The sequence below is a fragment of the Mus musculus genome, chromosome 4 (genome assembly GCF_000001635.26).
Source record: "Mus musculus strain C57BL/6J chromosome 4, GRCm38.p6 C57BL/6J".
Classification (NCBI taxonomy): domain Eukaryota; kingdom Metazoa; phylum Chordata; class Mammalia; order Rodentia; family Muridae; genus Mus; species Mus musculus.
The window spans coordinates 78,266,266-78,410,444 of NC_000070.6; the positions used below are offsets into that span (position 1 = coordinate 78,266,266).

Here is a 144,179-nt window from a genome sequence, read left to right on the forward strand (position 1 = left end):
TACATACATACATACATACATACATACATACATACATACTATAACCATAATGGTTCGAGTTCTCTGGGCTCTATGTCACCATCAACATTGGATCCTCACTGAGACTTTTCATGATTTCAAGGGTCTTTCCCACAGGTCTGTACCTGTAACATGCCATTTTTATCACTATTGCTCTATACTGTAGCTTGAGGTCTGGTAGTGATTCCCCCAAAAATTCTTTTACTGTTAAGAATAGTTTTTACTATACTGGGTTTTTTACTTTTTCCATAAGAAATTGAGAATTGCTCTTTCCATGTCCTTGAAGAATGGTGTTAGAATTTTGATAGGGATTGCACTGAATCTGTAGATTTCTTTTGATAGGGTGGCCATTTTTCCTATGTTAATCCTACCAGTCTATGAGCATAGGAGATCTCTCTATTTTCTGAGGTTTTCTTTGATTTCTTTCTTGAAAGACTTGAAGTTCTTGTCATACAGATCTTTCCCTTGTTTAGTTAGAATTACTCCAAGATATTTTGTATTATTTGTGACTATTGTGAAGGGTGTTGCTTTCCTATTTTCTTTCTAATCTCATTTATCATTTGAATAAAGGAATGATACTGATGTATTTGAGTTAATTTTATATCTGGTTGCTTTTCTAAAGTTGTTTTTCAGTTGTAGATATTCTCTGGTAGAATTTTTGGGGTTGCTTATGTATACTATCTTATCATCTGCAAATAGTGATACCTTGACCTCTTTGACAAATAGATCAACCTGAAGACCCAGCTATATGAATCCTGGGCATATATCCAAACGATGCCCCACTATGCCACAAGCACAAGAACACCTGCTCCACTATGTTTATAGCAACCTTATTTGTAATAGCCAGAAGCTGGAAACAACCCAGATGTCCCAAAATGGAATAATGGATACAGAAAATGTGATTCATTTACACAATGGAATAGTATTCAGCTTTTAAGAACAAGGATATAATGAGTTTTGAAGGGAAATGAATGGAACAAGAAACTATCATCGTGAGTGAGGTATCTCTGACCCAAAATGATATTCAGGGTATGTACTCACTAGTAAGTGGATATTAACCAAAGAGTACAGAATACCCAGGATATAATCCACAGAACCCAAGAAGGTTAACAAGACAAAGGCCCTAAGTGACAATGCTTTAATACCACTTTGGACTGAGAAGAAAGTAGAGGGCAGAGGAAGGGAGGAACTTGGTAAGAGAGGAAAGGGGAAGGAGCAGAAGAAAAGGGGATCATGATCAGGTATTGGTTTGGGGGGAGGGGGGAGACCAGGAGTGAATGGAAATATATAACCTGGAGAGGTGGGAAGAGGTGCGGCCCTCTAGAATCTACTAGAGACCCAGGAGGTGAAAGAATCCCAACACTCAAAGGGACAACCTTAGATGAAATGCCTAATAGTGGGGAGAGGGAACTTGAAGAATTCAAATCCAGTAGAAACACAGAGCATCAAATGGAGGGGTGGGGTTGCCATCCATAGGCAAAAACTCTAACCCAGAACTTTTCCTGTACCTGATCTACAGGGACAAAAATGGAGAAGAGACTTATGGAAAGGAGGTCCAGTGATCAGTCCAAATTGGGACCCATCTCAAGGGGATGCTTCAAGGCCTGACACTATTATTGATGCTATGATGTACTTACATACAGAAGCCTTGCATTGCTGTCCTCTAAGAGGTCCTCCAACAACCAGCAGATTCTCACACCCAACCAATGGACTGAAGTCGGGGAGTGGTTGAATTAGGGAAAAGCTGGAAGAAGTTGCTGAAGAGGGTGATCCCATAGGAACACCAGCAGTCTCAACAAACCTGGACCCCCAATGACCTCTCAGACACTGACCCACCAACCAGGAAGTACCTGAGGCCCCTGACACATATACAACAGAGGACTGCCTGGTCTGGCCTCAGTGAAAGAAGATGCACCTAACTCTTTAAAAACTTGAGACCCCAGAGAATTGGGAGGCCTGGCGGTGTGTGTATGAGGGGGTTGTAGGGTTGTAGGGGTATGGGAACATCCTCTTGGATACAGTGGAGGAGTAATGAGACAAGAAACTGTCAGAGGGCAGAACAGGAGGGGGGTAACAGCTACACTGTAAAAATAAAAGATTAAATAAAATAATAATTAAAAATATAGACAAAGGCAGTGTTTAGCAGGACTCTGTATTAAAGAAGATCTTTTTCTTTTGATAGAAGGAATCAGTTAGTCCTTGAAATCTCTTCAGCAAGTAAACCTAAATGCAAAACTGATCTCTTTTGCACTTCAGGCTTGAATGCACAAGAACCCTCTGTCACGGTCTGAATGTGGTAGCCTCCAAAGACATAGACAGATAAACTCACAAAGAAACTATAAAATATGTCTGTTAAAACCACAGTATTAAATATGACCTCTAGTTGTAGAATCTATACACTTAGCACACGAGTTATTCAAGCTCGTGGTGAGCATATGTTCACAATGTCTCACGTGACCAAAAGTTAATAAACATTCCATGGTTAGAGAATAAAGAAAGGCAATGCAAAAAACAGGAAATAGAAATGCATATAAATCTGTTCTTTTACTTCATTACTAAATCACACTGCTGACTAAAATAAAAATAAATAAATTCACATTCAATTTATACTATTAAAATTTATAAATTCAAATACATATGTAACAACTGTCAAATTTGGTAATACAAATGATAATTAGACCGGAATTTTCTTAAATTGTTAGATTCTTAATTTATAACTTGAATAGTTCACTTAGCAACCTACCAATATTATGTACCTTTGTTTTGTGGTTCTTAGAACAGAAAGCAAGCCCTTAAGCATCCTAAACAAGTGCTCCACTCCTGAGGCAAAGCATGACCACGAAGCATGTGGTGAAAATGTTCCATGAAGATATATTTCTCTCGGCCATGAAGATTGGTCCTTTGGTCATTGTTCTTCAAGGAATCAGTTTAAAGCAATCTGTAAACGATTACTAACAATAAACATTTGTCCACTGCAAATGTACTGATACTAAATGTGATCAAAATCCACGAAAATTGAAGAACTGCATAGAAAGAAATATGAATTGTAGTGAGTTTAAATGAAATGTAAAAAGCCATTAAGTTTAATAACGAAAGAAAGAAAATTGTTGTTGAAGACTAAATTATAGATAACAAATATGATTGTTGTCTATAAAATTAATAATTATGGTATGCTTTGAATATAATCATGGGTCTGAATTTTGTATATTATACATGAGGTGTAAGGTGATGGCAATAATATTTGATCTTTGCAGAAAGAGAGTAAATGATAAGGATTCAGTTCTTATAGCTGGATTAGCTGCAGGACGTTGCTAGTCATTCTCCTTATTCTGTTAAGACAAAATATTTGCCCCCTTTCCTCCATATGTTTGAAGTTGGAGAACAGCTTTCCTTCCAGAGAACAGAGAGCTGTTCGCACCAGAGCCACTTCTGCCTATGTCTTGATATTGTACTTCTGAGCATCTAGAATGTGAGCATTCAATATCTGTTCTTCAGAAACCACTAAATCTGCACCACTTTTTTTATAACAGCAAGGGAATCCAACAAGGTGGAATTCTTGGTGATTCTATTCACTTTCTTTTATAATCCGTATTTTCCCAACCTCTTATAAGAATCAGAATTCTTTTGAGAACTATATAAAGTACTGAGGTAAGGCAAAATTCATTCAAATATATTTAATCTTTCCACAATGGTGCCTAGGAGTCTAGTAGCCTAAGTCATGAATGAATATTTCCATATATTCTCATGAAGGCTGAGTAAAACTTAATATTTTGTCTCGTACAAGCTAATTACATCTCTTATATTATATCCTCCAGCCTTTGTAATGAAATTTACTCTACCTCAGTCTTCCTCCTACTCTTACTTTTCCTTCTATGTAGTATGTAAAAACTGAGCAAAATAGTGGGAGGTTTCTTTTGAAATTATGCATCATATATATATATATATGCATTTAAACTTGTATATATATATATATATATATATATATATATATATATATGCATTTAAACTTGTAGGTATCCTTCCATGCTTTCTGTTGGAGAGAATCTTGTGCTGGCTATTCAGATGCTGATTTCTGTGCTTTCAGATCTAATTACAGTCCAGATATGGGCATCATCATGAATATTGTATAATCTCTGTTTCAAGTGTGTAACGAATGCTATTTAATTATCTCTGATTGGTTAATAAAAGGCTGAACAGCCAATGACTGAGCAGAGGAGATAGAAAGGCAGGACTTCCATTTCCAGGGAAGAATCCCAGAGTAACAAGAGCCAAAGGAAGGGTTTACCATGAGGCAGGTGAGGGTCTAGAGGAAGGGCCATGAGGTAGGTGAGGGTCCATTAGAAGAAAGTTCATGAGGCAAGTAGAGGAAGAAGAAAGTAGCCAGCCATGAGGTCGGGCATGAAGAGGAGTCATCAAGGGAATTCACCAGAAGGACATATATGGAGCAAACAAGCCAGGGATAGACTCAGACTCTAAGTACCATGGGACATGTCACTGGGGAAGTAGCTAAATAACATAAGGAGGTAGAAATACCTGCTCAATTATTGTGCTTAAAGCTTGTTGAATAAACTTAATAGTTCTTTGTCCCAATTATTTGGGAGCTAGCTGGATTAAACCACCAACCAAAGAGTACACATGGAGGGACCCATGACTCCAGCCTCTTATATAGCAAAGGATGACCTTGTGGATCATCAATAAGAGGAGAGGCCCTTGGTCTACTGAAGGCTTGGTGCCCCAGTGTAGGGGAATGCTAGGACAAGGAAGCAAGAGTGGGTGGGTTTTTGAGCAGGGGGAGGAGGGATGGATTTTAGGAGAGGAAATGAGTAAAGGATATAAAATTTGAAATGTAAACGAAGAAAATATCCAAAATTAAAAAAAAAAAAAAAAACAGAAAGAAAAGCTGCCACCTTTAAATCTCATTTTATAGCTTTCTCTATGAGGAAGTTCATAACACATGATAAATGAAAATATTTCTGTAGGCCATTTTTAAAGTTCTCAGGATTATTATTTATCAAATTTAATGTCACAATCAAAGACATTCATACTCTCAAGCAATAAAGCAGGAAAGCAATGAAAGCACTGAAATATTTCTGTGTTTAAATTGTCACATCAAAGTCTACTATAAACCCAAATCCCATAAGGTCACAGTTGCATCATATTAAGCCTGTTTAATGAATAAGAATGAGTGAGAAGCTATTTTTTTCCTTCTCAACAGGTACTTACCTGTCAAATTGGCCATCAGCTCAGGTGAGTCTCTTTGCCTAAGCTTATTCCTTTAACTCTTATGTGTAATTCTCTTGGATTATTTGTAGGGCAAAGGCTCTTTTTATTTCTTTACTTATTAGATTCATAGATGGGATAGAAATTATAGTTACAGACAAGATTGAATATTTTTTATCATCAAATAATTTGGAAGTATAGCAAAAACATTAATTAATTTTATTGGCACATACGATTTGGTTTGACGCTCTTTAAAATATATTTTATTTATGTTCTGAAATTTTCATGCATATACAATATATCTTGGTCATATGCACTCCTCAGTTTTTCAAAGAACTCTCCTAATAATCCAACAACAATCTTTCTCCTAAGTTTATATGTCCTTTTTTATTGCATTTTAATTTGGAACCAGTCAGTTTACATTTCTTGTATGCCAATGTAAGTTCATGTATGTCCAGTATTAGAGTGCATATTCCAAAAGTTAACACGTAATTGTTAAATTGCTCATTTATTTTTTTAGGTATTTGTTATTCATAATGTTTTTGAAATTATCAATCTGTTTTACTATAAATGATTACTCTCTGCAAACCACTCTATTTGTGATCCATATTTACCTTAATATACACAAAGCAAAAATAATTGAGCTTTTCTAAAAGGCTATTGGTGTTTTGTAATTGATGTCTTAGCTCTAACACAAAGTAGTAATTTAGCATCATACTATAAATAGAAACAATATTGTGGCTGTCCTTGGATGGCTTTTGTTTTCAAATTCCTTCAGGGTAAAATATGGCATAACCTAATTATAGTGGCAGAGTTTCCACTGTAGGGGAAGCTGTTGTTGTTTCATTTGACAATCAAGTAATTACATTCTCTACTGGATGGTTTACTAATTAAGTTAGCTAGTAGAATTATTTAAAAGTTAGTGTAGTCCTCACTCCTTGAACCATCAAAGAATTAGGTGCAATAAAATATGACTATGATGTTTTCCCATAAAAATATTCTCTTCTCTACAAAAATGTATAATATATTCGCATGGGCATAGTCTGAACCATTCCAAGACATACATACTGTGGTGAGATGATTATTTTAGCTGGTAAAAGAAAAATAAAATAGCATTGGTAAATGAGCAAAATCAGCTTTATGTTTCAGTGTAATGGAGTGAAGGTTTGTTTATATTTGAATACATGCAGTAGTAACCTATCATTCACTGTTGGTGATGTATGACAAAGAATTATTCTTGTGGTTAACTTAGTAGATGAATATAATGTAAATAATTTTACATATGCTGATCTGTGAGTATGCTTTGAATGTGTACTGAATTCCTGAATGATTTGCTGCTCTGACTAGTATTGTGATATTTGGGACACTCTAGCTGTGATTCCTGATGAAAACGCTACTATATCAGAACTGTAAGACACACTTCAGCTCATTATGATTATAATTCACTACTTATCTGCAAGCATGAGAACAATAAGAAGGTAAGACAAAAATTGAGAGTGTGGTATTTTCATTATGTTTTGAGGAGAGAATTGAGTCTTTTAGGGCCTCTAGTAGGAGAGCAGAAGGATGGAGATATGTGAGGAAATGTGGTGGCCAGAAGTTCCCATTAAGATCAATTGCCTAAGTCTGCAGAGAGAAAAGATTAGGGCCATGGAGACATTTTAGATGGTTCCAGTGTGAACTCATGAAAGATGGTGCATGCCATTCTATGACTTGCTAACTGGTCTGTGACTTTGAATGAGTCACTGAGGCTACCTAAATAGATTTGCAATTTGATAGAGGTAGCCCAGGGATTTGTTAAGCCATAACCAATTAAAAAGCTTAGCAGTTAAGCAGATTTTTAGGTTGAACCAATGGTCACATCAGCAACTTTGTGGTTTATCATAATGTAAGGGGAAAAATAGTTCATTAATTTTATGTTCATGTTAAAACACTAGATTTATGTAATTAAACCTAACTAACAGCAGTCCACAAAGAATGTGGAGATTGCATCTTTCTATGAACTGAGTATTCAAGCTCCGGATTTATCATTAGTGCAGAGAGGGCTCTGGTCCTCACAGTCCTTTGCACAATGGTGTCTCTGGCTATGTCTATGTTTAATGTGCCTTTGGCTGACTGCTGCACTGTTTGCATTTAGTCAAGGGGAATTTTACCTGAACTATATACATTGGCAATGTCTGGAGATATTTCATGAGCTATGCTTTGATAATTGGACACACTGGTGACTTAAGTTATATGTAATTTAAGAGGATTATTTCTTGTTTCTGATAAGTGTTGTAACTTCAAGATGAAAATTTGTCACACTGGCTTGCTGTTGTATGCTAGAAGACATAGAACTGTCATGGTCAAGAAAGAAGAAGTTTCATCATCTACATTGAGCTCTGAGGACTAAAAGATCTATGGTGTAAACAAACTTAGAGTATTTTCTCTTCACCAACTTCTTACAGCTCCCTCAGAAGTAGTGCTTTGGGTCCCATTTTTTCATAGTTATTGAAGGATTACTATATAACAGAAAACTTTTCCCCCAGAAAAGATTGGCTTATTTATTTATTTTTTTGTGATATATCAGAAAGAAAAGGCAAAACAAATATAACATTTGAAAAAAGAATGGGAAAATGTTCACTGTGGGATAAAACTCTATCCCCTGAAAATACATTTCTCTTGAAATAACTTCCTTTTATTCTTACAAGAGAGTGAGTTTGCACTTAGGATACAGGGAAGAAATGTTATTAATACAAAAAAACACAAATAATTTCCATAAATGCTAAATGTGCATCTGAAGAATGTGCACATTCACTAAGATGGGCCTTCGAAAAGGAAAGTTAAATTTATTCAATTTTCAGGTCTATGGCTGACACACATGAGTATTTGTTCAGATGTACCTTTATATTTTTCACAAAATATGATCAAATTTTTTTGTATGTTGGTTTTATATTTCCTGGTATTAGCAAATAATGTATGCCTACCAGGAGACAAAAATTTTCATTTTTATAATTTAATATTTACAATCAGTTACAAGTACAAAAACTCTGGTACGTCTATGTCGTCAAATAGCAATAAATTTAAAACACTTTTGAAAGGCAACTTTCTTCATATATTTTTCTTTCAATAAGTTGAGGCTAGAATTCAAGTAAAATTGAAGTGTATTTGAGGTTTTTTTAAGATGGGAATGGATACATTGCTCCTTATTGCCAAAACATACCCTCTTTCCTGTCCATCTGGGCCTCCAGTTTGGCAAAAGATTATATGCCAGACATGGTGCTTGTCGATGATATAGGTCCATCTGGGTTTCTTATTTGGCACTGAATTGTATGCCAGACATAATGCTCATTGATGATATGAATTTCCCCTTGCTTGTGAGACTTTCATGAAAAGTTAGGGGAAATTATATTGATAGATATATGCAAAATGCAAATGTGAACCAGATTTCAAATATAGTGCTCAAGATGTATTTAAAATTTCAAATTCTGTGACTGTACGTATGTATGAATTTAAAGATGAAAGTAAAGTAACTGATTGGCAAGGACAGACAGACGTCACCTTTATATAGAGAAAAACACAGAAATTTATCTTAATGATTCATAAAGTAATATCAAAAAAAGGGAGAAGAGACATAGTAAGCAAGAAAATGAAAAATATAAATGCATATCAGGGTATAACCTCTCTTTTGAAGATAATGTAAAGTGGACATGTTAGCTAGATTCTAACCAGATTTGCATGCCAGCATATATTTGAAGAAAGCTATGGTTGTTGAATTCACTGTGATTTTTCTTTAGAAGTGCCCTTTGATCTTCAAGCTTGAGTGAATTGATAGATGAGATTGGTTTTATACTGAATATGAAAGGACATTTTCACTAAAATATTTTGGACACAAGAGAATTTTAATCAAATTCTAAAAATAATAGATATAAAGGAAGCTTGAGGTTGAGTTAAGCGTACTAAGGAAGAGGTGTTGAGAAGAAAAATAGCCGAGGATGCAGAGTAGGCATATTGGTGACATGCAAATAGCACAGTGAGCTGTCAGGGGTGCATAGCCTCACACCTGAGGGAATGGCTGTGCTGATCATACACATGGATGAACACGTGCAAACAGCTCAGATAGAAGGGGAAAATGAGAATCCAAAAACAAAATAGGAATCAGTCATCAGTGAGTGCCTTAGGTGGGACTGTAATAAGGACAATACAGCAAATGGGAACAGAAGCAGCTGTAGGGAAGACGAAATTCAGTACTGGCTTGGCCACGAAACTGAGTACAGCTCCAGGAATAAAAATTGTGTTGAGTGAATTCTTAAGGAAGTTAAAATAACCCATCCACATAGTTGCTGTACAGAGGGCTCTTCAAGTTCTGGGTTGTATTTTGATTTGGGTGTGTGTTGAATTGAAATATGCATAATACACAACTACTGGTGATTAGATTTTAAAAGGAATGTACCTTCACACTTGTTATGTTTTGAATCTTTGGGCCCACATAAAATTCTTATATTGAAATGTAAACACCCATCATGATGTTATTAAATATTAAATCCTGGGAGAGGTTGAATTTTTTTCATGAAGTTTCTTCCCACCTTAATGGGCATAAGTCCCCTAAGAAAGAAAGCAAGGGAAAGGTGATAACCTCATTTGAGGAGCACATAAGGACACAGACCTTGACATTTGCCTTAAACTCTCTAGACCTGCTGGAAACAACTACAACTCTCTCTTGTCAATGGTTATTTTATTAGTAATATTTGAGTCAAATGAGTTAATGAATAGGAGATTTATACTGCAGTTAAGATTGCTGTAGCTGCAGTTATCATAAGTATTTATCACCAAATCCTTTCAAATTGCCCTCTTTAAATGTTAGGGATGATTACTCCAGTATATATATCACTCATTCTCTCCAAATTTATGTGCAAAAAGTTTCTATGGGTATCATATGGTTCATCATGTGACAACAGTACCATTCCCATTGATACAGACAACACAGGTCCCTTTTAACAGGGGGTCATGCAAACATTGCAGCTGTTCTCTATTGTGGAGTGTTGTGTTATTATTTTAAATAACACAAGAACAAAGCAAGACCCGAGCTATCGGTCATCTAAGCAGTTTATTTAATGTAAAACAATGCATCTTAGATTTGTAAGCATTGAACATTCTGAAGTTCAATGTTCATACTTCATAGCCAGAGATGGCATATTTAATGTACACAGATAATTATTATTTACTTACAACTTTGCAAGTCTATATCAAAGTCCTCAATGAGACATGAAATTCACAAAAGTTAAATACGAGTAAAAAATTATGTAAAGTTTATTATCATATATTTTAGTGTTGGCCAGCTTAAGGAAATTACCTGGACATAGCTATGAGATGAGAAGAATACATCAGAGTGTTCTTGTCCTCATATGTATCAAAAGATGGCCTAGTCGGCCATCACTGGAAAGAGAGGCCCATTGGACATGAAAACTTTATATGCCCCAGTACAGGGGAATACCAGGGCCAGAAAGTGGGAGTGGGTGGGTAGGGAGGTGGGGGGGAGGGTATGGGGGACTTTTGGGATTGCATTGGAAATGTAAATGAGGAAAATACCTAATAAAAAAAGTGAAAAAAAAAAGAAAAAACTTCACTCTAGGACAATGATTTCAATTTCCAAGTAAAGAATGTGAGCTTTGTGCTCATGACATAGCTTTGGTGAAAGCCACTGAACAGAGCAATACAGGGTTCATAAACCATGGAGAAAACATTACTGTTGTAATTTGAGGGATTCTCCCATTTTATATTGTTTTTTTAATTAAACTGTTATGAACATTAATACCACATAAAAAGATAAGCATTATCTCCCTTTTCAGTAATTTTTCAGTAATAATAATTTTTATTATTTTTTCAGGAAAATATTAATTTAATTCTAACAAGAGGATTTAGCAATTGAAAGTGTCTTTGTGAATTATTTTCAAGCCTGCACAGTTCTGTTCACCCTAAGTGATTTTGGGCACTGATGCTAAATTCCAATTGAACAGATACCCATTAATGAACACAGCTCAATACAAAGATGGATGCACTTCTAGTGTCATGGGACAGATGATAAAATATAACATAAGAACATATAAGAAAAAAAAGACTTCTGCTATTAAGTCTTCTTAAATTAACTTTTGGGTTTAAAATTAAGGTCCAGAGAAAGAAACATTTTATTTTGTGTTATATTGTTTTTAAGAAATGATCTAAGATATCCAGCTATTAGGATGTGTGGCCTTGTTAGAGTAGGTGTGGCCTCGTTGAAGGAAGTGTGTCATTATGGGGGTTGAGGACATCTTGAGAACATCTTCCTAGCCACATAGGAGACAGTCTTTTCTTGACTGCCTTCCAATCAATACGTAGAACTCTCAGCTTCTCTATATCCATGCCTGCCTGGATGCTACCATGCTTCATGCCAGAATGATAATGGATTGAAACTCAGAACCTGTAAGCTACCCCAATTAAATGTTATTCTTTATAAGATTTGCTTTGGTCATGGTGTCACTTCACAGCAATAGAAATTCGAACTAGAATAATATGTGTACTGATATTTTTATTATAATGCACGTTTTAATTTTTATTTATAGCATTTTACATTTTATATTTATAAAACAAAAATTATATTTATTACAAAGTCATTTTAGTGATGTTATCATATTTTTTCCTCAGATATCTGTAGCATTGTAGAACCATTTTAAAATCCAGGAAGTGTGGATGTCTTGCTGTGATGACTTGGCTGTAAGTAATGTTTAATAGAATATACATATGATTTTAGCTTAATTCTCACTGAATTGTACATTATAAAATTATCTCAAAAAGTTTGTTAGAAGCATATAATTAGCAGAGGATACACTGATCTTAAAGATTATAATATGTAATATCTGAAAGATATAAAGATATTTGAAAAGGATATAAAACAGGAAAATACAATGGGATGCATGCATGTATAAACTAATAACTGCAAATGAAGTGGAGATATTGATATTTGACATAATCACAGGTTCTGGTGTTTATGATCAGAAGATATACTAAGTCACTCCCCTAGCTTTTTTCATAAACTTTTTGGGTTGCCTTGAAAACAGAACTCAGATTATGTTACTTTCTAAAAAATACAGGATTAAAGAAAAGGTGAAATGAAGACGAAGGAAGAGGAAATGGTTAAAGAATTGCATTATACTGGCCATCAATTAATAGCCAATGTACTTTATGCTTATAAGATTATTTCTTAAAAAGCATAATTATGTTCTTATTTCTGGAGAGAAAAAAAAGAGAATTTAACGCTTTGGATTATATCTTTCATTCATCAAGGTTTACCTCTGAGATTTGATTAACTTTGCATATCTGAGATGCAGCCTTTGAACAGTTCACAAGATCTCTTTCTTCACAGGATGGGTAGGACCATATGGTGCTTAGGGAATATATTAGATGAAGCACTCTTCAGTTGCACCTGCCTGTCTTTTCATAACTCACTCCAACACAATGTCTGAGCTCAAGGGAGAGAGAGGTGTCAATGAACAGAGAAGAGAGTCATATGCACGTCTGGGTCCCAAGCTCATGTTATTTTCTTACGCCTTACATCATCTATTCTGTCTCGTTTTCATATGCGTTTTCTCTTGGACAATGAATTATGCTTCCTTACCTAGAAATTTGTGATTCATCAATTCTCTTAATGTTGTTTTTAAACATAAAAATTGTGGGTTTTCAGTCATCCTGATGATCAGAATCCATGTATCTGCTAGGAGCTAGAAACAGATTTAAAGTTAGCAAGCTTGACCTGAATACACAGAATAGGAGACTCTGCATACTGTTTTCCCCAAACTAGAACTCTTTAGAGGTTCAATTCAGTCTCCTAAGTACCCTCATCCATGTAGCATGATGAGGTTGATACAGCACACTTTGAGTAACAGAAAAGCTTGCATCTGTGTCCTGATCTGATGCTGTAGAGTGCATTTTTTTTCCTACTGCTTTGAATTCTGGCCTATTTTGGATCACACAGTAAGTGTATCAAAAAAGTATTCTGAGAAATGTTATAAGCTATCTAAAAACCTGCATGGAGGAAATGATATAACTCAATCTGGTTACTGGAGTTTGGCTCCCAAAACCTATATTGAGGAAGGAGAGAGTTGACTCCTTAAAGTTTTGTATCGACTCTTTGCCTCTATTTATGTCTGTTTGTCTGTCTGTCTTTCAGTGTGTCTGACTCTCTCTCTCTCTCTCTCTCTCTCTCTCTCTCTCTCTCTCTCTCTCTCTCTCATGTGTGATCAAAACACATAAAACAGATTATTATTAACAACAACAAGAACAGCAAAGGAGATACTCACCAATCATCATTATCAGGTAATATGAAGTACATTAAATTTTGTTTTCAAGGAAAACAATATCCTAGTCAAGTTAACTACCTACAATCTTTACTAATATATCAGTATTCTTCAATATAGTTTAGTTTCCTTTCTGCTGCTGTGACAAACACCATAACAGAAATCATTTTGGTGGATGAAAAAATTAATTTGGCTTAGATTTCCGGATCATAACCACATGAAATCAAAAGCAGAACCCAGACAATGTAGCTTCTTATTTTATACACAGCAGTTCTTCCAACCAAGGAACTCATTTCACATTCAAGAAGAGCAGCAGGAACCATGGAGTAAATGTTTACTGGACCTCTTGTCAGCTTATGGTCAGATTTTTTTTCTAAATGGTTCCAAATAACCTACCTAGTAATGGTTCCAATGAAGGCAGGCTGGGGCCCCTGCACTAATTAGAATTCAACATGATCTGACATAGACTAGACTACAGTACATAATCTGGGAAATGTTTTCTTGATAACCCATTTCCAGGTGACTGTTTGCTAATAGTCACTTATTTTCACAGAGATCATTCTTATGGAGTTCTGGATTCTTTCCTTTGTCTTATTCAGGACAACAATAACATAATGTTATCCAGTAATGCCAGTTAATCAGTTAGCAAACTCTCATTTTATTTGTTTATATCTTGTCATAATGCTTAGGGAATTCACCTTTTGGTTTATCTTCTAGAACACTAGAATCATTTCTATTTTCTCTCATGTCAGCTTCCTATGCAAATCATTCCAACTCACAAACTTGCTATGTAACCCAGAAGGATATTTAATTTTGAATTCCTCTAGATGTTGTTTTAACCTATCACTCTTTATTTCATAACTCCAGTAATGTTTTTCTTTTTCCTATATAGTATCAAGTCTTGGCAGTGTTTTGTACTGCTAACTGCCCTCTAGTAAAGACACTAGATACTACACTTCCTTTAAATGCAGGTCATTTACCACTATCTTTTTCCAGTGTTCTCCTTGGTACCCCAGGATAAGGAATGATTTGCAAAGAATATCTTGGTAGAATACTTAAACAAAACATTCTTAAACTTCAAGTCACAGTCTATTATAACACTACAAATTCTTTGAGGATTTTTTTTTTCTTTTCTGTTTGGCAAGGAAATACTAAGATGCCTAACTGTGTTCTAGCTTCAGTGAATTTCTCTCACATAGTATGAAGACTGACTATAATTGTAGAAAGAATATTGAGTGTTTAAGGATAGGAGTGGGTGGCTCCAGTTCAATATTTTAGTGTCAACTGATATGTGATTTTAGATTGCCACTCAAGTCTGATGTATGCTAGTCCTGGTGTTGAGAGTTTGGCTTGTTACTTACCCTAAAGCATGTTTCTGAGAGCTTCTTTTGGCCATAAAGTATTACCTCAAATGAGTTCTCAACCTCCAAAGGTTAGTACATATTGAAAGGTTGGTCATAGGCACCAGGCATGCATGATGTATGTAGACATTCATACCAGCAAAACACCCACACCCATAAAATATTTTTAAAATATTATTTTTAAAACTGTTCACAGACCTTTGGGATTACTTCAACTGCTGCCTATTTTGAAAAGTCACTCAACTCTGTAATTCTTGGGATTGAAACGCATGCCTGCCTTATTTCAGAGCCTTCATTTTCTCATTCCTCTCCTCCTCTGACAAGTTTATTTCCAAGATCCTTCCCTTCCAAAAGACTACAGGCAAAGATCTCCACCTCAGAGTTGTTTCCCAGGCAAGAAAAAAAAAGTAAACTATTAAGCCTTCTAATTTACTTTCTTGCTTAAGACCTTCCAGACCTAGTGACATAATTGTTTCATATTCCCTACTCTATACACAGTAATCATTTTCCCTTTCCAACAGATATTTAGGATAATCTCTCCTAATGAAATACAGAATGTTCTCCCTTAGAATCAGTCTGGATACATAAAAGGCTGTTTTGGCAGCTCCAGTGACAGAATACGGGCTATTCTAAGGACAGTGTCTTTCCCCTTAAAGTCTTTGTATGATCTTTTAATGGATAAAATTATCTCTCTCTGGAGAAGCATCATTATTGCTTTTTTTCTTGGTATATATGGTTCAAGATTCTAAACTCTGTACACACAATGTTCTTATACTAATCATAAAAATTATACTCTTTTTTAACCAAAATTAAGTATATATAGTAACACTGTGGCAGACAGGGAGTGTTTCAAATTGACAGTTGATTTTTCTAAGCTTGCAATATTCCTTGTTTTCCAGTTTTTTTTAAATATTTTATAGGTACAGACATCTGCTGGTATGAATGTCTATATACATCATGTGGATGTGCATGTGGAAGCCAATAGAGCACATCAGATCCCCTATAACTGGAGTTATAAACAGATGAGATGTGAAATGGTTGCCAGGTATTGAACCCAGGTCGCTGAGAGACCAGTCAGTTGTTAACCACTGAGTCATCTCTCCAGCCCCATACTTGTAAATTTTCAGTTTGAAGCCTTCTATCATCACTACAAGAAAAAATGCCATGCAGAGGTCATAGAGCCATTGTTACTATGTTTGTAAATATATAATCACAACATACCCCCCCAAAAAAATCTTCTCTTCTACCTGCAAAACATCTAATTAAACCAGATGAGGTGGGGAGCAGGGAAAGTTTTATTAACCTTGTTGCCATGGGATGCCAGAGTTTAATTCTATTCAAGATTCAGAAATCGATGCTTCATTTTTTGAGACTAGTCAGTAACATTGTTTGAAGTATTATCCCTGACTCTTGGAAGCCACACCTCTTTGGTTGCTCTGGCTGGGCCAGAGCCCTGCAGATCCCCATGGATAGATCGAGGATTGCATACTGGCAGGGGCAGATAAGATGAGAGAGGAAAGCAGATCCTAAAGAGTGGTAAGGTACCCAGGTGTGTACTTCCAAGCTGACCATTTTGTGGAGTTGAAGTACCTCTTGGTGCTTACCACTTAATTGTTTTTCTGGGTGGGCAGAACCTGGAAAGAGTGAAGAGTGCCCAGTTTTTCCTATTGGTTGAAGAGTCACCTTCAGGTTGTAGTTCTAGCTATCTTCTTAGAATTTTTGACACATATTCAGTGTTATGTGATGCCTTATATCTTTGAATCAGTATCACAGTTTGTAGTTCTGAGACTTAAACTTAATTGTCCATTGTTTCACTTCCTGTATACTTTGTATTATTATATATAATACATATATTCTGCCAAGCCATGCCACACTTTCCAAGGTAAATGAACTCTTTTTTTTTTTTTAATAAATATGATTCTTAAGCCAAGAAGTTTCTTTCACCTATACACCTATAAATCTTTCATCTATACATTCTATACATGCTCATTTTTGGTAAATTTGTTACCTAAGCAAAAATGAGTTATAGGAAATCAGATTATAGCCACTCACAGTCAGCATTGGCCTTGAGAATTTTAATAGGGACCATGAAAATGATTAAAAAATGACTGCTGGAAGAATCAGGGAAACAACACAGTCTATACTTGATTTTCTAATCATTCTGATGATTATGATGTTTAGACTGCAGAAATACTATAAGTACAAGATGGCTTCTTATCTTTATTTTGCAGTTTCTATAATTTGTCCATTATAAAAATTTCCCTTGATTTTCAGAATATCTTACCTATTTAAAGCATAAAAGCCTCTCAGCATCAACTTTTGATTCTGTCATCATTATCAATTTAGATACCCACTTTCCAGTTCTTACTCTGGATAAATCATCCATTAGTGTATAACCTGAAGCTTCTCAAAATCTTCAATCCTAAAGGAAAGACAAAGGTATGTAACAATCAGATACACTTGAGCATCTGATCTCCAGTCATGTACTTTGTATAATAGGAATCTTGCTCAAATCGCTTTCATCTCTTAACACAGCATTTTAAAAAGACAATGATGGTCTGGTTGATTTTATATAACAGTAGGAAGGATGTAACAAAATTTCTCAAAGTCTTCATTCCTGCCCAAGGCATTTCATTCAATATAAAGGAAGAGTTAGGAATGTTAAGTCATATTAACAATAAAATTTTTGAAAAGAACACAATCTTAAGAAACAAGCCTTATTTTTAAAAAAAAAAGTTCTTTAAATTTTTTTGTTTGATATCTTTTTCAGGCCTAAAAAATTTTATTATTGGCTTGTGGGCCCCCAATAGGCTCTGCCAGAGTCTGACAAATACAGAGGTTATATGCTCGTTGAACACAGGGTCCCCAACAGAGGAGTTAGAGAAAGGAATGAAGGAGCCAAAGAAATTTTGCAGCACCATAGGAGGAACAACAATATCAACCAACCAGAGCCCCCAGAGCATCCAGGGACTAAACCACCATCCAAAGGGTACACATGGAGGGACCCATGAATCTAGCCACAAATGTAGGAGACCATGACCTTGTCAGGTATCATTGGGATGGGAGGCCCTTGGTCTTGTTTAGGCTTAATGTCCCAGTGTAGGAGAAAGTGAGGGCAGGGAGGTGGTGAGTAGGTGGCTGGGTGAGGGAACACCCTCATAGAAGCAGGGGCAGAAGAGATGGGATAGGAGTTTTCCAGGGGAAAACCCGGAAAGGAGATAACATTAAAAATGTAAATAAAGAACATATCCAACAACAACAACAACAAAAATATCCTAAAAAAGAAAAAGAAACAAAGAACTGACTGGAACCATTAATCTTTTGCCTTTTATAAAAAAAATTAATAATCCCAGCAGTATGAGTAGGAGAAATGAATGAAAATGCCCTCATTGCTGATTCTATATTCTATATTCATTTGGAGTCAAACAGGAAAGAGATAAAATGTTTAAAAAGTGTAGGGCTGGGCACCTATTTGCTCTGACTTCACAGCCTTAGAAGTCAAATATTTCAGCTTCCAGACAAATATACTTCTGCTTGAATTGAGGTCAAATGAGTGTGTAAATTTTCTTTGCCACCCCTTGGGGAAGCAGATCAAAACTTCTACCCAGTTCTTCTGTGATGAGACTAGAGCTTTGGCCATGATTGAACACTTGAGGAGCAATGCCTGTTTTGTGGTTTCAAAGGCCTCTTTGCCTTGTTTGCGTTCACCACAATGTGGGATCAGATCTGATGAAGTCCAGGGTAATATTCCTAGTAGATGGCACTTTAGATGCTTGTGCTACAGGTAGAAGCAGCAGGTATAAAAAATATCACTCAATGAGTAGTCTTGTGGAAAAGGCAACAGAAGTAAGAAAAAAAAGTAAAACTGTACTATATGTGCCAGAATATATTGTGAAATATTGTGAAGTAGTTGAACAGGATTTTCCTGTAAGGTCAGAAAATTGTGTTCTAACCCATTCTTCTCTGAAGAGATACGCAAAAGAAAACATTGGAAGAAGTTAATGTATTGATTTTTGCATGCAAATAATTCAAGGAGAAACATTCACCCAAGTTAAAAAATTTAATTATAAAAATATCTGAATTATATTGAGATTATCATAACAAAGAGTAGACTGTACATTCGTTTCCTGGAACATTATCATTGAGGAGAATGGAAAAGGAAATCAGCTAGAGAGGGCATCAATGTTTCCTTTGCTCTTCAGAATAAAAGTTGCCATTCTGCAACCTTGAAAAATGACTTTACTGGTTAGTTCCTATTGTTGTTCCACCTATAGGGTTGCAGATTTCTTTAGCTCCTTGGGTACTTTCTCTAGTTCCTCTATTGGGGACTCTGTGATCCATCCAATAGCTAACTGTGAGCATCCACTTCTGTGTTTGCTAGGCCCAAGAATAGCCTCACAAGAGACAGCTATATCAGGGTCCTTTCAGCAAAATATTGCTAGTGTATGCAATGGTGTAAGTGTTTGGAGGCTGACTATGGGACTCGTGTCTCTAACTGCATATGTATCAGAAGATGGCCTAGTTGGCCATCATTGGAAAGAGAGGCCCATTGGTCTTGCAAACTTTATATGCCTCTGTACAGGGGAATGCCAGGGCCAAGAAGTGGGAGTGGGTAGGTAAGGGAATGGGGGTGGGGAGGTCATGGGGGACTTTTGGGCTAGCATTGGAAATGTAAATGAAGAAAATACCTAATTTAAAAAATAAGAAAAAATAAGAAAAATGAGTTTACAATTTCAGATTGTGTTGCTTTTATATCAGCTAATATTTCTCAGTCTTTCGTGATTTTTCCTGTGAAATTATGGATGTAGTTTTTAAATGATGGTCATATTTCATAGTAAACTTTCACTTATTTTCTGTTGTTTGCTCCAGAGTTCTGAGGTATCCTTGGAGAGCCACTATCCCTATCCTTCCCCTCACCCTATCTTCCTCTATCAGACTGACTCTCTTATGACTAAATTCAATCTAATTTATAAAATTTACTTTTCCATCTTCTTTAAAAAGCATTCTTACTACCTTGGTTGATTCTCTATTATTCTCTGCCATGCTATAATAATACACTAAACTGTGTTATATTATTAAACCAGCTTTTGCTCATTATCTAACTGGTGCACCCAAACCTTGTGTGTATACAAACTTCTCAAAATAGCTTCTCTGTACAAAATGGCCCAGGTGGGAGATACATTCAACGGATGGAGCAACTGGTTAATTACCATGATACATAGTGTTGTATGCTTAGAGATTTAGAAAGCCATTGGAGAGACAAGTAAGTGTGCCTGAAGCAGTAAGCATGAAAAGAATCTGGTCATGAAGAGTAAACTGAGGCAGACATAGATGTTCCCCAAAGGCAGAAGGTTGCTAATTGAAGCTTCCAGAACAAGGAGTCAGTTACTTCCCTGTGGACTTTTTGGTCAAATAGGCCCCAGGGGACCGGCAAAGATGAAAGCTGTTGCTACTGCTGTTGGTCTCATTACAGAACTGTTAAGATCCTACTGCTGAAGATGATTTACAGGTTGGTTGCAGGTCTTGGAGAAATAAGGCCAAGCCTTAACAGCAAGTGTCTTACCTGGGAGCTTGCTCCTATAGTGGTAGATGGTATTACTTAGCATGCTGAAGAGAATTAAACTCAACAGTCCAACTCAGCTGTGGATCATGCCTGATTCATAATGGAAGTGCCAGGTAAGGTGTGCCAACTAGCAGTATAGTGGAGTGTGTGATCTGAATAGACAACCCTCTGATTCAACATAAAGCCCACTCTAGGGTAGGGTTTATCCCACCTGTTAGGAATATCTGTAGCTGAGGAAATAATAGTGTCCACTGGGAAGCCAACATTGTATACTTACAATTTTTGGATGATAACCCACTTAATTGCATGTCTAAGTTTTCGTGTACATACAAGTCACTGCTACCAGTGTCACCACAAAACAACTGATGAAACTCTTTAGAGCATCTGACTGTAACACAGTTTCCTAATCCTTAGCCAGAAAGTGACATCTACATTTACTTCCTACTCAGGATACTTTGTGGAAGCATGGGTCAAGAAGGAAGGAGTATAAAAGCCAGAGCTAGGAGTGTGGTTTCTATCTCAAGTTGCAACATTCTCTTCCAATTGAAATGTTTTACCTAGAAATGGAGGGGAAACCTCACCAGCCCCAGATGGCAAGAAAATGTCAGGTATTTGGAAAAAATGAAACTTGGAAGATACCTTGAGGGTACCACCAGCGGTACAAAAAAGGAAGGAAACTGATGCTGAGGACTCAAAGAACTGAGAAAAACAGACTTTTAACTGTGGAGCTTCCTGCAAGTTGTGTAGAGAAGACCAGGGTTGAAGGTTTTCAAGTCATACCCCTTGTTAGGGCAGAGTTTCTGGTGGTGCAGTTGCTTTGAATTATCCCTGTTGCTTGTAAATAGCGACCCACCAAAACTCCTCTTAGTAACCTAGCACCCAAAATCCTCATTGGTTCAACAAGATGAACACTGGTACAACTGCTTCTTTGGTCTTTTGTAGGTTTCTTTTCTGGAGTGAGTAGAATTGTGTGTTAGATCTATCTGGGATAAGTCTGTCCCTCAACACACAAAGATCTCGCAACACAGGTTTACATGCAGGAGTCATTTAACTTATTTGACATTTAAAACGTTAGAAAATTACTCTGTATATAGTATTATTGTATATATGTACATATGCATTTATGTATGTATGTATGTATGTATGTATGTATGTATGTATGCATGTATGTACCTACGTATCACTCCAAACTGTAACATATGTCTCAGGAGAGATTCACCATCCTTGGTAAGATGTGAGGTGTGTGTGTGTGTGTGTGTGTGTGTGTGTGTGTGTGTGTGTGTGTGTGTACTTTAAGTATAAAGTAGATTTAAACATTTATCTTAATGGAAGTGGAATTATTCTGAATAAGCCTTCAATTCTTCAGCAACTGTGAAAGGTATATCACTTAACATGTTTTCTCTGGGAGACATCTATGTTCAGTATGTTTGAATGAAGTGTGGTTTCTTGAGATTCTCTCTTTTTTTCTTTCTGTGTTTGTGTTGATTTCGTCAATTCAAGGGATTTTCTGACAATTCAAAGTTATGCCCTCTTACGCCCTATCACCTTATTCCCAAAACTGTGGGTTGGTAAGACGACTGTCTTTCTGAATTCTAATAAAGGGTGGTAAATCATTGTGATCTGGATAAGCTATTCCCAATTTACAGATAGACTTCTTTTCAAAGCAAATTTCTCAGCCTGATCCCTTTTTTACATGGGAAGTCAATGCAGTCAACATCAGTGCTCATGAAATGCTACTGTTCCTTAGAAGAATGGTAGTACCTGCCTTATAAGGTAGCATAGAACACCATCTGCTATCATTTCAGACCCAAGTTATTTTATTCCTTTTGACCCACTCATTTGTTCTTTTAAGAGTTATCAGGTTCCTGTACTGTGCTGTGGCCAGGGTGTTTCTAGGCCATCCTATAAAACCAGACACAGGAGAGTTTCCAGAATGTTAAGAAACAGAAGTGTGACTGCTGCCAACTGCCATATGCAGGAGAGATACCCCACAAAACACTCTGGGATGTAGGAAGGATGACTAACTCCACTGTAGTGTATAGGAGATTCTGTGATGATCTTCCAAGAACTTCCCTTATGCATGAGGTCCTCATTCTTCCTCCTGCTGGGCTGAGCCCTTTAGCTCTCTTCAGGAGTCCATATCTACTTGTTCATTCATCCTGCTCCCTAAGGAAAGCAGCTGTTCAGAGGTCATCTATGACTTGATTCCAGTCTTCGAGGAGGCCATCTGCGAATCTCATTCCTGGCTTCAGAATGCCAAAACAACTATTCTGGGGGCTGTTTAAGTTATATTAGAGATTCCCTTTTCCTTTTGCAAGCATTATTTACTTAATTTTGCACATGCATTGTGTCTAAAATCCATACACAATATACGTGCTTAAAATGAATCTAATTATAGATGAAGTCCTTCCTACACTAGGCTTAAAGTAGAGAAAGGACACGTGTCATTTAAGGGTGATTCCAGCAATGGAAATGGACTACTGTATTTTGTGAAGTATTTGGTTTGAGAAGAAGTTTAAGATTAAGCTTTCAAGACCACAGTATGCTTGCATATGATGTGTAGCAAAGCTTGGAGGTAGGTAGTTCCATAGTAAGGAAACATCCTGAATGTTCAAATATAGGATGATGTCTTTGTTGAAAACAAAGAATTCTCACTGGGATATTTCTAGAGTCTTTATACAATGGATGCATTTCTTTCCGGAGATAATTGTTGCAATCATATTGAGAGAAGACTAAAGGCAGAGAGATCTATGATGAAATGTCAGCTAGAAAGCTTTACTGTCAGACTACAGTGAAAAAAGCCAAAATGAAAGAAATATCTGCAGGATTTGATGAATACTAATTCATCAATTATCTATTAAAGGAGGCAAGAGAGGGTTGCCAAAGTAATGGAAATTTCAGTCATACCATTAGAGACTTTATTGTCAACGATGATCCATGCAGGATCAAGTAAAATGATTCTGACTATACTCACACACAATCACATTTTATAACACAACCCAAGGCTAGCAATGTAAAAACAGCAAAATTCAAAAAATTTTGAAAATGAAATAAGATAATTTATGCAAAGCCCTTAGGACAGTGCTAGGCATATAGTAAACACTCCATTCATTTACTGGAGAACTAAACAGAACTATGTTGCATTGATTTAGAAATGGACAGGCCACCTGCTGCTAATCATCTCTCATATCTTGGAACAATGTGAACATATGTAATACCTTACCAGATTATCTACTCAATTTTAAAATTAAAGTCCAAGTAAAAATTCTTAAAAGTGATCTTGTATTTTATTTTTAAACCATTGTTACTTACCGTCTTTTACAGGGTCATGTACCATGCATGGAAAATCAATAGCATGAAGCAAGTAATTTAGCAGGCAGTAAGTCAAGGACAGCCTCTAATTCTCCTCTGAAGTGTGTCTGGTGCTCCAGAGGCACTCCAACATAAAATGCAGCCTTCATTTATCGTAAGCTAAAAATATGTGAAGTTTTAAAGTGTCATTATCAAACTTGGGTTGTCAATATTTGATGCTGCCTTTTAACAAGAACATCTAGTTTTCCCTAGCTATATCTTATGTACCAAAGACCAGGAAAAACACTTGATAACCATGTCTCTGACCCCATTAGTACCCCTACAAGATTCTTATTTTTGCCTTTAGCATCACACCCAAGCTTGGGAAGGTTAGTATCTCATGGAAGCTTAGGAAATTTAGTATCTTGCCAAAGCATTGGCCCCAGCTTGTACATATAAAATGTTACTGGGTGGACTATTAGGATCTCTAGAGCCTAAACTTGACTAAATAAGAATTTCTTCAAAAAATCACTCAGCCAGTCCAAGATGCATAATGAATGAAAAATATATGTGTGCATTTTGCTTAATGGTTCACTGAATTTTACTTATGATTCATAAAAACAACAAGCAAGAAAAAGTTGGTGAGGTAAACATAGCAAGTGTTTAGTTCTTATAATCAACACTTGACACTAAAGAATGATAACCATGTATAGTATGGTAGATATCTACATTTCTTGGTAAAGACTAAAACAACAGCAAGATAATAATTAAATTTGCCTTTGAAGGAAATTAAACAGAAGAAGGTTAAATAGGACAAGAGAGTAATTATTAATAAACAGATGATTCATGATCTATTATTATAGGTGTGTCTTATCTTTTTTATATTTGTTTTAAAGAATTTGAGACTTGCATTCCATTCTATGTCATATTTTCAGTGGGTTGTTTTACATATCCCTCTCTCAGATCTAGAATATGATAGGACTGTCCTTGATACTTAGTTGCTAAGAACAGGGATATACAACTTTTCTTCCAGGGCTCCCTTCTCTCCTCATACTGAAACTACTTTTCAAACAAGCAAGTACAAATAAATTGAACAGAGAATGAATGCTGATTGTGAGATTCCACGTCCTTTTGGTTTGTTAAGTCTAATAAAAGTTCATAGCTATGATGTGCTTATTTAACATGCAAGGGCAAGATCACTTGCCATTAAAGTTTATGAGAAAAAATAATATGGTCTAAAATATATAGTAGGAATTTAAAAATGTTTGTCTAAGATAACAGTAACATTTATCAATATAATATTGGAAATGGACTTACTTTGTTAGTCAGAAAATTATTCACAAAGTGGAAATGTATGTGGATTTTATGATTATATTTTAGCCTGTCTTTAGAACAGTGTTATAATGTGAGCAGTTGAGCAGTTGTATTCAGTGATTTTTATTATTATTCCATCAACCCTGTGCATATTAATAACTTTTTAAAATCACTGAGGAAAAGTCACATTAGGGTCCAGGAGAACACAGTCATTTATGAGAGATGCTCAAAGTACTTTGCCATTTTTCACATACACTGTTATGTTCATATCCACATAATGAGGCTAGACTTCTGTAGTGTTCTGAAATTAATCACATTGTCATTAGTTATATCTTAAGCTAAAATTGGATTATTTCTGGTAAACTTGGACTGACCACAGAGACTACATGACATCCATTATCACTGATATTCAAATATGAGCTTGAGTTAAACTCAGAATTCTCTGATCAAAACAAATATACATAAATGAAAGGAAATATGTCAATTACATTTCCTGCATCCCAATCTAACCTTACAAAGGAGCTAGTCTTTATCTAACATTTCATAGAATAAAATAAATGTTGCTGCTAAAGATCTCAAAATGACAGTTGCCTCTCTGATCCATTTGCAAAATATGAAATTTAGACCTGAATGTCACTATTCCCTTCAAAAACTTCACTAAGCATAATTTTAATATCGATTCTTGCACATATCTTATGTATTTCAAATGTTCAGTGGTTCCATGAAAGGTTGTACTACAAATCACTTATATCTTTCATGTTGATTTTTTGATATACATTTTAATATATTTTATTACATTGCCTGTCTTCTTATGGCAGGGTTGTAAATGCATTTTATATGTTAGAGAAAAAGTTATAGAAGTAATGTACCAGGAGAAACAAAGTATGAAAAAACAAAAATGTTGCAAATGCCCAATTTATGACCAGATACTCAAGCAAACGCTGACACCATTGCATACACCAGCAATATTTTGCTAAAAGGACCCTGATATAGCTGTCTCTTGTGAGGCTATGCCAGAGCCTGGCAAACACAGAAGTGGATGCTCACAGTCAGCTACTGGATGGAACACTGGGCCCCCAATGGAGGAGCTAGAGAAAGTACCCAAGGAGCTAAAGGGGTCTGCAACTCTATAGGTGGAACAACAATATGAACTAACCAGTACCCCGAGCTCATGTCTCTAGCTGCATATGTATCAGAAGATGGCCTAGTCTGCCATCACTGGGAAGAAAGGCCCATTGGTCTTGCAAACTCTATATGCCGCAGTACAGGGAAACACCAGGGCCAAGAAGTAGGAGTAGGTGGGTAGGGGCGTGGTGGGGGAGGGTCTGGGGGATTTTTGGGATAACATTTGAAATATAAATGAAGAAAATATCTAATTAAAAAATAAAAAAAAATGGAAAACTTTGAATATGATACAGTAAGGTGATTTTAGAATGGTGGAAACTTATAGTGTGTCTTGTCAGTATTATATTACTGTGAAGAGACACCATGGCTACAGCAACTCTTGCAACTCTTCTTTTTTTAAATTTAATTTAATTTAATTTAATTTAATTCTCTTACATATTCACTTTATATCCCCTCACTGATCGCCTTCAGGTCATCCCTTCCCAGAATCCATTTCCCTCCTCCTCCCTTTCTCTTCTGAACAGGTGGGGGACCCCTGGATATCACCCCCACCATAGCACTTCAAATCTCTGCAAGGTGAGGTGTTTCTTCTCCCAATGAATGGAAGCCAAGCTAGTAGAATATATCCTAGGTACAGGCAAGAGCTTTGTGATAACCCCTACTTCAGTTCTTCAGGACCCAACTAAGGTCAAGTTGTACACCTGCCTCATATGCTTGGGGAGACTAAGTACAGCCTGGATATGTTATTTTATTGGTGGTTCAGACCCCTGAAGGTCCAGGTTAGTTGACTCTGTTGGTCTTCCTGTGGAGTTATTATCACCTTCCAGACCTATAATCTTTCCCCCTGTTCTTCTGTAAGAATCCCCAAGCTCCATCCGTTGTTTGGCTGTAGGTGTCTGCATCTGTCAGAGTCAGCTGGAACACAGCAACTCTTATAAAAGATAGCATTTACTTGTTGCTTGCTTACAGTTCAGAGCTTAGTCCATTATCACCATGATGTGGAGCATGGCAGCAGGCAGGCAGACATGATACTGGAGAAATAGCTGAGAGTTCTATGTCCATATCTACAGGCAGCAAGAAGAAAGAGCTAAACCTGGCTTGGGTGTCTGAAACCACAAAGTCCATTCCCAGTGACACTTCCTCCAACAAGACAACACCCCCTAATTCTTTCAAATAATGCCACTCTTTCTTGATCAAGTATTCAAACCTATGAGTCCATGAAAGCCATGCTCATTCAAATCACTGTAAAGTTATATTGATATAAAGCTTAGAACTGCTTTCAATGTCTTGGAAATTCCCACTACAAATCTGTGATAAAGAACAGAAGCTATTGATTCCTTTGTTACTCCAAACTCTTTGCTGATTAATACTTTTGAAACAATGTAGCTTGTTTAAAGTTGTGCAGTTGGGGAGTAATGTAAAGATGGGGAGGAGCACTCAGATTTCTGGGATTATTGTTTTAGTTTGACACTGCATTAAAGATCTGTTCTCAGTTACTAAAAATATAAAGCAAAACACAAGTACCAAAGGATCTAAACCTTGGCTCACTGCCACACCCACAGAATTTACTTGAATGCCTTGAAAGATGAGAGAGTAAGCAAGTCACTCTCTTCACTAATTCATTTCTGTCCTGTGTCAATCTATCACCGTTTTGAAATGCCTCTATTCCTGTTTGTTCTACCACTGTAATTACAATGCTTTGCCTAATTTAAAGTAGAATCATGACTGGTAAATCACTATTTGAGCATGCATATTTTTGTTTATTTTAAGCAGCCCATTAATTAATTCTATGTGGAAATATACTGATTATATCATATCATGGATGAGGGTTGAGATATTCACCAATATACAGGAAAATAATAAGAACCAAGGAAACAGTTTAATGTCATTTAAAAGAATACAGTTTTAGAGTCTCTTCTAAGACCTATGATTTATCTGGCCCAAAAGGTTTTTTGCCTAATTAAGCATATCAAGCATGAGTTCCATCTCGTGCAGAAAACTTTAAATCCAATAAGAAAGTAGTTGGTTATCCTCATAACACTCATACCATTATTACATCAGTGCTTACATATGCCAGGACCACTTTTTATAATAGTTCATGAGTTTCATAGTTTTCCTAGTTTGTTAGGAATGATGGTTGATTATTTTACTCCCATGTAATATAAATAGAATCTTCTACCACTGTCAACCAACCTGATGAAGATTTCATCTGAGTATAAGCCTTATTTCTCTATGTGCTATGATTCATTTATGTGATGTGTTCAGAAATGAGGTCTTGACAGAAAATTTTGTAGTGTAAACAAGATCCATAGCAATACCCAGTAATATTTGGGTAGACAGTCTATAGCAACCCATTGAACATCAACTAGAAAAGTGCTCTTCTGTTCCTGGCTCTTGGGTTTTTATTTGATGAGCCTTTGGTGTCTGGAGAAGCAGTATCCTCATGATAAGGGCCAGTTCACTTCACTCATATTTTATATTTCAAAAAATTCAGCAAGAATATTTTCTATTTATTATTTCTAAGGACATTAATGTTAGTTATTTCTAACTATACTCCTCATCTTCTATGATGCCTTAAAAGTTCATTTAACCCTTCATGTTTTATTTATTCATACTTTCTCTTCCATCCCCTCTACATATGATTCACCCCTTGTTTTGAAAGCTATCATGTAACTTCTTTTATAAACTTTGTAAGCAGTGCAATTTTAACACAGCTATCTAGAGACTCAAATGTAGCATCTGTATATGAAAAGGAATATGTAGACTTTCTGTTTCAGGATTATCTCAGTCAGAATGACTATTTTCAGCCTAACCAAGAGCACTAACCTGCTAAATTCACTATTCCTTATGGCTGAATATTACCTTGTATATATGTAAAACATTTTTACTACACAATCATTAGTTGAAAGACATCTAGAATGCTTACATTCCTTGGAATTGTGAATATAGCAGAAACATACCTGAATGAGCAAAAATCTCTGTAGCAGGACAAATACTTTTAGATATATTCCCCTAAGTGACAGTATTTGAATCATATGATAAGCCTATTTTTAGCTTCTGAATAGCCTCCATAGTGAGTAATAGTGGCAGATACAGTTTGCACTCTCATTAGCAGTGAATTAGGGTTCTCCTTTCCCCACATACAAATCAGCATTTGTTGTTATTAGATTTTTGTTTGTGAATCTTAGAGCTTCTAACTGGGGTAAGATAAAATTTCAAAGTAGTTTCAATTCGCATTTCTCTGATAGCTAAGAATGTTAAGCACTTGTAGTGTGAGCCTAGCCTTTAACAGCTGAACTGGAAACCAGGTTGATGTCCATGACCAGTGCTTCCACACAAAACCATATTGAAAGATCCAAGATCCAAGCTTGCCAAGGGCCTTTGCTAGTTGCTTGACAGGGTGACCCATAAAAGAGATAAGGATGCCAGGAAGGAAAAAATGAATCAGGAATGATGGTCAGGGGAATCTTGCAGCTCTGACTGACTCAAAATCACATTCCTCTTTATTTATACAAGTTTCACTGAACAAAGACAGACTAGTGATTATCTAAGAAGTACAGATTATATATTTTTTCTCTGGACATGTGTTTGATTTCTCATTATGTTTCCAGGATTACAAGTTCAGTCACAATTAGAAAGTACAAATAGAACAGATTGTATTTTTATTATTAGCCTATAACTCCAATTCAAAGACTCTAAAGAATGTCTCTGCTAAAGCAAACACATTTATTACATGACAGCCTGTTTTTAGGCTGGCAGTATTTACATTTTTAAAGCACTCCAGAGGAATAAAATATCTGAACTGGTCTCTTATGAATAGCAAATACTAATAACTAACTCCTATTACTGTATCAATTCAATATCTACGCTATTAAGTAGGAAAAGTTCATTTTAGTCCATCCATCGTATTTACTAAATTCTATTCCTCCACATATATGCCTGTAGGATTCCCTAATGCTAAACTACATTTTAAGACACATTTTAGCAAGTTGTAACAAGAGCTTTGACTTTGTTAATAATTCTCTTGGCCAGCCAGAGTTAGTCTGCTTATCTCTGCAACAATGATTGTTTGAATTTGCACAGGGGTAGGTATTCCAAGAATATTCCTGGGGTCATGGCCTCATTTACAAATTCCTAGTTTTGTGCTTATTTATCACAATCTTCGGGGAATAAGGAAGGCTTTCAAATAGGACAAGGTAAAATATTTCCTTAGAAGCAGAAAGGATAATAAGTTTAAGACTTTTATAAAAAAAGAATCAAACATAATTTTCTTTTTTTTTTTTTTTTTGAAGGCACAACAAAATAGGATTTGCTGGCCAGATCTACTGTTTTTGCAAATAAAACTTTATTGAAGCACAAACATCCCATTCATGTATACAGTCTATGATTTTTACATTTTAATTGTCTGAGGTATAATTCACATGCCATGGATTCACTTGTTAAAAGCTTGCAATTCGGGGTTTTCAGTGTAGGTAGAGGTCTGTAGCCATCATTCACATCTAACATTATAACATATTCTTTATTTCCCAAAGAAACGCTGTACCTATTTGTCAGAACATGGTCCAGGAATGGAGCTGGGTGAGGAGAATTCTGGGTGTTGTGAGGGGAAAAACACCTCTAAGAAAACAAAAGTCTTAGGACCTCAGTTTCTTCAGAACATAGAATTGTTCTTGGATATGTTTTTGTGCTCCCTTCCCAGGCATAGCAGATAGGGGTGAGTTTCCTGCAGATTACTCATTACAACTGGCTGTTGTTTATTTATATGTCTCTAGGGAAAAACATGTTTGCCACAAACATAATTTTCTAAGGAAAAGATACAAAATGAATTAAATGCAGAAAGACCCCAAGAATGCAACACATAGAGACCAAAATGTAAAAAGTGAGAGACAGAATAACAGTGACTGCAACATTCAGCTCAGCTTTGCTGGAACTCGGTCCAACATCAGTACTGGCTTCATGACTTTTGCCATTTCCTGTAGATACAGTAGTGCCATATACTGCCAGTGGCTGCTATGAGTAAGAAAGCTTCTTTTGCAGTAGTTTCAATGACTGCAGAATTATAACCGAGGAGAGACATTGAATGTATCTGTGACAAATATTTTACTACAAAAAATTGTCTAGAAAAGAAGCTATGGAAGGGAATCTTTAAAATTTATAATAAAGATGTCGAAGTGTAGTTCTTCACTGTTAATGGCTTTGGAGGTGTTTTTTTTTGGGGGAGGGGTCAATTTTCTTCAAGTGCTGGTCACTTGGAGTTTGACCTTACTCCACTGAGTATATGAACAACACTATTTGGACTTGATGCTTTTTTCTTTACATTTTTTGGTTGTTGTTGTTCACAGGTTTAGAGGGCAAGAGTAATAAGGTGGAACTTAGTGGATAGGCAAGTGAATATGACGGGGATATATTGTATCAAATTCCCAAATGATTAATAAAAGTATTATGTTGTGGAGAAGAATGTTAAACAATTAAAAAAATATTTATTAGCCATTTGTAATTTTATGGAAGCTTTTAAGTTTGAGGAAGTCCCATGTGTTAACTGTTGAACTTAATGCCTTCTTTATCAAAATCCTGTTACAATAGTCCGTTCCAGGTTTTTTCTTATCTATAAGATTCATGATATAAGATCATCTATGAGGACATCCTTGATCCTGTTGAATTTTGTAAAAAAAAAAAAAAATGAGATATAACAATATACTTTCATTTTTTTTCATTTTTATATGAATATTTATACTATTTGTACAGCACTATTTATTGAAGATGCTATATTTTACCTAATATTTATTTTTGGCCTCATTGCCATAAATAGGGTTGTTATGAGCAGACATATGGGCACTAATTCTATTGTATTGGTCAATATATCTGATTTTATGCAATACCATGCTAGTTTTAATCACTATTGCTCGTTAGTATAACTTTAATTCAATTGTAAATTGATGATAATTCAAATCATTCAGAGTGTGATGGCACAGAAGGACCATTATTGCACATTTTTTCACACTTGTGGATACTAGATTTTAGTGTGTGTGTGTGTTTGTGTTTATTTGGAATAAGCTTATGAACTAGGAATTATGAAGAGTGAATGGAGGAGACATTTCAAGGGAAGGGAGATAGAATACAATGCAATATCATAGTTGCAGGTAGGATTCCAATGTAGATCAAAGGGTTTGTGGATGTCTTGATGTTACATTTCTTTACTGGCAATATGCCAGTATGTTACAATACCAAACATGCTAGAATGGATAAAAACTTTGTGTAGGAACTAGCACAATTTCCAGATATCAATTAGTTGTATAAGTGTTGTCTTCTGCACTGAGACCATGCTATCAGTTTCTGGGAGCAATCTATTGACTTTAACAAATTAAATCTTGGGTCACCTTGGGTGCAGAGTCGGCAGACACCGCCAAGATGCCCAGAGCACATTCCACGGGTTTTTAGGACCTCTGGTGAATGGAACACAACTTCTGTTCCAATCCAATCGCATGGGACCTGAGACAGCATTAAATGGGGAAGCAGAAAACCCGGACTAACCACGGTCACAAGTCCCTTCTGGTTGGCACCAGCACTAGGTCACCATGGTCACAGAGTCTGCGGATACCCCCAAGGTCCACAGAGCACTCTCCATGGGATCTTAGGACCTCTGGTGAATGGTACACAACTTCTGCCAGGAGGCAGGTTTGAACACCAGATATCTGGGCACCTTCCCTGCAAGAGGAGAGCTTTCCTGCAGAGAGTGCTCTGACCACTGAAACTCAGGAGAGAGCTAGTCTCCAGGTCTGCTGATAGAGACTAATAGAATCACAAGAGGAACAATCTCTAACCAGAGACAACTATAACAACTGACTACAGAGATTACCAGATGGTGAGAGGCAAACGTAAGAATCTTACTAACAGAAGCCAAGACCACTCACCATCATCAGAACGCAGCACTCCCACCTCACCCAGTCCTGGGCACTCCAACACACCCAAAAAGCTAGACCCGGATTTAAAAGCATATCTCATGATGATGGTGGAGGACATCAAGAAGGACATTAATAACTCAGTTAAAGACATACAGGAGAACACTGCTAAAGAGTTACAAATTCTTAAAGAAAAACTCAAAAACACAACCAAACAGGTAGAAATCCTTAAAGAAAAACATGAAAACACATCCAAACAGGTGATGGAAATGAACAAAACCATACTAGACCTAAAAAGCAAAGTAGAAACAATAAAGAAAACCCAAAATGAGGCAACACTAGCGATAGAAACACGAGGAAAGAAATCTGGAACCATAGATGCAAGCATCAGTAACAGAATACAAGAGATGGAAGAGAGAATCTCAGGTGCAGAATATTCCATAGAGAACATCGGCACAACAATCAAAGAAAATGGAAAATGCAAAAAGATCCTAACTCAAAACATCCAGGAAATCCAAGACACGGACACGATGAGAAGAACAAACCTACAGATGATAGGAATAAATGAGAATGAAGATTTTCAACTTAAAGGGCCAGCAAATATCTTCAACAAAATTATTGAAGAAAACTTCCCAAACCTAAAGAATGACATGCCCATGAACACACAAGAAGCCTACAGAACTCCAAATAGACTGGACCAGAAAAGAAATTCCTCCTGACACATAATAATCAGAACAACAAATGCACTAAATAAAGAGAGAATATTAAAAGCAGTAAGGGAGAAAGGTCAAGTAACATATAAAGGAAGGCCTATCAGAATTACACCAGACTTTTCACCAGAGACTATGAAAGCCAGAAGATCCTGGACAGATGTTATACAGACACTAAGAGAACACAAATGCCAGCCCAGGCTACTATACCCTGCCAAACTCTCAATTACCACAGATGGAGAAACCAAAGTATTCCTCGACAAAACCAAATTCACACATTATCTTTTCATGAATCCAGCCCTTCAAAGGATAATAACAAAAACAAAAAACAAACAAACAAACAAAAAAAAACAATAGAAAGACAGAAACCACACCCTAGGGAAAAAAAAAAGTAATCCCTCAACAAACCAAACAAAGACAGCCACAAGAACAGAATGCCAACTCTAACAACAAAAATAATAGGAAGCAACAATTACTTTTCCTTAATATCTCTTAATATCAATGGACTCAGTTCCTCAATAAAAAGACATAGACTAACAGACTGGCTACACAAACAGGACCCAACATTTTGCTGCTTACAGGAAACCCATCTCAGGGAAAAAGACAGACACTACCTCAAAGTGAAAGGCTGGAAAACAATTTTCCAAGAAAATAGTCTGAAGAAACAAGCTGGATTAGCCATTCTAATATAGAATAAAATTGACTTCCAACCCAAAGTCATCAAAAAAGACAAGGAGGGACACTTCATACTCATCAAAGGTAAAATTATCCAATAAGAACTCTCAATTCTGAAAATCTATGCTCCAAATGCAAAGCGCAGCCACATTCATTAAAGAAACTTTAGTAAAGCTCAAATCACACATTGCACCTCACACAATAATGGGGGGATACTTCAACACACCACTTTCATCAATTGACAGATTGTGGAAACAGATACTAAACAGGAACACAGTGAAACTAACAGAAGTTATGAAACAAATGGATTTGACAGATATCTACAGAACATTTTATCCTAAAACAAAAGGATATAACATCTTCTCAGCACCTCATGGTACCTTCTCCAAAATTGACCATATCATTGGTCACAAAACAGGCCTCAACAGATACAAAAATATTGAAATTGTCCCATGCATCCTATCAGATTACCATGGACTAAGGCTGATCATCAATAACAAAATAAATAATAGAAAGCCAACCTTTACGTGGAAACTGAACAACACTTACCTCAATGATACCTTGGTCAAGGAAGGAATAAAGAAAGAAATTAAGGACTTTTTAGAGTTTAATGAAAATGAAGACACAACATACCCAAACTTATGGGACATAATGACAGCACTTCTAAGAGGGAAAGTCATAGCTCTGAATGCCTCCAAAAAGAAACAAGAAAGAGCACACACTAGCAGCTTGAAAACACACCTAAAAGCTCTAGAACAAAAGGAAGCAAATTCACCCAAGAGGAGTGGACAGCAGGAAATAATCAAACTCAGGGGTGAAATCAATCAAGTGGAAAGAAGAACTATTCAAAGAATCACCAAACAAGGAGGTGGTTCTTTGAGAAAATCAACAAGATAGATAAACCCTTAGTCAGATTCACTAGAGTGCACCGGGACAGATTCCTAATTAAAAAAATTAGAAATGAAAAGGGAGACACAACAACAGATCCTGAAGAAATCCAAAACACCATCAGATCCTTCTACAAAAGGCTATATTCAACAAACCTGGAAAACCTGGATGAAATGGACAAATATCTAGACAGATAGCAGGTGCCAAAGTTAAATCAGAATCAAGTTAACGATCTAAACATCCCCATATCCCCTAAAGTTATAGAAGCAGTCATTAATAGTCTCCCAACCAAATCCAGCCCAGGACCAGATGGATTTAGTGCAGAGTTCTATCAGAGCTTCAAAGAAGATCTAATTCCAGTTCTTCACAAACTATTCCACGAAATAGAAGCAGAAGGTACTCTACGCAATTCATTCTATAAAGCCACAATTACTTTGATACCTAAACCACAGAAAGATCCAACAAAGATAGAAAACTTCAGACCAATTTCCCTTATGAATATCCATGCAAAAATATTCAATAAAATCCTCACCAACTAAATCAAAGAACAGATTAAAGAAATCATCCATCCTGACCAAGTAGGTTTTATTCCAGGGATGAAGGGATGGTTTAATATACGAAAATCCATCAATGCAATCCATTATATAAACAAACTCAAAGACAAAAACAACGTGATCATCTCGTTAGATGCGGAAAAACCATTCGACAAGATCCAACACCCATTCATGATAAAAGTCTTGGAAAGATCAGGAATTCAAGGCCCATACCTAAACATGAGAAAAGCATTCTACAGCAAACCAGTAGCCAATTTCAAAGTAAATGGAGAGAAGCTGGAAGCAATCCCACTAAAATCAGGGACTAGACAAAGCTGCCCACTTTCTCCCTACCTCTTCAACATAGTACTTGAAGTCCTAGCCAGAGCAATTCGACAACAAAAGGAGATCAAGGAGATACAAATTGGAAAATATGAAGTCAAAATATCACTTTTTGCAGATGATATGATAGTATATGTAAGTGACCCTAAAAATTCTACCAGAGAACTCCTAAACCTGATAAACAGCTGCGGTGAAGTAGCTGGATATAAAATTAACTCAAACAAGTCAATGGCCTTTCTCTACACAAAGAATAAACAGGCTGAGAAAAAATTAGAGATACAACCCCCTTCTTGATAGTCACAAATAATATAAAATACCTTGGCACAACTCTAACTAAGGAAGTGAAAGATCTGTATGAAAAGAACTTCAAGTCTTTGAAGAAAGAAATTAAAGAATATCTCAGAAGATTGAAAGATCTCTCATGCTCATGGATTGGCAGGATCAATATAGTAAAAATGGCTATCCTGCCAAAAGCAACCTACAGATTCAATTCAATTCCCATCAAAATTCCAACTCAATTCTTCAACAAATTAGAAAGAGCAATCTGCAAATTCATCTGGAATAACAAAACACCTAGGAGAGCAAAACCTCTTCTCAAGGATAAAAGAACCTCTGGTGAAATCACTATGCCTGACCTAAAGCTGTACAACAGAATAATTGTGATGTAAAAAAACTGCATGGTACTGGTATAGCAAAACAGACAAGTAGACCAATGGAATAGAATTGAAGACCCAGAAATGAACCCACACACCTATGGTCACTTGATCTTTGACAAGGGAGCTAAAACCATCCAGTGGAAAAAAAGACAGCATTTTCAACAAATGGTGCTGGCACAACTGGTTGTTATCATGTAGAAGAATGCGAATCGATCCATTCCTATCTCCTTGTACTAAGGTCAAATCTAAGTGGATCAAGGAACTCCCCATAAAACCAGAGACACTGGAACTTATAAAGGAGAAAGTAGAGACAAGCCTCAAAAACATTGGCACAGGGGAAAAATTCCCGAATAGAACAGCAATGGCTTGTGCTGTAAGATTGAGAATTGACGAATGGGACCTCATAAAATTGCAAAGCTTCTTTCAGGCAAAGGACATCATTGATAAGGCAAAAAGTCCACCGCCTGACTGGGAAAGGATCTTTACCTATCCTAAATTAGATATGGGACTAATATTTAATATATATAAAGAATTCAAGAAGGTGGACTCCAGAAAATCAAATAACCCCATTAAAAAATGAGGCTCAGAGCTAAACAAAGAATTCTCTCCTGAGGAATAACAAATGGCTGAGAAGCACTTGAAAAAATGTTCAGTATCCTTTATCATCAGGGAAATGCAAATAAAAACAGCCCTGAGATTCCATCTCACACCAGTCAGAATGGCTAAGAGCAAAAATTCAGGTGACAGTAGATGCTGGCGAGGATGTGGAGAAAGAGGAACACTCCTCCATTGCTGGTGGGATTGCAAGCATGTACAACCACTCTGGAAATTAGTCTGGCAGTTTCTCAGAAAATTGGACATATTACTACCAGAGCATCCAGCAATACCTCTCCTGGGCATATATCCTGAAGTTGATCCAACTTGTAATAAGGACACATGCTCCACTATGTTCATAGCAGTCTTATTTATAATAGCCAGATGCTGGAAAGAACCCAGATGCCCCACAACAGATAAATGGATATAGAAAATGTGGTACATTTACACAATGGAGTGTTACTCAGCTATTAATAAGAATGATTTTATGAAATTCCTAGGCAAATGGATTGACCTGGAGGGCATCATCCTGAGTGAGGTAACCCAATCACAAAAGAACTCACATGATATGTACTCACTGATAAGTGGATATTAGCCCAGAAACTTAGAATACCAAAGATACAAGATACAAAGCTCATGAAACTCAAGAAGAATGAAAAACAAAGTGTGGACACTTTGCCCCTCCTTAGAATTGGTTACAAAACACCCATGGAAGGAGTTACAGAGACAAAGTTTGGAGCTGAGAAAAAAGGATGGACTATCTAGAGACTGCCATATTCGGGGATCCATCCCATAATCAGCTTCCAAAAGCAGACTCCATTTCATACACTAGCAAGATTTTGCTGAAATGACCCTGATATAGCTGTCTCTTGTGAGAATATGCCGGGGCCTAGCAAACAGAAGTGGATGCTCACAGTCAGCTATTGGATGGATCACAGGGCTCCCAATGGAGGAGCTAGAGAAAGTACCCAAGGAGCTAAAAGGGTCTGCAACCCTATAGGTGGAACAACAATATGAACTAACAAGTACCCCCTGGAGCTCTTGTCTCTAGCTGCATATGTATCAGAAGATGGTCTAGCCGGCCATCAGTTGAAAGAGAGGCCCATTGGTCGTGCAAACTTTATATGCCCCAGTACAGGGGAATGCCAGTGCCAAGAAGTGGGAATGGGTGAGTAGGGGAGGGGGGTGTATGGGGGACTTTTGGGATAGCATTAGAAATGTAATTGAGGAAAATACCTAATAAAAAATTTTAAAAAAATAGAAAAAACAAACAAACAAATTACTTCTTGTCAGAGTTGGGTTACCTCATTAAATACAATCTTTTTGAGGTCTATGATTTCCCTGAAATTGTCATTTATTGATATTTATTTTCAGTGAAGTAGTATTCCCTTGTGTGTTTCCGTATGTGGGTGTGTGTGTGTGTGTGTGTGTGTGTGTGTGTGTGTGTGTAGTGACGGAGAGAGAGAGAGAGAGAGTTTCATTATTTATTCATTAGTTGAAGAATATTTAGGTTGTTTGCATTTTTTATGTATTGTGATTGTATCAACTGTAATTACTACTAATGAAGTTTCTATGATGTAAGATGTCAAGTCCTTTGAGAATACATTAAGAACTGGTATATCTGGTCCATATTACATGGAACTATTTTCTGAAAATTCTTTGTATGGATTTCCTAAATGGCTGTGTTAGTATACATTCCTACCAACAGTGAACAAATGTTACCCTTTTCGTATAGTCTCACCAGTATTTCTGAATTGTTTTGTTACTCTTAAGAATTCTGAATAGTGTTTGATTACAAAAAAATCTCATAGCTGATTTAATTTACATTTCTCTTATTTGATTAGGGTGATTAACACTTCTTGAAGTGTTTATTAGCCATTTTCATTTTTTCTATTGGGAACACTCTATTTAGATTTCTAGCTTGGTTTTAATTGTGTCACTTGTTTCCCTGGGTCTTATCAGTTTTATCACCACCATAGATGGCAAAGATTCTCTCCAATTCTGTCAGTTTTGTCTTCACTTAATTACTTCATTAGTTATACAGATTGTTTGCATAATTTTCCTAACCTTCTATTAATAAGCTTAATTTCTCCTCCTGCCCACCACCCAGGATTCGTAGTGACAGAGAAAAATTATTAGGATATGGGGGAAGTTGACCTGTTTAGCAATAGTACATTTAGGGGCATGCTTGGTCTTTGGCAGGATTTCAGTCCCATAGCAAAGGCGGAATATAAACTCAGCAGCTGTACACCAGTCCTTTCAGCAGGCAGACACTAGGCATGAGTCAGCAGTTGTAGTTCAATCCTGAAGAAGCCACCAGGCTCACGAACCATCCTGAAGCAAGGCCATCAAGCCAACATGGTGCCACAGAAATCTCATGAGCAGTTATTTGATGAGTTTCTATCATTGGCAGTGTTATCTATCAGAAGTGGAACTCAACAATGTTATTTAATGCAAACCAATGCATGCATGCTGTTAATGATGAACAAGAAAGTGGAACGAAGCAAACCAATGCTCTCTCTTCCTCTGTCTGTGTCATTGCATTTATCCTCCTTTCTCAGGAATCCCTTTATGTGTCTGCTATAGCAAAACATCCTTTCACCTGTGTCGGCTTCACAGAAGCATCCCTCCCTGTGTTTGGTTTAGCAAGACATAGCTCTGTGACCCAGCAAAATGTCATTTGACCTCACTCACCTTCCAAAGGAACTAGAAGTTTCCACTTCCACTTTAGATTTCTGGAGTTCCACATAATGATTGTTGACATTAATTCCTTGGCAAAGGCAGCCTTACTCAGAAAATCATTCCCTACATTTACAACTTATTGGGTACTACTTAAGTTTTCTCCTAGAATTTTCAGCCTCTCAGATTGCATGTTAGGGTCTTCTATCAATTCAACATTAATTTCTTTTTTTTTAACAACATTTTTTTAAAAACCTCCTAACACTTTTCTCTTTTAAGATTTACTTATTATTATACATAAGTACACTGTAGCTGTCTTCAGATGTACCAGAAGAGGGTGTCAGATCTCATTACGGAGGGTTGTGAGCCACCATGTGGTTGCTGGGATTTGAACTCAGGACTTTCGGTAGAGAAGTCAGTGCTCTTACCCGCTAAGCCATCTTTCCAGCCCTACCTCAACATTAATTTCTTTCAGGGTGATATACTCGGATCTAATTTTATTCTTCTATGTAGACACCCATTTGTCCCAACAATAGAAAAAAATCTAAAATGCATATGGATCTTGAAAAGGCCCCAGACAGCTAACGAAATCCCGAATAAAATGAACTGTGCCAAAGAGATTACAGAAGCATAGTAATCAAGAAGATGGTTCCAACTTAAAAAAAAAAAAAAAAAAGAAGAAGAAGAAGAAGAAGAAGGCATGAAGAGCAACTGAATAGAGGCCTCAACCCGACCAAATGCAATTACAGTTATATGATGCCAAAAACACACACTGAAGAATAGATTGCATCTTCAAGAAATGGTATTGGAAAAGGGGAACATAAGAATTACTTTCCCTTGTGCATGAGTGTTTTACCAGCATGTGTATTTGTGTCCAATTTCTGTGCCTTGTGCCAAGAGAAGTCAGAGAAGGGTATCAGAACTTTTGGAACTGGAGTTATCGATAGTAGTGAGTCACTCTGTGTGTGTGTGTGTGTGTGTGTGTGTGTGTGTGTGTGTGCCATAAATCAAACCTGGGTCCTCCACGAGAGCAGCAAGGTCTCTTACCTGCTGAGCTACCTCTCCTGAAATTCAAACTTGTAAGCCATATACTTTTGATAATCTAGTTTATTTCTATGTCAGTTATAATGTCTTCCTTTTCATTATATATATTTTTTTTACTAACTTTGATTACAGTATGTTCATTTCTTAATATTATTTTTCTTGTGATTACACAAAATTTAAACCAATAAAAAACCTGTAAACTGTGGGAAAACAGATCGTTTTAAGCACTTAAGTCTCCCTCTTTGATCTGACTAAAGTTTTGTCATGTTGTTAGTCTTTCCAAAGAAGTAATCTTTTTTCTCCTTTTTTTTAATTACTTATTTTCCTCAATTACATTTCCAGTGCTATCCCAAAAGTCCCACACACCCTCCCCCCAACTCCCCTACCCACCCATTCCCATTTTTTGGCCCTGTTCTTTTGAGTCAGCTAACACACTTTAATTATCTGATCAAAAAGGTTTTGTTGATTCTTTGTGAATTTCATATTATGCACCCAAATCCCATTCATCTCCCTCCCTTATTACAAAACCTCCATCTGCTGCCCCCTAAAAAAACCAACAAAAACCAAAAAAGGAAAAATAAACAAGCAAAACTAAAACAAAACATCTTGCTGTGGAAACTACTACGTCATTGTGCTAAACAGTATATCATTTTTCCCAAGCATCTTTACTTGAAATTCTTCATTGCAATGAATCATTGGTCTGATTCAAGGCCTCTAGAGGGCTTTTGTGACACTACCAATACTGGATTCTCACATGGTCTCCTCTCTGATATTCTGTTGATGCCCTGTGTCAGAGAGACCCTGTAGCTTTGTTTCTATGAAAGAGACCCTTTTATGTTCTCTAGCAATTCATAAATGGAGTATATGCTGAGGAGGACCGACTCACAGACCTGAATCTGGAACTGGATGGTAGCAGAGTTGGTCAGATAGCAAGCTCTCCTGCATCCTTGACACCAGGACCAGCTCCTTACACCTATTTTAGTGATAATGTTGACTTTCACATCATATCTACACTTTGGGGTCTGTTTGTTCTTGCTTCTCCTTGGCCTTCATTTTTTTCCCTGGTTCATTCATTTTGTTGTTTCTCAGATAATGTGGACATTCTATTTAATAAATTACAAAGTGACAAAATTTATCAATATTCAGTCAGAAAGTAGATAAAATGGAAATAGGAACTAGAAAGTGAGTTTTGCCAGGCAGTGTCAAAATGGTTGATTACTAAGCAACTAATAAAAACCAGTCACATGCCTACAGGAAGTGCTTAAAACGATCTGTTTTCCCACAGTTTACAGGTTTTTTATTGGTTTAAATTTTGTGTAATCACAAGAAAAATAATATTAAGAAATGAACATACTGTAATCTAAACTGAGCAGAGAGACGGAGGCATTTGGGAATATTGCAATGTTGAAAAATCATAAGCAAAGCTTCAAATTTAAGTATTTTTTTTTTGAGTGGCAAAGATCTTTAAAAGTTTTCAGGCTCATGATCCCAGAAAAATTCTGTAACTAGCACCATCTTCTAGTGAATCCAAGGCAGCCACCGTGACATTAAATATGAGAGTGAGGGAATGTAAACATGATCATCGTCTCTACTAAAGCAGGATCGGATCATTGCATCTACTAAGGATGTTATGCAATTTTGAGGATAGTAGGATTGTTTAAGGAACTGTTAAGACATTTTAGGGAACACAATTAACTCAAGAGTTCCTTTTTTGAGGTACAGGCATATTTTCCAAGATTCCCACTCCATGAGGTAAATTTTCACCCAAACGTCTTTATATATAGTAAAATTGAATAGTCAGGAAGAACATTCTAGAAAAAAAAATAGTTCCTTCCATAGAGAAGACTACAAATAATTAAAGAAATCCTAAAAATACTCAAGTTTAAGTGCCCAGTATTGGTTTATAGATGTTGCAGTGTTACCAGGGACCAGTGACTAAAAAATTACATATGTGTTCCTTTCCAAATGAAAGAATTTATTTCTGATCTATGCTCTCTGAATAGCAGGAGTGAGGGGCTGTGCAGTCATCTAACTTCTGGTCTTAACTCAGACTTCTAGGAGAACATACGGGTGATTTAGATCCTGTGCATGTGAACATATACACATAGAAATCATGGCTTGTGAACACTATGAGTATATTTTACTAATTATGTTTTGCCCTTATAAGTCAATATGTTTTTTTTTTAATTTGTTTGTTATTTTTCTAAATAGGATTTCTCTGTGTAGTCCTGGCTGTCCTGGAACTCATTGTGTAGATCAGGCTGTCCTCGAATTCAGAAATCTGCCTGCCTCTGAAAATATATTTTCTAAATACAAGGAAAAAAATGGAAACATGTTTAGTGAACAAAATGAGGATTGCATCATGGCTATGTATTTTCCAGACTGTCATAGTCTAGAATCATCCAGTTACATCAGATTAGATAGGATTCTTTTTGAAAAGGTGACGAGTATCTTTTCAATGTGAACAAGCAATGGAACACCATTTCTCTGATCATAGAGATCTGATCATCCTTGCACAATTTCCTACTTTTTCAATTTTCTGACAACCAGAATGTACAATAAAGTTGGTAGCATAAGATGACAGTGAACTGCTTTAGTCTATCATTTAGTAACCCAGAAATATGACCAATCTAAAATAGATTTTCATTCTTGTCTTAGAAGACAATTTTTTTTTGTGTGTAAAAATTTTAAGCTTCCAATGTGACATTTTTACCTATTCATAGCATAGGTTTCCTAGTTAGTGAAATATGTTGACCTCAGCTAATAGATATAGTAGTTATTTGGTAAGAATGAGCAGCATGCATTTAATGAGTATTTGTTTATATAATGGATCATTGATTCTTAAACGTAAGGCAGGTAACATTTTATAAATGAGCAAACATCACATATATGCAATCAATCCTATTATTGCTTCCAATATTTCTTTGTGGAGCAAAGACAAGCTTTGGCCTTCTGTGCTTCAGTGCTTCTTAAAGTTGAAGTATTGGCTTCCTTTAGTAACTGATTATTTCATCTAATTTACCCAGTGGGAACCACATATTATGTTACAGCATGCTAGTTTACATAATTGGAATATAAAACACATCCAGGATAGTAACAGCCCATTGGCTTTTAATCATGCTTTGAAATTTGGTAATTGTATGTCTGGATGACATGGTGCTTACCCATACTGGCCCTGTGCTTGCTGCTTCAGGCTTTGTGAGCTCATCCGTGTCCTGCTTAATTGATGCTGTGGACCACATTCTCCTAGTGTCCTCCATCATCTCTGACTCCTACAATCTTTTCTTCCTCTCTTTCTCAAGGTTCTCAGTTCTCTAAGGTGGAAAGACATTGTAGAAAGTTCCCATTTAGATTTATTCTCCAAATGTTGTCTACCTGTGGGTATTTTAGCTTAGTGTTTTTCTGAGAGTCATAACAGTGCAAGCAGGTGTTATCTCTGACTCTTTTCTCTGCTCCTTGGACGGTTTTCCTCTTGTTGAGCAGTCCATTTCAGCCTCAATATGAGAGCTTTAGTCTAATCTTATTGTATACTGTTTTGTCCTGTTTGGCTATAGTCTTTTAGAGGCCTTCACTTTTTCTGAAGAGTGGACCAAAGAGGAGGCATCTGTGGGAAAGTGGCGGTTGGGAGGATTGGAGTGAAGTGAATGGTGTGTAGAATGCATTTCCTGACAGAAAAACCCTATTTTCGATAAAATAAATTAATTAATTTTTAAAAGTAAAAGAAATTTTTTTAGCAATGAAGATGCTTATTTCTCATCTGTAGTCTGTTTATCAGTGGAGGAAGTCTCACAGTTCTCTTGAGATTACTGAACCCGAGAAGCATCAAACTATGACCGGATGGGCTATTGTTAGAGAAGGATTTCACAATTACTACTCTGAAACAAACCGGATGGTACACTGAGTTGCTGAGAGTGGAGTTCAGTTCTCTGGCCTCAGAGTCAGTACTGCATCTGCTACACAGAAGGTTTCATTTTCGGGTCATTCCTCTGTTTAGCACTGATCATAATTATAGTTTGTTATATTTGGTTTGGCAATAAATTAATTTGTTAACAATTATTTTTCTTGGTGAAATTTATTTTTAAAGAGGATTTTCAACATAAAAAATTCTTTCAAAATCAATTCTGAACAGTTACAAACACTGACAGAAAAAGAAAATGACTGCAAAATTGCAAAGTCCTTATTTTAGAGAATTCATTTTTCTCCTCATGGAAACGTGTGGTCTTTAATGAATCTTGTTCTTGTTTCTATGCCACTTGGGAAATGACATTCTCTGAAGCCTGTATAATAACTGGGCATTTCGTTTCCATTTTCAATGGTAAGCATGAAGAAATGCTAATCTGTTTCATGTTCTAGGTCTGTATCCTATATTTAATAATAAACTATCCAGTAGCAAGGCTGAGAAGTGCCCTAATTATTTCCATGTATTCTTAGTACTTTCTCCTCTAAGTAGAAATAAGAAAATGTGGTTTTAATATGAATTAGCCAGTACCTCCCAGAGCTTATGTCTCTAGTTGCATATGTAGCAGAGAATAGCCTAGTAGGCCATCAATGGGAGGAGAGGCCCTTGGTATATGCCCCAGTACAGAGGAATGCCATGACCAGGAAGTGGGAGTGGGTGGGTTAGGAAGCAAGGAGGCGGGGAGGGCATAGGGGACTTTCGGGAAGGAAACTAGGGAAGGGGATAGCGTTTGAAATGTAAATGAAGAAAATATCTAATTAAAAAATATGGTTTTGCCCCTTCCGCTCCACTCGAGCCCCGGGCTACCTTGCCAGTGGAGTTGCCTGACACTCGCAAGGGCCCACACAGGATTCCCCATGGGATCCTAAGACCTCTGGTCTGCTTATAGAGGCTAACAGAGACACCTGAAGAACAAGCTCTTAACAGAGACAACTATAACAGCTAGCTTCAGAGATTACCAGATGGCGAAAGGCAAACGTAAGAATCCTACTAACAGAAATCAAGACCACTCACGATCATCAGAACACAGCACTCCCACCCCACCTAGTCCTGGGCACCCCAACACAACCGAAAATCTAGACCGAGATTTAAAAACATTTCTCATGATGATGATAGAGGACATCAAGAAGGACTTTCATAAGTCACTTAAAGAATTACAGGAGAGCACTGCTAAAGAGTTACAGGCCCTTAAAGAAAAGCAGGAAAACACAGCCAAACAGGTAGAAGTCCTTAAAGAAAAACAGGAAAACACATCCAAACAGGTAATGGAAATGAACAAAACCATACTAGAACTAAAAAGGGAAGTAGACACAGTAAAGAAAACCCAAAGTGAGGCAACGCTGGAGATAAAAACCCTAGGAAAGAGATCTGGAACCATAGATGCGAGCATCAGCAACAGAATACAAGACATGGAAGAGAGAATCTCAGTTGCAGAAGATTCCATAGAGAACATTGACACAACAGTCAAAGAAAATACAAAATGCAAAAGGATCCTAACTCAAAACATCCAGGAAATCCAGGACACAATGAGAAGACCAAACCTACGGATAATAGGAATTGATGAGAATGAAGATTTTCAACTTAAAGGGCCAGCTAATATCTTCAACAAAATAATAGAAGAAAACTTCCCAAACATAAAGAAAGAGATGCCCATGATCATACAAGAAGCCTACAGAACTCCAAATAGACTGGACCAGAAAAGAAATTCCTCCCGACACATAATAATCAGAACAACAAATACACTAAATATAGATAGAATATTAAAAGCACTAAGGGAGAAAGGTCAAGTAACATATAAAGGAAGGCCTATCAGAATTACACCAGACTTTTCTCCAGAGACTATGAAAGCCAGAAGAGCCTGGACAGATGTTATACAGACACTAAGAGAACACAAATGCCAGCCCAGGCTAATATACCCGGCCAAACTCTCAATTACCATAGATGGAAAAACCAAAGTATTCCACGACAAATCCAAATTCACACAATATCTTTCCACGAATCCAACCCTTCAAAGGATAATAACAGAAAAGAAGCAATACAAGGACAGAAATCACGCCCTAGAACAAGCAAGAAAGTAATCCCTCAACAAACCAAAAACAAGACAAGTTATCAAAAAAGACAAGAAGGGACACTTCATACTCATCAAAGGTAAAATCCGCCAAGAGGAACTCTCAATTCTGAATATCAACGCTCCAAATGCAAGGGCAGCCACATTCATTAAAAACACTTTAGTAAAGCTCAAAGCACACATTGCACCTCACACAATAATAGTGGGAGACTTCAACACACCATTTTCATCAATGGATAGATCGTGGAAACAGAAACTAAACAGGGACACAGTGAAACTAACAGAAGTTATGAAACAAATGGACCTGACAGATATCTACAGAACATTTTATCCTAAAACAAAAGGATATACCTTCTCAGCACATCACGGGACCTTCTCCAAAATTGACCATATAATTGGTCACAAAACAGGCCTCAACAGATACAAAAATATTGAAATTGTCCCATGTATCCTATCAGATCACCGTGGACTAAGGCTGATCTTCAATAACAACATAAATAATGGAAAGCCAACATTCACGTGGAAACTGAACAACACTCTTCTCAATGATACCTTGGTCAAAGAAGGAATAAAGAAAGAAATTAAAGACTTTTTAGAGTTTAATGAAAATGAAGCCACAACGTACCCAAACCTTTGGGACACAATGAAAGCATTTCCAAGAGGGAAACTAATAGCTCTGAGTGCCTCCAAGAAGAAACTGGAGAGAGCACATACTAGCAGCTTGACAACACATCTAAAAGCTCTAGAAAAAAAGGAAGCAAATTCACCCAAAAGGAGTAGACTGCAGGAAATAATCAAACTCAGGTGAAATCAACCAAGGGGAAACAAGAAGAACTATTCAAAGAATTAACCAAATGAGGAGTTGGTTCTTTGAGAAAATCAACAAGATAGATAAACCCTTTGCTAGACTCACTAAAGGGCACAGGGACAAAATCCTAATTAACAAAATCAGAAATGAAAAGGGAGACATAACAACAGATCCTGAAGAAATCCAAAACACCATCAGATCCTTCTACAAAAGGTTATACTCAACAAAACTGGAAAACCTGGACGAAATGGACAAATTTCTGGACAGATACCAAGTACCAAAGTTGAGTCAGGAGCAAGTTGACATTCTAAACAGTCCCATATCCCCTAAAGAAATAGAAGCAGTTATTAATAGTCTCCCAGCCAAAAAAAGCCCAGGACAAGACAGGTTTAGTGCAGAGTTCTACCAGACCATCAAAGAAGATCTAATTGCAGTTCTGCACAAACTATTTCACAAAATAGAAGTAGAAGGTACTCTACCCAACTCATTTTATGAAGCCACTATTACTCTGATACCTAAACCACAGAAAGACCCAACAAAGATAGAAAACTTCAGACCAATTTCTCTTATGAATATCCATGCAAAAATCCTCAATAAAATTCTTGCTAACCGAATCCAAGAACACATTAAAGCAATCATCCATCCTGACCAAGAAGGTTTTATTCCAGGAATGCAGGGATGGATTAATATACGTAAATTTATTAATGTAATCCATTATATAAACAAACTCAAAGACAAAAACCACATGATCATCTCGTTAGATGCAGAAAAAGCATTTGACAAGATTCAATACCCATTCATGATAAAAGTTTTGGAAAGATCAGGAATTCAAGGCCCATACCTAAACATGATGAAAGCAATCTACAGCAAACCAATAGCGAACATCAAAGTAAATGGAGAGAAGATGGAAGCAATCCCACTAAAATCAGGGACTAGACAAGGCTGCCCACTTTCTCCCTACCTTTTCAACATAGTACTTGAAGTATTAGCCAGAGCAATTCGACAACAAAAGGAGATCAAGGGGATACAAATTGGAAAAGAGGAAGTCAAAATATCACTTTTTGCAGATGATATGATAGTATATATAAGTGACCCTAAAAATTCTACCAAAGAACTCCTAAACCTGATAAACAGCTTCGGTGAAATAGCTGGGTATAAAATAAACTCAAACAAGTCAATGGCCTTTCTCTATACAAAGAACAAACAGGATGAGAAAGAAATTAGGGAAACAACACCCTTCTCAATAGTCACAAATAATATAAAATATCTTGGCGTGACTCTAACTAAGGAGGTGAAAGATCTGTATGATAAAAACTTCAAATCTCTGAAGAAAGAACCTAAAGAAGATCTCAGAAGATGTAAAGATCTCCCATGCTCATGGATTGGCAGGATAAACATTGTAAAAATGGCTATCTTGCCAAAAGCAATCTACAGATTCAATGCAATCCCCATCAAAATTCCAACTCAATACTTCAATGAATTAGAAGGAGCAATTTGCAAATTCATCTGGAATAACAAAAAACCTAGGATTGCAAAAAGTCTTCTCAAGGATAAAAGAACCTCTGGTGGAATCATCATGCCTGACCTAAAGCTTTACTACAGAGCAATTGTGATAAAAACTGCATGGTACTGGTATAGAGACAGAAAAGTAGACCAATGGAATAGAATTGAAGACCCAGAAATGAACCCACACACCTATGGTCACTTGATCTTCGACAAGGGAGCTAAAACCATCCAGTGGAAGAAAGACAGCATTTTCAACAATTGGTGCTGGCACAACTGGTTGTTATCATGTAGAAGAATGCGAATCGATCCATACTTATCTCCTTGTACTATGGTCAAATCTAAGTGGACCAAGGAACTTCACATAAATCCAGAGACACTGAAACTTATAAAGGAGAAAGTGGGGAAAAGCCTTGAAGATATGGGCACAGGGGAAAATTCCTGAACAGAACAGCAATGGCTTGTGTTGTAAGATGGAGAATTGACAAATGGGACCTAATGAAACTCCAAAGTTTCTGCAAGGCAAAAGACACCGTCAATAAGACAAAAAGACCACCAACAGATTGGGAAAGGATCTTTACCTATCCTAAATCAGATAGGGGACTAATATTCAACATATATAAAGAACTCAAGAAGGTGGACTTCAGAAAATCAAATAACCCCATTAAAAAAATGGGGCTCAGAACTGAACAAAGAATTCTCACCTGAGGAATACCGAATGGCAGAGAAGCACCTGAAAAAATGTTCAAAATCCTTAATCATCAGGGAAATGCAAATCAAAACAACCCTGAGATTCCACCTCACACCAGTCAGAATGGCTAAGATCAAAAATTCAGGTGACAGCAGATGCTGGCGAGGATGTGGAGAAAGAGGAACACTCCTCCATTTTTGGTGGGATTGCAGGCTTGTACAACCACTCTGGAAATCAGTCTGGCGGTTCCTCAGAAAATTGGACATAGTACTACCGGAGGATCCAGCAATACCTCTCCTGGGCATATATCCAGAAGATGCCCCAACTGGTAAGAAGGACACATGCTCCACTATGTTCATAGCGGCCTTATTTATAATAGCCAGAAGCTGGAAAGAACCCAGATGCCCCTCAACAGAGGAATGGATACAGAAAATGTGGTACATCTACACAATGGAGTACTACTCAGCTATTAAAAAGAATGAATTTATGAAATCCTAGCCAAATGGATGGACCTGGAGGGCATCATCCTGAGTGAGGTAACCCAATCACAAAGGAACTCATACAATATGTACTCACTGATAAGTGGATATTAGCCCCAAACCTAGGATTCCCAAGATATAAGATACAATTTGCTAAACACATGAAATTTAAGAAGAATGAAGACTGAAGTGTGGACACTATGCCCTTCCTTAGAATTGAGAACAAAACACCCATGGAAGGAGTTACAGAGACAAAGTTTGGAGCTGAGATGAAAGGATGGACCATGTAGAGACTGCCATATCCAGGGATCCACCCCATAATCAGCATCCAAACGCTGACACCATTGCGTACACTAGCAAGATTTTATCGAAAGGACCCAGATGTAGCTGTCTCTTGTGAGACTATGCTGGGGCCTAGCAAACACAGAAGTGGATGCTCACAGTCAGCTACTGGATGGATCACAGGGCTCCCAATGGAGGAGCTAGAGAACGAACCCAAGGACCTAAAGGGATCTGCATCCTTATAGGTGGAACAACATTATGAACTAACCAGTACCCCGGAGCTCTTGACTCTAGCTGCATATGTATCAAAAGATGGCCTAGTCGGCCATCACTGGAAAGAGAGGCCCATTGGACACACAAACTTTATATGCCCCAGTACAGGGAATGCCAGTGCCAAAAAGGGGGAGTGGGTGGGTAGGGGAGTGGGGGTGGGTGGGTATGGGGGACTTTGGTATAGCATTGGAAATGTAAATGAGCTAAATACCTAATAAACAATGGGAAAAAAGTGGTTTTATAGATCAACCTTTCTATTCACAACATTAATACTCTTATTAATGTGTTTTCTTCCACCTCACTATTAAAAAATAAATCTGCCTCTCTGTTTATTTTATACTAAACCTTTTAGAATACAAATCACATTCGCCCATTCTCTGTGAAGTAGATTTAAAACTAATTCCCTGAAATGACCACTACTACTCTCCATCCTGGAAAAACATGATTAAATTCTTACAAGAGGAGTTAATTTACTATTCAACTAAAGTTCAAAGAGAAACAAACAAACAAACAAACAAATTATAATGATTCTATTTTCGTGTATACTCTGTGTTACGGCAAACATTATTATTCCCTATACTGTGACTAATTCTAGGCTAATTACTGCATAAGTTAATGAACAGTGTGCCCTGACTAATAGCGCATAACAGAGAAAAGGAATTGAACAAGGGCAAGATATGGCTGATAGAAAGTTGAGATATACATGACATATCTACAATAACAATTTGTTTTTTTAACAATTTTATCTCCTCAAATGTATTTGTCATTTTTAATAATAATCAATAAGATAGAAAAATATTTAACGAAGTCAGATTTAACAATTTATCTAACAGTTTCAAAATATTTTTACTATTCGTTCATTTATTCTCCCCATTCATATCAGAGACAAATGAGTAGTAATAATATATGCAACATTGTAGATCAGATATTGTAGTAGAATAATAGAGCAACTATGAAGGAAGATTTAGTTTTTCATCTCTTTTTTTCATATACTGGTATTAAAGGTCTCTTAAAAATAAGATGAGGATTTCACTGCAGTTGAGAAAGTGAGTGTCAGGCACTGAGGGAACCTTGCACTTTGTAAAATATCCCATTTAGAAAACTCTTCTTTTCTATTGAATTTGGACTGGGAAGTCACAATGGCAGGTTTCACTCATTCTGAAATGGTATAGGAAACTCTGATGTTACTTCTGCTCTCAAATTACTGTATTTGAAGTTCAAGTTGAAATAAATGATATCAAAAGAGCTTCAACCTTGGGAAAAGATGGGAAGTAGGCTAAGAAAACTCTGGGTTTCACTAACATGTACAGATCTATGAAGCAATAATCTTTTCCTTTGCACCTCTAGTCTATATTTCTAAATTTTCAGCATTCTTGGGGAATCTGTAGCTAAAGGAGGGATATAGTTTGGGAGGATTTCTGGTCTAATACATGATTTTTAACAGTGCACCTGGGCTCTGTCCACATAACTATATCAAATTCAATGTACATGGTGTGAACTAGAGGATGGTACATTGTACATGAGAAGTATCTTAAGAGATGAAACCTTATTGCTCTGGATAGTACTTCCTAGAGGGTGTGTTGGGTTCTTTTTCAGCTGGCTGTCTATGAAGTCAACAGCACATGAGTGACACATTATTATTACAAACAACTCATCCATTGTTCAGATGTGGTTTCTGGATATGTGAGTATAGATAAGACATTTTCTGTATGTACCTGAATAGTAAAGCTGTCAGAGTGAGAAAAGGCAGAATACCAGTCAGAATAGGTATCTATTCAGAAAAAATATCACAGGATGCTTAAAAAGATTTAATGGGGTCAACTTTGAACTAAGTTCATTAGATTTGCTAAAGAAAAACTGTATTTAAGAAGAACATATTTTTTCTTTGTTGTTGACATTTTATACATCTATGGGTGATAGAATTGGTATTAAAATTTGCCACCACATATTATACTTGAACTTAGCTATGATGATACTACAATGGTAGTATCTTCTATTTCATTATTAGATAGCATTAAGTGGGCATTGCTTCCATTGGAAGTTCAATTTTTCTTTTACAGTACAAATGTTTCAATAATGCTTTTGCTGTTGTAGAGCTGTTTTTTAAGACACTCAGCTTTTTGTGTGCATAGACAAAAACAGTATTTAAGAATACAAAATGTGTTCTTCATTTAACTCAATGAGCCTATAAGATGGTACCCTGTCTTCTTAAAAGAATTGAGTTGACAAAACACGACAATATATCTTTAGTTTTGTAGTTATTAGCTTGCTCATGTACCTTTCCAGTCAATCATTACAGTTGACTTTATTAAATCAATCGTCCTTTGATAATTGTAGTTAGTCCTAGAGATTCTGGAATATCCATCTCATACAAGAAAAATAACTCCTCTGTGTTCTCCTTCATGATCCATATAATGACATCAATATAATAAATACAAGAGATCAATTTTGCAGAATTGATAGACAGTTCAAAATTTTCTGTTGTATTATGGTTTTTATTGCAAGGCAAATGTGATAGACACTTTTTTTTTTTGGCCCAAGAAATATCCTGCAGGTGATACTATATTTTTGTTTTTCTTTTTCTTTTGTTTTTTTTTAATTAGGTATTTATTTCATTTACATTTCCAATGCTATCCCAAAAGTCCCCCACCCACTCTCACACCCACTCCCCCACCTACCCACTCCCACTTCTTGGCCCTGGTGTTCCCCTGTACTGGGGCATATAAAGTTTGCAAGTTCAATGGGCCTCTCTTTGCAGTGATGGCCGACTAGGCCATCTTTTGATACATATGCAGCTAGAGACACGAGCTCTGGGGGGTACTGATTAGCTCATATTGTTGTTCCACCTATAGGATTGCGGATCCCTATAGCTCCTTGAGTACTTTCTCTAGCTCCTCCATTGGGAGCCCTGTGATCCATCCAATAGCTGACTGTGAACGTCCACTTCTGTATTTGCTAGGCCCCGGTGTAGTCTCACAAGAAACAGCTATATTTGGGTCCTTTCAGCGAAATCTTGCTAGTGTATGCAACGGTGTCAGCGTTTGGAGGCTGATTATGCAATGGATCCCCAGATATGGCAGTCTCAAGATGGTCCATCCTTTTGTCTCAGCTCCAAACTTTGTCTCTGTAACTCTTTCCATGGGTGTTTTGTTCCCAGTTCTAAGATGGGGCAAAGTGTCCACACTTTGGACTTCGTTCTTCTTGAGTTTCATGTGTTTAGCAAATTGTATCTTATATCTTGGGTATCCTAAGTTTCTGGGCTAATATCCACTTATCAGTGAGTACATACCATGTGAGTTCTTTTGTGATTGGGTTACCTCAATCAAGATGATGCCCTCCAGGTCCATCCATTTGCCTAGGAATTTCATAAATTCATTCTTTTTAATAGCTGAGTAGTACTCCATTGTGTAAATGTATCACATTTTCTGTATCCATTTCTCTGTTGAGGGGCATCTGGGTTCTTTCCAGATTCTGGCTATTATACTCTTTTTTAATTGAATACTAAAAACATATTTGATAAATCCACAGCTATGCATTACTTGCATGAGGTTGACTTATGGATTTTCCAGAAGACCTAGCTTTTTATAACAGCGAGAATTGAAATTACTGCTCAGTTTAGTTTTGAGAGATTTCTTCTGGTGTCTGTAATGATACAACTGGTGAAGTCAAGGAAGGTATGGTAAGGAACAGACTCATCACATCAAATTCCTTAGTTCACTAACACTTACTCTTGCGTACCTGGAATATTTCTTTAAAATTTTTTTTTCAACAAAAGGCATAGGCCTTAAGAAATAGAGGATCTGTGATGGTTTCATCCATTCTAATCTCTTTTATCCAGAAAAGGTAGAATTTCCAACAATTCCCTGATCCTTTTGGAATTATATTTTAATTTGACTTTCCTAGGTTGTACTTTATCTCACAACTTTGTTTGTGTTTCTTATTTATGCCCATTTGCTTTCAACAGTTCATGTATACATATCAGTGAACTTTCTCTAACCTTTAAAAGGTACATTAAACCAGGAGTTCTCTCTCTGAGAATTTCCCACACAATCTTAGTCTATTTATTTGTTCCAGATCCCTCCTACTGATGTGACTGGTTAAATCCTCCATTAGACTTTTTCTTTTATTGTTATTGAATTTAGCACAAGAATAACTTCATTACAATAAGACATCTAATTTACTAATGAAAATACTATTCTGAAGCAGCAAAATTAAATTATAGCCCGATAGTACAACTAATATTGAGAAGCAGAAGATGACAGTTATTCTGCCCTATTAATAAACAACTCTTTCCACAACTCCTTCTACATGCCTCAGTGACTGTTCTGGTGTAGTAACTGTTCCAGGATGTTGTAGTTGCTTTGTTTTTTACTTTAAAAAGAATAGCCAACAAAAACAGCATGGAAATAAAGGTTCAGTCCATGATGGACATGAAACCATAGCACTATTATTTATTACGGTTTGAACAAGAGGAGCCTCTGTAGCCTATGTCTGAATACATAGTCTCTAGTTGATGGAATCATTTGGAAAGATTTAGGAGGTATAGTCTCGAGAGTAGAAATCTCACTTTAAGTGGACTTTGATGTTTCAAAATACTGGTGGCATGCCTGTTGTTTTCTCATCATCTTGATTGTGGATTGTGGCTTATGCTAATACCTGTTTCTTTCACCATTCCTCTACTCTACCCCCGTGGACACTAACTCTCTGAAATTCTAATCTCATACTTCTATAAATTGCCTTGATCTAGGTCACAAAGGCAACATCTGAGTAACAGAATGGAGAGATGTATTCTGGTTTTCAATTATTTCTCTTTTCTTTTCTTTCTTTCTTTCTTTGTGTGTGTGTGTGTGTGTGTGTGTGTGTGTGTGTGTGTGTGTGTGTGTGTGTCCTAGAACCCCAATCATGGACAGGTATGACCCACATTTAAGGTAAGGTTTTTCTTTAATCTGTTAATCCAGTCTCAATGCTATCTGATACATGTGCCTAGGGTTTTGTATCCTATGTGGTTCGAGAACATGTGAAATTGACAATATTCACCATGACACAGAACAGTGAATAAAACAGCGTCAATACGAAGCTTATATTCTACTAAATAGAAATTCAGTAAACAAACATTTGTGTTTTCAATATTTACAAATGAACAATGATTGCTTTCGTAGATACTGAAACAAGTAAAGTGCACATGAACATCCCTAGCAGAGCATCTGAAGATGCCTTGACTACTGTATTTTATTTTATAACCTTTAAGAGTATAATTATTGACAGAATAACAGCTCATGCAACTTTAACCTTCTCAAAATTTCCTTTCATTAAATATTCCTTAAAATTACAAACATCACAAAATAGCATCAAAAGTAACTAATAATATGCTGACATGCTGTGAAAATAAATAAGTGTATAACTTACATTGTTAGAGGAGCAGCATGTGAACAAATGTAGAAGTTTCCTCCACTAATCTAACAGTGTAATAACTTACATTGTTAGAGGAGCAGCATGTGAACAAAATGTAGAAGTTTCCTCCACTAATCTAACAGCAGAAGTGCTGTGCATTCAAAATACTATTCAGGCCCTGATATATCTAGATCACCTAGAGCTGAGAAAAAACTTCTTTTCCTCCTCCCCCTCCTCCTCCTCCTCCTTGTCCTCCTCGTCCTCCTCCTCCTCCTCCTCCTCCTCCCCTCCTCCCACTCCCCTTCCCCTTCCTTCTTCTCCTCCTCCTTCTTTTCCTTCTTCTCTTTCTTCTTCTCCTTTTCCTCCTCCTCCTCTTCCTCCTTCTATTCCTCTTCCTGGTCTCATTTTTGAAGATTTGCATATGCATGTCTATAGCCTGAAAGTCTATCGTCTGGTTTATCCAGCCTTTTTAGTATTAGAAGAAATAAAAAACAAAATAAAACAAAACAAAACACTAGCTGCTAGGATGTTTTAATTACTAAAATGATTACAATAATAGATAGCATTTATTAAATGGTTAGAATATAGCAGATATTTTTCATACTTTAAGAATTTTAGGAGAGTGGTGTTTGTAAAATTTATGGTGAGGTTAATAAAACTAAAATATCTCAGGCTAAATTATTAGTAGATGCCAGAAACAGAATTTGAACTTGGGAAACCTGAATTTTACATTTATAGTTATTATTATCACAATTTAAATCAATTTGAAAATATTGTATGCATTCTCAATTTTCAAGAAAGCAACATCTGTAACTGACTAAAAATATATTTGATTGTACTATATATTAACACAAAATCCTACTATAATTAATGAAATCATGAGAGTATAAACAATAATTACAACTTTTCATGGTGTAAAATGACTGTTCATGGATCAAAAATGTACAATTTTACAAATAGTTCATATGAAAAGAATATTTCTTTTTCTTCAATAAAGATTTTTAAGTGTTTGTAATGACTCCGTCAGACCCCTGTCTCATAATGAAATCAAGGTGGTCTTCTTGGTAGAGGAGACAGAAAGAATTTAACAGTGCTGAATGCCTAGAAGAGAGTTCCTCTGGACATAGGAGGGCAGCTGCACATAGAAACACAGCCACTGTGACAGCTTATGCACAACCAATCAAATCCTATTTCTATGAAGAGATAGGAATTAGACACATAATTTCTGTGTAAGACATGGAGTTTTTGGCAAATATTAGATTTTGGAAGAGAGAGAGGCAGTTGTGTCTATGTGCAGGCCTTGGTAAGTTGATCACTCTTAAGTAGAAGACTAGACTTTGAAAAATATTTAGTCAGCAAAAAATTAGTCTTGAGAGATTGAAAGAAAAATGACACAAAGTTAAGTGGGTTGGTAAGAGTGAATTGGAGAAGTGTTGATAAGTAGGTAAATATGATAAGAAGATATTGTATAAAACTCTTTAAGAACCAGTAACATTTTTAAAAAATAATTTTTAAATGTCTGAAACTTCATCCATCAATCTTGAAAACTACAGTGCATGTGTTGTGCATTTGTTCAACTATGAATAAATGCAATTGCTTGTTCATTTATAGATAGGATCATATTTTGAAGTTCTTGCTACCTGGAAATTCACAAAGATCCACTTGTCTCTACCTCCCAAGTGTTGGAATTACAGACATGTGCCAGCTCATGCTCCCCCAAAATGAAATAGTTTATTTTGGAATACTTTGTATGTTTGATACAAACACGGTCAATGAAAATGCTTAACAAAAACAGTGCTTAATACTGAACTTGCTAGTGAGCTCTAGCGGTGCCCATCCTTCATAGCATGTCTACATACTTTTACCCCTTAAAATGTTTGTTAGAAGATTTTCTAGTATTGAGCCTGAAACAGAAAATCTCCATTTTACTCCAAGGATTAGAAGACACACCAAGTACAGAAGAATAAATATAAAATAAACTGAAACCCCAATACACATTATTTTAATAAATTTGTAGAAACTTGCAAAAGGCCCTTTAATATAACACAAACAAATTACACAAAGTTTAACAAAATGTATAACTTTATTTTATTTTTTTGTTCATTTGTTTGTTACTTAAATGTTTAACTTTAGTGGTGATTTTTAAGAGTTATATTTTTTTTCTGTGGTTTTCAGGTGCAATTGTTGACTTTTATATCATCATAATTTTTCTGGTGTCTTCCTGATATAAGTCTTGTTGTTGTTTTAATCTGAATTTCTATGAATTGTCTGTGAAACATAAACCACCTGAACACTTTTTTAATTTTTTATTGGATATCTAATAATTTTACTTAATAATTCTTAAAATAGAAAGAAAGACAGAAAACATTTCAAATGAAATATGTTCTCCTTACCCTTCCAGTGTTAATGTTTTATGAACATCATACTACGACTCTTTTTCTCATTAAAGGAATAGTTTCTTCTGTATGGATAAATTTCAAACAATATGTTAAAATAAGCAATTTAATAAATTATTATTTTATGCATCATTTCTCTGATATCACTTATATAAATTAGTATTAGAACTAAGTGTCTACTATATTAAAGGAAGATTACAAACAACATCATACATAATATATATTAAAAACTGTAAACCTGTAAATCTATCAATAAATTAAAAATTAAAAAGGTGTTTGATTCTATATATTATATTATTTTCATTTATTATATTATTAGATCAAAAAAATCTATCAATAAATTAAAAATTAAAAAGGTGTTTGACTCTATATATTATATTATTTTCATTTATTATATTATTAGATCAACAAGAGAAAGTTTATATAGTTGTCTGGATAAATTTAATATTTAACAATAATTCTTAAATTGAAAATTCTTTTTATTCTAGGAATGAAAATTGACTGTTCACATTACAAAATATAAATTGCTATTACATTTAACACACAAACATCCAGAGCAATTCAAATCCTAAAAAAAAAAAAAATCTATTAAAAAAAAAACAACCCTTAGGAAACCATAAGAATAACAGAAGAAAGGGAAAATGACTTGAATACTTCCTTAGAAAATATCCTCAAGGCTGCTTTAAGCCTTTTTTCACATGGCTCAGTGTTAAGGACATATCCGTTTCACATAGGAACAAGACAAATTCACCAATAAGACCATTATTTTTTAAAAAACATTCTATACTATCTATAGAAGGTAAAGGCAAAGATAATTTGTGTTAACTAAATAGAAACATCAGACCCTTCCTCAAACACTATAAAGACAGAATACCATCCCCATCCCCACTTTTAACTTCGGAATGTAAATTAAACTTGAAAATGTAGTATAAATATTTTTTGGAGTGCACATAAAAATATGCAGAAAATAATGGAGGGAGTTCTTTCTCCCAAACACTAAAATTTCATAAGCTCTATTAATAAGGGAATATGGGAAAAAACTGTGAGTATCAGAATAGGTAGGCACATGTGTGATGTGTTTAGCAGGGAGGGCATAATTACTTAGTTAATGAAACTCCAACTGGCGTTTTACATGAGCAGGATGACCAAATGGATTAATCCACCAGAGGCAGTGTAATAAGAGTCTAATAAAATGCATTCCTACATCATGTTTTATTCCAAAATAAATCCCTGATGGATTAAAGACTTACGACTATTTTCATTATATTTAATCTTTAATCCTTAGAAATTTATTTTCTAATACTGAGTGTTGGTAAGGGCATGTCCATCAAGTGGGAATTCATGCAAAAATTTCAAGAAAGCAAATTTACAATATGGACTCAGGGTTTTAAAAACATAAAAATAAATAAATAAAAAACAATAAACAAAACACAACACAACACAACAAAAATGAGTCTCTTTCATCATCTGGGTTAGATATGACCTGAAAGCATCTTTCCTGTAATCCCAGAAAGTACTAAACGAGCAGTCGAGGGAGGGAAGCAACCAATAGTCCTACCAGCTGTGGCACCGGTGAGACACAAGACAACTCTTACAAAGGAAAGCATTTAATTGGTTATTTTTCAGTTTTAGAGGGTTGGTTCAGCATTATTATGGCAGGGAGAACGGTGGCAGGGAGGTGTGGTGCCAGCGTAAAGAGGCGCTTCATCCTGATCTGCAAGGAGAGAGAGAAACGAGAGAGTCAGAGGCTGGCATGGGCTTTGGAAAGCATCCAACTCTGTGATGGACTTTGTCTCCAGCAAGGCCACACATACATGATCCTATGGGGGAAATTCTCATTCAAACAACCACAAAGCAATAGTGGCACTCTTAAATCTGATGTAGGCAACACTAGTATAATTGGACTTAAGGCCCATGTACCAGGAAAGAAATCATATCTGAGATTTGAAGACTCCCTAGCATTTCTGGGTTAGGAAGTTTATGGTTTTTCAGGAGGACACCTGCAACCATTTTACTAAATAGGCATAATCCCTAGCTTTGGTCTAAATACTTGTTTTTATTGACAGAGGTAAGTGTGTAAGTATACCTCTTACCTGTCATCAAGGAAACTTCCCTCACAGTGGATATAGACTGCCACAAAACAGAACAATATTTTCCATCCCTCTTTGTTCAGAACAACTGGTCAGATCAATGAAAAACTTATCCTGAGATACTCAGATCCAGTGAATATAACAACATAACTTCTACATCATGGAACATCAAGAAAAAGAAGCAAAAGAGCCTGTAAGGAAGTCTTTGTTCATTGAAAATACAGGGAAGCTACATGCTACTACCATAGAGCTGCATCTGAACACAACAAAATCGGCATACAGTAACACTAGTAGAGATGATTTCTTGGCAGGGGAACCTTTATGGGGTTCCACTCCTGGACTAAGAACTGGAGACAACTAATGATCTTTGATAAAAAAGAGAATTAGTCTCTTCAAGATAAGCTCTGTAGCTGGTTCTCTAATTTCAAGTAGATATTCCTGAAATATTATAAGTAATACTTAACAGACACATAGGCTCTATTTACATAAATGTGTGTGTGTGTGTGTGTGTGTGTGTGTGTGTGTGTGTGTGTGTGTGTGTGTGGAGTAGTAGTGGTAGTGGTGGTGGTGGTGGTGGTGGTGGTAGTAGTAGTAGTAGTACTAGTAGCAATTCAAGAAAAAGATCCAATGAGTTTGGAAGGGAATGAGTAGAGTACAGCAAATGTGTGAAAGAGAGTAAATGTAAGAAAAATTATGTAATCATATTGTAATTAAGGCTCAAATTGGGATCCAGCTCAAGGGGAGGCCCCAAGCCTTGGCACTACTACTGAGGCTATAGTGAGCTCACAAAAGGGGGCTTATCATGACTGCCCTCTCAAAGACCCAACCAATGCAGATATTTACACCCAATGAATAGACAGAAGCTCCTGACCCCTGTGGTTGAATTAGGGAAAAACTGGAAGAAGCTGATGAGGAGGGAAACCCTATAGGAAGACCAGCAGTCTTAACTGACCTGGACCCCCATGATCTTTTAGACACTGAGCCACCAACCAAGCAGCATACACCAGCAGATATGAGGCCCTGACACATATACAGCAGAGGACTGAATGATTTGGCTTCAGTGAGAGAAGATGCACCTAACCTTCAAGAGACTTGAGCAGTGGGGAAGTCTGATGGGGTGGGGTACATCCGCTTGGCGACAGGGGTGGGGAGGACGTATGAGACATGGAACAATCAGAGGGTGGACCGGAAGTGGGATAAAGTCTAGACTATTAAAAAAAGATTAGAGAATAAAGAAAATATTAAATTAATCATGACTATTTAATTTTGAAAAATGTTCAATTAAAAAGGAAAATAGAAACAATTTTTATTAATATATAGCAATTTTTATCATTATATCAGTATAATAGCCTAGTCTTGCAAACATTGAAGGCAATTATCACCAAGAGACTTGATAAATTTAAGATTTAAGCTGTACCACCAAGCATTTCACAGCTTTATATAAAACTCAGTATTGTACTGTATGATATACACGTAGTGTGATGTTCAGTAGATATAGTAGATATAGTAGATAGACTTTATTGATTTTAGTGAACACATCTAACCCTAACCAAGTGCAGTAGTTCCGTCACAATGATTAGCTGAAGCAGTTCAATTATCTTAAGGTGGGATTTAGTTTCCCAGAATCCCTCCGAGTTATGCTAACTTATCCTCCTCACAATCAAACCCACATAAAGTGTTATAGGGGTCACAACATAAAGTGGTACAGACAGTGACTTAAATAGGCACTAGAATGGTATGTACTGTTTTTCTCAATATAAGAAAATGATTTTCAGTCTGTGGGTCGTGACACATTTGCGGCTGTAATAACCCTTTCACAACAGTCAAATATCAGATACATATATCACAAATCATATTAGTAGTTAAATTAGAGCTATGAAATAGCAACAAAATCATTTTAGGGTTGGGGGAAACTACAACATGAACTGTATATAAGGATCACAGCATTAGAAAAAGCGGTTCACTGTTATAGGACTTCACCTAAAGGTGATTGAATGCACCTCAAAATATACGATTACAACAAAGTTATTTGGTGGAAGAGAGGTATATATTATTCAAGCAAGTTATGGGTAACCCCCCCCACACACACACCAAATAAAATAGCAACTGTTTGAGCTGATACACAATCATTTGAAAAGAGATAAAAGCACACATTTAAAAGACATGGTGCAGGGTCCAAGATGGAGGAGTTGGAGAAGGGACTGAAGGAGCCACAGTGGTTTGCAGCTCCATGGAGGGAGCAACAGTGTCAACAGGCCAGACCTGCCCCCCAGGAGCTTCCTGGGACTGGACCACCTACCAAAAAATACACATGGAGGGACACAGCGCTCTAGCCACATATGAGCAGAGAATGGCTTTGTTGGACATCAGTGGGAGGAGTTAGCCCTTGGGCCTGAGTGGGTTCAATGCCCCAGTGTAGGAGAGTACCAGGGTAGGAAAACAGGAGTGGGTGGGTGGGTTGGGGAGCACCCTCACAGAGGCAGGGGGAAGAGGAATGGAATAGAGGGTTTCTGAAGGGCAGACTTGGAATGGGGAAACATTTGAAATGTAAATAAAGTATCCATTTTTTTTTTTTAAGAAAGAAAGAAAAGCCATGGCTATGACTTTGTGAAATATTTTGGATAAGATCTCGTTCATGAATGGCTTGAACAGTTCAGCATTTACATTGACTTTGTCAGGCTATGTTGACAACACTTCTGTGAATATATAATTGTAAAATTCTTCTCTATCTCTCCTATAAAAAGGAAGGATGGATATGGGGGGGTAGATAAAAAGATGGATGGAAAATATTCAGAGATCTGTACTCAAAACACCCCCTTTCATGCTTAAATTTCATGTTTTTACTTTCAAGGCCATTTCAAAAAGCATTAGCCTGGGATACTTATAGCAAGGGCCTTTTGCCAGACATTTGCATTGTTAATGATGTGGCCAGAAGGGTGGTTAAAGATTCGAGTTGTATGGAGTCAGCTAGTAATCCCAGGAGACTTGAAATTAACTGTATGATATATTTTAATATATAAATTCTTCTAAATATGTTTTTAAAGTTCGTTTGAACTGAATGTCCTTTTGTCTAATTTGTTAACGTGATTCATAAAGAATAGGGAAAGTTTTGGTTTTGGATTTACCAGGACTTTTTTTTTTAAACTCATACACTGACATTTGCTGGATATTTCATGCTAAACTCTTAACCTTTTTCACACTGAATCAACCTCATCTTCATAATGAAAACATCAATGTCTCCATTTCACAATTATTATGGAAACTAGGTAATGGTTCATGGAATATGCCAGATATGTGCTTGCCAAGTAAGAGGAGCTCTGGGGGTGCATTTTTATGACTTTTATTATGATCATATTGAAGATAAAGAGATCATATAGAGATGGAAAGTGAACTGAGAACTTTAAGATTACAGCACAGTTTATTGTCTATTTAACAGGAAAAAGAGCAGCCATGAATGGAGGCAATAAATCGTATGTGTTATTTATAACCAGAAAAGAAGCTATCCTTCCTGGACATAGGGAGAAAGGAGAAGAAAGAACAACTCGTATGATTCAGGAAGAAGATAAAATTTACAATCCTTAGGAAGCTCAGAAAGCTACAGGATTCACAGGATCTTTCTCCAAGCTTTTAAAGCAATTAATCATTTCTGGAAAAAGGAGCCTTTTCAAGGTTAACAAGGACCTCTGGCAATGCTACCTTAGTGGTTCCTCCATCATATTAGGTTGAGACTTTTGGTAATACAGATGCCTTGAATGCACCATTCTCCTGTCAGTAACCCAAGTATACTCACTGGAGCACCCTACTCGAGTTTGTTGGAATTGTTTTTGGTTTGTCATTGGTGATTTTTATCAGGATTGAAAAGATCTTTGTTCCTTTGGTCCTTTCTCTAGCTCTTCCATTGATAACCTTGTGCTCAGTCCAGTAGTTGGCTTAGAGTATCCATCTCTGCATTTGTCAGGCACTGGCAGAGCCTCTCAGGAGACAGCTATATCAGGCTCCTGTCAGCAATCACTTGTTGGCATACACAATATTGTCTGAGTTTGGTGACTGTATATGGGATGGATCCCCAGATGCTTGCAGACCTTTATGAGGGACAACAGTATGAACCAACCAGTAACCCCAGAACTCCCTGGGACTAAACCACTTAAGAGTAAACATGGAGGAACCCAGGGCTACAGTTGCATATGTAGCAGAGGATGGCCTTGTTGGATGTGAATGGGAGGAGAGGCCCTTGGTCCTGTGAAGGTTCTTTGCTACAGTGTAGAGGAATGCCAGGGAGGGAAGCAGGAGTGGGTGGGTGGGTGGGTGAGCAGGGGGAGGGTGAATGGGATACGTGGTTTTCAGAGGGGAAACCAGGAAAGTGGATAGCATTTAAAATGTAAGTAAAGAAAATATCTAATATAAAGAGAGAAAGAAAGAAAGAAAGAAAGAAAGAAAGAAAGAAAGAAAGAAAGAAAGAAAGAAAGAAAGAAAGAAAGAAAATATCTTTGTTCATATCTGCCCAAGTACATAATGAAATTCAGGAGCATATTCTAACATAAAAGTATCATTAACTAATGTATTCAATTACAAATTCATTATCATAATTGGCATCACAGTCATCAAAGGCTTCTGAACCTCTAAACATTAACTGTAGCAAGTAAGTAAAAAAGCTCCTTAAAATTATACTGCATGAGTGAGGCAGGAATAGGTGGGTGGGTGGGGGCGCACCCTCATAGAAGCAGGAGGAGGGGGAATGAAATAGGTGGCTTGCAGAGGGACAACTGTGAAGGGGGATAATATTTGAAATATAAATAAATAAAATAAGCAATAATTAAAAAAATTGTACTGCATGTAGCACTGTTATAATCTCTCCTTTCAAGTTTTCTTTTATGTATGTAACATAAAACAGAGAAAATGTTTATTATCAAAGGTACTTTTTCAAGAATGACATAGTATTCTGCCTGTACAGGAAAATACTGCTACCACATTAAGAAGACATTCTCAGACCATATGGACTATTAGTGAGGCATGAGTACATACATACACAGAGTTCACTTTTAATAATTAGTATAATATAATCTTGCTTTGATTTTACCTTTGTGTCTTTCTTTCCAGTTATATATCTTGTTTTCATGTCCATGTAACTTTCAAAATACTACATGTTATACTATTCTGTTCAATATAGTGACAGACAGGAATAGCAACTGTGAATACCATTAGAAAGAAGCTGGAATCCAGAAACTTCTAAAAGCTATTCTAATTTTATTTTATAAAACAGAACAAGATATTCTGTTTACATTTTTCACCTGATTCTAAACCCATGATGTCATTCCATTTTGAGGCCGTGGAAAACCATGGTTTCTAAAATGTTATGTGAACTTTGAAAATGCTGACTAATACTAGAATCATTTATCTTCACATAATAGAAACCCTTGCCTGGAGAAGGCATTGTTTTATTTTCCTGATATAGTAAAGGAAGCTAATGTGTTTCTGGCTGTAGCTATTGCTATTAATTCTCCAACCTTTATGACCATGAACCACTGCCCTCAAATTTTTTTCTTCCCATTTTCATCAATATAGCTATATATAATCTTGCTTTTGCAATGAGAAAACGCAGACCAACGGTGCATTACTATTGTCAGGCTTATGCAAAATTAAACATTACCTGTTGACTTGAAGAGATCTTTATGTCAGCTCTGAATGAATACTATTTTTCCCCCCAGTGGAACTCATTAATTTAGCTATTTGAAGACCATCAGAAAACAATAGTACTAGCACAAGTTTTCTTTTAATAACTAATATTAACAACAATACTTCGGCTCTTTAATATTAAAAGTCTCTAAAACATATTTAAAATGTCTTTTTGAGCTAGATTCTATAGCTCAATCTATAGAGCACTGGCCCTGCATGCACAAAGCTATGAGGCAAATATGCAGTCCTCAATATCTCCAGGCACTTTGTAATGTTGCTGCTCATAGATCTCTATACTTTCCAGGTTCTCATTCTCAATCAATTTAAATAAAGGCACACAAACCGCAAAGTAGCAAGGCAATTGTATTAAAAACAAACAACAAATAAACAACTAAGGGGTAGTACAGACAAGAATGAAATCACTGTCAAGACTGACAGAGGGTCAGGTGAGTATGAAAGTCCCCAAGAACTTTGGTTATAACTGGGGGCTTTCAGGAAAAGAAATTTTGGTGTTAAAAAAATATAGTGCTTATGATTCTCTATTTTCATTGACAAGGTTAGATGATGTGAGCCTTTGCTCAGTGCATGTTTGGCTCTAATGTACCTAATTTTGATCGTGAGCACATCCACTTATATATAGGTTTAAGTCTTTATAAATCTGGTCATGGTATTACAAAACGTCTGAAGCATGTTAAAATTTCTTTTTAACGAGTTCTACTTATCTAAGTTTTTGAGGTTAAAATTCAGATAGCATGGCATATGTTCTGTCAAGGCCCTTGTGGGTGATAGTTAGTGATGGAGAGAGTACCTGTGGGTAAAGGAATTGTGTCTCAGTAAAGAAAACAGTAGGAGAAGAGAGTAGATGCACACTCAGACTTCGTAACTGGAGTGTTACCAGAAACATATTTATCAGCTTTAAGGGAATATCCATACATAACTTCCCTTTTAGCCTCTCAAAGGTTCTATAATAACCTAGATAGATAATCATCAGTTTCAAGTCACAAACACATAGCTCTTAAGTGAGATGGAGCCTCAGAAATGCCTTAAAAATAGCTATGGAGCTTAGAGGTTACACCACCCAGTGGCTGGCCCTATATCCATGCACATAAAGGAGGCACAAATTAGTGTCAAATGTGGTATTCTATGCTTGACTCATATTTAATTGTAAACCAATGTTTTGATGATAAGTCTCAATTTCTAAATTGTGTGTATGTGTGTTTGTTTGTGTGTGTGTGTGTGTGTGTGTGTGTGTGTGTGTGTGTGTGTGTGTGTGTGTGTGTGTATGTATGTGTATGTACATGCATGTATACCCATGGCAAGATCCATATGTAGATATCAGCAGAATAGAGTCTGTTCTCTGCTTCAACCATGTGGTTTCTGAGTCATAAACTCAGATCAAGGGCATGATGGAATTTCTGATCTAATTTTCTGGACCCAATTTCACTTGGGAAATACCAAGATGAGAATACCCATGCCTTTCTTTACAAATTCTTGGAAAAACTACATATACTGTTTAGATCAGGCTTCACTTCCTATAATGCTTGAGGGCTAGTGGCTATATTTTTCTTTGCCAGTCAGGCCATTCATACTTTCTGGGAAATATACTAGAGTTTTACAGTTACTTCCTGTCTGTATCTTAAGCATCTCCATTTCTATTTTAAGTCATATTATCATATTATATAAGTTGAAGGCCATTGAATCTAGTGAAGAAAATAGGAGAATAAAACATTTCCAATAGAAATTGTGTCTTATTGGTGTACATAAAAAAAAACCCAAAAAACCAAACAAACAAACAAAAACAAAAACCTCCGCCTAATCAAAAACTTAAAGGAAATCTCTGACTCCCTGTGTCTCTTTCTCACTATTTCTATTCCTTTCTTTCATAATTTTTCCCTTTCTTTCCCTCAATATGCTTCTTTTCTTTCATTTTATTTTCTTCCTCTTTAAGCATGCAAAATCACACACGTGTGCGTTTACACACACAACATGAAGCCTGTGTGTGTGTGTTCATAAACATCTCATCCTACACACTGAGGCTATTTCCTTTCTTTCCTCTTTACATTCAGAAATAGGGTGGCACATTTTCAAAAGACTTTCATGCTAAATATCAATAAGTCAGTTATGATTATCTTCATTCTTTAGGAAATTAATACTTTTGCTTCTTAGAAAGTTATATATAAAAACCTTACATATTAGGCTCAGAAACAGTGCTGTGAAGAAGTGGCTGTTGGGAGTGATGGATCACTGGTTCAGATCACTTGCTGATCTTCCAAAAGCCTGGAATTCAGTCCTCTGCACTCATGTCACACAGCTCTCCAACACCTGTAGTGCCCTTTCCTGGCATCTGTGGACATGCACACATGTGGAAAAATTCTTTTGGCTTGTAATAGTAGATATTCCTTAGAGAAACTTTAGTTAATTCCTGGTAAGTTCTGAAATTTAGCTATTCCATTTGTCTCTTGAGAATTATTTAGTGAAGCTAATATAATGGTATGGCAGATCTTTAGATCAAGGCCCATACTTTTCAATCCCTAGGGTCTGATGAACTACATTTCTAAAGGTCTTCTTACACATATGAAAGTCCCCTTTCTCCCTGTTCCCTCTCTCTTTCCCTCTTCCTGTGCTCTCTTAAGCAACATATGGTATTTCTTTTTGAGCTACACATACTCCTATTTTTGCCTTAAGGAAGACTTGTCAATCTATTTATAGAAAGCAGGGATTTTTTTTTTCCTTTTGCTCTTGTTCCCTTCTCAAGTGATACAAAACTCCCAAAATAGTTAGGTTAAAAATCTGTTGCTTAAATTTTAGAAACTGTGATGATTAAATAATCAGTTGTGATGATTAAGTAATGTCAGCCCTTTCCTGCCTTCCACTCTATCTGGTGTGAGCTTTCAAATCTGTTGTGAAGCCTGTGAGTTTGCAGGATGTCTCCCTCATGGGTGTTAGGTACTTAGATGAACAATGCTCTGAAAGAAAATGTGAGAACAAAATCTTCCATCTTATTTTTCTGCAAAGGTGCTACATCAGGAACTGTAAAATAGGGTACTGAGAGAATATGCCGCCAGCATAAGCTTTTCTGCAGCATCCAAGGCTGTCCAAATCCTAAATGATAGTCACTGACCTCAGCCTGCCCTTGAGAATCCTGAGCAAAAAGATAGAGCTGCAGTGAGAGCCCTGGCAGTGACCAGAGCCAAGTTTAAAATGAAGAATGCTGCTGCTGTTCCCATCTCTTCAAATTCCAGCTTACAGAATTTCCAAGAGGCAGCACTGGCCTTCTAAAGCATTACTAGCATTTTCATCTCATGCTGCTTGCATACTGGGACTTTCACATTGCCGATGATGAGAAGGCTAGTGGAGTTTATAAAACTTTTTGTACAGCAGTGTATGCCATCCCAGTGAGCCAGTCCTTACCAGCACTTGGTGAGTTTGACCAGTTTAAGGAGTTGTTCCTGGCTCATGTTCATGATGGTGGACCAGTGGGCATCATTTTGGCAGAAAGCAAATATACTTTTTTGTTTGTTTGTTTGTTTGTTTGTTTTTTTGAGACAGGGTTTCTCTGTGTAGTCCTGACTGTCCTGGCACTCACACTGTAGACCAGGTTGGCCTCGAACTCAGAAGTCTGCCTGCCTATGCCTCTCAAGTGCTGGGATTAAAGGTGTGCACCACCACTCCCAGCTGAAAATATACTTTTAATATAGTATTTTGAAAATAGAATCAAGACACCAGTAACCAATAATTCAAGGAATCAGGCTAACCTCCACATGCAATTTAGGTAAAACCAAACAAACAAACTAACAAACAAAAATCTCTTTTAAAATGTGTCTATAGAATTAAATTTACATGGAATATTCTTTAAAAAGGTTAAACCAGCTCTTTTGTTTTTATTCTTGAGTGACAAATTAGGTGATTGGAAATGACTATGTAAGGTATACATATAGACCTGGGAATCTACATTTTAAGTAGTAAGACAGGAACTGATCAAGGTGTATATTATAGAGTGAACTCCTCAAAATTATAGTTAGTTGTTTATGGATTCAAGTATTATTGTTCAATATGTGCAAGAGCAGCATAAATTATTCTAGTGTGCAGACAGTATGAAACCACCAATTTACTTCCCCTCACCACAGCATTAAATGTCAAGGTGTCAACTTGTCCCTTCAGGTTTCATTGGCAAACATAAATTATTGCTAATAGAGTGCACCAGTGAAATTTCTGAATAACAGATGACTTTGGAAAGCGTCACTTCCAGAAGGAGCTATAGGACACTTGAGATAATTTATGATACAAATATTTTCAAAAGCTCATCTGCTCAGAAGGTTGATTTCTAAATGTAAAATAAATAACCGACGAAGTTCTGCAAACTCATCTCATATCTTGCAATTTCTGTCAAATACATCCTGTAGGAAGTCACAGCTCTGACACTGCAAATCCAAAGTCCAAAGATTTCCAGAGAGTGTGGAGGGAGACTCAGCTGCTTAGAAATCTGACCTCCCTAGGTTTATGGATTCCAATGTTATTGTTCCATATAATATTTAATATTTTCTTCACATTCTTCTATATACAGAAGAATAGAATTCCTTATATCCTGAGAGTATTTTCTTACCATTGTGTTCTCTCTTTATTTTGAAGACTTCTCAGAGGACATGAATATAGGCAGAGAAAATCAATTTAAAATTTGACATAGATATAAATGCATTTATGACACAGATATGTAGAGTATACATTAAATAAAAGTAGCCTGGAGTCTTGTCAGTGATTTTATATTCAGATCAATGTATCAAGTGAATTAAAAATATTTTATCATCCTAAGTCTTTGCAATTAGGTTATCAACTAATCAGTGTATCACTAATCTCTATCACCAGAGTAGATTTCTTTAAGAGCGTTTTACACTTCTCTCTTCATAGGCTATGGGAACATGTTCTAACATGCACTAGGCTCTGAGTTTGACTCGCAGGACTAAAAAAAAAAAATCATCTTTTCTCCAACCTTTTAATGTTCTGCTCTCGAGAACTCAGCGTCTCAGTTTTGCCACTCACAAGCTATGTAACTTTACCTAGGTGACCTGGTCTTTAGAACTGTTTTATATGTTGTTTTTCCAAGTGATAAAGAAACTAAAAAACACCCCAAAGCATTATTTTGAGCTGTAAAATAAGTTGTGGGTTTTAATCTGATCAGTAGAAGCTAATCACTCTAGAAAGTGTGCTATATCCATCTGTATTTCTTAGTAGGGACACATTATATTTGGCCATTTGATTCTACCAGCTTCCAAATCCTCTTCCTTGTGGAGGTTCATCTGACCTTGGCTTAGTACTAGGTGAATTTTCCGATGTAATTCTAGACTCTGATTTTAGTCTTTTATCATCACTCTGATTTTACTAATCCCAAACCCAGTGAGATATTTTGTTGGAATAAATTAGAAATGCTTCCCTGGTGTTTCCTGGGCTTAAGAGAATGCACTGCTGTGCATCTGGGTCTTCTCTGTTGTTTTTCATTGGACCTGACTTACTCTGTAACCTCAGAGATTGTACATGCATGAGGACTAAATCCTTCTCACCTCCTCCTCACTTTCCACACTCCTTAGGATAAACTTTACTTGGCTAAAGTTTTCATTTGTCTGCTCTCATAGAAGTCACTTGTTCTTACATGTTTTCCTCCTGGAACTGATTGTTGATGGATGATTGTGAACTGCCATTATAGTTGCTGGGAACTGAGCAGGGTTCCTCTAGAAATGTAGCCAGTCCTCTTAACCACTGAGCCATCTCTCCAGCCCAACAACTATATATCTTGAAAACAATCACCTGTTTAGCACAATGTAGGAGGCAGAGATCTGAAAGTACTACCTAAACGTGACTAAAGAAGTAAAAATGGGAATGTGAAGGCTGATGGGAAATCACAAGACCAAAAAGCCTCAGATACTATATAGATGCTTCCAGAAAAAACATACTGGAGCACACTCCCCTTTCAACCCAGGTGAGCACGTCTGGGTGAGATGTATCAAAGACTCTCAACTTCACAGTAATTTACAAGGGTTCCTTGGCTCTCCAGTAGCTGACAGTGGAGACCTCAGTGTTTTTATTCCATCTTCTATGTTTTAATGGTGAATACACACACACACACACACACACACACACACACACACACACACACACACATTAGTATTTTATTAATTTGTTTTAAGTTTTTGCTTTTTAAATGGAAAATATTCTTGTTTTAAACAAAGCTAAGACTTTTTGTAATTCTTTGAACTTTAAAAGTATTTACATGAATTTTCTCCAGATGTGTTGCACACATAGCACTTTATGTTTTATTTAGGAACATAACACTAGTTTATTGTCTGTGGCTTTCTTATACATTAGAGATATTAAAAACCCCCAAAATGCAGTAGTTTGTCTCTCAAGATAAATTGTTAGGATGTTGCTTCAAGGACACACACTACAGCCATCAAGGAACTTTTCTCACTGTCAGTCATGTTTGAAACACAATTTTAAAGGAATCTTTGATTCTTTTTTTCTACTTTACTTTAATGTAGTTTATTTAGAAAGGTTTTATTCTGGTTGTGATAAAAGATAGAATATGTTCTTCTTTACAAAGTATCTTAAATATGAATTTTTCATCTCTGTATTTGGAGATATTGTATAGCTTGCTAAGTAGCTAAATAGATTGATGGACAAAAAATAATAATAATTGTGTTTAAACTTTTTCAGAATTACTGGTAAGGAAAATAGCTGATTATTGTGAAAAATGAAATAATCAGTGAGACTTACACTGCTATTCAGGAGGATATTCCATGGAAATTGAGCTAGTAATTTTAGACTACATTGTCACCTCAACATTACTATAAAAGGGGGGGGGGCAATCAGACAGATACAAAACTCTTAGTCTGTCACTAATGTTGTGAACATTAAATTTCCAAATTCACCTGTTGCTCAGTACAGTATTTTTCACAAAGAAAAACAAATGTTAAGCTGTTCTTAATTTTTATAATTAAGCTGAAGAAAAGAACAAAGGCCAAAGAAGAAACTGCTCTTTACATGTAAGAAAAGGAGGGGAAAAGTGAGCCTCCAAGAACATTGTTGACAAAGCCACACTATTTGTAAAGACAAACTTAGATTAAAGCTAATTCTGCTCTCACTTGCCACTCCCTTTTACCACTTCCCTTAAAATAATGCCCTGCTATCTCTCATGGACTCTGTCTACCCCCATACACTCTCTTTTTTTTTAATTTTCTCTTCTTTCTTCTAATCTCCTTCCTTTTCTGCAGTGCTGATATATTTGTCTGTAAAGCCAGATCTTTATCTTTGACATCATTTTTAATTTTCTGAAAAGAAGTGCTAGGAGACACACTGAAGACATTTCAGATTCGATTATATTAGAAGAAAACCAAAAAAAAAAAAAAAAAAAAAAACCCCCAAAAAAAAAAAAACAAAAAAACAAACAAACAAACAATAGCTTGCTTAATGTGAGTAATGAAAGAAGCTTACATATACGGAAAACACATAAATGAGTTCATTAAAGTTAAACCTGCTTTGGGAAGTAAGAATCTGTGCCTTGATAGAACTAAAAATAGAACTAAATTTCAACTTGGAAGATTTATGGTTTTATTTAAATGTAATTTTTACCACTACTAATCAAAGAAGATTCTCTCAGCATCACTTCTCCATGTTCATCTGACTACTGACCCACACAAGTAAGCTGTACTTTGTCTTCCCATCCTCCCTGCTGTCTGAGCTGCTGAGGCAAGCCAAGCACTACGTAGCCTGCTATCCTAGGGAGACCTCCATTTTCCTGATAACTCTCTGCCCACCTTCATCAGTCCTGAAAATTCTGAACCACATTGAAATGAAGATCTGGAACCATAAAATCCAAAGGTATGCATCAGAGGCTTGACATACCTGGGACATCGAGAGGTCCACCCTACTCCTAAAACCTACTGCAGCAAGACGATCCAGAAACCCAAACCATCCAGATGTCTAAAGGTCCTCAAAAACAAAAACTGAAACAAAAACAAAAGCAAAACAAAACAAAACAAAACAAAACAAACAAAAACCCACAAACAATGAAATCCAGGGCAATATGACACCTCCAAAGCACAGCTATCCCTAAAAGCAAGTCCTGGATATCTTAATGCAACTGAAACATAAGACATAGAGGACTTTTAAAGAGAAAATGAAATATCCCTCAAGGACATACATGGAAATACAGTCAAACAGAGGTTTTTAAAGAAGAAACAAATACATTCCTTAAATATATACAGGAAGATACAATTAATAAGGTTAATGAAATAAGTGAAACTCTCCAAGATCTGAAAATGGAAATAGGAACAATAAAGAAAGCCTAAACTGAAGAAATCTGGGAGATAGAAACCTAGGAAAGAGAACAGGAGCAACAGACACAATCGTCACCAACAGAATAGATAGAAGAAAGAATATCAGGCATATAAGAAACAATAAAAGAAATTGATACAACGGTCAAAGAAAATGATAAATCTGAAATATTCCTGACACAAAACATCCAGGAAATCTGGCATACCATGAAAAGACATAATCTAAGAATAATAGGAATAGAAGGTTAAGAGTCCCAGCTTCAAGACCCAGAAAATACTCTCAACAGAATCATAGAAGAAAAATGTCCAAACCAAAACAAAGAGAAGCCTATAAACATACAAGAAGTTTGTATAAAACTAATTAGACTGGACCAGAAAAAAAATCCTCCTGGCACATAATAACCAAACCACAAAATCTTCAGCAGAATGGAAGAATATTAAAAGCTGCAAGAGAAAATGTCAAAACAGAAGGAACACTGCCAAGCTCATTCTAGGAGACCATAGTCACCATGATACCTACACCACAGAAAGACCCAACAAAGAAAGAGAACGTCAGTCTGATTTCTCTTAAAGCATTGATGCAAAAATCCTCAATAAACTACAAGCAGATTGAAACCAGGCACACATTAAAGACATTATCTATAAAGATCAAGTTGGCTTCATTCCAAGGATGTATGGATGGTTTGTATATTGAAGTCCATCAAAATATTCCACCATATAAACAAACTGAAAAAAAATCACATGAATATTTCATTACATTAAAAAAAAAAAAAAGGCTTTGGAAAAAACTCTAAGAACTAATTTGCCTGAAAAACTCATGATTTTCTTGTTCTTAACAGCTGAGTAGTATTCCACTGTGTAAATGAGCTACATTTTCTTAAACCATTTTTCTGTTGTGGGACATCTGGGTTGTTTCCAGCTTCTGGCTGTCACAAATAAGGCTAGAAGTAGAAAATATTATCTTGAGTGAGGTAACCCAGACCCAAAAGGACATGCATGGTGTGTACTCACTAGCAATTAGACAAAAAAGTTCAGAATACCCAGGATATAATCCACAGAACTCAAGATAGCTAACAAGTGAGGATGCCTCAATCCCAGGTGGGAAGAAGAAGAAAGCAATCACAGAAGGGGTAGGGAGGGGGACCTGGGTATGAAAGGAGACAGATAAGGAAGAGGGGACATGATCAGGTATTGTGTGTGTGTGTGTGGGGGGGGGGAACAGGACTGAAGTCCTGAGGGACAGCAGAAAGAATGGAAACAGGCAACCTTGGGAGGTAGGAGGTGGGGAGACCCTCTAGAATGTACCAGAGACCTGGGAGGTAAGAGACTCTTAGGTTTCAAAGGGAGGGACCTTAGATTAAATATCCTACAGTGGGCAGAGGAAATTTGTAGAGTTCACCTCCAGTTGAAAGACAGGGCATCAAGTAGAGGGATGGGCTTGCCATTCCATGGTCAAAAACTCTGATCCAGAATTGTTCATGTTTTAAAGAACTGCAGGGCCAAAATTGGAGATGATCCTGAGGAAAAAAAGGTCCAAGGGCAGTCCCAATTTGGGACCCAGCTCAAGAGAAGGTCCAGGCCTGACACTAATACTGATGCTATGGTGTACTTACAAACAGGGGCCTATCATGACTGCCTTCTGAAAGGCCCAACAAGCAGCTGAAAGAGTCAAATGCAGATATTTATACCCAACCAGTGGACAGAAGCTGGTGACTCCTGTGGTTGAATTAGGGTAAAGTTGGAAATACCTGAGGAGAAGTCCAACCTTAGAGGAAGGCCAGCAGTCTCAACTAACTTGGACCCCTGGGATCTCTTAGACACTGAGCCGCCAACCAGGCAGCATACACCAACTGATATGAGGCCCACAACACATATACAGAAGAGAACTGCCTGGTATGGACTCAGAGAAGATGCATCTAACACTCAAAAGAATTGAGGTCACAGGGAGAAGGGAGATCTGGTGGAGTGTGTGTGGTGGGCATCCTCTTTGAGATGGGAGGGGAGGAGGTATGGGATGTGGAACAGTAGGAAGGAGGACACAGAGAGGGATAAAGTCTGGACTGTAAAAAAGATTAACAAATTAAAAAAAATCTAAAAACCCCTCATGTTATTAGACAAATCGGGGATACAAGGTACATACCTAAACATTATCAAAGCAATACACATTCATTAAGCTAACAGCCAACATCAAAGTAAATGGAGAGGAACATAAACCTTTAGCAACTAAAATCAGGGATAAGACGAGAATGCCCACTCTCTCCCTATCCATTCAATATAGCACATGAAGTTCTAATCATAGCAACAAACAGTGTTCAAGTGGATACAAATTGGAAAGGAAAAAGTCAAAGTATCACTATTTCAGATGATATGATAGTAAATGTAACTGACCCCCAAAATTGTGCCAAAGAATTCCTACAGCTGATATACATCTTCTGCTGAGTGGCTGGATAAAAAAATTAACTCAACAAAATCAGTAGCCTTCCTCTATTCAAGTGATAATAGGCCAAGTGTGAAATTAGGGAAACAATACCCTTTAAAGTAGCCACAAATAGTATAAAGTACCTTGGTGTAACTCTAACCAAGCAAGTAAAGGATCTGTATGACAAGAGCCTCAATTCCCTGAAGAAACAAATTTAAAAAGGTATCAGAAGATGGAAGATCTCTAATTCTCATCAATAGGTAAGATTAACATCGTGAAAATAGCCATCTTTCTGAAAGCAATCTAGAGATTCAATGCAATTCTCATTCAAATTTCAACCCATTACTTAAGTATCTCAAAAGAGAAATTCTCTGCTTTGTATGGAAAAAAATACCCAGGATAGCAGAACAATTCTGAAAAACAAAAGACTATTGGGAGGAATCAACATCCCTTACCTCAAGCTGTACTACAGAGCACTAGTGATAAAAACTACATGGTACTGGTATAGAGACAGATATGTTGATCAATGGAATTGAGTCTAAGACCCAGAAATAAACCCACACATCTTTGGACACTTGATTTTGATAAGCCAAAGCTACTCTGAGGTTTCATCTTACACTCATCAGAATGGGTAAGATCAAAACTCAAGAAAGCACATTCTGGCAAGGATATGGAGCAAGTCAAACACTCCTTATTGGTGGGATTGTAATATTGTTCAATAACTTTGGAAATAAACTTTGCAGATTCTCATAAAACTAGGAATAGTTCTACCTCAAGATCCCCCTATACCACTCCTGGGAATATACCCAAAAGATGCTCCACCATCCTACAAAGACAACTATGTTTATAGCAGCTTTATTCATGATAGCCAAGTGGAAACTACCTAGATGACCCTCAACTGAAGAATGGATAAAGAAAATTCATTTACACAACAGAATACTATTCAGCTATTTAAAACCAAGACATCTTGAATTGTGTAGGCAAATGGATGGTTCTTAACAATATCATCCTGAGTAAGGTAATCCAGTCCCAAAAGGACATGCATGGTATATAATCAATTATTAATTGATATTAGGAATAAAATACAGGATACCCAGGCTATAGTCAACAGACCCAAAGAAGCTAAACAATCAGGAACATACCAGCGAAGATGATTGAATCTAACATAGAAGGGGGAATAAAATAATCATAAGAGGTATGTGGAGGCAGCAAATGGGAGGAAGAAGAGAAATAGGAGGGGAATGGTGTGTTCAATAATATAGGTGGGGAAGGACAGGAGAGATGACTAGATGACCATGAATATGAATGGAGATCTGCAACTGACTGGGGTGGGGAAGCCTGCATCAGAGGGAATCTACAGCATTAACACACATGTAGACATTACACACACATGTAGCATTAACCAGAGACCTAAGATGAGGGTGGCACCAAAGAATCAATTGTGGTGAATTTATTTGTGACTCTAGGTATTGGTGATCTAGAACCTGAAGAAACTTCTCCTGTAGCCAGGCAGGAACCACAGGGAAGCAATAGAGACACCATCCATTCACAAAATATCCAACACAAAATTTATCCTTCCTAAAAGAAATGTAGGCATGGGGCCTGGGGCAGAGACTGAGGGAATGGCCAAACAATAACTAGCCCAACTTGAGACCCATCCCACTAGTAAGCACCGATCCCTAACACTATTGATGCTACTCTGTTGTGATTGCAGACAGGAATATGTTGTTCTCTGAGAGGCTCCACAAAGCAGCTCACTCAGACACATATAAGTCACCTATAGCTAGAGTGGATGGAGCATGGGGTCTTTTATGAAAGAATAGTACAAAAGATTCCTGGCCCAGAAGAGGATAAGAACTCCTCAGGACAACCAACATTGTCAATTAACCCTGACTCTTGGGGCACTCAGAGTCTGAACCCCCAACAAAAGAACATACATGGGCTAGACCTAGGCTTCCTTGCACACATGTAGCAGATGTTCAGCTTGGTCTTCATGTAGATTCTGAACAATTGGAATGTGGGCTATCCCCAAAGCTGTTGCGTGTATGTGGGATATATTCTTCTACCTGGGATCCCATGTCTGGCCTCAATGAAATAGGAAGCACTTAGCCTAGCAGAGAATTGAAGTGCCAGGGGTTGGGGGGGGGGGGGATACCCAGGGAGGGCAACTTGCTCAGAGGAGAAAGAAAGGAGGATGAAGAAATGATTGTGGGAGAGGTAGCAAGGAGGGGGATGTGAGTGGTGTGTAAGTAATAAAAAAAAAACAACTAAAAATATATAATTTTAACACATATTCGTATAATGAATAACATATTGTACACACAAAAGAGAAGAGTTAATTGGAAATATTCATTCTTTTATAGGTACTTATCACCTGGAAAGTATTGAAAACTACGGGTTTTATTTATTTATTTTTTTGCTTGTTTTCATAATGTTCACACTGCAATATTTAATTCTCCATCCACAGTGCAATAGTTTCTGCATTTGTTTATGCACTTATTTTTTTTCCAATCAGTACATGATAAAGTGAATAAATTCACTAGTAATGCTATTACGGTTTGTTAATATTCTATACTAATGCTCAGATTACATGATAGGTTGAAGAGAACATTTTGTAATTATTGCAACATTTTTTGAACTATAGCATTTTCCTTTTAGCTATCAAAATGGGTAAATATATTTATGGCTTTATTGGACAATGAAAATAGATTAGATACTATCTGGTTTACAGTTGCTCATGTTTATAGAATTTATGTATATACTTTCCTAATAAGAAATTATGTTTTGAAGATCAGTTTCAGTGACCCACTGAAAATATGAGAGGCATTTTAATTAACAACACTTTGTGTCTATTGAAATTGATTGAATACACTATGAGATTCATTAAAAATTACTTCAGGCTAAAATTCATCTATTTCTATTGATTATTGTATTAATACCTGAAGGTTGATTGAATTTGTTCTTCTTATTTTAAGTGTATACATTTATGATAAATAAACATAAAAGCCTAGTAATGCAGTTATATATCTATGCATATTAAACATTATTTTTTAAATGTACAAAGTATGTAGTCATAAAGTTTTACGTACACTTCTGTTTTCTTCTTAGCTAGAGAAAAACACACATGCATATATGCATATACATATACTTATACATATATATACACATATACATTTATGTGTATATTATTTATATATGTATATTTATGTTTATAAAATGTATACATATTTCTATATATCAAAATTTTCTTTCTTTGATTTATTTATTTACTCTCCTCCAAGTTCCCATCTCTAAAGCTCCTCCCCACTTCTCTGAGAATTGAGAGGGACTCTCTCACTATCACCCCATTGTGGAACGTCAAGTCACTGAAGAATTAGGTGCATTTTTTCCAATTGAGGCCCTAGACTGTGGACTATATTTTTAAATTTATAAAATGTGAAATGGGCTTTGGAATCTTCTGGAGCCAGAACTACAGCCCTAGTTAGAGACCTGAAAGTTGAGCACTTGAACAGAGTGTCCACACGCACAACTGAAGAGAAATAATTATCCTTTAACGAATCCACAAGCTGACAAGTTGGAAACAACAATCTAAAATCTAAACAGCTACTGATCAAAGCTGAAACCAGATATTAATACAAAGAAGCACCATAAACATCCTCAATCCAGACGCCCATGTGTCATCACGAAAGTACACACAGCATCAATATCCAATACAATATATCTCACCAGAACCCAATGCAGTATTCCCTAAACCAGCACCCCATTGCAATACTTCCAGAAACTAGTACTGTGGGAAAAGCAGATTAGCTGAAGCATAAAACAAGAGCTTCAAGTAGCAATTTTAAAAGTGTTCAAGAAGCCCCTATATAAATGCAGGAATTAAGACTATAAAACCACAAGTTGTTCAGTGAAATAATGGGAAAATACAGAAAATAGAAGTTAATAAAGAGATGGAGTCTCTGAAGAAAAGCGAAACTGAAAGATAACTTGAAATGAAAAAAAAAAACAAAAACAAAAACAAAAACAAAAAAAAAAAAACAAAAAAAAACTGCAAGCCAAACAGGTTTGAAAGAATCAAAAAAAAAGAAAGAAAGAAAGAAAGAAAGAAAGAAAGAAAGAAAGAAAGAGAAAAGAAAAGAAAAGAAAAGAAAAGAAAAGAAAAGAAAAGAAAAGAAAAGAAAAGAAAAGAAAAGAAAAGAAAAGAAAAAAGCCAGGAACAAACAGTCATAAAATTTGTTTACATGAAAACAAACAAACAAACACACATACACAAAACAAACAAACAAACAAACAAAAACATAAAACAATCTTTTTTCATATGGATAATAGGTGTAGAAAAAGAAATGTATGCCAAAGAAACAGAGTAATTTCAACAAGCATAGAAAAATCTAAAGACAGAGAAGTCTATGAAGCAAAATTACCTCTCAAAATTTAAAGAGAAAGAAACATGTTTTATGATTAAAATCCTAGGCATTTTTGTCCATTAAGACATCTCTACAGGAAGCACTCAAAGGAATATTTTAGTACAAAGGCAAGATTAACCACAAACACAGTAAACAGTTCCATAACAGCCAAAAGAGGTCTTAGAGAACAGTAACACATCAAAACAACAGAAAATAATAAACAGTTTTCAAACATAATCTAAATATTATTAACTCAATTCTCAAAAAAACAAACAAAAAACAAAAAACAACAACCAAACCAGACAACAAAAGCAACAAAATCCCACAGACTTACTAGCATTATGGGTGAGAAAACATTCTATTTTTGAACTTCTTCCCAGATACACACAGTGGCAAGGACATATACAACATTAGGCTTAAAGGATGGAACAGGCATTCTGATATGTGTACACAGACAAAGAAAAAAACAGCACAAAGAATCAGTAAGCTAAAGATTTGGTTCTTTGAAAATTAACAAGAGGGGTAACATTTATCCATATTAACAAAAGAAAGAAAATTCAAACTAATAAAATTAAAGAGTTGAAAAGAGAGATCTTTTCCTAATACACAATTCTGAGTGACATATCTAAAGTACAGCTCCTGCACGTAGTATTGCAGAAGATGGGAGGGAGGATATAAGAAACAGAGTAATGGAGTTTGCTGTGAGGTTCAGTCTCTTAGAAATGCCATAGCTATACCTAATGAAGTCTTACTAACATGGCTGGAAGAAGGATAAAAACCAATAGACATGCTAATATAGACAGGGCAAAGCTGACAAAACCTCAACCCTACCCAAAGCCTTACATGCAACTAAGGAATACTGAAAGCAGGAGAAATGGACCTTCCTGGAAAATAGCACACCAAGTGGGTATGTTTTTAAAGAGCTGTCTATAGCAGCAGTGAGAGGTCTATTAGGAGATAACATGAAGTTGGTTGGGGGCAAGGTGGGTGAGGCTCTGAGGGTAGCTGGTGGATAAGGATAAATGCAGTCAAAATATATTCTATGCAGTTCCCAAAACCTAAATAAAATATTTAAGAAGTGGTCATTTATTTTGTTTCTTACATTTCTAAAGATATTCACTAAACACCTCTTATAGTCAAAAATATACTTTGATATAACTTCATAGCCAATAGAAGGACTACAATTAAACATAGTATTATGCTTCTGTAGATTAAACTCCAAAGGGAGTAAGAATGTACTAATAAGTAAGTTTTGAAGGCAACCTGAAGGCAGAATGGAGATAAGCCATGCAGTGTTCTTTCATCACACTCCTGGTTGTTGAAATAGGACCTGACAATATTGTTTGCACAGTGTTCTGCATTATTGTACAAAGCATAGAATAGTGTGTATAGATCAATAGCAATTAATCTATACAAATACTGGGAAAATATACATGTCTGATCTTCATGCATAATAATCTATTGACATACTTACATAATATATAAGATATAATACTGTCAGTTACTAAAATTTGTTTCACATTTGTATCCTTTTAGCTAGACAAAAATTAACTAGTATTGTAGAGCAGATAATAAAAACATAAATGTACCATTAACTGGAATAAATCAAAATCAGAAAACGTGGGTCTGAAGTGAACACTCACCTAATAAGAGCATGTATATACTTCTCTAGGATAGGACCTAAATTAATTTACCTCTACTCACATCAGGCTAATTACTGCCTGTAACTGTAGAATCAGAAGAATATGACACCACTGGTCTTCTAGGGCAGCTGCACTCACGTGTTTAAACCCACACACAGACGCACACATCCATGTGCATAATTAAAAATAATTTTTAAAGGAGGCATGGATGTTAAAAATGTATTACCAAGGATATGTTGTTCAGTATCACTTAAAATTTGGATGCGAGCTCATGACTTTAAAGATATGGATAAGAGCAGTTTGAAAGAGTGACATAAAACATAATTTAATATCTAGAGTATTCCCATTATTATTGCAGACTTGGCCAGATTTGATCTAAAAAGAATATGAGCAAAAGTGGGGAAGTAATATTTTGTTAAACATAGGAAGACACACTTATATCAGTATTGTTAAATAATAATGCATTTTGTTCTTTGTGAAGAACAGGGGTTTCTATTTATGGACAGTCTCAGGGAAAGCTTGAGGTTTTCATAGGTGATTTATTAAGACATGACTTCATCTGGGTTGATTAGATTAACACTATTTCCTTGTGACATAGGTGTGCATTTGAATATTACTTCTGCCTGTATATTTCAGAACATGTAGCTATACTTCATCCAGAGTTTAACATGCAGTATTATTTGCTTTAGGAATAAATGCCTTGATTTCATAACAGCATGCAATTGTAAATGACAAAGCATTATCTAGGGTCAACATTCTTTCCTATGCCATTATCTCTTAAATGGATATATGAAAATAAAAATGCTTCAAAGATACATAAAACAACATTTTCTAGGATAATTTTATCCTCGACTTATTTATGTTTGTCTGCTCAAATCCATTAAGGATATAATTTTCCTTTCTGGCGTACTGCTTATTTGATGAGTTTAATAAAGAGGCAGCTCCTTGGTAGTAAAAGAAGCTTTGATCAAACAATATGCACAAAACAGCCTGGAAAAGGAAAGTCTTCAAAACCAAGAGGTAAACCCCATCAAGCTTCTACAGGAAAATATCCTATCGAGAGAAAGAAGATTGTGGCCATTTATTGTAGCAATCATAAAATGCTGTAAAGACGGGAAAGTTATCGGTCCATTTTAATCAGGTTACTCAAACAGAACAGCTGCAAGCAGAGATTGCTGTTTAGGCTGAAAATGGGAAAGACTCTCTTATAAAGTACAATGCTGCGGGGTCATATGTGAAAAATGGGACCTTTCTCTGCTTTTCTTCATAACAAAGCATAAAAGCATGTTTGAACCAGTTCAGTGCCTAACTGGGTATTGACGAACATCACATATAATGGCCCAAATGTACTTGCAAGGACAAAGGTTAGTAAAAGAAATCAATTTCACCTCAAAATTTTACCCCTTTCATGCATTTATTTTCTTTGAATTATGATTCCTATATTAAGATGATGAATACTAGAAGCCTGAATGAGAGTTCATGAAAACCTCTAAAACACCAACCTGTACATTCTAAGTTGCCTATAAACAAAAGCTATTTAGGAAACATTTGTTATTGTTTATTCATATAAAAACAGAACTGCCTAATATTCTTCCATTTTCTTTTAGGAATAGGAAACGTGAGTTATACAATACTGATTTCTTGCTTTTTTTTTTCCCCTTTGAAAGGAGTACTCAAGAAAAACAGAATAAGGTGTGAGGATTACTCCATCATGATTTAATTAGCATCACTAACGAACTGTCCTGCTACCAGTCTTTCTCCTTTCCTAGAGTTGGATAATGCCTAGGCTTAACTGTGGAGGAGTTCTCAAAGTTGAAATAAAAGGCATTTCATTCACCTTCTAATGTATGTGATGCATGGGGAAAAATCAAATTAACAGCTGGTAGGCTGTCCTGGTGCTCATAAATATCCTGTTCACCCTCTTTTTGTTCCAGGGGGACTTTCAGGCTTCCCCAGTCAAGGAATAGCCACACTCAGAGAGGAGGAATTTCCAGGACATAGTATCTTTGCCTCAAAGTTTTGCTTCATGATCAAGAAACTGTTGGCTGGCAGCAGTTGGGAGCCTTTCCGGTACATCGCTAGATTCCAACTCTGACTATCGAATTTTCAGGGGTGGTCAGGGGTGACAATTTTTTCAATACTATCTTTGCATCTTATTTTCCCATTGACCATAACTCTTTGAGGTGTTCAAGCTTAAGCAGCAAACATGAAAGGCAATTTTAAATAGTATTAGTATGTTACACTGAACTAGAATTACTCAGCTTTTTAAAGCTCCTGTATGGCGAATGCCAGTCACATGAGAGAAGATGCATACTAAGATGGTCTGGGTCAATAAGCATGCACCCTATTCTAAAGTGCAGAGACAAGGATGCTGCTCAGTGTTAAGGGAAAGCAGGTGTGTACACAGTTGGCAGAAGCAGGCCCTTATCTTTTACACATATATGCAACTAAGAAAAATCTTTGCCTTCCTCATTAAGATGCTTCCTAGTCCTGTCTCATTGCACACCTGAGTATTAGCATCACCCTTTATGAGGGTGAGTGAGGAGGGTAGGGGTATTAGGGAGCACCCTCTTGGAGGCAAAAGGGAACAGGATTAGATGAAGAACTCTTGGAGGCGGAACAAGAAGGAGCGATATTTGGAATGTAAATAAATAAATCAATTTTAAAAACAGAGTTAGCATTTTATTATTTTACAAGGGTAATACATTAAATTTACCCTTACTTAAAAATGACTGGTGTGACACACCAGACTAAGGGAATGTGGCAAGCGAAGAACATATAAGTTCACAAACATTTGGTAAATACAGTGTTGAAGTGGCTGAGAATCATGACATTCTTAATAAATCAAGTGAGAAGTAGGCAGGAAGAGAAAACTTTAAAATGGTACAAAAATATTATTAATAACTGAAGAGAAACTCAAAATACCAGTATAAATATAATCTTTATAATATATAGGCATTTACAATAACAGATACATACCACAATGTTTTTTAATATATAATATTTAGCCATGGATATATTAAATTACATGAACAAATAGAACAGAAGAGAAGATGCTGGCTGGTGCTGAGATATTATAATATGCCATAGGTGTACCATAAAGGATTGTGGGAAAGGACCCAGAATATATCTAGGTTCTATATCTGAAGAGCACAGGACAGGTTTTATAAATGCCTAGAACCAAAAATTTAGAATTCAGCATTATATAATTAGGTTTGATTTATTCTCTTAGACAGGATTAAAAATATTTTTTCCTATCTTATGGCAAGTAAAGATGTAAAATCAAAACAAATACCTTACACAGAGCTAAGCTTCTGCCTCAGTGGTTTCTAAAATCAATACATTGGTAACTGTACACTGCACATACTCAAGCAAAAACATGTATGCATGTACACACGTGCGCACACACACATACACACACACACACATTCACACATTACACAGGGACACTGATGTCTATTAGGGTCATCAAGTGCACCATCTGTCTATACTTATGTAATTTTGATAGAAAAATAAAGCTTGTAGCTCAAAAGATTCATTCTGTCATATACCAGTCCAGGCTGGCAGGCTTGAAAATCAATTACTATCTGCCCATAATAGGTAGGAATTTAAAGACATTGTAGAATAGGGAGATGCCCTAAATCTTGAATTAATATTTAATATTAAGATATGCTGATGTAGACATTCTGGTTATGATTCTTAGCATTACATTTTTTTCTAAGCATGTGACAATGTTGTTAAGTAAAGGGTGTGAAATCAATAACAGCAACAACACATGGTAGAGACAGCATCGTGAGGAGAATTGCTAGTACATGCAAATGTTCTCATTACTCAGTATCACACAATCATCTATTACTTGTGAGCATCCTTTGTGATTTTCCCATTGAAAGGACAGAGTTGTGCTTCTTTTCCTTGTGGTTGGAATCCAAGGTGTCTTTGTCATTATAACAGATCTCCTTATCAATTGAACCAACACCTAAAGGTTGGCATTGAGAAAAAATTTAAATGATGTTTTAAAATGTGTGTGTTTGTGTATATACCTTATGAATAATCTTTGCGTATAAGATTTACCTCAAATAATTGTATCAGTTTTATGATTATTATGTAGATAGAAGGATGAAGATAAAGAGAAAGGGAAGAAAAGAACCAAATAAATAAATAAATAAATAAATAAATAAATACTTTCATGGTTTTAATTCTAGAGTAACTATTTGAACTGACTGTGAGATGATATGACTGAGAAATCGTGAGTGGCAAAATTTGTATAGCCTAACAAAGTTTATGAAAAGAATATGTCTGACCAAGTTATCTGTGGAGTTTATCGTGTCCTTTAAGCATATGCTAAGGAGTGATATAATTGGGTCATATGGTAAATTATTTTTAGGTATTCTCCATGTAGAATTTTCCAGACTGATTTCTAGAGTGACCCCACTGATTTGCTTTCCATCAAAAGTGGAAAGCATTCCTTTCTTCACAGACCACTACACTCACATTTCCAAATCAACATCATTTCTTACTCTATTCTAAATCTTATCCAAGTACCTACAGATAGATGTAAATATCATCTTTAAAAATGCTCTTGTTGCAACTAATGGAGTCTATCACCAAAAATCACAATGGACACAATGCAGAGATCAGCAGGTTGTGGGGATCCCAGACCCAAAGGACACATCTATACCCCAGCTACTGAATAGCTATGGGACGTCAAAGACGAAGGGGAGAAAGATAGTGTGAACCAGAAGAGCAGGAATTAAACTGTAAAAGAGTGACTACTAGAAATGGCTTCATAAACAAGACCAGAAAATGGCATTATCAACTGAAATGCTAAAATGGAAAAGAGGAAATTGTTGTGTGGACCTACCCCTCATAAAAGAACTACAGGCAACTAATGACTACAGGGAGGAAAACTATCTCCCCCCAGGTATAAGTCACCTTATTGGTTGTACAATGCAACCTTAAAACCATTTACACACAAACAATTAAAAAAAAAAGACTTACCAAACTGTATTAATATAGGTTAAAGCATACACATGTGCCTATATGACACATGACCATTACATAATGACGAAAAAAATATATGGGCTATCAACTTGAGAGTGTGAGGACATAAGAATTCAATGGAGGGTGGCTGCAAGAGGCTGGAGGGATGAGGAAATTATGTAATTCTATTGGAATTAAAATATATATTAAAACTTCAATTATATTTTAAAGAAAGATTTAGGATTTGCAATGAATTTAACCACTCATTTAGATGAGTTAATTATGCATAGTAAAAGTCCTTTTAATAGAGAATGCGCTTGCCTAGATTTGAAAGCTAGTATCTCACTTCTCCTTTTATTGCAACAAAACAAAAGGTGTCCTCTGCCCAGAGAAGAGTTTTTTCTGCCTTCTTTGTCACAGTCCACACAGAATACCACAATGTTCAGAGCGCAGACTGAGACCTTTTATTCCATTCAGCGAACGGTTTTATGACTCAGTGCCAAGGTCCCCTGTTCCTTTATCCCTGTACTCTTTGCACAGTGTGTCACATGCAGTAACCATTAAACAGAAGTAAGTATTTTGAACACAACAGTAATTTATATGATATTGTGTTTTGAGCTTAAAGAGCCTACATTTAAACCACAGTTTTCCTTAATTGAGGAAAAGGTCTCATGTTTACCGAAAATAAGACATCTCAGGAGTTGGATCTCTCAAGGTTCCTAAAGTCCCTAGACAATCTACCTCTCATACTTCCTGGAACTTCAGTTGTCACTCATATAGAAATCCCTACAGTGACAAGTAGATGAAGTTATCTGTATGAAGTGCATTGGATGACATTGTGTTCTGCTAGAAGCTCAACCTATAAGAGGGGAGACTCTGGTCCAGCCTGTTTCTCTGATTGCCCTCTCCAGACCTGGGTGTCTAGCTGATACAATCTTTTCGTTAAATCTGAGTGGGGTCTGGCTTTTCAGATCTCTGAAAAGCTTGTGTTTATCAAATTAAATTAAAAAGCCATAATTGAATTCTGCAACATATATATATATTTTAGATTTAAGGAGCTGAGACAAAAGGATGGTCCATCTAGAGACTGCCATATCCAGGGATCCATCCCATAATTAGCCTCCAAGCAATGACACCATTGCATACACTAGCAAGCCTTTGTTGCAAGGACGGTGATAAAGCTGTCCCTTGTGAGACTAGGCTGGGGCCTAGCAAACACAGAAGTGGATGCTCACAGTCAACTATTGGATGGATCACAGGGCCCCCAATGGAGGAGCTAGAGAAAGTATCCAAGGAGCTAAAGAGATCTGCAACCCTATCGGAGGAACAACGTTATGAACTAACCAGTACCCCATAGCTCTTGACTCTAGCTGCATATGTATCAAAAGATGACCTAATTGCCATCACTGGAAAGAGAGGCCCATTGGTCAGGCAAACGTTATATGCCCCAGTACAGGGGAATGCCAGGGCCAAAAAATGGGAATGGGTGGGTAGGGGAGTGGGGGGGGGGACTTTTGGGATAGCATTAGAAATGTAATTGAAGAAAATACATAATAAAAAAAAAAGAAAATGTATTTAATTAGTGTACATCCCAATATCAGCCACTGCTCTCGTCCCAGTACCCCCTCATAAGATCCTCCCTGCTTTCTCCCCTCCTCTTCTCCTCTGAAAAGGGGGGAACCCAAAGTATCATGCCTCACCCCAACCCCACACTCCCCCACTTACCACAGACTAACATATCTCCCAAAACCCATTCCCTTATCCCTCTAACTTCCTACATCAAGTTATTGCAAGACTAGGTGTAACCTCTTCCACTAAGGCCAGACAAGGGGGCCAAGTTAGGACAAGAGAATTCACAGGCAGGGAACAGCCTCAGGAAGAGCTCCTATTCCAGTTGTTGAGGCCCCTGCATGAGGATCAAGCTGCACCTCTGGCACATATGTGCAGGGGCCGAGGTTCAGCCCTTAGTTGCTCTTTAGTGGTTCAGTCTCTGGAAGGTCTCAAATGTCCAGTTTAGTTGACTCTGTTGGTCTTCCTGTCGAGTCCCTGAACTCCTCAGTCCCCTCAATCTTCTTCCCTCTAAATCTTCCACCAGAGTCCCTGAACTCTATCTAATGTTTGGCTGAATCTGTTTTTTATTGACTGCTGGTGTAGTTCCTCAGAGGACATTTATGCTAGGCTCCTGTTAGCAAACATAACAATATCACTAATAGTGTCAGGAAATGGTTCTTGTCTATGGGAAGAGTCTTAATTTGGGCCAGTCATTGGCTGGCCATCTCCTCCATCTCTATTCTATATTTGTCCCTGTATATCTTGTAGGCAGGACAGAATACCGATGGCTCAGGCTTTATGATCAAAAATTCAATTAATAGATGGGACCTCATGAAACTGAAAAACTTCTATAAGTCAAATGGCACCGTCAATAGAACAAAACGACAGCCTACAGGTTGGGAAAATATTGTCACCAACCCTAGGACAGAGGGCTCAACTCAAGAAGTAAGACACCAACTATTCAAATAACCCAATTAAAAATGGGGTACAGATCTAAACAGAGAATTTTCAACTGATGACTCTCAAATGGCCCAGAAGCACCTAAAGGAATATTCAAAGTCCTTAGTCATCAGGAAATGCAAATCTAAGTGACTCTGAAATTCCACCTTTTACCCATCAGAATGGTTAAGGTAAAAAAAAAAATCTCAATGGACAGCACGTGCTGGTGAGGATGCAGAACAAGGGAACACTCCATTATTGCTGTTGGGTGTGTAAATTTGTTCAGCCATTCTGGAAATCAGTCTGGCTGTTTCCCAGAGAATTTTGCTTAGTTCTACCTCAAGACAGAGCTATGCCACTTCTGGGCATGTACCTAAAAGATGCTCCACCATCCCAAAAGGACACTTGGGCAACTATATTCCTAGCAGCTTTATCCATTAATAGTCAAAAAATTGGAAACATCTTAGCAGTCAATCAACTGTAAAAGGGGTAAAGGAAACATGGTGCACTTATAGAATGATATGCTACTCAGCTATTATAATCAAGGACACCTGCCCAAGTGAGAACACCTCAGTTCCACTTGGGAGAGAGAAGAAAGCAATCACAAGTGGGAAGGGAGGGAAGGACCCTGGAGGGAAAGTGGACAGTGTGGAGGTGGGAGAGAGTGAAACCTGAACTGGTATTGGGTGAGGGAAAAGGAATGAAGCCCTGAGGACCAGCACAGAGAAAGTAAACAGGCAATCTCAGGAAATAGGAGGTTGGGAGACCCCCCCTCCCCTGAATGCACCAGAGACCTGGGTGGTAAGTGATTCCCTTAGATGAAATGCCAGACAGTAGGAAGAGGGAACTTATAGAGTCATTCTCCAGCAGGAAGACAGGACATCAAGTGTGGGATGGTTTTGCTATCCCACAGTCACATCTCTGACCCATAATTGTTCCTGTCTGAAAGAATTACACGGATAGAAATGAAGAGGAGTCTAAGGAAAAGAAGGTCCAACAAAAGGGCCAAAGTGGGATCCAGCTCAATGGGAGGACCCAGGCCCAACACTATTACTGAGGCTATGGAGAGCTCACAAAAAGGAATCTATCACGAATGCCCTCCCAGCAAGCAGCTGAAAGAGTCAGATGCAGATATTTGCACCCAACCAATGGACAGAAAGCAGCTGATCCCTGTTGAAGGATGAAATAACCTGAGGAGAAGGGCAATCCTGTAGGAAGACCAGCAGTCTCAATTAATCTGGACCCTCGAGATCTCTCAAACACTGGACAACCAAACAGACAGCATACACAAGCTGATAGGAGGCCCCCAACACACATACAGTAGAGGACTTTCGGGTCTGTTTTCACTGAGATATGATACACCTAACCCTCAAGAGGCTGGAGGTCCCAAAGAGTTTAGAAGTCAGGTGGTGTTGGGCGTGGGGGCAGCCACATGAAGAAGAGGTATAGTGGGGAGGAGGTGTGGGTTGTAGAGCAGAGGGAGGGTGGATGGGAGGCCAGGAATGGAATATGGAGTGTAAAAAATAAATTAATAATAAAATAAAAAAAGACAAAAACAAACAAACAAAAAACAACAAGGACATCATGGTGCAAGCAAATGGATAGAAATATAAAATATCCTGCCTGAGATAACACAGACCCCCAAAACGCATTGTTTTTACTAAATAATAAGTGGGTATTAGGACATGGAGAGCTCAAGGAAAGATGGTGGAATCTTTCTCAGAAGGGAAAACAAAATAGATATGCAGAGTGGATGGTGGGAGGTAACTAGGTGGGCAAGGAGTTGGGCAAAGGAGCAGAGAAGTGGGTGGTAGGTCAGGTGTAGGGACAGCAAGGGAGCAAGAATGGAAATAGTCAATGGGGATTTAGGGGTCATCTCTCAGGTGTGTGAGAGACCTAGGATTGGGTGGGGTAGACCTCAGGGTATCTATGGGTGGCAACTGTAGCTGAGACTCCTAGCAAAGAGGGATATGATTCCTCAGGTGAACATTTCCTGTAACCAGGCAGGACTACTAGCAGAGGGATAAAGACCAACCAACCCACAAAATCTTCCACCTACAAGCAACATAACAATTTTTTTAATAGCATTTTGTAAGCAATAGCCACCTCTATTTGTTAATTTGATCATTCCAGAAAATATATCAATTTTAATCAGAATAATAAGTGAATATTTTAGATTCTCTATTCATTTCCAATTACAAGAGAAAATTCATAATGTTAACTCATGGTTGTATATTTTTGTTTCTAGTTCACAAAATCTTTCATGATATTAAACCTACTCTGACCTCTCCTGTAAGACATGAAAAGCTGACGTGATGAGGTGCTAAATACTGAACTAATTCAGAAAACACTGCAAGTTGCTATTAACATCAGAGAGCTATAGTAGCTTAATATTTTACAAATAATTAATACTAACCTTCAAGCACTTGGCATTTACCAACACAGTAAGCTACTCAAATTATGTAGCTAAGAACAGCTGGTAATTGATAATATCTACCTCCAACCCCAGGAAATTGTAATCTCAGCTAGAAGTCTTCAGATAAGGTCAGGGAAAAAAAAGAAAAAAGAAAGAAAGAAGTTCCTCTCAGCCTTTGTATAAACTGTCCTTCAGGCCAAACAGAAAATCAAAATTGCTAAAAATAAAAAGTGAAATCACCCATCACCCCACTATTTTGAATCCTAGTATTTTCAATAACAGTACCGAATAAGTGGTAAACCTAGAAAAGATTACAAGATATACAATATTTAATTTTCCTAGAATAGTCTTCATAGTTTTTGTTTTTATTTTAAGACAAAAACATTTACAAATGACAGGAATATTAGCATTTTCATACCAATCCAAGAAATCCATAGATTTTCATGAGAATGAATTTATAATTAATAACTGTTAATATTTAAAATGTGATTTTTAAAATATTTAATCTATTTAAAGTATTTTTATTAAATGCTTTCTTCATTTTCATTTCAAATGCTATCCCCTTTCCTAGTTTACCCTCCTAAAATCTCTTATACCCTCCCCCCTCTCCCTGCTCCCCAACCCACCCACTACCACTTCCTGGCTCTGGCATTTCCCTATACTGGGGCATAAAATCTTCACAAGACTAAGAGCCTCTCCTCTCATTGGTGGGCGACTAGGCCATCTCTAGCTGCATATGTAGCAGAGGGTGTTCTTCATAGTTTTCAATGTCATAATTGGTACATAATTCATCACTCAATAAAGCTTTGTGACAGTAGCAAGCAATGTTTAAATTATATATACTTTATATTGTCATTTTCTTTCCAAGTCTGAAATGAGTCAGCTTAATAATTTGACAAATATAGTTTGACTTGTTGCCATTCAAGTTGAAAAATGCCCATGTGTGATAGAGGAAGGTATGGGCAATTGAGGGCTAATATCATTGTCTTCAGCATCACCTCTTCTATTGTAACAAGATAACTAATTTACAAGTTATGACGCTTATACTCCTTTCTTCTGCAATATGCAACCAATGGTAGCTCCTCTTGTAAGACATAAAATTCTTGTTGGTTCAGTATGGCATTCAGTCCTCTGGCTTGTCCTTTAATGTGGTCTACAAACTAACAGAAGACCCTAGGAAGAGTATCATCTCCTTGTCAGTTCAACCCAGTTAGAACGGAGTTCCTGTATGAAGTTCAGGATTTTTTTTGGGGGGGGGGAGGGGAGGAGGGGGTTGAGGTAGGGTTTCTCTTTATAGCCCTGGCTGTCCTGGAAGTCACTTTGTAGACCATGCTGGCCGCGAACTCAGAAATCTGCCTGCCTCTGCCTCTGGAGTGCTGGGATTAAAGGTGTGTTGCCACCACACAGAGCTGAAGTTCACGATTCTTAATCTCTGTGTCAGTTCCAGTTTTGCTGGTGTTTCTGGATCACAGACAACACTGAGGAAAAAGATTCGTCAAGGGTACTTTTTATCACTTAACACAAAGATACGAAGTTGTGTTTGAGATGCATAGTTTTAGATTTTCTTACAAAAACTTTAACAGATGTGTAAATAATGTATTATGACAAAGTCTAAAGTAAAATAACTCTCCTCACCTCTAGGAATTCTGACACAGTCTATTGTTGACTTTATTAAAAAGTACAGAGCTCTGAAAACAAGTCCAGAGCACAACAGAGGGAAACAGAATGTGGAATTATCATAGAAGATGGAGGTGTAAGAAAAAGTTGAAACAGTCAAGTTCTGTGAGGGTCAAAAGTGTTGAGACTCAACCCCCACCACACCCCTGAAATGTCAACCTTATAATTTTAAAGACCCACAGGCACAATTTAACCTTATTTCTCCTTAAAAGGATAAGAGGCAGGCCCCACAGTATTTGGAAAAGGTGCCAAGAGAAATGGGTCCATGGCCATAAGTTGTAGCCTTCAAAGTTGGAGAAATGAGAAGTATGAACAAAGTTGTCTCCTTCTTGAAGCTGAGATTCTCACCTGGTCAGCAATAAGAAAGAATGAAATGTACCCAACCGTGTTTGTGAATAAGAAAAAATGTCTCTTCTACCAGGAGTACAAGGTGCAGGAGAGAAATGCATCCACACCTATGCATGCTGTTAGCGAAGTGAAACCTGTACTCCACTTCTGATCCTCGGAACTATAAAGTATTTGTGCTATTTTAGTCGTTAAAATTATGAAATATGGCACTATGGAAAAACGATGATGGAAATTTGGGGCAAGGGCCATCTATTCCCTTGTCTCATATCTCTGTTTACAGATCATCTTGTAAGTTAACTTTATTTCTCAGTTTTTGCCAAGGAAAAAGATATTCTACAGTCACATGTGCTCCCAATATAAGAAACAAAGAAATACACAGTTGTTGTTGTTGTTAAGCTGTAAGGAGCCTGAGAGTTCATTCAATGATCTAAATATGATAACATTTCCCATCATCTATTGAATGGCTATTGAAAGTGAAATAGTAAACTGTGCACATTATAATATTTAAGTTTTTGTTTTATGTTCCTGGAAACCCTGAAAGGAGTGAACATTAATTCTCCACTGTCATATATACAGAAGCACAGAGATGCCAGGTAGAGGGTAACAGTGTTATTACAGCCTGCATTGGTTTTACTACGTCCTAAATTCAAGATTTATGGAAAACAGTATATTTACTTTCAAATACAACTATAAGACTAAATCAAACAAAGATTAATGATGAGGGGGTCACACTGATAGGAAGTCATTCAAAGGATGTCTCCAGATCAGATGCTTAAGTTTCTAGTGAACCTCATTTACATTGATCCATAGTAACAGACACCAGCCCAACCCAATAGACCAGGTAATCATCAGAACCCATGGTGCTGATGACGAAAAAATTGGCAGGTCTCTTATATTTTCAGAGCAAGGTAAAGAAGCTTTAAAAGCTGAAGGAGAATGCTGTGACCTTAGGGAACAACACTACAGCCATCATTCAGTTCTGTTATTAAAGCCTCAATGTGCACTGGGAAACAATTTCTGAAATGATTCAGATAACTGCTTTGTGGTGATCTAAGACACTTGAACTGGAGATTATTTGTGAAACAATGCATGGTTCTGCTGTGTATTTATTTTTCCTCACTGTAGAAAATGCATAAAAAAACATGTGCTAGCAACAGAAGAGCAGAGCAGCTAGCAGCATGCTAAAGTATCTTTTTAAATTTCCCCACACGTCTAAGTAACAGGATAGAATGAGAGCCAGCATCTTCTGCAGAACACGCCTGCCCTGCTTGCCCACCCCACTCCAGTTTTTCTTAAGCCCTTCATCTGAGTGTCCTGGAGATAAAAGGGGTTGGTTATCTCAGTAGATAAAAGATGCCACTGGAGAAAAGCTTAAATAAAGATTTAGAGATGGACAAAACTGTGTGGATTGGCAAAGGGACACCTTGACAGAAGGAGGCATTATAAAAAGTGTCAATGAATCTTGTGCCTAACTGAAAAGAGAAGAGAAGAGAAATAAAAAGGAGAAGGAAGGATGCAGGCTATTGTGTTTGCTTACAGAAAAGCCCTAAGGCTACTTTGTTGGAAGCAAGTGCTTTCACATTACTGTTGTAAACACTCTCACTCTCACTTAACACATTGAGGTATTTTGCATCTTGTCCTCTGCAATGTTTTACATAAAAAATACAAAACTTAGTTATAAACAATTATTAGCTCTGCTGGCTAAGTTCTTCCACATTATAATCTAATATGTTTTCCAATTGTCATGTCTTGTGTTTTAAAGACTGTCAGGTGGGATTTTTCAAAAAATCAAAAAAGCTGAAAAATATGAAGTTTTCATTTAATATTGTGCCAGAATACAGCTTCTCACTTATCTATAGTGCTCTGATTGCAGAAAGAGCTTAAACCCAGGAGGGATGAGGAAGCACACTAAAAGGAGTAGGCCATCTAGGCCATCTTTGCTGTTTAGTCCTAAGGAAATTGTCCTTCATCTCCAAATGTTTATATTATATAGCATTCAAATGCATATGATTATTTTGTTCCCAGGATTTAAGAAAACGAGGAAGAAAATGATTACACCCTAAGATGAGATTTTAATTTGGAAACATGCACTATACCACATCTAAGAACTTATTGTTTTGGTATACTCATGAATGCAAGGATATTTACTGCACTTGATCCTACTGTGTCATTTTTAATGTGACAGTTTTAACAAACACACTTTCATTTTCAGGATGATGATCCCTTAGTTCTTTGTGTAGGGCTGAGGCCCTTTGTCCTCCCCTCTGTCCACTTTATTATGTCTATTGTTTGGCTCATGTTTAGGCAAACTTTTGGGTGAGATTTCAAGAGCATTCCTTCTTATATTTCTTGAAGAAAAAATCACATAGTCAATTCCTCATGCCTCTGTCTCTTAACATCCTTCCAGCCCTTCTGATGCAGTAATCCCTAAGCCTTCTAGTGTGTGAGTTATATTGTATATGTATACATTGTTACTGGGCAACATAGACAATTGATTGGCTATAGTTTTCTATAATGGTCTCCATCAGTAATGTTCCATCTATAATCATGTCTGAATGTATATACAAGTCCTATGCAATGTTAATTTATCACGAAAATATAAAACGGTTAAGAAAGCTTGATATGTCCAAATTCCACCCATTTTACAGACAAAGACACTAAATTTTAGGGTGATAAATGAGCATGGCTGGATTGTGAGACTACAGCATGTGAACCCAGGTCTCCTGCTCTGTAAACAGAATGACTCTGGAGGTTTGCTACTTATGACAAAAGGAACTTTCCAGAAACTTACACTAAAACCTTTATCAAGTGGCTGTTGTTTTTATCCATTTTTTTTTTTTTTTACTAACTCTATTCAAGTGTCATTTTAAAACAACAAACTCAGGCCAAACGGGACAAATATAAAATTCTCCTCTTTGTTCATAGAACCCCACACATGTGTTGTGTATATGCAAGCCAAGATTGGCTTCTTTTAGAAGGAAAATATTGCCCTCCATAACACTCAGGTAGAGATTGTATCCAAACGCTTGCTGCAAAAATATGTCAGACTCTATAGATGAAGACAGGCTTAGAAAGAGACACTAGAGTCTGGGAATCATCACAAAGTGCCACAGACTTGTTAGTCAATTGTAGATTTCTTCCCTTGACTTAGATAGCACATCCTCTCCCTGCACTGCTCCTGCAGCTGAGGCTGACTATGCCCTCATAACCTGGATGTTTAATATTACTGTTAATAGGCTCATTGCAGATGCTTTCATTACGTATTTTGGTGTTTTTTCTTATATCTTATTTATTCAGAATTTAAAGAAGATAACTTGGAGTTTAAAGCATATTTGAATAAGTTTAGCAGACAGCTCTTTTAGAATACTTGGCTTGCAAAGCTAGCATTATGGCACAGAGAGTAATAGCACTTGGTGTACAGGCTGGCCACCTGAGCTGCATCTTTAGAACTCAGAGAAAAGTAGCTACTTAAAGTTTTCCTCTGATTTCTATATATCTGTTTTGGTATGTGTACCAGACATACACAACAGACACATACAAATATATACATATATACAGAGAGAGAGAGAGAGAAGGAAGGAAAGACAGAAGGAAAGGAAGACAGAGACACCAAGGGGGCAACATAGATAAGGACACAGAGTCAGAGAAAGAGTCAGAGAGAGACAGTGGGTGAGAGTGAGATAGACCTAGACAGACAGAGACACACAAGAGACATAGATCCACACATATTAAAAAATACATTTTAAAAACAAATTCAAGTATTAAAATCAATTCCCCTCATTAATGCTTAACATTTGTCTTTGCTTTTCGCACACTAAAGTTAAATACCATTTCTAACAATGTTGCTTCCACTTTCATTGCTGAAAATTATATATGAACAGCATATCTAGTTTCCGATATGGATAAGAATTTTAATTATTTCTGGAAAGTAACAACTAGGTTGATATAGCATTGTCATGTAAAGTTTTCGACTGTTTATTAAACTTATGATAAATGTGTTGATGGTCTTTTACTCAACAAAGACAGATTTTTCTGCCTACCATGACCATAAGCACCAGGCAATTGGATGAGTATTGGCATTTTTTTAATTGGGTATTTATTTCATTTACATTTCCAATGCTATCCCAAAAGTCTCTCACACGCTCCCGCACCCACTCACCCACCCACCCACTCCCACTTCTTGGCCCTGGCATTCCACTGTACTGAGGCATATTGTTTGCACGACCAGTGGGCCTCTCTTTCCACTGATGGCGGACTAGGCCATCTTCTGATACATATGCAGCTAGAGACAGTAGCTGGGGGTCGGGGGTACATATTGGTGCAACCAAGTTTTTACAGTCTTTTTGATTTGAGAACAAACAGTTCTACTTATTTTGAAAAGGTGATATTAAATCTGAGAAGTATAGATCTTCACTAAACTGTCATTGACTGCTGTCAAGAAATCAGAGGAGCAGGAAGAGTGGGCTTCAGGAAAGAGTTATACCCCCTCCACCACGTGCTCAGCTTGGGGTCACTCTAGGTATCCCCAACCCCCTTGCTGACACATAAAGTCTTCCCAACACTAGGTGCATTCTCTGCCACTAGGACCAACATAGTTGAGCAAAGGTCTTTGAGGACTGGTGAAGCAGCTTTTGGATATATGTCCAGGAGTGGTATACCTGGGTCTTGAGGTAGAACTATTCCCAGATTTCTAAGAAACTAAGAAACAGACAAATTGAATTGCAAAGTAGTTGTACAACTTTGCAACCCCACCAGGAATAGAGGAGTGTTGCCTTGCTCCTTGCTAGCATGGACTATCACATGAGATTTTTTTTTTCCTTAGTCATTCTTATGGGTGTAAGCTGGAACCTCAGAGTGGTTTTAATTTGTATTTCCCTTATGACGAAGGACTTTGATCATTACTTTTTTTTTTTTACTGGATATTTTATTACTTAACACTTCAAATGTTATCCCCTTTCCCTGTTTCACCTCTGCAAACTCCCTATCCCCTCTACCTCCCACTGCTTCTAGGAGGGTGTTCCCCCACCCAAACACCCACTCCTGCATGCCTATACTGGCACTCCCCTATATTAGGGCAACACGTCTTCTTCACAGGACAAAGGCCATCTCCTCCCATTGATGGCCAACAAGGCCACCATCTTCTACATATGTGGCTGGAGCCATTGGTCTCTCCATGTGTATTCCTTGGTTGGTAGCTTAGTCCCTGGGAGCTCGGGGGGGGGGGTGTCTGTTTGGAAGATATTGTTCTTCCTCCTATGGGGCTGCAAACCCTTTCACTTCCTTCAGTCTTTTTTCTAACTCCTCCAATGTGCATGCTCAGTCCAATGGTTGGCTGTAAGCATTCACCTATGTATTTGTCAGGCTCTGATGGAGCCTCTCAGGAGAAAGTTATATCAGTCTCCTGTCAGCATGTACTTCTTGGCATTCACAATACTGTCTTCATTTGGTGACTGTATATAGGATGGATCCACAGGAGGGGCAGTCTCTTGATGGCCTTTACTTCAGTATCTGTTCCACATTTTGTCTTCCTATTTGTTCCCATGAATATTTTGTTCTGACTTCTAAGAAGAACAAAAGCACCCACACTTTGGTCTTCCTTCTTATTGAGCCTCATGTGGTCTATGAATTATATCTTGGGTATTCTGAGGTTTTGGGCTAATATGCACTTTTCAGTGAGTGCATACCATGTGTGTTCTTTTGTGACTGGGTTCCCTCACTCAGGATGATATTTTCTAGTGCATTCATTTGCCTAAGAACGCCAAGAATTCATTATTTCAAATTGCTGAGTAGTATTCTGTTGTGTGAATACTACTTTTTCTAATACATTTTCTGTATCCATTCCTTTGTTGAGGGGCATCTCGGTTCTTTCAAGCTTCTGGCTATTATAAATAAGGCTTCTCTGAACATGGTGTCACGTGCATCCTTATTATATGTTGGAGCATATTTTAGTTATATGCCAACGAGTTGTATAGCTGGGTCCTCAGGTATGACTATGTCCAGTTTTCTGAGGAACTGCCAGACTGATTTCCAGAGTGGTTTTACCAGATTGCAATCCCATCAACAATAGCGGAGTGTTCCTCTTTCTCTACATCCTTGCCAGCTTCTGCTGTCACTTGAGTTTTTGATCTTAGATATTTTGAGTGGTGTGAGATGGAATCTCAGGGTTGCTTTGATTTGCATTTCCCTGATGACTAGGGATTTGAACATTTCTTTAGGTACTTCTCAGCCATTTTATATTTTTCATTTGAAAATTCTATTTTTAGCTCTATACCCCATTTTTAATAGGGTTACTTGATTCTCAGAAATGTAATTTCTTGAGTTCTTTGTATATATGGTCGATTATCCCTCTATTGAAGGTAGGATTGGTAAAGATCTCTTCCAAATCTGTGGGTTGCCATTTTGTCCTATTGACACTGTCCTTTGCCTTACAGAAGCTTTGCAATTTTATGATGTTCCATTTGTTGATTCTTGATCTTAGAGCATAAGCATTTGGTGAACTGTTCAGAAAAATTCCCCCTGTGCTCATATGTTTGAGGGTCTTTCTTACTTGTTTCTCTATTAGTTTAAGCGTATATGGTTTTTTTTTGTTTTTGTTTTTGTTTTTGTTTTTGTTTTTTGTTTTTTTGTGTGTGTAGGTCCTTGATCCACTTGAACTTGAGCTTTGTACAAGGAGATAAGAATGGATTAATTTGCACTCTTCTAGATGCTGACCTCCAATTGAACCAGCAAAACTTGTTGAAAATGTCTTTTTTTCCACTGGATGGTTTTAGCTCCTTTGTCAAAGATCAATTGATTATAGGTGTGTGGTTCATTTCTGAGTCTTCAATTATATTCCATTGATCTACCAGCCTGTCACTGAACCAATAGCATGCAGTTATTATCACTATTGTTTGTAGTACAGCTTGAGGACAAGGATAATAATTCCTCCAGAAGTTCTTTTACTTTTGAGAATACTTAGAGCTATCCTGGGATTTTGTTATTCCATGTGAATTTGCAAATTGCTCTAACTCTATGAAGAATTGATTTGGAATTTTAATGGAGATTGCACTGAATCTGTAGATTGCTTTTGGCAAGATAGCCATTTTTACTATATTAATCCTGCCAATCCATGAGCATGGGAGATCTTTCCATCTCTTGAGATAATCTTTGATTTCCTTCTTCAGAGACTTGAAGTTCTTGTCCAACAGATCTTTCAGTTGTTTGGTTAGAGTCACATCAAGGTATTTTATATTATTTGTGACTATAGTGAAGGGTATTAATTCCTTAACTTCTTTCTCAGCTTGTTTATCCTTTGAATAGAGGAAGGCCACTGATTTGTTTGAGTTAATTTTATATGCAGCCACTTTGCTGATGTTGTTTATCAGGTTTAGGAGTTCTCTGGTAGAATTTTTTGGGATCATGTAAGTATACCCTCATATCTGCAAATAGTGATATTTTGACTTCTTTCTTTTAAATGAATATCCCTTTGACCTCCTTTAGTTGTCTAATTGCTCTAGCTAGAACTTCAAGTACTATATTGAATAGATAGGAAAAGAGTGGGCAGCCTTGTCTACTCCCTGGTTATAGTGGGATTGTTTCAAGGTTCTATGCACTTAGTTTTATATTGGCTACTGACTTTCTGTATATTACTTTTACTAGGTTTAGGTTTAGGCCTTGAATTCCTGATCTTTCGAAGACTTTTCACTTAAAAAATATGTTGAATTTTGTCAAATGCTTTCTCAGCATCTAATGAGACGGTCATGTGTTTGGTTTTGTTTTTGTTTTTTGTTTTTTGTTTTTTGTTTTTTTTTTTTTTGAGATTCCTTTGTTAAGAATTGTTTGTTCAGGTCTGCACTACATTTTTTTAATTGTGTTATTTGATTCACTGGTTTTTAACTTCTTGAGTTCTTTGTAAATTTAGTATACTAGCCCTCTGAAATATATAGGGTTGGTAAAGATCCTTTCCCAAATTGTAGAATTTGTCCTCTTTACAGTTACTAAAGCCTTGCTAAAGCTTTGCAGTTTCACAAGGTCCCATTTATCAATTGTTGATCTTAGACCCTGAGAAAACGGTGTTCTCTTCAGAAAAAAATTTTCTCCTTTACCAAGTCATTAAATGATATTTCTCACTTTCTCTTCTATGAGTGTTAGTATATCCAGTTTTATGTTGAGGTCTTTAATCCACCTGTACTTGTGATTTGTGCATGGTAATAAATATGGTGTATTTGCATTCTTCTACTTGTATATATGCAGTTAGACCAGCATCATTTGTTGAAGATGCTTTTTCCCACTGTGTGGTTTCAGCTTCTTGATCAAGAGTCAAGTGTCCATGAGTATGTGGATAAATTTTTGGGTGTTCGATTATATTTCCTCAATCAACATGTCTGTTTCTATACCAATACCATGCTATTTATTTATTTATTTATTTATTTATTTATTTATTTATTGTTTTTTTTTTAATTTTTTATTTTTTTTTCCATTTTTATTAGGTATTTAACTCATTTACATTTCCAATGCTATACCAAAAGTCCCCCATATCCACCCACCCCCACTCCCCTGCCCACCCACTCCCCCTTTTTGGCCCTGGTATTCCCCTGTACTGGGGCATATAAAGTTTGCAAGTCCAATGGGCCTCTCTTTCCAGTGATGGCCGACTAGGCCATCTTTTGATATATATGCAGCTAGAGTCAAGAGCTCCGGGGTACTGGTTAGCTCATAATGTTGTTCCACCTATAGGGTTGCAGATCCCTTTAGCTCCTTGGCTACTTTCTCTAGCTCCTCCATTGGGAGCCCTATGATCCATCCATTAGCTGACTGTGAGCATCCACTTCTGTGTTTGCTGGGCCCCGGCATAGTCTCACAAGAGACAGCTACATCTGCGTCCTTTCAATAAAATCTTGCTAGTGTATGCAATGGTGTCAGCGTTGGACGAAATGGACAAATTTCTGGACAGATACCAGGTACCAAAGTTGAATCAGGATCAAGTTGACCATCTAAACAGTCCCATATCACCTAAAGAAATAGAAGCAGTTATTAATAGTCTCCCAACCAAAAAAAGCCCAGGACCAGATGGGTTTAGTGCAGAGTTCTATCAGACCTTCAAAGAAGATCTAATTCCAATTCTGCACAAACTATTTCACAAAATAGAAGTAGAAGGTACTCTACCCAACTCATTTTATGAAGCCACTATTACTCTGATACCTAAACCACAGAAAGATCCAACAAAGATAGAGAACTTCAGACCAATTTCTCTTATGAATATCGATGCAAAAATCCTCAATAAAATTCTCGCTAACCGAATCCAAGAACATATTGTTATTTTTTTATCACTAATGCTCTGAAGTACAGCTTGAGGTCAATCAAGCTTTGATTCCTATCAAAGTTATTTTTCCAGATTGTTTTGCTATTCTGGATTTTTAATTTTTCCATATGAAGTTGAAAATTTCTTTATCATTGTCTATCATAAAAACTTGTGTTGGAATTTTGATGAAGCGTGCATTGAATCTGTAGATTCCTTTTCCTAAGAAGGATATTTTCAGTATTTTAGTCCCACCTTTGCATAAGCACTGGAGATCTTTCCATCTTCTGAGATCTTCTATTTCTTTCTTTAGTGACTTGAAGTTCTTATCATACAAATCTTTCACTTGTTTGGTTAGAGTTACACTGAGGTATTGTATACTATCTGTGACTATCTTAAAGGGTGTTGTTTCCTTAATTTCTTTCTCGGCCCATTTATCCTTTGTATAAAGGAGGACCACTGATTTCTTTGAGTTACTTTTGTATCCAGCCACTTTTCTGAAGGTGTAAATCAGCTGTAAGATTAGAATTAAGGGGGGAGGGATGTTTATATATACTATCACATCTTCTACAAATAGTGATACTTTTACTTCTTTTCTGATTTATATTCCCTTGAACACCTTGAGATGCCTAATTTCTCTACCTAAACGTTTAAGTAATATATTGAATAGAGAGTTAGAGAATGAGCAGCCTTGAGTTATGCCTAATTTTAATTAAATTGCTTTAAGTTTATCTTAATTTAGCTTGATGTTGGCTTTTGCCTTATTGGATATTGCTTTGATTATGCTTAGATATGTGTCTTGTACCCCTGATCTCTTGAACCCTTTTAACATGAAGGATTGTTGGATTATTTTTCAAATGCTTTATTGGCATCTAATTAGATGATTAAGTATTTTTTCAATGTGTTTATATGTTGGATTATGTTGACAGATTTTTGTTTATTAATCTATCCCTGAATACCTGGGATGAATCCTACTTGATTATGGTGGACCATGTTTTTTGTTTTTTGTTGTTTTTTTTTTCTGTTCTTAGATTCTGTTTGTATTTTACTAAGTATTTTTTACATCTATGTACATAAGGTAAATCAGTCTGAAATTGTCTTCTTTGTGTAGTTTAGGTATCAGAATGACTGTGGCTTTTTTTTTCTTTCCATTTTTTATTAGGTATTTAGCTCATTTACATTTCCAATGCTATACCAAAAGTCCCCCATACCCACCCACCCCCACTCCCCTACCCGCCCACTCCCCCTTTTTGGCCCTGGCGTTTCCCTGTTCTGGGGCATATAAAGTTTGTGTGTCCAATGGGCCTCTCTTTCCAGTGATGGCCGACTAGGCCATCTTTTGATACATATGCAGCTAGAGTCAAGAGCTCCGGGGTACTGGTTAGTTCATAATGTTGATCCACCTATAGGGTTGCAGACCCCTTTAGCTCCTTGGGTACTTTCTCTAGCTCCTCCATTGGGAGCCCTGTGATCCATCCATTAGCTGACTGTGGGCATCCACTTCTGTGTTTGCTAGGCCCCGGCATAGTCTCACAAGAGACAGCTACATCTGGGTCCTTTCGATAAAAATCTTGCTAGTGTATGCAATGGTGTCAGCGTTTGGATGCTGATTATGGGGTGGATCCCTGGATAAGGCAGTCTCTACATGGTCCATCCTTTCATCTCAGCTCCAAACTTTGTCTCTGTAACTCCTTCCAAGGGTGTTTTGTTCCCACTTCTAAGGAGGGGCATAGTGTCCACACTTCAGTCTTCATTCTTCTTGAGTTTCATGTGTTTAGGAAATTGTATCTTATATCTTGGGTATCCTAGGTTTTGGGCTAATATCCACTTATCAGTGAGTACATATTGTGTGAGTTCCTTTGTGAATGTGTTACCTCACTCAGGATGATGCCCTCCAGGTCCATCCATTTGGCTAGGAATTTCATAAATTCATTCTTTTTAATAGCTGAGTAGTACTCCATTGTGTAGATGTACCACATTTTCTGTATCCATTCCTCTGTTGAGGGGCATCTGGGTTCTTTCCAGCTTCTGGCTATTATAAATAAGGCTGCTATGAACATAGTGGAGCGTGTGTCCTTCTTACCAGTTGGGGCATCTTCTGGATATATGCCCAGGAGAGGTATTGCTGGATCCTCCGGTAGTACTATGTCCAATTTTCTGAGGAACCGCCAGACGGATTTCCAGAGTGGTTGTACAAGCCTGCAATCCCACCAACAATGGAGGAGTGTTCCTCTTTCTCCACATCCTCGCCAGCATCTGCTGTCACCTGAATTTTTGATCTTAGACATTCTGACTGTTGTGAGGTGGAATCTCAGGGTTGTTTTGATTTGCATTTCCCTGATGATTAAGGATGTTGAACATTTTTTCAGGTGCTTCTATGCCATTCGGTATTCCTCAGGTGAGAATTCTTTGTTCAGTTCTGAGCCCCATTTTTTAATGGGGTTATTTGATTTTCTGAAGTCCACCTTCTTGAGTTTTTTATATATGTTGGATATTAGTCCCCTATCTGATTTAGGATAGGTAAAGATCCTTTCCCAATCTGTTGGTGGTCTCTTTGTCTTATTGACGGTGTCTTTTGCCTTGCAGAAACTTTGGAGTTTCATTAGGTCCCATTTGTCAATTCTCGATCTTACAGCACAAGCCATTGCTGTTCTATTCAGGAATTTTTCCCCTGTGCCCATATCTTCAAGGCTTTTCCACACTTTCTCCTCTATAAGTTTCAGTGTCTCTGGTTTTATGTGAAGTTCTTTGATCCATTTAGATTTGACCTTAGTACAAGGAGATAAGTATGGATCGATTCAAATTCTTCTACAGGATAACAACCAGTTGTGCCAGCACCAATTGTTGAAAATGCTGTCTTTCTTCCACTGGATGGTTTTAGCTCCCTTGTCGAAGATCAAGTGACCATAGGTGTGTGGGTTCATTTCTGGGTCTTCAGTTCTATTCCATTGGTCTACTTGTCTGTCTCTATACCAGTACCATGCAGTTTTTACCACAATTGCTCTGTAGTAAAGCTTTAGGTCAGGCATGGTGATTCCACCAAAGGTTCTTTTATCCTTGAGAAGAGTTTTTGCTATCCTAGGTTTTTTGTTATTCCAGATGAATTTGCAAATTGCTCCTTCTAATTCGTTGAAGAATTGAGTTGGAATTTTGATGGGGATTGCATTGAATCTGTAGATTGCTTTTGGCAAGATAGCCATTTTTACAATGTTGATCCTGCCAATCCATGAGCATGGGAGATCTTTCCATCTTCTGAGATCTTCTTTAATTTCTTTCTTCAGAGACTTGAAGTTTTTATCATACAGATCTTTCACTTCCTTAGTTAGAGTCACTCCGAGATATTTTATATTATTTGTGACTATTGAGAAGGGTGTTGTTTCCCTAATTTCTTTCTCAGCCTGTTTATTCTTTGTGTAGAGAAAGGCCATTGACTTGTTTGAGTTAATTTTATATCCAGCTACTTCACCGAAGCTGTTTATCAGGTTTAGGAGTTCTCTGGTGGAATTTTTAGGGTCACTTATATAAACTATCATATCATCTGCAAAAAGTGATATTTTGACTTCCTCCTTTCCAATTTGTATCCCCTTGATCTCCTTTTGTTGTCGAATTGCTCTGGCTAATACTTCAAGTACTATGTTGAAAAGGTAGGGAGAAAGTGGGCAGCCTTGTCTAGTCCCTGATTTTAGTGGGATTGCTTCCAGCTTATCTCCATTTACTTTGATGTTGGCTCCTGGTTTGCTGTAGATTGCTTTTATCATGTTTAGGTATGGGCCTTGAATTCCTGATCTTTCCAGAACTTTTATCATGAATGGGTGTTGGATCTTGTCAAATGCTTTTTCTGCATCTAAGAGATGATCATGTGGTTTTTGTCTTTGAGTTTGTTTATATAGTGGATTACATTGATGGATTTTCGTATATTAAACCATCCCTGCATCCCTGGAATAAAACCTACTTGTTCAGGATGGATGATTGCTTTAATGTGTTCTTGGATTCGGTTAGCGAGAATTTTATTGAGGATTTTTGCATCGATATTCATAAGAGAAATTGGTCTGAAGTTCTCTATCTTTGTTGAATCTTTCTGTGGTTTAGGTATCAGAGTAATAGTGGCTTCATAAAATGAGTTGGGTAGAGTACTTTCTACTTCTATCTTGTGAAAAAGTTTGTGCAGAACTGGAATTAGATCTTCTTTGAAGGTCTGATAGAACTCTGCACTAAACCCGTCTGGTCCTGGGCTTTTTTTGGCTGGGAGACTATTTATAACTGCTTCTATTTCTTTAGGGGATATGGGACTGTTTAGAAGGTCAACTTGATCCTGATTCAACTTTGGTACCTGGTATCTGTCCAGAAATTTGTCCATTTCGTCCAGGTTTTCCAGTTTTGTTGAGTATAGCCTTTTGTAGAAGGATCTGATGGTGTTTTGGATTTCTTCAGGATCTGTTGTTATGTCTCCCTTTTCAGTTCTGATTTTGTTAATTAGGATTTTGTCTCTGTGCCCTCTAGTGAGTCTAGCTAAGGGTTTATCTATCTTGTTGATTTTCTCAAAGAACCAACTCTTCGTTTGGTTAATTCTTTGAATAGTTCTTCTTGTTTCCACTTGGTTGATTTCACCCCTGAGTTTGATTATTTCCTGCCGTCTACTCCTCTTGGGTGAATTTGCTTCCTTTTTTTTCTAGAGCTTTTAGATGTGTTGTCAAGCTGCTAGTATGTGCTCTCTCCCGTTTCTTCATGGAGGCACTCAGAGCTATGAGTTTCCCTCTTAGAAATGCTTTCATTGTGTTCCAAAGGTTTGGGTACGTTGTGGCTTCATTTTCATTAAACTCTAAAAAGTCTTTAATTTCTTTCTTTATTCATTCCTTGACCAAGGTATCATTGAGAAGAGTGTTGTTCAGTTTCCACGTGAGTGTTGGCTTTCTGTTATTTTTTTTGTTATTGAAGATCAGCCTTAGTGCATGGTGATCTGATAGGATACATGGGACAATTTCAATATTTTTGAATCTGTTGAGGCCTGTTTTTTGACCTATTATGTGGTCAATTTTGGAGAAGGTACCATGAGGTGCTGAGAAGAAGGTATATCCTTTTGTTTTAGGATAAATTGTTCTGTAGATATCTGTCAGATCCATTTGTTTCATCACTTCTGTTAGTTTCAGTGTGTCCCTGTTTAGTTTCTCTTTCCATGATCTGTCCATTGGTGAAAGTGGTGTGTTGAAGTCTCCCACTATTATTGTGTGAGGTGCAATGTGTGCTTTGAGCTTTACTAAAGTTTCTTTAATGAATGTGGCTGCCCTTGTATTTGGAGCATAGATATTCAGAATTGAGAGTTCCTCTTGGAGGATTTTAACTTTGATGAGAACGAAGTGCCCCTCCTTGTCTTTTTTGATGACTTTGGGTTGGAAGTCAATCTTATCAGATATTAGGATGGCTACTCCAGCTTGTTTCTTCATACCATTTGCTTGGAAAATTGTTTTCCAGCCTTTTATTCTGAGGTAGTGTCTATCTTTTTCTCTGAGATGTGTCTCCTGTAAACAGCAAAATGTTGGGTCTTGTTTGTGTAGCCAGTTTGTTAGTCTATGTCTTTTTATTGGGGAGTTGAGACCATTGATGTTAAGAGATATTAAGGAAAAGTAATTGTTGCTTCCTGTTATTTTTGTTGTTAAAGTTAGCATTCTGTTCTTGTGGCTGTCTTCTTTTAGGTTTGTTGAGGGATTACCTTCTTGTTTTTTCTAGGGCATTGTATTGGTTTTTTTCTGTTATTAACCTTTGAAGGGCTGGATTCGTGGAGAGATAATGTGTGAATTTGGTTTTGTCGTGGAATACTTTGGTTTCTCCATCTATGGTAATTGAGAGTTTGGCTGGGTATAGTAGCCTGGGCTGGAATTTGTGTTCTCTTAGTGTCTGTATAACATCTGTCCAGGCTCTTCTGGCTTTCATAGTCTCTGGTGAAAAATCTGGTGTAATTCTGATAGGCTTGCCTTTGTATGTTACTTGACATTTTTCCCTTACTGCTTTTAGTATTCTATCTTTATTTAGTGCATTTGTTGTTCTGATTATTATGTGTCGGGAGGAATTTTTTTTCTGGTCCAGTCTATTAGGAGTTCTGTAGGCTTCTTGTATGTTCATAGGTATCTCTTTCTTTATATTTGGGAAGTTTTCTTCAATAATTTTGTTGAAGATGTTTGCTGGTCCTTTGAGTTGAAAATCTTCATTCTCATCCACTCCTATTATCCGTAGGTTTGGTCTTCTCATTGTGTCCTGGATTTCCTGGATATTTTGAGTTAGGATCTTTTTGCATTTTCCATTTTCTTTGATTGTTGTGCCGATGTTCTCTATGGAATCTTCTGCACCTGAGATTCTCTCTTCCATCTCTTGTATTCTGTTGCTGATGCTCACATCTATGGTTCCAGATTTCTTTCCTAGGGTTTCTATCTCCAGTGTTGCCTCACTTTGAGTTTATTTATTGTGTCTACTTCCCTTTTTAGGTCTAGTATGGTTTTGTTCATTTCCATCATCTGTTTGTATGTTTTTTCCTCTTTTTCTGTAAGGACTTCTACCTGTTTGATTGTGTTTTCCTGTTTTTCTTTAAGGACTTGTAACTCTTTAGCAGTGTTCTCCTGTATTTCTTTAAGTGATTTATTAAAGTCCTTCTTGATGTCCTCTACCATCATCATGAGATACGCTTTTAAATCTAGGTCTAGGTTTTCGAGTGTGTTGGGGTGCCCTGGACTGGGTGAAGTGGGAGTGCTGGGTTCTGACGATGGTGAGTGGTCTTGGTTCCTGTTAGTAGGATTCCTACGTTTACCTTTCGCCATCTGGTAATCTCTGGAGTTAGTAGTTATAGTTGACTCTGTTTAGAGATTGTTCTTCTGGTGATTCTGTTACCGTCTCTCAGCAGACCTGGGAGACAGATTCTCTCCTCTGAGTTTCAGTGCTCAGAGCACTCTCTGCTGGCAAGCTCTCTTACAGGGAAGGTGCGCAGATATCTTGTTTTTGGACCTCCTCCTGGTCGAAGAAGAAGGCCCAAAACAGGGCCTCTCTCAGAAGCTGTGTTGCTTTGGCAGTTCCCAGAAGCTGTCAGCTTCTGTGGTGCAGACTCTCACCTGTGCAGACTAAATTCCTAAGTCCCAGGGAGTCCTGGAACCAAGATGGCGACCGCTGCTCCTGAGGCTGAGGCCGCCTCCCGAGCTAGGCGGACACCTTTCCTCTGGTCTGGACGGTGGCCGGCTGTCTGCAGCCTGCAAAGGGTACTGCCTCAGCGGCTCTGTGCTTCTGCCCGTCCCAGAAGCTGTCTGGTTCTCTGGCGCACCCTCTAACCTGTTCAGACTAATTTCCTAAGTTCTGCTGAGTCCCGGAACCAAGATGGCGACCGCTTGACTGTGGCTTTTTAGAATTTGTTTAAGAGCATTCTTTCTGTTCTTATTTTGTGGAAAAAATTGAGTAGTATTGGTATTATCTCTTTTAAAATCTAGTAGAATTCTGCATTATAACCATCTGGCCCTGTGCTTTTTTTGGTTGAGATACTTGTAATTACTGCTTCTATTTCTTTAGTGTATATAGGGTTGTTTCAATGGTTTGCCTGATCTTGATTTAACTTTGTTAGGTGGTATCTGTCTAACACATTGTAGTTTTCATTAAGATCTTCCATTTTGTGGAGTATAGGCTTTTTCAGAAACCTAATAATTAATTTCATTTCCTCAGTTTCTGTTGTTATGTCTTCCTTTTCATTTCTAATTGTATTTATTTGGATACTGTCTCTCTGTTTGTTTGTTTGTTTGTTTGTTTAATTTGACATCAGGTTGTCTATCTTGTTGATTTTTTTCAGAGAATCACCTCTGATTCTTTATATTGTTAACTTTGCTTCAAAGTGATCGATTTCACTCTTTTTTTTTTTTTTGATAATTTCCTGCTTTCCTTTGTTCTTTGGTATGTTTGCTTTATTATTCATAGAGTTTTAAGATTTTCTTTTGAATTGCTGGTATAAGGACTTTCTAACTTTTTTATGAGGGCACTTGGTGTGCTATGTACTTTCCTATTAGCACAGTTTTCATTGCATCCCATAAATTTCTGTTATGTTGTACCTCCCTTTTTATTGAATTCTAGAAAGTCTTTTATTTCTTCATTTCTTCCCTAACTCTGAGACAATTGAGTAGAGAGTTGTTCAGTTTCCATGAGTGTATATGGTTTCCAGTGTTTCTGTTATTGGAGGAGTCCATCTTTAATCCATGATAGTCTGATACAATGCATTATTTCAGTTTTCTTATATCTGTTAATGCTTACTTTGTGACCAACAATATGGAAAAATTGAGAGAAGAATACATGAGATGGTGAGAAAAGGTATATTCTTTTGGGTTTGGGCTAAATATTCTATAGATATTTAGGTCCATTTGATTTATAATGTCTGTTAGTTTTGTAATTTCACTGTTTAGTTTTTCTTTTGATGATCTGTCAGTTGGTGAAAGTGGAGTGTTGAAGTCTTCCACTATTAGTGTATGGAGTTTAATATGCAATTTAAGCTTTAGCAGTATTTCTTTTACAAATGTGGGTGCCATTTTGTTTGGGGTATAGATGTTCAGAAATGTGATAGCCTCTTGATAAATATTTCCTTTGATGAGTATGATATGTCTTTCTCTGTGTCTTCTGAATAATTAATATTTTGCTCAATTAATTAATATTTTGTTAAAATGGCTACTCCATCTTGCTTCTTGGGCCTGTTTGCCTGTAAGACATTTTTTTCAGCCCTTTATTCCTTGGTAGTGTCTATCTTTATTGTTGAGATATGTTTCTTATATGAAGCAGAAGGATGGATCCTGCTTTTGTATCCATTCTGTTTGTCTGTGTCTTTTTACTGGGGAATTGAATCCATTGATTTTGCAAGAAATTAATGTCCAGTGATTGTTATCTTAATGTTGGTGCTGTTAGTGTGTGAGTGTGTATGTGTGTGTGTTTCTTGTATTTGCTGCTACCAAATTACTTATTCCCTGTGTTTTCTTGGATTTCATTATCCTCCTCGAGTTGGAGTGTTCCTTCTGCATTTCTGTAGGTCTTGATTTGTGTATTTCTTTTGGAATATCTTGTTTTCTTCATTAATGGTGATTGAGAGTTCTGCTGTGTATGGTAGTCTAGGTTTGCAACTTTTTCTTGAGGTTACAAGATATCTCTGTCCAGGCCCTTCTAGCTTTTAGAGCTTCTAATGGGAATTTCAATAGGTCTGCGTTTGTGTGTTACCTGACCTTGTTCTATTACTGCTTTTAATATTTTTTCTTTTTTTTTCTGTACATGTTTTTGTTTTGAATATTATGTATTGACAGGAAATTCTTTTCTGATCCTGTCTAATTGATATTTTTGAGCTTCTTGTATGTTTATAGACATCTCTCAATTTAGGTTTCGAATGCTTTCTTCTGGAGAGTTTATAGAATGTCTAGGGACAAAGCAAGGACATCCTATAAATGGTCTTAGCATTTCTGGCTGTGCTTGCAATCAAAGAAAGAACTTCAAATGTCCAGCTTAGCCCCTTAATAGTAGATAGATACCTGCTAGGACTAAAATGAAAAATTCCATGAGTATGTTTGAAACTTCTAACAAGAAAAAAAACTAGTTTATTAATATTTATTGATGTTTAATGAAACTTTCTTTTAAATTCAAAAATTAAAGTTCTTTTTTTAAAGATTAAAGTTTTGGCTTGTTTTTTTGTAATGTTGTTGAAAATATTCTCACCAAATTTTCCATTGTAAAACACTCCCGGCTTCACAGAAAGATTTGATACTGTGTCACTATTTACTTTAAGATTTTAAATTTAGTTTTTAGGCCATTTCAAGCCTTACAGTCCCATTTTTGCCTTTTGTTTGCTTTAAAGTATCTCTCTCTTTTTTTTTAATTATTAAGATCTTTACTTAAATAAATGATAAAAAGAGACGTGTTCTAGCCATAAATAATTAAAACAGAGATTTCTATTTTAATGAGGCCTCTGAAGATCTACACACTTCTAAACAGAAGTGACTAATAGAGAAAAACTATAAAGGGAAATTATGTATGTAAATTTTCCCAAATCTTAAAATGTCTGGTAAATCTTGATTTGTTCTGGTTGTTTCTTTCAAGTCTAAGATATCCTAGATATCTCTAAACCTAGAATGAATTCAGAACACATTGCAAATGTACCTCACTTTTGAAGTAGATGAAAATCAGCACTAATGAAGATCAAGACAAATTTAATAAGAGTGAAGTTTAAAATGTATAATTATAAGCAACCGTGGATGATCAAATAGATAAATACCAAGAATTGAATTCATATGAAGAAGTTGCCATTCATCCAATAAGTGAGGATATTCCTCCCACATAGAAGAAGTTGGTACTCTAACCCTGAGAGTGGTTCTCCTACAGGGAAGATGGTTCTCCAAGAATGAGAGTGAACTTGCCACAATGAAGGTAGTCCTCCTCTAGGAGTGAGAGTGATCCTCCCACAGTGAGGGTGGCACTCACTGAGTAAAGGTGGTGCTTATATGGTGACTGTGGAGCTTATAGAGCCAAGGTGTTATTCCCACAGTGATGGCTGTATTACCACAGTAATAGTGATGCACCCTTAGTGATAGTGATGGAGGTGCATACACACTGATAGTATCGATTAGTCACTGAGGATGATATTTCAACGTTAATGACACTTGAAACTTTGGGAAACATCTTTCATTTCTATTGACAGCATTGTAATTTATCATATGCAAAGGCAAGTTGTAGTGACATCTGCTTCTTTTTCTGAGTTATCTATGAACTTTGCCAGGTCTTCTACCATGTGCTGTCTTCTATCATACTGTAGTCTTCATGATGTCCTTGAATGAAGAGACTTTTTTTTTCATTAATAAGTGATAATTTTGTGCATCGTGCTATACAAAGACCCCAGAACACTATATCACCCCTACTATTCAACATCCTTACTGTGTAAGAATGTCTCTAAGGCCTCCTGAAACTTTCTTGTGTTACCTTTTACACTAAAGCTGACATTTATTTTTTAATATGTTATGTGACATATGAACGAGATATCTTCATTTCTAAAAGAATGTCAAATTGCTCAGATATTAAAAAAAAAGAACATTTTTTTCCATACTTAACTAGACCACCACTGTCATCTCTGAAGTTGCCAGCCCTAAAAATAGCCTCAGACTGTCACCTTCAAATATTCTCACTGTGTAATCCCTTACACATTGTATCGAGTTGTTCAGGGACACGGATAACATTCACAGGAAAGGACAGTTTGTCATCTGTGATATTAAGCTGTGAAAGGCTGTGCTTCTATTATGAGTGTTCTCTTTTTAGTCTCTCTCTCTTTTTTTTTTCCACACCAGTATTTGCTGAGGTAGCCAGCTGCTCTAAAAGCCTATGGAGAGAACCATGCTAGATGGAACAGGAAACCTCTCACCGGAAGCCACCTGAGTGAGCTTGGAAGCTGTTGCTGCTCCCCACAGCTGACAGCTGGACTGCGGCTCATGATACACCATGAGCCAGTGCTACCCAGTGAGGCTGCTGGAGTTGCTAACAGAGACAATATGAGATGATAAATGCTTGCTGCTTTAGCCCTAAGTCTGGAGATAAATTGTTAAGCAGAATATATGGGAAGTATAATCACCAAATAAATCTATATATATATGCTTTTTATGGATTCACTTCTGTTTCTTCAATTTATTTTTTCTTTATGTACAACCACAACATGAATAATTATCATAGTATTAAAATAAATCTCTATATCTCTTAGTGCAAGAATTCAAAGCTGTTCTCTAAGATTGGCATTGTTTTTCTTCATTGTCAAATTTTTATGACAAAATTAGAATCAGCTTATCAATTTCCATGCAATTATTAAAATGTATACATATATGCATACATACACACATAATGTGCAGATTAATATGTATACTAATCAGGCATAACTGGTATCTTTAAAACATTGACTATCCTAAGTAATAAATAAATCTCAACTATTTCCAATCTGAAAACATTTCAATCATAGAGGCTTTCTGCTGTGTACTGGAGAAACCTTACAGAGTCCACTGAGCTCCAAGATTTTGGAATTGTGAAAAGTGAACTGCTTTGCTTATTGTGCTCACTGGTGCATGGGAAGTCAACGTGTTGCTACCTTACTAATGTCAGCTAAGTCTAAGATTTTCTTGCAAAATTCTTTACTTTCTCTGTATGAATAATGATATGCACAAAACTGACAATTTTATTACTGCCTTTTAAATTTTATCTCTTTATTTCTTCAAGCCACTGTAGACCTTTGGTTCTTTGAGAACTTACATAGATTGCTACACATTCATTCGTTTCCACCGATTATATTTTCAGGCTCAAAAGGACACTTTTCAATCACCAATAAGTAGGATCTGTGATAGAGCATTTTACCATAGATATTCTTTGACAGATTACAGACATTTCTACTTTATTATTATAGAGGCTTTGGCTCCTAAATGCATGATCAATCTTGTCAAGTAATTTTGTGTATCTTTAAATGTCACGTCTTCCCCTTCTTCCTGTTTCTACAGATAGATTTCAATGGTTGAATTGTTGAAGAAAACAGAACTGTTGAAGGTTTTAGTTGAAAAATCATTTAATATACAGCTAAGCTAATATCCTACAATGGGATTTGTGTAAGTCCCAGAACTCTGTTCTAGTGATTTCATCATGCAACCCTCCCAGACAGTGGACCACACTTTCAGAACGTTTATTCTGATTTTGTTTGTTATTTGCATCTCTGTTCTGGAATTTCTCATCCATTTTCTTCACAATGTCTGACAAGTTTTATGTCTCAGAACACAAAAGACATTTAAAATGTTTTATCAGTGGTTCTTCCTTTTTTTTTTCAGAAAAAGTGCTTAATAAGACACTGATGGTTTTATTTTAATTTAGGTAGTAGTCTAATATTGTAAGCAGCTAGATTTAGGGCTTCTTTTTTGGAGGATTTTCTAAAAAAGATATTAGATTCAATATGTTTAGTAAATAGAACTATTTGAGTTGTATTTTTTTTTCTTTTAGGTTTAAGAACCTTTCCCCGTTTTGAAATTTACACCTTCAATGGCTTTCTATGCTTCTGTTGACCTATTCTTGTCTATAATATCTGTAGTGATCTTATCAGTCTGACTCATTATTCATAACTTGTAATTTCTTGTTGGCCTGATTACTCCTGTGATATTTACATCCTTTCTATGAATCAATTTAATGCTTTTAACACATTGTTGCATATATTCTGATACATCATATGAAGATTATCCAGTACAAAATATCCTTTACTCTCTTTCATAATTTGAAACAGAAATATATCCAACAGGATTTGGTCCTGGAGCACTTGGTCCCCAGCTGGTGGTGCTCTTATGGGACCTAGTGAAGAAAGTAAATCAATGGCAACAACTGTTAAATTAGGAACAAATATTTTACCTACTTTTAACTCACAATCACTTCCTTCTGTTTAGAGTTTACTACAAAAGGTCTCAGTTCCCTTAATTTTTATCATGTCATGTTGACATACCTTCTACTTCCCTGATGTGGTGGACTCTGGTCTCTGGAACTACAAATTGAAATATAATTTTTTTTCTCTAAGTTGGCTTCATTTTTTTTATTTTACCAGAGAAATATAAAAATGAACAACATAGTTCTTGTGTGGTTCTTTAAATTCTATGTTCTTTAAATTCTGTGTTCTTTAAAGTGAGAGCTATGTGGAATTACATTGTTTAATTCTCAAACCATTGGAAATTATCTTTTCTTGAGTTGATAGTATTTGGTACTGATTAAAATTATCTGAAAAAATTTAGTTAAGATTTGTTTACATCCCAACCTAAAATTTGAATAACTGTCCCACATAGATTACAAATAACATGTATTGTGTTATTTTGAATAAAGAATTATTGACTATCCTCAGCTACAATTTATGAGCTTTGCTATTATATTCTACAACCTTTTACGAGCTCTCCTTTCTTCTGCTTCTTCTAGTAGCGGTATCTGTATGTTAATTTTCTTTTTTCTTTGTCTTTGTACCAATTTTATGTTGAATATCCTCAAAGCTGAAACATACAAAATGTTGTATTTAAAACTGTTCGTTCCCACAAAATTTGCAACATAAAAAATTCTGTATTTAAAACTGTTGTTTCTAACAGAAAAGAGCCCCTGTGATTCCAAAGTCATTATTTATATCATTTTATTTGTAAGATTTGTTTTCATTTAAAGTCTACCATCATGTTTCATAGTTTGTGCTGCTGAGTATTATCAAATAAGTAATTGTATTTACTTTAGAATCAATAGTATATTGCTTTCCAACATCATATTGTGACTTCATATTGTGATTACATTTACTTGATATGGACTCATACAAGTAGACTCCATTCCCTTCTGTGCTTCCTCAAAACTGTGCTTGCTTGCTGTCTTGGAATTCTTTTACTTAAAATATACAGGATACCATTTTTTAATTTATTAAAAATCTAAAAAAATGGCTTATCTTTATATTGTTCTTGAATGTATAGATAAGCATACCTTTTAAAGTAATTATACAAACCAATGAGTGCAACATGATGTACAGGTATAATGAAGTAATTAATATAGTTAATATAGTCAAACAAATTAACATAATCCATCATTTCCCATGGGCTGATGTTATTATGCATATGAGAGGATCACCTACAATGAAATAGCATGCTTCAATAGATAGTATTTGTGACTATTCCTCATGGTCAACATCAGATCTCTATACTCTGGTATTGTACAAGGGTATATAGCATTATATTGTGTACATGTAGGCAGGAAATGGAGAAAAAAATTGATATTTGAAGACTAAGCATACAGAAAAGAGGTTTAGGCCATCAAGGTCAGACATTTAAACTGCTTCCTTCTGAAGTGGATTTCCTCCAGAGCATTTATAGTATCAGCTCAAACAGAGAAGAAACAAATGGTAATAAATTTTTAATGCACTTATTTATTTATTTTACCATGAAAACAAATCTGAATTAATCTATTGTGGTTATAACAATTTATTGGCTCTCCATACTCTCTCTGTTCTCCAAATCAGACAGGTAGGATTATGGCCAAGCAACTGTTGCTATGAAACAAGACTCTAAAATTACAGGCCTGGGATTTATTTAGAATGTAAGAGAGTACTGCTATTCTCTGCTTGCAAGAAAGGATGAGGGGGGCAAGTTCTTTTGGTAAAGAAAATAAAGCTCCTAATTTACAAAGTTTTAGAATTTAAATGGATAGTATCCTGCTAGTTTTATGTCAAAGTGACTCAGGCTATACTTGTTTCAAAGGAAGAGTTCTCTATTGTGAAAAAGGCTCATAAGATTCAGTTGCAAGTTTCTTTCTTGTTTAGTGATCAATCAGGGAAGACTCAGACAATTGTGATAGGGTTCCATCTCTGGTCTGGCAGTGCTGGGTTCTATACAAAAGCAAGCTGAGCAAGCCATAAGGAACAACACAGAAATTAGGATCCTTCTGGTCTCTGCATCACCTCTTGCATCCACGATTCTGCCGTTTGTATGCCTGTCCTGGCTTCCTTCAATGTGGACAACCATGAATATATAAATGGATATATAAACAAATAAACTCTACCCTCCCCAACTTGCCCTTTGGCCATGTTATTTCATCACAGCAATAGAAAGCCAAACTAAGACAGATAGTATCTGGCCTTATTATTTTTTTTAAATTTAATCTCTTGACTCTGTAACATTATTATTTTCCACTTGTTTATGAAGAAATATAAACATCCAATCACGTTTGATCTTCTAAACTTGTTCTTTATCCCAAGTTCTGTGTATCCATACTTAAGAGGAATTATTTATATAGTAGTAGTTTTTCTCTAGTTGCAAGATGATTTATTCCTATTTTGGAAAAGATGTTATAGCGACAGACAAGTAGACCAATGGAATAGAATTGAAGGCCCAGAAATGAACCCACACACCTATGGTCACTTGATCTTTGAAAAGGGAGCTAAAACCATCCAGTGGAAAAAAGACAGCATTTTCAGCAAATGGTGCTGGCACACCTGGCTGTTATCATGTAGAAGATTTCGAATTGATCCATTACTATCTCCTTGTACTAAGGTCAAATCTAAGTGGATTAAGGAATGCCACATAAAACCAGAGACACTGTAACTTATTGAGGAGAAAGTAGGGAAAAGCCTCGAAGATATGGGTACAGGGGAAAAATTCCTGAATAGAACAGCAATGGCTTGTGCTGTAAGATCGAGAATCAACAAATGGTACCTCATAAAATTGCAAAGCTTCTGCAAGGCAAGACATGGTCAATAAAACAAAAAGGCCACCAACAAATTGGGAAAGGATCTTTACATATCCTAAATCAGATAGGGGACCAATAACCAATATATATAAAGAACTCAAGAAGGTGGACTCCAGAAAATTAAATAACCCCGTAAAAAATGGGGCTCAGAGCTAAACAAAGAATTCTCACCTGAGGAATACTGAATGGCTGAGAAGCACCAGAAAAAATGTTCAACATCCTTAATCATCAGGGAAATACAAATCAAAATAACCCTGAGATTCCACCTCACACCAATCAGAATGGCTAAGATTAAAAATTCAGGTGACAGCAGATGATGCCTAGGATGTGAAGAAAGAGGAACACTCCTCCATTGTTGGTGGGATTGCAAGCTTGTACAACCACTCTGGAAATCAGTCTGGCAGTTCCTCAGGAAATTGGGCATAGTACTACGAGAGGATCCCACAATACCTCTCCTGGGCATATATCCAGAAGATGTTCCAACCAGTAAGAAGGACACATGCTCCACTATGTTCATAGCAGCCTTATTTATAATAGCCAGAAGCTGGAAAGAATCCAGATGCCCCTCAACAGAGGAATAGATACAAAAATATGTGTTACATTTACACAATGGAGTACTACTCAGCTATTAAAAAGAATGAATTTATGAAATTTCTAGGCAAATGGATGAACCTGGAGGGCATCATCTTGAGTGAGGTAACCCAATCATAAAAGATCTCGCACAATATGTACTCACTGATAACTGGATATTAGCCCAGAAACTTAGAATACCCAAGATATAAGATACAATTTGCTAAACGCATGAAACTCAAGAAGAACGAAGACCAAAGTGTGGACACTTCGCACCTTCTTAGAATTGGGAACAAAACACCCATGGAAGGAGTTACAGAGACAAAGTTTGGAGCTGTGACGAAAGGATGGACCATCTAGAGACTGCCATATCCGGGGATTCATCCCATAATCAGCTTCCAAACGCTGACACCATTGCATACACTAGCAAGATTTTGCTGAAAGGACCCAGATATGGCTGTCTTGTGAGACTATGCCGGGGCCTGGCAAACACAGAAGTGGATGCTCACAGTCAGCTATTGGCTGGATCACAGTGCCCCGAATGGAGGAGCTAGAGAAAGTACCCAAGGAGCTGAAGGGATCTGCAATCCTATAGGTGGAACAACAATATGAACTAACCAATACCCCCCCCCCCCCCCACCCCCCGGAGCTCATGTCTCTAGCTGCATATGAATCAGAAGATAGCCTAGTTGGCCATCAGTGGAAATAGAGGCCCATTGGTCATGCAAACTTTATCTTCCTCAGTATAGGGGAACGCTAGGACCAAGAATTGGGAGTGGGTGGGTAGGGGAGTGGGTGGGGGACCGTGTGGGGTACTTTTGGGATAGCTTTGGAAATGTAAATGAAATAAATACCCAATAAAAAAGAAATATTTTAAGTTTGATTAAAGGTACAATCAGTTGTCATAGAAAAGATTTTTCTCTTACCATATTCTTCAAGTTTATAGCCAAATAAATGTAACATTTAGAAAAGGTGTTGTAGTGCCGAATAAATCATCTAAAAGCTATGGATTTGATGAGTGTATCATCAGAATTCAGAGGGCTCAGCCTCTTCTTCCATGTAAATAATCACACAACAGAAACCAAAGACTAAGAAGAAAGATATAGCTACTGCACCTTCCACTCACTTGGGAGGTGAGAAGCTGGGAATATCAGTATCTTGCCATCTCTGGTGTTAATCTCACCAAACACCTCAGCCTTCTATTAGTTGTCTACATTTGTTAAATCCAAAGGAAAAATAGATAAGGAATGAATCAAGCTGACAGTATCTTTAGAAGATCGGATCCCATGATTTTATATCATGAAGGCATCTTATGCAATAGATATTTTATCTTAACTGCTTACAAACTTACCAAACCCAAAATTCTCTGATTCTGTGAAAAGATAGTATTACCACACTTTGTCAAAAAAAGTCACCCATCATACATTGAACATGAATGGTTTAGGTATAGAAATTGATATGCATATCCTAGGCATCAAATTCAGTTTCTATTCCATCAAAGTGAAGGTTAAGTGAATCTCTACTATCAGAGAAGCATAAACTTTATCTGGCCTAGCCTGTATAGACCGTATATGTTATTGTGGAACAAGCACTGTAACTTGTTAGCTTATTAGGGTTCTACATTTTCCTTATTTCAGAAAAACACTGAGTGAGTCCAGGATCTGTACCATCTGGGCAGATGAAAGGAGACCCAGGGCTGGATGCCAATAGCATCCTGATGATACATTATAAAACATCTCACTTGTTCCCTGTAAGCCTTCACTGTGAGACTTCACAGACAAGACCATATGTCATTAAGAACTGCAACAGTGAATCCAAAGTCTGCAAAAACAAATAGAAATGGGGCTGTTTACTCATGGTTTGTGTTTCAAATCTACACTCAACCAGTACTAGGTGTAACTGAAACAAAATGCTTTTATCTATCTTTGTTCACATCATTTGAACATTTTGACTGTCAGTCAATAGTAATGCAGTTGAGATATTCAAAGCTGCCTTCTGTCATAAATTAAAATGTTCCATTAACTAAACAAATTCTCCATGGCATAAATCAACCTACACTAAGTAAATCACAGTTAGTGGAAACCAAATTGTAATTCCATAAAAGTGATTAAGTGCTGGCAGGATTCAGTGAGATATATCATCTTCAGAGGAGAGAATGATTATTCAATATCTGTAAATTGTATTTCAGACTAATTCCCTCCAAGTTAGCCATCTTCATTGAGAAATATTAAAGGAAAACTATATATCACATAAAAATTTTACATTGTCATATTTTGAAATGCTCTGTCATTGCTTCTCATTTGAACATGCTTTGAAATATGGCTGATAGCTGACTTTAGAAATTTGAAAATGTTTAATGAATAAGACATTTGTCTGAAGATGGAAATAGCTTCCAGTCAATAGAATTCAACATTTTAACTGTAGACTTTATTTTCTCTGTAATGACCACTAATGACTTCTTTCACTTTTTCCTTTTTAAGTTTCACATTTTGTCATTTGAATGAAGCAAGAGAACTTTCAGACTTGTATGAGTTTATATTGAACATACTTTAAGAAATATTGAAAACATTTCTACATATATCACATTGTTATATACATACATCTACATAACAAATTCAGAAAATGATAATAAAATAATTTTGTATTGCAAATCTACAAGAATTTAATTCTGGTGCCTATGGTCTGCCACATCACATAATCCTACTTCATCAACATTGATCATCTATATTGCCAACATCTTACCCTCTGTGATGGTTTGCATATTCTTGGACCACAGAGTGGCACCATTTGGAGGTGTGGCCTTGTTGGAATACGTGTGGCCTGGTTAGAATAGTTGTATCACTGTAGCTGTGGGCTTAAGATTTTCACCCTAGTTGCCTGGAAGTCAGTCTTCCACAAGCAGCCTTTGGATGAAGGTGTAGAACTCTCAGTTCTGCCTGTGCCATGCCTGCCTGGATACTGCCATGCTCCCATCTTGATGATGATCGACTGACCCTCTGAACCTGTAAGCCAGCCACACTTAAATGTTATTTTATTATAAGATTTGCCTTCATCATGGTGTCTGCTCACAGCAATAAAACCCTAACTAAGACACCATCTATACATAGTAAAAGCATTAATCTGAGATTTCAAACCAGGTGTGTGAAAGTACTTGATATCTCAATAGTTCTAATGCAGTTCAATCCAAATAAAAGAAAATAGAAAATCTTTGTAGTTGTTCTAAGACCTTTCATATTTTGTTCCCCCCTTTATACTCACCCTCTCCAGCTTTAATTTTTGGTTCTTTCATTCAGTCAGTATTACTTTTCTTCAAATTCATTAACTTGCTCCTCATTAACTGCACCCAGCCCAACCAATATTTAAGCCTCTATTTTCAAAAAGGTTATATATATATATATATATATATATATATATATATATATATATATTGCTATATGGTTAATACTACACCTTAACTTTCTCTGTATAACATCAACCTTCTCCCTAAACCCTTTCTAGACTATTTTTTTTCTGTTTGTCTTTTTTTTATTAGATATTTTCTTCATTTAGATTTCAAAAACTATCAGAAAGTACCCTCCCCCACTCCATGCTCCCCAACCCACCCACTCCTGCTTCCTGGCCCTGGCATTCCCCTGTACTGGGGCATACAATCTTCACAAGACCAAGGGCCTCTCCTCCCATTGATGGCCTACTAGGCTAACCTCTGCTAGTCTAAATTTTAACCTTTGTTTTATGGACAATTTCATTATAGGCATATATACAGAGAGAAGGAGAAAGACAGAGGATAGTTCATAGATTAGAGATACACACACACACACACACACAGAGAGAGAGAGAGAGAGAGAGAGAGAGAGAGAGAGACTCAGAAATATTTCTATTTATACCAATTCATATCAATCATGTTTGCTGATTGTCAATTTCCTCTGTTGGTACATTAATTCCATTAGACATGTTTATTCATTCACAATGTAGAAGAGAACTTACTAGTAATATTACAGTAAAAAAAGTTAATTTAACAAATATTAATGGTCTCTAAAATTAACCTGTTTTTCTCATGAAGTTATTCTGGCTACAGACTTGTCCTCAAAAGTATTATCTACTTTTTTTTTAATATGTAAGCTGTGAATCTGAAGATAAACATGACTCTATCTGGGAGCCTTACTCAAAATCTTCAGTTTCATTCATAGAATTTGGGCCAGCAGCATCATGCGGCAGGATTACCTCAATATAAGTTGAGCAGGTCCCTCTTCTCTCATGACTTGAAAGCATAGACATTCTTTGTTCATTAATTGTTGTTACTTGTATGTGTGTGTGTGTGTGTGTGTGTGTGTGTGTGTGGAGAGAGAGAGAGACAGAGACAGAGACAGACAGAGACAGAGAGAGACAGAGAGAGACAGAGAGAGACAGAGAGAGACAGAGAGAGACAGAGAGAGACAGAGAGAGAAGGAGGGAAAGAGAGAGGGAGGGAGAGGGAGAGAGCACATATGAACTTACAGTGGTTGTGGCACTAAGCTCAAGATCTGTAAAATCTCAAGTAAGAAAAAAAAAAAATCCCAGCATGCAGATGAGACATGGATATGATTTCAAACCTGTGGCTGAGTAATTATTGACAACTGAGAACTGCTGGGAGAGAGAAAGTCAGTTTTCATTCAGGACCTCTGTGGGTGACCATACTTTAGTGGAATGCCACTCATATGGGCAGCAAAAACTGGTCATTTAAAAATGATAACAAGCCAGGCAGTGCTGGAGCATGCCTTTAATCCCAGCACTTGGGAGGCAAAGGCAGGTGATTTCTGAGTTCTAGGCCACCCTGATCTACAAGGTGGGATTCAGGACAGCCAGGGCTACACAGAGAAACCTTATCTCAAAAAAACAACACCACCACCAACAAAAAGATAACAAAAAGAGGTCACAAAGTTAGATGGGTAGGGGAGGATAAACCTTGGAGGATTGGTGGGAGGTGGATAACTATAATCAAGCCACTGTACAAAATCCTGAAAGAACTAATAAAAATAAATATATGTATGTTTACACTAAAAAAAAACCCACACATATCACCCTGTACAAATAAACAACATCAAAGTATGGCCCAGGGATAGGAGAAAATATTTGTAATTATATATCTAATTAAAGGCTACCTTCCAAAATACATTAAGAAATCAAATAATCCAACTTCAAAAACATCAATTAACTTCATTAAAATAAGCCTAAGAACACTAATATGTATTTCTACAAATTCATTCAAAACATTATTTAACCATATTTTGAGAAATGTATGGGTAAACCAGTTAGAACATAACTTGGATTTGTACAAATATCCATTACTGCTTTGTTAATACATCCTAAAACACCTTGAGACTCTATGATTGAGAAGACAAGAACACCTTTTTACTTTTTGGAAAATGTGGGCTATTTATAGAGAAAAACCTCTAACCATTATAGTACAATTGAATAAAATGTGTAACAAAAGGAAGAGATCATTGTCATGACAGCACAGAGAAAGGGATTTTAGTCCTTATAAAAGTCTCTTCACAAAACATCACCTTCCATTGAGAAGGAAAAAAAAAAGATGAATAGACATTTCCAGAAGGACTAGTGGCCTAGAGTCATAATATCTCAGATCTCTTGTATATTAGGAAGCATTATATATTTTGGGGTGTGGTTGAGCTTAATGCATGAAGGAGACCAGAAATGCTACGATAGAAGACTGCAGTACAGAATCCAGAAGTAGAAACATAGTTCGCTATAAGTAAGCCGTAGAAATGATATGGTATAAGTCTGAAACTGTATTAGAATCACCTTGGAATGTTTCATAATATTCTATTGTAAAAATTTCTCTGTCCTTTCTGATACTGCAATTCGAATACATAGATCATCTGAGCTCCATAATTTTGTCAAGTGGATTGTAGATCAGTGATTCTTAAAAGTCTTCATCCATCAGTGTCTGGAAAATGTGTTATACTATAGATTTTAGCACAGTCTCTCTTTATGATTCAGTATCCCTTATTGACTAGGAACTGGACTTTCACAATAAACATTACCTTGTTAGGTGTGGTTGAATCAGACCTAGTTTTGAGAACTTCAAGCATGAAACCTTGATTTACTACAGATTTGTAACATGAGAGGCAGCTTCCTTCACTCCCACTTTTATGCACAAAAAGAGATGTGGAAATGTGCAGTTAAAGCATTTTCCAAGTTTCTTTGTTAGAAAATGTCAGTGTGATATTATACCTGGACATGATTCTTAAGTGAAAATAGCTATGTTTATGAATATTGTGTAGAATAATATGCAGAAATGCTCAATACACTCTCAAGTTAAGACACAATGCCTGTGTCCTGCAAGTTGCCAAACTATACATTTACAAAATGAAAGAGAATGACCAGAGTGGAACAAATGAACTCGATACTTGTAGAAGTAGCTCTGCAGTGTCTGTTCTTATGCTTAGACTTATAACTATAGATTTTTTTCTCCTATTCGTGTGTTAGGCAGTCAAAGGCAGTGTTTGATAACTGCACCCTTGCATGTTTCTTTGTCTGAAATGTTAGAAGGATTTTTTTTTTCAAACACAGTGGACCTTGGATTTAGGAAAGTGAGAATTGGTCTCCTAGGTTCCTTATAAGAGATAAAATATTGGTGGAAAAACAGAACCAGCTCACATTCTATAATCATTATAGAAAATACAATAGAAAAAAGGGAGCAATACCAGCCTTCAAAATGTTACCTATTGATAAAAAGCAAAAGTGTGTATGTGTGCACTAAATGGAAGGGGATAATTAAATAGTAACATAAGTGCTTTCTTCAGACCCCACCTCGAATGAAATGACATATTATATGAATGTGTCAACTGAATATGTTTATAGTGTGAAGTTATTATTCTACTCTCTCTAGTTCTAGTTAAAAATAAAATAAAACAAAATAATTTTTCCACATTTTCTGGGATTGCAATGCATGGAACTAAAAAAGTAAATAGCCATTATCACCCTAACAAAAAGCACATAGCCGGTGTTTATTAAAACTATATTACCAATAGCTTTCAAAATAATTCATCCTTAATCATGTTTTGGTGTAGAAGTATAATCATTCAGAATTTTGGTAACTGTTTTAGAGGGCATTCTTTTTATCTCATTAGAAAAGATAGAAAGGAAGGAATATAATTAAATAGTATAGAAAAGTAACACTCAGTATGCAGGAGAATTCAGAGAAAACTAATGTACTCTTTACCCTATCCCACTTAAGTTCCCCCTCTCTCCTTACTGATAGAAGCATATAATAAGTTTTATTTCCTATATAGATTGCATTTTGTGAATATTTGTTTTTAATGTATGTATGTATGTATATATGTATGTATGTATGTATGTATGTATGTATGCATGTATGTATTTACTTATTTATTGTTCATTCATAGGTATCCAATCCAGAGCCCTGAAAATACATGTACATGCTAGGTACTCTACAAATGAGATGCAGTCTAGGCCTTTGAGGATTATTAAGTTTCACTTAGCACGGAGTGGCTACTCTAACTATATGATCTAGAAATTAAATAGAGTCTTGAACTGACTCTTAAGGCTAATTGCATTTGCAAAAGGAACTGCCCAGATATCATCGCCTTTTTACACTTGGGAAAACTTGTTTTGAGAGATGGATAAAGTATGTGAAGTTTGTGGCTGGTTCTCACAAGCTAAAGAAGCCATGAATAACCAAACAAAGACAGGGAAAGAAACACAGAGGCTGTCAGACCATAAGCTTCCTAGAAAATTACAGCTTCAAGAACAAGGGGTATGAATATATACTAAATCAATATATATTAAGAGGAGTTACTATTGGCAAACATTTCTAGGAGAAATGAGCCAATTGTAATCATGATGATTAAAATAAAGTATGTTTGTTGAAATACTGTTCAAAGTCATGTACCACCTCACTATGCCTATAGTGGATAGATTTCATAGATTTCAATTATCACAAATGAAATGACCTATAGAAATAAATCCACTGCTTAATTTTTACCCAAATGTATTAGTAGTCACATAATAGAATTTTGGCCCGATTTCTGGTGTCTGATTTATCAAGGGCAACGATTTGTCTTCTTTTTAACAACATACGCCACAATACTTGAAATATTGGGCCTTACTTTCTTGAGCAGATGTCACATTACATGTCTCTCTGAGACTGTGGTATTCAGAGGAAAGAGTGAGAATGCTTAGCAGTTCAACTCATATGCTACCTGTGATTTAGATCTTAGCATGCTTGGCTGCTACTAGATTTTACAATATTTGAATCATAAATACTAAGCCTCATTCAGAATAACTCCTTCTGAGGTCCTGTACTCATTTCTCTAACGTTGCTTAGTATTTGCTGCAGACTGTTACAAGAAATAGCTATTAGAGAATGTCTTTATCATTCATCACAAAGCAGCTGTAAGGGACATGATGGAGTGCATTTGTCATACAAGATCCTAGGTAAAACATTGTCTTACAATTTTGTTTATGGAATGAACTTTTTCTTACTGAAATGATATGCTTTATTCACAATAAAGCTGCATTTAACGGTTTCCAAGGAAATAAAACTAAATAGCTGGTAGAGTGTCTTTTAGAGACTGATTCTATAGTAGAATAGGTCTACATCCACCAAGAATAGATTCCAGGGGTCAGTTCAACAAGAGGATGCATTCTCTAGGCTGCTTCCAAACAAAATGGATTCTACAGGGCTGGTTCTACAAGAGAATGGGTTCTAGAGACTTATTTCATAAGAGAATGGACTCTAGAAGATGATTCTACAAGGGGATGAATTCTAAGCCCTGCTTCCACACAGAATGAATCAAAGGGGCTGGTTCTACATTAATATGGATTCTAGAGACTAGTTCTATACTAGAATGCCTTCTAGAAGCTGGTCTCACAGCTGAATACTGATCTTGGAGTGAAGGCTTTGTTTTTCCTTACCCATGAACATGTAGACTCATATTCTTTCCAATCATACTTTCTCCCCTCAAATTCAAGAATTTGGGTCTAGAAAGTTTGCTTCAGATGTTAACAAATCAATTTATTATTGAAAGCAACCACTTACATCACTTTATGATTTTAAAATATGAACTTAAGTAGGAGATAAACAGTAGCTCATGCCTTAAATTCCACCATTAAAGGCAAGTGTATTTCGGGGAGTCCCAGGTCAGACAGGGCTACACAGTGAGATCCTGTCTCAACATAACAAGAAAATACATAAACCCCTACATATTTGTAATTACGAGGTAAGCATTATTTAATTTCAACCATTTACTTGGGTTGTATATAGAATATCTACAGTTTGGAGGCCCACAGACAGCTTTTTACCCTGTTTCAGACTGCTCAGACTAGCTTATTGCCCTCTGTGTAACTTACTTATTGCTATAGCCTTATCAGCTTGGAATGGATTTTATAGGATTACATGACTGTCTTTTACATATTAAAAGCTAGCTCTCTGGCACAAAATGAAAATATTGGGCTAATAGATCCACCCTTCCTTTTTCCCTCTCTGGCCAGGTAAGTTCATGGACTTAGACTTTGTTTTGGCCCCTTGCTAATTTATTGCCTACTTATAAACAGTTGTGTGCCAATAAGACTAAAATTTCACAACAACACTGAGTTGATCATTTCTACTAATTTAATAATGTATCTCACAAGGTGATGCAACAAGTGAAATAATCATTTCCAGTAAGAAACCATTATTTCTATACATGTGAGATGAATTTAAAGTTAACTACTGAAAGGATGAAGCATTGCCCCTACTAAATGTTTCATGTGCATTTCCAACTGTAGTTTACAATAATTATTTTACTTTGTTTATATATATGCATATACATATATGCATATATATGTTAGAATAACAAAATGATTTTGCTAGATTATAGTATAAATATAGTATAGTATAGCTATTTAGCATGTACACAATTATCTAGTATTACATAAAAATCTAGCATGTATACAAACCAGAATACATACTTTCAGTTGTGCAAAGATTGAGAGTATTGGAAACATGACATAAAGACACCAACCAACTGCACACTAACAAGGAAACTTATTATATGCTGGCTATCCTTCATAGGACACTATAGGACTGCTGGAACAGAAAAGATATTTGTTGTCTTAACAGCACTGGATACTGCATGCTAAAATACTGACCTGTCAGAAAGTATGATTGTTGTGGCATAATCAATAGTCTCTTGATTTGATATGAGGCCTGATCTTCAGAATCAGATTCAGGTAGGTACTATAAACAGGGTCAAAATGTCACAGATGAGTTGGTAAGAGGCTCTACAATGGGAGCTATTAATAAGTGTATCATCAAACTGCCTTGTAAATATATATGTTTTAGTGTAATATCTTAATTCTTTAAGAGTAATGCATGCATACGATGTAGTTTGATCATACTTAATGCTATAATATTCCCACTATACTTATTTTGCCCAGAAGATGGTTGCTTTCAGGATTGGTCAGAGAGAACTTTTATTTTGCAGTAGGCAACAGTCAATGAAGAGTTCATCATAACTAGTCAAATGGGTGGATATAAGTGACTATATATGCTCATATCTTAAGAGGACATCTTTATCAACTCTCCTTCAAGTCTCAGACAACATCACAGAAAAGGGACAAAAAGAATGTCAGAGCTGGAGGGTGGCCAGCAGTGGTAAAAGAATGTCAGAGCTGGATGGTGGCAGGCATTGGTAAAAACATTGCCTTCTGAATGTGATGGATGTGGTTATAGCATATATGAACTTGCACAAAATATGGCTACCCACACAAGACCTGAACATGATCAAGCCAATCAAAGTTTTGTCGAGATGGAGGAGGAATTCACAAGAAGCAAATTCCTTGAGGACAAAAGAATCATTCTTCTAGACTTGGCCATTGGGACTTTTCATACTCCAGAGAATGGAACCAGAATCACACAATTAAAGGCAGGACTAATTGCACATACTGGGGAAGAAAAGGAGGAGGAGGAGGAGGAGGAGGAGGAGGAGGAGGAGGAGGAGGAGGAGGAGGAGGAGGAGGAGAAGTGACACAAGCATATCTAATGGAAATAGCAGAAGTCATAAAGCCAACACAGCTGCTTGACAAAGATCCAGCAACACTTAGCCCATAATGCAATTGCCATGATTCAGACTTCTGATTTGGTCTTTATTTCATATGTTGTATGGTTGGGGAGGGTACTGGCTAGTTTTGTGTCAACTTGACACAGCTGGAGTTATCACAGTAAAAGGATCTTCAGTTGAGGAAATGCCTCTATGAGATCCAACTGTAAGGCTTTTTCTCAATTAATGGTCGAGGGGGAAAGGCCCCTTGTGGGTGGGACCATCTCTGGGCTGGTAGTCTTGGTTCTATAAGAGAGCAGGCTGAGCAAGCCAGGGGAAGCAAGCCAGTGAAGAAAATCCCTCCATGGCTTCTGCATCAGCTCCTGCTTCCTGACCTGCTTGAGTTCCAGTCCTGACTTCCTTGGTGATGAACAGCGGTATGGAAGTATGAGCCGAATAAACCCTTTCCTCCCAACTTGTTTTTTGCTCATGATGTATGTGCAGGAATAGAAACCCTGATTAAGACAGAGAGCCTTTTAATATCTGTACAACTTGAGAATATAAGATTGATTTTTCTTATGAATCATTTTTACCTTTTCCCAGGAGTGCTGGAAACTTCCCCAGAAAGTCCTAAACATACTACTACTACTCCTGGTTTTATAAAGGAATCCTTATCTATCCCTATGTAAAGGTCTCCCTTAAACTCTGGAGGTTGTGACTCAAATTAAACAGGGATCTCCTTATGAGGCTCTGATTCTAAGATATTCTTGGAATATTTGCCCATCTACTTGCTCAGGAACTGGATAATCAGAACAAAGTAAACTTAAGAAGGTAAACAAATTTGCTGGGCTAGGGAAGTTGGCATTAGATCAGGCTACAAGCCTTTACTAACTATACTACCAGGAAATTATGAAACATAAATTATTGGGGGCATGGCACATATGGTAAGATACTGCAAAAAAGTAAGATTGGCTGGATGTATTTCTGTCCTACACTGGAGCTTATATGGACTAGTAAAAAATGGTGTGGATAAATGTTAAAAAAAAGAAGAAGAAGAAGTATTTGAGTTTGGTGGTTGTTTATGGGATGGATCCCCGAGTGGGGCAGTCTCTGGATGGTCGTTTCTGTTTCAGCTCCAAACTTTGTCTATGCAACTCCTTCCATGGGTATTTTGTTCCCCTCTCTAAGAAGGAATGAAGTATCCACACTTTGATCTTCCTTCTTCTTGAATTTCATGTGTTTTGCAAATTGTATCTTAAGTATTCTAAGTTTCTGAGCCAATATCCACTTTTCAGTGAGTGTATATCATGTGTGCTCTATGCCAGCAAGATTTTGCTGACAGGACCCTGATATAGCTGTCTCTTGTGAGGCTATGCCAGTGCCTGGCAAATACAGAAGTGGTTGCTCACAGTCATCTATAGGATGGCACACAGGGCCCCCAATGAAGGAGCTAGAAAAAGTACCCAAGGAGCTGAAGGGGTCTGGAACCCTATAGGAGGAACAACAATATGAACTACCCAGTACCCCCCAGAGCTTGTGTCTCTAGTTGCATATGTAGCAGAGGATGACCTAATTGGCCATCAGTGGGAGGAGAGGCCCTTGGTCTTGCAACAATTATATGCCCCAGTACAGGGAAATACCAGTGCCAGGAAGCAGGAGTGGGTAGGTTGGGGAGCAGGGCAGTGGGAGGGTATAGGGGACTTTAGGAGAGGAAACTAGGAAAGAGGTTAGCATTTGAAATGTAAATGAATAAAATACCTAATTAAAAAATTTTAAAAATGAAGTACTAATACTACCTTTCTTAGAAAAATTAGCATATGTAGGGCCTCCGTTGTATTGTATGATCAAGGAACAAAAACAATGCCAACATTAATGATATAAATAAATTCTACATAGATATACATTGTATTAAGAACGAAATTGAATCATAACTGCAGCAGTTTTGCCCTGAAAGATTTTGTGTGTGTGTGTGTGTGTGTGTGTGTGTGTGTGTGTCTAATGACAATGCATACTATGACCATTAATAGATAATAATAAACTTCTTGGTACATGACAATCTGCCCAGGCTGGCTTGGAGATTTTCTTTCTGTCTAGTGCCCTTGAAACAACAAGGTTCTTCAATGTTTTGTTATGGAGTTGATGAAGGAAAATGATTATAAAAGGCAACTTAGTTCTGTCATAGTTTATTAATTAGGACTCAGTTTATGACCAAGAGGCAGTTAAATCATCTGTTCAGGAAAAAAAATATATGCACTATGTTTTGGAAAAAAGATATATATGCAACATGCATCTATCCTTGCTTACTGTGTTCAGTGAAAATAAAGAAGCTCTCTGACTGCCAGCCAGTCTGGCTGCAGGGTTCCCTCTGATCCTGGTGCCTGACTCACTCCTCCTTTCTCACTCCTTACCTTCCCTGTGGGACTTGGCCATAGCTGGGGCTCTGGCTCTGTCAGAAGAGGAGGAGGAGCAGAAGCCAACACACACACATACATACATACACACACGCATGCACGCACTTAAGTACGTATGTATGTATGTAAGTATGTATGTATGTATGTATGTATGTATGTATATGTGTATGTAAACATTAAATAGTAAATTATCCAAAATTAAAATTAGGAAAAAAATGGAAAGTCTGGCTAGACAAGAGAGTGTGTTGCTCCCAGAGAGGGCTTCAATTTGTTTTCCAGAACTCACTTTGAATCGCTGACAATGGCCTGTACCTTCAAGGCATGGGAATATGACACTATCTTCTGATTACCCAAGGAACCTGGACAGCCATGGCACGTACATAGACAAATACAAATTAATAAACAAAAATACAAAACATTACAAGGTTTCTTATGATTTTGACCACTTTTAGTTGTGGGTTTTGAGCCAAAAGCCATTCTCAGATTACCTTAGTTTGTAAGCTTAAATGGTTCCTAACATTGGTTCACCTTCCACCAGACATTTTTCATCTCCATGTCTATGAGTGGACCTTGGCAAAAACACTAAGCTTTATGATAAAGAAAGAAAATCTAGAAAAAGAAATCCTATATCATCGCCCTCAGACTTCTGGGGTCAGGTGGACCCTAGAGAACATTGTCCTCTCATCTGATCACTGGGAGTAGATTCCTTATATATGTCCAGGTCGGCTTGCACTGTTTAGACTTCTCTGAAGCCTACCTTGTATTATCATATCTGAGGCTGGCTAGAGTGAGGAATAGGTTATAGGCTGGGACCAACAGAAAACGTTAATTCAATATTTACTTAGAGAATTCAATTTCTTGCTCTATTTCACAATTCTTACCATCCTGTGTTGCCCAGCCATGGCACGCTGTCACCTCAGTTTTTTATGTATGTAATGAAATAGATGATCATCTGTGCTCTCCTGATCCCCTTCTGCTTCCACTATGAGTGGCTGATAATTCCCAAGCTTGCAATCTTTGGAAATTCACGTTCTAACATAATGCTATACATTCAACAAACATTACATACTTTATTTTTACCATTAATATATACTTCCCTTTTTTAAAAAAATTACTTGTATTTTCATTATCTAATCTAATTTTTACTGTATTATGTATCCCATTCTCATCTATACCTGTCAGCAATAATAGAATTCAAAAATGTCTTATCACTGTATAAAACCTTACAAATATTCTACTTTATTTCAATAATACTGGCATATGTGATCTTACAAAGTACACTGCTTCTCTTTATTTTTAATGTTTGTACATACTTTGATACCTCCCTGCAGGCTGAAACTCATGTCTGTAAAGTTCTGTTATGAATCTACTCAAACAACCTCAGAACAAACAACCTTTCACCATTAGGCTATCTGACAAACAGTCAGGTATTCTTCCTTTAATTCAAGGATGTTTTAATTTACATTTTAAAGGGTGTAATCTTCAGAATGCTAAATTCTTTCAAAGTTGAAATCATTTCTTACTAATTTTCATATCCCAAGATCTTGGCACTTCATAGATTTCCAATTTTCTTCATTAGTTTATATGGGAAAAAAACCCAATCACAAAAGAACTCATACAATATGTATTCACTGATAAGTGGATATTAGTCCAGAAACTTAGAATACTCAGGATATAAGATACAATTTGCGAAACACAGGAAACTGAAGAAGAACGAAGACCAAAGTGTGGACACTTTGCCCCTTCTTACAATTGGGAACAAATCACCCATGGAAGGAGTTACAGAGACAAAATTTGGAGCTGTGACCAAAGGATGGACCATCTAGAGACTGCCATATCCGGGGATCCATCCCATAATCAGCTTGCAAATGCTGAAACCATTGCATACACTAGCAAGATTTTGCTGAAAGGACCCAGATATAGCTGTCTCTTGTGAGACTATGCCGGGACCTAGCAAACACAGAAGTGGAATCTCACAGTCAGCTATTGGATGGATCACAGGGCCCCCAATGGAGGAGCTAGAGAAAGTTCCCAAGGAACTAAAGGGATCTGCAACCCTATAGGAGGAACAACAATATGAACTAACCAGTAAGTACCCCCGGAGCTCGTGTCTCTAGCTGCATATGTATCAGAAGATGGCCTACTCAGCCATCAGTGGAAAGAGAGGCCCATTGGTCGTGCAAACTTTATATGCCTCAGTACAGGGGAATGCCAGGGCCAAGAAGTGGGAGTGGGTGGGTGGAGGAGTGTGTGGGGGAGTGTATGGGGGACTTTTGGGATAGCATTGGAAATGTAAATGAAATAAATACCTAGTAAAAAAAACTTTTAAAAATATAGATATCTGTATTATTCTATGGCTGAAAACATAATTAAACTTTATTCTTACTGGTACATTTTATGCCTTTATATGACATAGAAAGTCACACATTATTTGTCCCAATAGTGTTGCTTCTAACTCTTTGAACATCAGAAATTGTTTCCACATAACATATGCTATTTAAAACTTATCTCTATACTTCTCAATATCATTTGTCTTTGTACAACACCCACACTTTGGTTAGAAAAAAGGACAGTAAATAAGCATGTTTTAAAAATAAAAATGAATGAAATATTGAAGTTATTAACTTGAATCAGAGTAGAGAGTTATACATGTGAACAATGAATTACTATAACAATATATTTTCAGTTTTAAACTGGCAACTCACAACTTCTAAGGAACTGAAATTTTGACAACATAAGATATTCTACCATAGAATTCCATGTAAGGAGAAAAGGTGGATAAATCATGGTTCCAACAAAAAAATGTATCAAGAAGCAGAAAAACATGTTTTAGCATTGTGTGAATTTAAAGTTACATCCCCGTGTAGTTCTGCTATATTGCATATATTCAGGTCATAGTCTGATATTAACTCCACACAGGAAAATCTGTTCTTCACTGTCCTGAATCCTTTCTTTTTTCAGTCTTCTGTTTTTTTAGGTTGTGGTGATGAGATTCCCCACCCATCATCACAGCCAACATGAGGAGTATATCCAGGCTGCCATGAATGGCTCATGTTTGGCTTTCAGTATTCCCGCTATTACACTCACTTCTGTGTCTTACTAATCCTTTATACATTGCTTTGGTCATGCTTTACTTCTAGTAGAGTAAAAGATATTTGCTTTGAGATATTCTTTTGATTGTCAATGAAACAGTTAGCTAGAGATATGGCATCAAAGAAAGGCCAAGAGGATCTATGCCATGTTTAAATAATTGTAACATATTATGTGTTTGGTCATAGGAATAATTTAAAATTCAGAAAAAAAAACTTTCTTTTGCATTTATCCTTTCAAGATGTTCAACCAAAATTTTTTTAAAAATGTATTATTCAAGTGATTAACAAGGTATAAATACTGAAAATGTTCATTATTGGTCTATATGATATAATAAAGAAAATGCAAAGAAGAAGAAAGAAATGATTTAACATGTATTTAATATTTTAATGACTTTCTCTTGTTATTTACAAATCATTGATGTTTAATACTGCACTAGTAAATTCTATGTGTTTGTGAATTTTCTTTTCTTACCAGTTGCTGATTTCATCACATTATGGACTCGAAAATAATTCATCATTTGATTTTAGCCCCAAATTCATTTAAACACCTTTGTTTTCTAATGTGACCTACCTCAGAGTGTTTCCTTGTGTGGCTAAGATGGTGCATGTTGTAATGGGCTATCTGTTTGGGCTATACTACTCTTCCATCTCTGCTGAGTTCTATCTGCAAATTCCATTCACTGTTGAAAATAATTACATCCTTAGTCTAACTTTTCAGATCTAGGAATAATTTTGCCTTATGCTCTGGTGTTGAATGCATATATTTATAATATTTATATCTTATGCTGAATTGATTGCATGCCACTGGTTCCTCTAAGCACAAATAAGCATTATCCTTGTCTATCTTCTGTGAGTCAGTTATACAATTTAGATTTATCACTCATTTATAGATAATTAAGTTAAAAGAGTAAGGATTTTGTTTACTTGAAATTTCTCTTTGTGTGTGGACATCCAACTATTGGTGTCCTACACCATGGCTAGTGACATCATTACATTGTTCCTGATCTCTTTAGAAAAGCTTTGAGTTTTATATTAATAAGAATGTTGCTACAGGTTTTTAAAGCATTGTTTTCCATTAAGCTAAAAGAATTATCTAGTATTCTAGCTAACTGAGAGTCCCTGGAATGAAGCAGCATGGTCTTTTAGCAAGTGCTCCTTCTAAATGGTCTCAGATGATCACCTGATATTTATTTTAGTTAACAATGGGATGGGTTCCATTAACTGATTTTGAAAATTTGATACATACTTTCACATCAGAGACAAATCTAATTTGCAACATCTTAACTGTTAGGTTAGCTAATGTTTTGATGGTGGGATTTTATTTGTGTTCCTGAGAGATACTCTCTTTTTCATCATTGTTTATGTTTTAATATAAATTAGTTGATTATGTTTGGCACTAACTACAGGTTGAATCCAGAGCACATACTAAAGCAGTATTTTTTGAGCTATATCTAACAGCACAAACATTCATGTCTTGATAAAGATGATATGCAAAATATTAAAATATTGTAGTCTGAAGATGTAAGTCACTAGTGGCATGTTTGTTTACCATGTGTTGAGGTGCTTGGTTCATTTCTTTGTAGCATAAAGGTAGATGAATTTATACATGAGTATGAATGAAGATATACTTGCTCTCATAAATCAATAGTATAAAATTTAAGATTTCTCACTTTAGATACAGATATACTTCTCAGTAAATACACAAACTGATGTTAAGCCTTTGGCACTTTTTCTTTCTCCCATCTTGGAAATAAGCTTGGCCCTGTAGAGAATTTATTCTGTGATTAGATTATGTTTTTGGGTCTTTTGATCCTGAATATTACAATGATACTTTATCTGGTAAATTTGTAGATGAGGGATTTTGAAATATTCTTGAATGAGGGACTTTCTGATATTCCACGTTCTTCTGGTACAACATAATTTAATGCCCATCTGCCTGCTTTCAAGGGGTCACTAATCTGTTGCCATGATCAACTCTATAATTTTTAGTTCATATTTGCCCTCAGACCCTCTAGCATATACCCTTTGGATATATATACATGGTGGTCTCTTACGTATCACCTACATTACACTTTTCCCTGTTTATTTCTATGACAAGATTTCTTTGTGTAGCTTTGGCTGCTCTAGAACTAGCTCAGTAGACCCACTTGATCTTGGTGCTCATGGAGTTCTACTTTTCTCTTCCTTTCAAGTGTCTGGATTAAAGCAGTACACCACCATCTACCGGCTACATTATCTTTTTCTATACAATTTTCTGGAAAGGAGCTGTACCTATAAAGACAGATTAAAACTATGTAAATGAGAAAGATTCGAATGTTCCACAGTCAAAGGATAATTATCTTATCTAGCTGTAGCATCCCAGCCATTACTTATCCACTTCTATGGAACTAATATCCTGTGTGTAATAGATAGATACCATTTAGAATATGTTATTTTAGCTTAACACTAGCTTCCACCAAAAAAATGCTAAGAATATTGTCAAATAAAAAAAGTGAGGAGTTTAGGAAAGGTTCATCCATTTTACTGTGATCAGTGCTCTGATATACCCACAAATACTTGTTAACTTACACTGTTAGCCTTCCTTGATTTGTGACTCTCTTGGTTCTGTACAAATATAATCTTCATGAAATGGCTTCCAGATTGGAAGATGGTTCTTGGGAAAATGTTAGTCAATGCTCCTAGGTCATGGTCACTTAAAATGTCTCCAGAATTAACTATCTCTTATTACCTGCAGGAAGAGAGCACTGTATTTTTTTGACAGCCTTAAGGAAAGATGTGCTGTCCATATGTGTATACATGCTTTCAAGAAACACTCATTTGTTTCACCTTGGTTGGTCTTTCAAAGATTATGTCAGACTCATAAATACATCATGCCTTAGTTGTATTTGGAACATTATATGTTGAAAATGTGAACAAGAGATATTGAGTCTATATAATAGCAGCACTGTATGTCTCTTTTGGGCTATATATATATATCCAAGATTCCCCCACAGATACATGAAAGCTGTTAGTTGATTTTCATCTCCTTTGTTCCTTTCCCACAAGTGATGATTCTAACGTCTCTCTGATCACTGTAGATACATTCATCTCTAAATTTGGAAGTACAGGGTTATTTCTCAGAGAATGCAAACCATGGCAGTATTGTTTATTTTTATGGATAGATGAGATAACAGGATTGAGACAGATAGAGGTAGTTTTCCACATTTTCTAAATTCCACATTTCCCTAAATTTTCCACAAATTCTTTATATTGTGATGAATTATTATTAAAATACTAATGTTGGTATAAACTAAAAAATATACAAATGAACATTTACATTTATGCTTAATAATTTTACTAACTCACAGAAAAATTGCACAATAAAGTCTTCTGATGCTAAAATAAACTTAAAATTTGATATATGTGTATGTATGTGTACATGTGTGTGTGTGTGTGTGTGTGTGTGTGTGTGTGTGTGTGTGCATGAGTGCAGGTGTCTACATGTCAGAAGTCTCAGATCCTCTTGAATTGGAGTTGCATGTAGTTTTCATCTAATTGTTATGGGTACTTGGAAATGAACTTGGGTTCTCTATAAGAGTACATGATCTTAGCAATTGAATCATCTTTTCATGGTTTCATAGACTGAGATGAAGAAACAACTTCCTATGGTATTTTTTGACTTTTATCCAGTGAAAATTAAATTACAAATAACAGAACTCATTACCTTAAATTAAGAGACTGTCAATATATGCCATATCTTCTGCTAAAAAACCAATTTTGTTTGTTTGTCAAATGAAGATAACATATCAGAATATTTATATGAATAGATGTTATATTAATAAAGTAGAAGAGTGAACATAATGTTGTTACTGGAATTTTCAGAATCCTTGACAAGCCTAGCATTAGTCTCCTTTCCTCTATTGCCTAATTAAAGAAACAATTTATAGTGAACAATAAGAAAAGCAAATTTGTTCCATGTATTCTGCCAACCTATCATGTATTCACTTAATGTAACTATCATCTTGGAGACTTACTGCTGAATAAGCTCCTATTTTCTAGTCCCTTCTGAAATTTATCTAGCTTGTTCAATTGAGCTGTTCTTGTTCAAACTCCTCTCCAAAGCTGACTGATTCAATCTGGGTCATCTCAACTTCTCACCAAATTGCTCTGCTTAGCTTCAAAATAACTATGTATGGCAATTTGTTCTAATTGTCTGATTCCTTCTTATTCTCCCGCTTCAATTGCTTCTCCAGACATGCACTGAACTGCTTGAACTCAAAAATGAACTCAACTCCACTGCACTGCACTCACTGCAGTGACTCCCAGTGACCAACTGAATTGACTGAACTGTCTTCACTCTCTCTGTGATGCTTTTAAATAGCCTTGTCTCCAGAGAGTTGGGCATAGTCTATCTCTGATTCATTCTGACAAATCTTTCTTTGATTTGTCACTTTGCCCACCCCTCATTTAGACATCATTGTTTGAGGTTAAAGTGTGTTGTGTCTAAAGAATTCCAACAAGAGGAATTAAAGTATGTACTAAGAGAATGTCTGCAATCCAGTCAGATCACACAGACCTCAAAGATCTTTGAGGTGATTCAGAGTAGATATGTTGTTGAACTAATGTTGTGGATTTTGTATAATGGTGCTAATATTATGTTACTTTGGTCCCCAAAATTGCACAAGAATCTTCAGGCCCACATAGAAGATGCTGAGAGACCCTGTCCTCAGTTGGTTTTGATTGGTAAGTAAAGTTGTCTGCAGCCAATGGCTGGAAATAGTAAAAGAGGCAGAACTTTAGGATTCCCAGGCAAGGAACTGAGGAAGAAGCAGAGAGAATGATATAGCCACTGTGCTGGGAAAGGAGTAGAAGCCATGCCTCATGTGTTCCAACCACAAGGCATAGCCTTCATGATTGGTGCTGGGGAACTCAGCCTGAAAGGGGTGTGGGTCTGTGTCTGGGGTAGCCAAGATAGAATATGGATTTTAGTAAGTAATAACTCAAGAATATCAGAGGGAAGCATGTTAGCCATGTGGATGTTTGGAAGTGGTCCAGCTAATGAGCTGCTTAAGACTGTGTGTGTTTGTGTGTTTCACTCAGGAACTCAGAACATTGTGATGGGTTATAAAGGGCACTACTGCCACCACTGGGACAATTTGAATAGAGTTACCTGGGTTCAGCTAGAGACTCTATAGTAGTCACGTGAGAGAGATAAAGAAGTTTAGTGCCTACAAATAAATTCATTTTTACAGTTATAATATGAGATTTAGGTTTCAATGGAAGACAAGAGTCATGCAGGACTAAGCATAAGGAGTAGTCTTGGCTAAGTAATTCTGCCCCCACCATTGTCTCAGTTCTAGCCTCATCCTGCAAGGTGATTTAGTAAGTTGTAAGAACTATGTGAAGTTTCAATTCTGGAAACAAGTCACCATTTTGTCTGTCACCAGACCTCAGTTATTTTCTTCTCCCAATATGAAATGAGGAGATTGCTGGGGAAATTGACTCATAGATGTAACATATATATTGCAGTTCTTTATAACAAAATAGTATTAAGGATTAGACAAAATAATGCAAAATCTATAACAAAAATAATATGCTTGACTACTTTTCTTTTCTTCTTTCTTTCTTTCTTTCTTTCTTTCTTTCTTTCTTTCTTTCTTTCTTTTTTCTTTCCTTTTTTTTGCTACTGAATGACAAAGTCTAACTCAAATCATTTCACATTCCCTAAGCCTTTCTAAGAACTCTTCTTCTTCTTCTTCTTCTTCTTCTTCTTCTTCTTCTTCTTCTTCTTCTTCTTCTTCTTCTTCTTCCCCTTCCCCTCCTCCTCCTCTTCCTCCTTCTCCGTCTCATCCTTTTCTTCCCTTTCCTCTTATTTTACTTATGTACGTGTGTGTGTGTGTGTGTGTGTGTGTGTATATATATATATATATATATATATATATATATATATATATATATATATACACTTCAATAAGTTCATGTCTGAGTATGAATGGTAGTGAGGAATTCACAGCATTTTACTCT

General features: G+C 36.6%; 1 long non-coding RNA gene across 2 annotated transcripts; it reads left to right on the forward strand.

Annotated features, from left to right (window-relative positions):
• Positions 1-1,601: 1,601 nt before the first annotated feature.
• Gm32545 lies at positions 1,602-116,443 on the forward strand. 2 transcript variants are annotated; one of them, XR_881371.1, is made up of 5 exons: positions 1,602-1,980; positions 5,234-5,265; positions 6,611-6,716; positions 11,899-11,967; positions 116,138-116,443. It is a non-coding gene; the product is annotated as a predicted gene, 32545 (long non-coding RNA). The 2 variants fall into 2 exon arrangements; XR_881372.1 differs by lacking the exon at positions 6,611-6,716.
• Positions 116,444-144,179: the final 27,736 nt, after the last annotated feature.